The sequence below is a fragment of the Adiantum capillus-veneris genome, chromosome 17 (assembly GCF_014529385.1).
Source record: "Adiantum capillus-veneris isolate H3 chromosome 17, ASM1452938v2, whole genome shotgun sequence".
Classification (NCBI taxonomy): domain Eukaryota; kingdom Viridiplantae; phylum Streptophyta; class Polypodiopsida; order Polypodiales; family Pteridaceae; genus Adiantum; species Adiantum capillus-veneris.
This window is the reverse complement of record NC_140947.1, coordinates 123,763,816-123,907,486: the sequence shown is the minus strand read 5'-3', so window position 1 is coordinate 123,907,486 and position 143,671 is coordinate 123,763,816. Positions and strand designations below refer to the sequence as shown.

Genomic DNA, 143,671 nt, shown 5'->3' with positions numbered 1-143,671 from the left:
TATGAGAAGATCTATGTGAGTCTCTTGTGCCCCTAAGCATTTTCAGCTAAGGTTAGACTTCTTGTTGGTCACTGACTACAGAGAGCCTACATGCTACCAAGAGGCTATTCAGATGGAAGATAGCATGAAGTGGAAGCAGGCAATGCAATCAAAGTATAACTCAATTATGTCAAATGAGACTTGGGAACTAATAAAGTTTCCATAGGGCAAACAATCCTTGCCTTGCAAATGAGTGTATTAGAAGAAACACACGGTAGAAGATCATGAGCCTAAGTATAAGGCTAGATTGGTTGCTAAGAGATTTAACAAAAAAAAAGGCGTGGACTTTGATGATATTTTATCTTCAGTAGTCAAGATAACTACATTGCATCTTGTGCTTGGACTAGTAGCCACTAAGGACATGGAACTTGTCCAGATGTATGTGAAGATAGTTTTCCTTCATAGGGAACTAGAAGAAGACGTCTACATGAAATAGTTAGAGGGTTTTGAAGTTGAACTTGAAAAACCTAGATGGGAAAAACTAGTGTGTAGACTGTGTAAGGCATTGTATGGATTAAAACAAGGCTCAAGGTAGCAGTGCCAAAAAATTGACAAGTACATGTACATGAAGTTCCAAGGTTATGTACAGAGCCAAGAAGATCATTGTTTGTGTAAGGCATTGTATGGCCTAAAACAAGACTCAAGGTAGTGGTACCAACAATTTGACAAGTACATGCAGTCCCAAGGTTATGCACGGAGCCAAGAAGATCATTGTTTGTATACCTAGAAGTTGAACAATGGTTCACTTATCATCTTGATACTTTATGTCAAAGATATGATGATTGTTGGGAAGTCTAAAGATGAAATTTCCATTTTGAAGAAGTCACTTAGAAAGGATTTGGGAGATGCAAGTTACTTTCTTGGTATGCATATCAAGAGGGATAGAAAGTGTGGAATACCATCTCGAGAAATGTATATCCACAAGGTCTTGCAATGTTTTAACATGCAGGGGAGGAAGGCTACATTGAGTACCCAATGCATGCATATACAAACCTTAGCAAGAATGATGCTCCCAGACTTGATGTTGAGAAAGCAGCAATGGAAAAGGTGCCATATTCTTTAGTACTAGGCAGTCTTATATATTCCATGGTATCCATCAAACCACACATTGCATTTGCAGTGGGAGTGGTCAAAAAATTTATGGCAAATCGTGGCAGGAAGCACTCGGAGGTAGTGAAGCACATTTTGCAATACCTTAAGGGTATATCAAGCAAGTGCTTACGCTTTATAGACAATGATACATCCATAGTGGGTTACATGGATGCGGATTATGCGGGTTGTATAGATAGTCTCGAAGATCCACACCTGGGAATATATTCCTATTTGCTAGAGTAATTGTGTCATGGAGATCAGGTTTCCAAGATTGCACTTCATCTTCCACCACCATAGAGGTAGAGTAGGTTGTAGTTTCTAGTGCCAACATGTAAGCTATATGGTTAGCTCATCTAAACGGAGATCTTGGCATTTATCAGTAGACTCCAGTGTTGCATTGTGATAGTCAAATTGTTATTGCGTGTTTCACTAAAAGTTAAAACACATAGAGGTCAGGTATCATGTGATACATGACATATTGTCTAGCAAATACATCGACATAGTCAAGGTTCATATGGATGGCAACCCCGTAGATACTCTGACAAAGAGCCTAGCCTCAAAGTGGTTTGCACATTGCATTGAGATGATGGGTGTAGAGTGAATCCATTGGAATGCTTCATGATTGTACATGGTGTACATACATAGGACACTCGGGCCACATTGGCCTTCAAGTGGAAAGTCTGGGAAAATAAAAGAGAATAAGAGGAATTGATTGAAGTGCTTATATACTTAGTTAGGTCAAAGTCTTGGGACCAAAACAAAGAAGTCTATAAAAGATTAAGGATAATTTCTATTTAATTATCTTAGGTAAAAGATATAGATCAAGGAAGAATAAATCTATCCCGGGCAACCTCGATCAAAGGTACAAGACCAAGGGTGTCAATTAGAGAAATTATAGGAGTCTAAAAATAGAAACTAACTATGTAAATTTCAAGTAATTAAATTTACTCAAGTGAAGTCTGAGAAGCCTTGGGTAGTAAAATTAAACTTACAAAAAATAGTCTAAATTTAACAAGATTTGGGACCAGCTTCTCATAACCTTCCAAGGATTGTGCTGAAGATTTCACACAAAAGGTGAAGCACCAAACCCCAAGGGTAAGTTTAATTTTACCAGAGTTTGTCTTAATTTAGCAAGTCCTTAAGTAACAGGGAGACTCTAGCTCAGGTCAGCTTTGTAAAGCCTCCAAAGGATAGTGCAAAGTTCTTGCACACGAGCTATTTAAATTAAAGTTAAGTCTATGGTTTTCAATTAATGCAAGGGAAAAGCAAACCACTAAGGTTAGATCAAAACTTCCCTATTTGAGAAGTTGAGACTACGCTTTCTCTTCTAAGTGTGGCTAGGCCACATGTCCAAAGTAGCTCACAATTGCTTTAAGGAAAGTTGGACAAGTGTGTGTGTGTGTGTGTGTGTGTGTGTGTGTGTGTGTGTGTGTGTGTGTGTGTGTTGTTTGCCAAGACAAGTCAAAAGAGAAGGGGGGTTAGTTTTTTTCCAAGATAGCAAGGGGGAAAAGTGTTAGACTATGCACTAGTTGCATTTTAAGTGTTGGTCCATGTAGCGGGCATTCCATATGAGGATTTTAGCAAGTGGGGACATTATAAAAAGAAGGGGCTCATGGGATTTTGGCTCTTTTCCCCCTCCTTTACATAGTTCTCTCAAGTTCCCCTTGTGGTGGCAAAGCAAGTTCTCTCTTCTCCTTCTCACATGGGAGCTTCAGAGCTGGTCACCTTGCTCAAGTGCTTGGCTATGGATGCAAATCCCTGCAAGTGAATACATGAAAGTTCTTTTTACTCTTCTTCTCTATTATTCTAGCTATGCTAAGAGCTTTCTCATGGAGTAAGCATATAAGAAATTACTACTTCTTTTCTTGAAAAATACTTTGCCTCACCCTCATCTACCTCCATCCCCACAATTCTTTCTCCCCGCTGGCATGTTTAGGGCTTGGAAAGGAGGGTTATACCATGGTATCATGAAACTTATCATCTTCTTGGCTCAAATAAAGCTCCACAATATTACAATCTTGTATTGTAATCAAAGCTCTCATTGAGAGAATTATAATACAAAGTCCCTTTGGAGAGGGGGGACCTGCTCTAGGTAAATCTGATCCTCAATAATATTCCAATCTTGATTGTGCTATTCTCTTCAAGTTAAGTGCATAAATTGAACATTTCATAATTTAATTCTATTGTGTTTGCAAGAAATTTTAGATCCTCTAACATCAGTATCAGAGCTATAATAATATTTCTTTTTTAAGAAGATAGGTCCTTGAGTAATGTATGAAAGGTTGGAGTTGTTCATTGCAATAGGGTAAGTGGGACTCAAATTTATTATCTTGGTTGGCATTCCTACTTGCAAGGTACAAGGGACACCGTCAAGGACTATTGTCTTAATAATGGAGTCTTTTTAGAGTTTCCCATGGATTAACCATTATTAAGCTATTAGTTGCTTGATGGGAACATATGCCAACTTAGCAATGTTAAACCCACTCCACTACTCTTTGCAATTAATAATCTTCTAAACCAGAGGGGTAGTTACTTGAGTGCTTATTTCAAGGGTTGAGAGGAGTAGTAGCCAAGATCTTGGAAGTGCCAAGGAAAGAGCTAGCATACACATAAAGAAACTCTAATCATGGCATAACATAATTGAAAGAATGTGATTAATATTGACAACTTGGATTTAGCACATGGTGTAACTATTGATGATGGTCAAAGAGTTGTCAATATCTTGTTGGCAACGTTCAAGAAGCTATGGGAAACCTACTTTGCAAGCAGAGGTCCAAAACCCAATAAAAGCTCTTCAATTTTCTCCAAGTATGCAAGAAGAGTGTGCTCCCGCTATGGGCCTTCCAGTGAGATCTCCAAAATAGGGATATTTTTTTGGAAATAAGAAGGAAATATGAGAAGGACCTCCAAGGAAAACCGTTTCAAGAAGAAGTCATGTGTCAAGAAATATCAAAGGAGAGGTATGAAAATGTCCCACCCATTACTCTAAAAGTGATGTGGCCCCAACAAGGTGACAGGAAAGACGGTCACCCAGCTCTCCCAAGAAGAAAAGGAAGTCATCGTACACTCCCTCCAATGCTAATTCTAAGAAGGGAGAAAACAACTCAAGAAGGAGGAAGCAGAGAAAGCGATCACCATCCTCTCCTTCTTTTTCTTCTTCCTCTTCATTGTCATCATCTTCTTATAAAGGAGAGCAGTGATCCACCACTCAAGAAAGCAGAGAGAAGGTATTTTTCATAGAAGAGGTCACACAATCTTAAAAAGTTCAAAGAGGGAGGAAATAACATCGTTTTTTCTTACCTACAATGGAACCTTTGGAGCATCTGATAAAGTACTTTCTTTTATCCAACAATTTGATGCAGATTTTGTAGATTCAAATTTCTCAAAATCTTCAAAGCTACAAAATGTCTCCCATGTATTTCCAAAATTCATCCCGTTAATGATGGGTAGGCCTACATGCCCAAGGTGAAGCTTCAAAAACATGGAAGGCCCTAAGGATTGCTATTATGAAGCAATTCCTCACAAAGCGATACCAAATATAAAGTCCTCATGGAGTGGCTAAACTTTAAAGATGGCACCCTATGAGTCTAGGGAGTTACATCTTAAAGCCACTGTCTACAAGAAGAAGAACTTTGAGGAACAAAAGGAACAATTTTATGTCGGCATTTTTGAAGAAGTGAGTGAGTATGCGAACTCACAAAGACCCAAAACTATCTCAACAGTCATACATCACACGATGGTCACCTCAAGGATTCACTCCAACAAGGAAATAAGAAGGGTTCCAAGACCTCCAAAGCTAAGGAAGAAACTGAGCAAAAAGGAAAGAACAACATGACGCATTCTTCCAAATCTAACAACAACAAAGCAAAGGACAAAGGCTACACATGTAAAAATAAACTCACCTCAAGGGATAGAGCATTATCATAATGACAAAAAGTGTTTCAAGTGTGGGGAGCAAGGACAAATTCCCTAAGAGTAGAACAAAATGATCCTCCTAGAGATACCATGGTGGAAGCTCTAAAAGATGAAGGTCATTGCAAAGGAGCATCACTCTCTTATGCTTGGGGAAAAGTAAGAGAGCATGATGCTTTCATACTTTTTGATCTTGGCTCCACCCAAAAATTTATCTTTATTGAGCTAGCTACTAAGATAAGAATCCATGACTTTGAGATGGGGGATGTTGTGAAAGCAAATGGAGCTTTCAAAGGGCAATAGTCCTCACTCACTCTATTGATTAGGAAGCTAAGGCTCATGTGCAAAGTTACATAGACAAAGAAGATTTCTTTATCTCCCAACTCAAGCATGAATATTTTATCCTAGGGGCATCATTTTTTACCGCATGGCTATTAGTATGAAGTTTCCTGAAAGAAACGTCTTATTTTCCTATAGGGGCAAGGATGTTGTACTTGATGTAAATTGTATGGGTAACAATATATCACTTGTACATACTCAAGATTTAGACAAAGTAATGAAAAGTTATCTTTCTTGTTACATGGTTTTTCTCAAAGAATCTAAGGAAGATGCATGTGTTTTTAATGAGATAAAAAATAAAACCAAAGAGGAGTTAGAATTGTCTATTTTCCTAAATGAGTTTCAAGATGTGTTTACGGATGACATTTCTATGGAGATGCCTCCCAAAAGAGAACAAGATGATCATACCATAGAACTTCTACCTGGTAGTTCACCTCCTAATAAGTCTCATTATCAAGTCTCACCTACTCAACAAGAGGAGATTATGAGGCAAGTGAAAGAGCTACTAGAAAAAGGGGTGGTCAGGCCCAACTCGTCTCCATTTTGTTCACTAGTTCTATTAGTACAAAAGAAATATGGTACTTATAGAATATGTGTGGACTATCAAGCACTTAATAGGATAACCATAAAGAATATTGAGGAACGCAAGCAACATCTTCATGTAATATTTAAAGCTATGAGAGATAATAAGCTTTATATTAATCAAAAGAGAAGTATTTTTTTTGTTAAAGGAGATTCAATTTTAGGTCATATTATCTCCCAAGTAGGGATCCAAATGGATCCTGAAAATTTGGACATAATAAAAGGATGGCTCACACCAACAAATCTACATGAATTGAGAAGCTTTATAGCAATGTGTGCACACTATAGATGCTTCATAGAAACATTCTCATTCATAGCAGGGTCATTGTATGACTTGACTAAATAGCATGTTAAATATGTGTGGACTACAAAAGAGAATGAATCTTTTGAAAATCTCAAAGCGAAGCTAACCTATCAACCAGTGTTAATATTATCGAACCTCACCTTTTGAAGTCCAATGTGATGCTTTTGGACATTACCTTGGGGCTATGTTGCTTCAAGAAGGGCATGCCATATTGTATAAAAGTAGGAGATTAAATGACCAAGAAAAGAACCTAGGTGTATATGAAAAGGAGCTGCTAGCTTGTTTACATGCTTTAGATGCATGGAAGCATTATCTCATAGGCACTCCATTTATTTTTTGCAGAGATCACCAAAGTGTTAAGTACTTTCTAGTGCAAATCAAATTGACTAATAAGAAAATGAGGTGGATAAAAACTCTTTCACAAATTAACTTTCACATTGCTCATATAGCTGTAAGCACAATCAAGTGGTCGATGCTCTTTCACATGGACCAAAGGTGAATGTTGATCTATCTTCTATGATAAATGAGTATGCTACGGATACAAACTTCAAAGATATTGCATTAGGGAAGGAAGAGGAACCATTATCTTCTCTATGGAAATAGGTAATGTATTACACATAGCTTACGTGAAAAAGTTATGTATGAAACCCATATTCCCCCTTATGCGGGACATAGAGGGATTCAAGCTACTCCTAAGGGACTAGAAATGTACTTTTATTGGCCAACAATGAAGGCAAACATACCAAACTATGTTGCCAAATGCATCAAGTATGTCAAAAGACAAATTGCGATAAAGGGAAGCAGCCTGGCTTGCTTCAGCCATTGCGTATACTTGATCTCGTACAGGTGAGAATATTCTAAAATTCTAGCATGATCCATTGGATGCCTCACTTGAAGATTTCAAAACATTGACTTTCAAAATGAACTCAAAAACTTACATAACCATAATAAATTCATTGCCATGCTATAGTACCATTAGGCATCCCAAACTAGTGACATAAACATTAAAATTTCATTTGCTATTTTGCATTGTTATTCAAGCATCCAAAAATGATAAACATTTACGTATCCAAACATAAGTTACTTAAGATTGGTACATCATGAAGCATTGGTACAAAAATATCATAGGACATCAAGTTTTCATTTTGATTGATGATGCGACTATCCAAAATTTTCTTGGGTGAACTTTACTTTAGAGACTTTCACTCGAACATACCACAAGTTCTCTTAATTATATTGTTTCCATGAACCATGATGATGGAAAATATATTGGAATACCACACAACGTAAAATATGTTGGTAGATTCTTGTTCATAATGTTCCTTTAAGTGTGCAAGGTTAAATAATGTCTTTAATTTCCAAGTCAAGAGAATGAGCCATGTGAATGCTATGTCAGGTTGGCAATGGCTACATAGCTTAGGTAGTTCACTCAAATGCCTACATTAGCATGGCATGATTTCATTTGATGATGGTGGTATGCATGTGCAATTATTGGAACTTTGGATTGTCTCATCATTCCGTTTAATTTGTACAGTTGGATTATCTTACAATAGTCAATGCACTAGAAGAAACTCTTTATACTACTTGTCTCTTGTCATATCTGTTAAGTATGGAGCCTGATTTACCCCTTGTAATTTTTTGTGGTAAAAACGCACATTTGTAACGTCCCCATTATGAGGAGAAGCCATCATGCGTGAAGGAAAATCACTCGCCGGAAATAAATATCACTCGTCGTAAACCAAAATTTTCAGGGCCATTCGTCGGAATATTCTTTTTCACCGAAATATTATGGCCGAACAGCGGTCGAAAAGTGGTCGGAAAATGGCCGGTCGAATGGCCGGTGGTCGGAAGTCAATGGCCGGTGGCCGGTGGCCGAATTCAAAAGCGGACTTGTCTTCTCAAGGGCAGCCACACATGGGTGGATTGGAGGGTCGGATTTGAACTTATCTACACAAGGGCGGCTACACATGGCTGTCTCTCATGAGAAAGGGTAGCCCTTTTGGCCTATAAAAGGAGGCCATTTCTACACACATTTTAGAGTGTGAAGTTGATGTAACAAGGTGTGTGTGAGGTGGTGAGAGTGAAGCAAGGCGGGAGCTCTATTAAGGGTATAATCCCTTTGTAAACTACTTCTTGTTTTGAAGTACTAAAGCCATTGAGTGGCTGCTTTCCCGTGGACGTAGCCCACATTGGGTGAACCACGTATATCGTGTGTACTCTCTCTCTCTCTCTCTCTCTCTCTCTCTCTCTCTACTCTAAAATCTCTTGTGTGTGAAATCTATCTCTCTCCATTAAGTAATCTACTCAAATATCTATTTAGCTACGTCATATTTCCTAACAACTCGTATCAGAGCAAGGTTTTCTCGTAGCTAAATTATCTCAAGTAAAGGATTTCTTGAATTGAGTGGGAGTTATGGCAGACGAAGGGAAGCTCAAGATTGAGAAGTTCAACGGCAAAAACTACCAACATTGGAAGATGCAGATTGAAGACTATCTCTATTAGAAGGACCTCTATTTGTCACTAGGCGGTCTTGCAAAGAAGCCCGCAACTATGGCAGATGAAGCATGGATTGTCCTTGATCGAAAGGCACTTGGAACAATCCAGTTAAGCTTGGCGTCAACGGTGGCCTTCAATGTTTCGGAGATGAAGACCACGGAGGACTTGATAAAGTCACTTGACGACTTCTACGAGAAACCATCGGCATCCAATAAGGTATTTCTTATGAAGCACTTGTTCAATCTACAAATGACAGAGAATGGTTCAGTTGCAGAACACCTAGATGATTTTAACACAAACATAAGTCAACTTCGATCAATGAAAATCAATTTCAATGACGAAGTGCGAGCTCTCCTTATACTATCATCTCTACCGGATAGTTGGGACAGCCTTGTGATGGCTATAAGTAATTCTATTTTTGGCACAAATACTCTTAAGTTTGATGATGTTGTGGGTGTTCTCCTAAGTGAGGAAATACAAAGGAGAAGCACAGGAGAATCATCAAGTGCTGCATTGTCAGTGGAAACAAGAGGAAGGCCTAAGGAGAGGTTCAAAAACCAAAAGGGTCGTGATCGCTCAAGGCGGAGTAAGTCACGCACAAAGTCAGTTCTTGAATGTTGGAACTGTGGCAAGAAGGGCCACATCAAGAAGGATTGATGGTCCAAGAAGAAGAAGCAGATAGAGTTTCAAGACAACAAGCCAACATCGGAGGCCAATGTGGCAGGTAAAGTAGAGCAAGATGCTCTAATTCTCTCATTAAACAATGTGTCTAATTTATGGATAGTAGATTCCGGGGCTTCATTCCATGCGACACCACACAAGCAACATTTCCAAGATTACACCAAAGGTAATTTTAGGTATGTATACTTGGGAGATGATGAAGCTTGTGAGATTGTCAGCAAAGGTACAGTTTCTGTCAAAACTGCTAATGGAAATGAATGGAAGCTTAAAGATGTTAAGCATGTTCCTTCTCTTCGCAAAAGTTTGATCTCTACAGGACAATTGGACGATGAAAGTCACAACATTGCATTCAGAAACAAACGGTGGAAGATCTCAAAGGGATCTTTGGTGGTTGCCAAGGGAGAAAAGGTCGATACACTTTACTTGTGTACTGTTAGCATGCAACCTTCAGCTTGTGCAGCAACTACAGAAGTTGACAGTGTGGTGTGGCACTACCGGCTTGGGCATATGAGTGCTAAAGGAATACAAATCCTTCAAACAAAGAAGCTTCTACCAGGTTTGAAAGAAGTGGACTTAGAGTTCTGTGAAGATTGTGTTTATGGTAAACAAAAGAGGGTAAAATTTTAAAAATCAAGAAATGAAAAAAAAAACTTGAGTTGGTTCATTCTGATGTTTTGGGTCCTGCAAGTACACCATCACTTGGTGGCTCATTGTACTATGTAACATTCATAGATGATGCGACTAGAAAAACATGGGTTTATGTCATGAGAATAAGTCCGATGTATTTTCCATATTTCAAAGGTGGAAAGCCTCTGTGGAGAATGAAACAGGTACCAAGGTTAAATGCCTCAGATTCGACAATGGAGGTGAATATTGCAGCCAAGCTTTTGAAAGCTTTTGTGCTAGCAATGGCATTCGGAGGCAAAGGACAACCCCAAGGACACCTCAACAAAATGGGATTTCGGAAAGGATGAACATGACAATCATGGAGCGAGCATGACTCAGCATGCGGCTACATGCTGGCCTACGGCTTGAGCTTTGGACGGAAGCTGTAAGTACGTCTGTATACTTAATCAACCGGTCAGCCTCACCGGCATTGGATGGGGGAGTTCTAGAAGATGCATGGACAGGTAAACCGGTGAATTATGCATTTCTCAAAGTGTTTGGGTGTGAGGCTTTCATGCACATAGATAGAAGCCTAAGATCAAAGCTAGATGCAAAGCCCAAAAAGTGTTTCTTCATTGGCTATGGAGAAGGTGACTTTCGGTATCACCTATGGAATCCTGAAGATGGTAAAATCTTAAAGAGTAGAGATGTGATTTTTTATGAACAAAATATGTACAAAGATTACTTGGAAAGACAACAAACAAAAGAAACAGGTGATGAGTACATGGAGCTTGAGGACGGTGAAGACTCAAGGACAGCAAACGGTGACAATGTGCAACAACGTCAACCAAATGAGGAGCTTCAACCTATTCCCCAAAGATCTACAAGAGCAAGTAGACCTCTAGAAAGGTTTGTTCCTTCCTTCAACCATCTCTTGATCTCAGATTCTGGAGAGCCGGATTCATACGAAGAAGCTATGCAACACGAATCCAAAGAAGAATGGACGAAGAGCATGCAACTGGAGATGGAATCACTACATCGCAACCAAACATGGGAGTTGGTTGAGTTGCCTAAAGGTAAGCGGGCACTTCAAAATAAATGGGTGTACAAGCTGAAGGAAGAAGAAGTGGGAAGAAAGGTACAAGTCTAGGCTTGTGGTAAAAGAGTTTTCTCAAAAGAAAGGTATTGACTTCAATGAAATATTTTCTCCTGTTGTAAAAATGAACTCAATTAAGCTTGTCTTAAGCCTTGTGGCTGCTCATGATTTAAATCTCAAGCAAATGGATGTAAATACGACATTCCCTCACGGTGACTTAGAGGAGGAAATCTACATGCTTCAACCAAAGGGGTATGAAGTAAAAGGTAAGGAGAAATGGTTTGCAGATTAAAGAAGAGCTTGTATGGTTTAAAGCAAGCATCAAAATAATGGTACTTGAAGTTTGATCAATGGATGTTGGATCATGGATTCATAAGATGCAACTCGGATCACTTCGTCTAAACGAAGAATTTGGGAGATGGGAAGTTCATCATCCTAATGTTGTATGTTGATGACATGTCGATTGCAATGCAGGACATCAAAGACCTAAAAGAGGAGCTGTCTAAATCTTTTTCAATGAAAGATTTAGGTGCTGCAAAGAGGATACTTGGTATGAAAATATCAAGGGACAGGACGAAGAAGACAATAAATCTATCTCAAAAGGATTACATCAAGAAGGTACTAAAAAGGTTTTGCAATGCAAAATGCAAAACCAGTTTCTACACCTTTGGCTGGTCACTTTAAACTAACCAAGGATATGTGTCCAAAGACACAAGAGGAGATAGCCTATATGTCTAAAGTTCCATATGCTACAGCGGTAGGTTCTCTTATGTATGCTATGGTCTGGACAAGGCCAGACATTACACATGCAGTGGGAGTTGTAAGCAGGTTCATGGACAACCCAGGTAAAGAGCACTGGCAACCTGTGAAGTGGATACTTAGGTATCTAAAAGGAACAACAACAAATGCTTTGTATTTTGGAGGAACTAATATTTTTCTAGAAGGGTATGCTAATGCAGATATGGCAGGTGACAAAGATACTCGAAGGAGCACTGCTGGCTATGTCTTCACGGTTGGAGGCACAACAATAAGCTGGGCTTCAAAGCTACAAAAAGTGGTCTCACTTTCTACCACGGAAGCAGAGTATGTAGCAATGATGGAGGCAAGCAAAGAAATTATGTGGCTTCACAGATTCTTAGAAGAGCTTGGATTCAAACAAGACATGTGTGTCTTGTACAGTGATAGCCAAATTGCTATCCATCTTGCAAAGAATTCAGCCTTTCATTCAAGGACGAAGCACATTGAGATGAAATATCACTTCATACGCACTCTTTTGGAAGAGGGATAGCTAAAGCTAGGAAAGGTACATACAAGTGAAAATCCTGCAGACATGTTTACAAAGGTGGTCAATAAGGAGAAGTTGAGCTTTTGCTCATCTTCAATCGGCATTCAAGGATAAGAAGCCAGGATGGAAAGCAGTCACAGGTTTGGTTTGGAGATCAGTCTCTAAGTGGGAGATTGTTAAGTATGGAGCGTGATTTACCCCTTGTAATTTTTTGTGGTAAAAATGCACATTTGTAAGGCCCCCATTATGAGGAGAAGCCATCGTGCGTGAAAGAAAATCACTCGTCGGAAACCAAAATTTTCACGGCCCTTCGTCGGAATATTCCTTTTCGCCCAAATATTATGGCCGGACGACGGTCGAAAAGTGGTTGGAAAACGACCGGTCGGTTGGCCGGTGGCCAGAAGTCAATGGCCGGTGGCCGAATTCAAAAGCGGACTTGTCTTCTCAAGGGCAGCCACACATGGGTGGCCGGTGGCTGGAAGTCAGTGGCCGGTGGCCGAATTCAAAAGTGGACTTGTCTTCTCAAGGGCGGCCACACATGTGCGGATTGGAGGGTCCGATTTGGACTTATCTACACAAGGGCGGCTACACATGGCTGCCTCTCATGAGAAAGGATAGTCCTTTTGGCTTATAAAAGGAGGCCATTTCTACACACATTTCAGAGTGTGAAGTTGATGTAACAAGGTGGGTGTGAGGTGGTGAAAGTGAAGCAAGGCGGAAGCTCTATTAAGGGTATAATCCCTTTGTAAACTACTTCTTGTTTTGAAGTACTAAAGCCATTGAGTGGTTTCTTTCTTGTAGACGTAGCCCACATTGGGTGAACCACGTATATCGTGTGTACTCTCTCTCTCTCTCTCTCTCTCTCTCTCTCTCTCTCTCTCTCTCTCTCTCTCTCTCTCTCTCTCTCTACTCTATAATCTCTTATGTGTGTAAGAACTAGGGAACTAGACTCTGAGATCCTCCTCCCAACCTCCATTTATATAGGCAGGCTCCTAGCCCCTTGCTCTAGACGGATCCCCTGTCCACACTGCCTAGCCCGACCCTTGGCCGTAGTCCACGACTATCCTAGTTCTTAGGGTACAAGACCCTTGTCCTGACATTACTCCTCCCTTAAAGAAGAGTTTTCGTTCTCGAAAACAAAAGTGGGAAACTTCTTGTTAAGAACACTAATGTTTTCCCAAGTGGCACCTTCTTCAGGTCGGTCTTTCCACTTGATTAAGGCTTGTTGTCGTACATGATGTCGTGTACGCAACTCATGGTAATCCATAACACGTTTTGGTTCATGCGGTAAAGTAGAGGTTCAATGTAATCGACCAAAACCTGTTGGTCAATGACGTTGTCGTCCCCATGTAACCGCTTTCGTAGACGGCTTACATGAAACACCGGATGAATGCGAGAGTGTGATGGTAGTAGTAGTTTGTAGGCACGATCACCAACTCGCTTGAGTATTTTGAAAGGCCCACAATATCGGGGAGATAATTTAGGTGTCGGTCCAGTTTTCAGACTTTCTGAATGTTCTGGCAGACGTAAAAATACTTCCTCCCCTTCTTCGAAAGTAACTTGCCGACGTTTCTCATCAGCGTATTTCTTATACCTATCCTGTGCTTGTCGGACATTCTGACGAGCAAGTTTCAGCATATCCATGTGGTCTTGGAGAAAATCCTTAACCTGTTGGAGTTTTTCGATTTCCAACCCCACCGTAATTGGTGACCTAGGTTGAAACCCGTACATGAGCATGAAAGGACTGAAGCCCGTTGTGACATGCTTAGAACTGTTGTAGGAAAACTCAAGAATAGGTAAGTATTCTTCCCAGTCTGTCAGTTTTTTGCTGACGTATGCTCTTAGCATATCCTTTAGCACCTGGTTAACCCGTTCCGTTTGACCATCTGTTTCTGGATGGTCAGTTGTACTGAAGTTGAGTTGTGTACCCAATCGTTTAAATACAGCTCTCCAAAAGTGGCTGTTAAACTTGGGGTCACGGTTACTAACAATTTTACTTGGTAGCTCATACAATTTGTATAGATTGTCCACAAATAACCTTGCTAGTTCCGGTGTCTTAACCGTTGATTTGGTCGGAATAAACTTACATAGTTTAGTCAACCTGTCTACGACCACCCATACTGAGTCATGACCTCGTATAGTGGTTGGTAAACCTACAATGAAATCCATGGAGATACTTTCCCATTTTCCATTGGGAAATTTCAAAGGAGGTAAGAGTCCTCCTGCTTTTAGGTGCTCTGCTTTGTTAACTTGACATTTTTGGCAATGCAAGACATAAGCTTGAACAAAGCCATGCAGGCCTGGCCAGTAAAACTGTCGTCGTACAAGAGAATAAGTTTTTCTAATCCCCGGGTGCCCTGCACTTGGACTATCATGACATTCATAAGAATTTGGCGCCGAATGTCTGTGTCCATCGGTACACAAACTCTCCCCTTGTGGAGTAGGTACCCATTGTCGATGGTCAAATGCTTCCATCACTGTAGTTCATCACTTGATAAAGGAGAACTAGGTATGAAGGTTAACTGTACACTACCTGCATTGGAGTGAGAAGGATCCCTCTTTTAAACATGGCTCCACACTTTGGAATATGCTTCATCTTGCTCATATTTGCCCTTAAGAGATTCTAAAAATTCACTACGAAGTTCCGTGAACAAGAGCTAATTGATCTCTGGCATTCGATTGAGAGCGTCTGCCACTATATTGTATCGGCCTTTGCGATACCTTAACTTGGCGTCATATTCTTGAAGGATCTCGGCCCACCTGGCTTTTCGACCCTTTAAATCTATTTGTTGTGTAAACCATTTGATGCTTTCATGGTCGAACACAATCTCGAACTGAGCACCATACAGATAGTGATGCCATGTCTTTAAGGAGACACTATTGCATAGAGCTCGCGTTTGTAAGCAGAATAATTCTGCTGAGCTGCATCCAGCTTCTTACTTTCAAATGCAATTGGCCGTCCTTCTTGTAACAGGACTGCTCCAATAGCACGGTCACTGGCATCCGTTTCCAAAACGAATGGTTTCAAAGGATCTACAATAGCCAATATAGGAGCTGTAGCTAATGCATCTTTGAGTGTTTCAAAATTGTGCTGTTGAGCGGAACCCCATGGAAAAGCCTTACCTTTGCCTTTTAGTTGGTCCGTCATAGGTACAACAATGCGACCATAGTTTTTAACGAACCTTCGCTAAAAACTTGCAAAGTCTAAAAAGATCTGTAATTCTTCCAGATTATTAGGAGGTGGCCATTTCCGGATGGTATCCACTTTGGATTTATCCATGTATAGGCCATTAGCTGAAATAACATGCCCTAAATAATGAATTTCTTCCTTGAGAAAATCACATTTAGATTCCTTGGCATATAAGTTGTTTGCACGTAACACTTCGAACACTTGCCTGAGATGTTGTAAGTGCTCTTCTTCAGAAGCATTATAAACTAGAATGTCATCGAGGAACACAATGACAAATTTGCCCAAATATGGTTTCAAGACACTATTCATAAGTTTCATGAATGTCGCGGGTGCATTGGTTAACCCAAAGGGCATCACCAAAAACTCGTAATGTCCAAACCGTGTTTGGAATGCAGTCTTAGGTATATCGGCAAGACGAATACGGACTTGGTGATATCCTGACCGCAAGTCGATTTTCGTGAAATGCGAGCATGAGATAGCTTATCAAATAACTCATCTACCTTTGGCAATGGGTATTTGTTCTTAACTGTAACCACATTTAAACCCCGGTAGTCTACGCACATGCGCATACTGCCGTCCTTTTTCTTCACCAAAAGGATAGACGAAGCCCATGGTGAAGAATTGGGTTGTATAAACCCTCTGCTAAGGTAGTCAGCAAGCTGACGTTCCACCTCAGCAGCCTCTGAGTAACTCATACGGTAAGGTGGTTTACTAACAGGTTTACAATCTGCAGCCACGTCAATGCCATGTTTCACTGAGCGTGTCAGCGGTAAACCTGATGGCAAATCATTAGGAAAGACATCTTGAAATTCCTTTAACAATTTTTGTAATTGATTAGCAACGTTTGCTTGTGTAGAATTAGAAATTGGCGGAATAGAGGAGAGAGAAGCATGCGGCATTGAGGAATGTTGAACAGACTTAATGTTAGAAAGAAAATGAGACAGTGAATAACACAAGAAAACCTGTTCTATTTCATTATGAGAAACGAGCTGCATAAGCTCGGCAGTACAAATCAGTGGATGATGGTATATTCTTTTCTCCTAACAACAACACATGTGTGCCATGGGAATCAAACATCAAACTGTTGTGCTCATAGCTACGCATCAGTGATGGTCCTAGTCTATGCAACCACTCCCCACCAAGAACCACATCAGCCTTTTCCATATTCATAGCTTGAAAATCCAAACAAGGAGAGTACCCTTATACTTCCAATGGAACAGCTCGGCATTGAGTATCCCATATTTCACTATCATGTCCATTCATCATTTCTACCTTGTAGTGGTGGGTACTCGGAGTTTGAGGCAGTTTGAGCTTTTTCACCAATCCATAATTGACGAAATTGTGCGTAGCACTTTCATCTACCAAGATGTGCACCTTGTGCCCTTGCAGATGTCCATGCATACGTACTAACTTATGTGGTCCAAAGGTTTGTTGCCACATGGAAGCTGTGAGACAGTATTCATGCACCACCTCAGTGTGTGTTACTTCCACTGTAGAGAACTTGGAGGAAGACTCGAGAGGCAGTAGTTGCACCGTGTGCACTGCTTTCTCCTTCCCCTGGGCAACAGATTTCCCCTTGGGACAATCCTTTTTTCCATGGCCTCTTCCTAAGCATTGAAAACATAGCTTCTCTTTCTTGGCCTTATAAAAATCCTCAGGGGAGAGAGGATGCCTGGACCCCTTGGGTTTTTTAGATGCATCTGAATTAGCAACTATAAATTTTCTTTTATTGTGCCCGTACTGAGTGCGTGTGTTACTATGTGTACTAGCAGGCACGTTACTGTTATGTGTTTTCTTATCATCAGGGTCATCATGAATATGTGCTTTCACTATGGCTTCCTCAAGTGTTTTAGGGTCCTAAGATTTGACATACTTCTTAAGTTCTGAAGTCAGACCTCGTATGAACCCTTGTACTTGTTGAAAGGTATCCAAGCCTTCCAACTTGAGGATGACATCCCTATAGTGAGAGATATATTCAAGGAGTGACGGATATTGGCGCATGGAACACGTGTCCCAAGCGGTCCAATTCCGATCGGCCTCGTTTGTAGGCAAAAATTCCTTGCTAAACATTGATTCAAAGGCTGCCCAACTCTGCGGTATGATGTTCTTCTCCTTGAGAGACATCCACCATTTGTAGGCCTTGCCTTCCAGAGTTAAGCTCGTTTGCAGAGCTCTTACTGCATCCGGAGTTCGCCATAAGGCGTGAATTCCATCCCATTTACTGAGAAAGATGTTAACTGCATCTTTATTGCGGTCCCGGTCTTCACCCTTGAAAACTGGTGGTTTAAAATTCTTCAACAAATCATCTACCTCTTTGGCAGTGAGAGTATGCAGTGTTTCATTAATTGGGCCTTGCCCTTGTGTTCCAACGTGCTCATGCATGTGGGTGTCAGCCGGACTCTTATTCTGCTGTTGCATCAATTAAATGACTAATGTGGAAAGTTTAGTAACATTTTCATTTAAAGCCTTAAAATTTTCATCCATGACTTTCATGCGTGTCTGAAGTGCACGAAATTCTTGAATATCGAGCAATTCATAAGTATCTTCTCCTGTCGTAGCGTCGCGGGTACTCTCGTTGAGAGGATCCGGCCGCGAGCCGTCATTGGCGAGATCGGGAGTACTTTGCTCAAAATCGAATGTCATGTTGATATCCGAATCCATGGCTACACAGTGCGGTGAAAGAAGTACTCAGAAAAAAAAAACCTGATTTTGGTAGCACTTGCAAAGTATAGCGAACTCCCCTTTCCGCATCGTAGCATTTAATCGTCGAATAAACAATAATTTGCACCGGCAGGGTACAAATCGAACTCCGCACCATGTATGGTTGAAACTTTACCTTTGAGTCGAAGCTTAATTGTTGGAAGCGTCGACTATTATGTTGCTTGAACGCCTCTTGAAGTCATTGCCAAAAAAAATATGCAGGTTCTGTAAATTTCTGCAGGTACTGAGCGTAGTTGGACTTCGTGAGATTCGATGGGAAGCCGAGTGTTTTCTTCCCTTGCTTGTGTTGCTCTGGCTCTCTCGACCACTTTGGTTTGCTGAATCGCTTGTGGGAAGGGTCACTAGTAGTGGCCAAGGCCTAAGGCTAATGGCCAAAGGGCCTCACAAATGTGAAAATAGCGAATTTTGAAGGGAAAAAAACACAGGCAGCGAGCTCTACACAGCGCAAGGTCGAAGAGAAGAAGCTATGGCGTGCTAGGGCCGGCTATAGCCGAGAGTTGTTGGCGCAAAACTCTACCTCCCCATGGCGCTGCAAGCAAGCCAAAGACCTCGCGAAATCACCCACCACACACACAGTTCCCAAACGGGAAAGGCGTCCCGATTTGGCAAGAAAACTGTCTATTTTTTGAAAAGCCCCCAAAAAGCCACGGTTCTCACCCAAAGAGCTTGCTTTTAGGGACCTAAAGAGACTACGCCTAGAGAGAGAGTGGAAGAGAGACTCCTAAGCTTTGATACCAGTGTAAGAACTAGGGAACTAGACTCTGAGATCCTCCTCCCAACCTCCCTTTATATAGGCGGGCTCCTAGCCCCTTGCCCTAGACGGATCCCCTGTCCACATTGCCTAGCCTGACCTTGGCCATAGTCCATGACTATCCTAGTTCTTAGGGTACAGGACCCTTGTCCTGACAGTGTGTGAAATCTATCTCTCTCCATTAAGTAATCTACTCAAATATCTATTTAACTACGTCATATTTCCTAACAATATCTTCCTCTAAGGATGCAAGAAATAACATCTCTACAAACACTCTTATAGATTAGTTTCATTGAGGCCAAGGATAGAGGCATAGATTAACAATTGCCAAAAAAACAAGCATCTACTTTTTTATCTCACCTTCATTCTATTATCTACAAGGTGCAGCACATATTTCCCAAAGTGACATCAAGTGTGCATTCAATCAATAGATGTGCATAATTTTAGAGTTTTAATACTTGATTTGGACGTGCAATATATATTTCTCAAAATGCCAACAAGTGCACATTCAATCAATATATGTGAAGAAGATAAGAGTTTCATACTTGATTTGGACATTTAGAGAATGCTTATGCCTTGTGACCTAACCAGAACTCTAACAGCCTTTTTGATGCTCTAATTCTAGAGTAGAAGTGTGAGTTATTAGAATCTCTCAAGGGCACATGTAAACATGATTGATCGTGGGCTATTGGGAGAAGTATGGTTAAAAAGGGATTTCCCTCACATTAATAAAAGTGTAAATGATTGTAATAAATGGTTCTTGACTAAAAATTATAAATCTAGGCTAGAAAAACATTTTTACCTCTCACAAGGCACAAATTCAATCGATGGAAAGTATAATGGATACTTACAATGCAAGGGTAGATTGTGGGTACCCTTGAATTTGAAGGATTAGGGCCAATTAACAAGCGAGCCCATTCATGATGGAAGAAAGAATGTTGATTGAATTAATCCTAGAGATGAATTACATTATTGCCTCGAAGGATAGGGCAAGGATGCAATTTTTTTACTCATGGTTTCTGAGCTTATTGTCATGTTAAACAACTTTTGTGACATTAGGCCAAAAATGGGCACCAATAAAGTCTATGGGAAGACCCTTTATTGTAGCATCAAGCTTAGATGTGACTTCCCACCAAGAATATCATGAAGAATCTTCAATAATGAAAAAAGCGCTTAATTGTTTTGAACCTCAACATCTATGACCATTGCCAGCAAGCAAGCGACACCATTGTTGCATAGTGCACTAGAAATGGTGTTATGAGTATTAAGATAGTCAAATGTGTATCTAAATTGGTGTTCAAAAGACCAATGCAATAGTACTAGTGCAATTCTACTAGTTGGGAATGTATTAGAATACGTATATGTTTATAATGCCAAAAGTATCAAGCTAACAAAGCAAAGTGCCTCAATACAAGTGTGCTATTTCATCTTGCTAAAGATAAATAAGGCCAAACACAAAAATGTCTCGATGGATTTTCATTAAAAAAAGAGCAATATATAGTCATATTAAGCTAGCCTCATGTGTACATCACTCTAATGAGAAGCGTGCATTCAAGATTAGCATTCAAGGTGCAAGGTGTCACCCAAAAAGCGTAGCTTAGTTGGCTGAGCCTTCATAATGTAACACCCCAAGGTTGAGGGTTCGAGGCTCATGGGTTGCGCTCAATGGTTGCTACCAACTTCTCCACGGAGGAAGCCCCTTGTGGGTTGGATGTGTATAGTATGTCTGGTCGCAAATATGCAAATATGTACAAAGTTCTCTCTACTACCATCCCCTAATTAAATATTGAAAAAAACCAAGTGCAAGTTGTGTTCATGACGGTGTATTTGTGTACAAGTGTACTTTGAGGTCCAAGTGTGATGTTGCAATGTGATAACACACCACTAATGTAAATCAAAGGAGTGGGTACACTGACAAAGAATGATAGTATTTCCAAGTCTCATGTGAATATATTTAAGAGATGAGAGGTGTGAGACGCAATATGAGATAGGGAAGGACATGCAAGACAAGTGAAGGTACAAAGGTGTATGAGAGGTGTTCCCACTAAAGAAAGAAGGAGAAATATGTACAAGAGATAAGTATAAGAGGTGATTCTCTGTGTCTAGAATTTAATGTGAATCTCCTTGCTACAAGGAGTGAGCATGATTATCATCCATCTTAAAAGTTTTTTTATAATAGTGCCAAACATGTCACTATAGGATTTATTTAGTTCATGCTATGTGTTGTTTCAAAATAGCTTGCTTGTTATGGTGGCATTGCCACCGAGAATCCATCAAAGTCATCTCCAAGTTCATTGGCTATGTTGGCGGTTGCTCACCAATTATGGTTTAAGCTCAAGACCACCACAATTGCTATGTGTATGAGAAACAATGTTTAATCACTTAAACAAATAGGAGAGGATGGGAGATTAAACTACACTGGTTTCTTGCATGTTGCAACGGGGAGGAGGACATGGTCCCCCTTGCCCGGACAAATCACAAGGGCGTGCTCCTGCCCTGCCTAAAAATCGTGGTAGGCCTCTGCCATGACCCTTTCGTGTCATTTTCACTATATGTGTGTTCCCCATAGGTAAGTTCATTCCTTACAACCATAGTTATGGCTTATTAAAGAGTTGTCTGTAGAGACAAGTCAACAATTTGTAGGTTAGAGTACAATTTAAAAACTTACCACCCCTCATGCACTTACAAATTGGGTGTTCTATGCTGAGCATGAACCTGACTTGACAAGAATAAATTCAGCTCCACAGTGGCGTGCTACTCCGTTTCGTTCTTTATTACATTCATTCAAACCCTCCTACAGGTCAGAACAATGATTAATATGCATAAACAAAACCCTGCTCTCAGATAATGATCAGTATTGCAGACCAATCATTGCTACAATGCGAGTCCCGTTGCTCTCGATGGCATCCCTTAAAGTTCCCCAAGAGGTCAAACTAATGCTAATAGTACCTTTAAAAGATTACTGCTTTTGCAAATGAAATTGTACAAAAAAGGAGAAAATGGAAGAGAGAGGGGGAGGGGGACACTTATCTAGCAACAAAGAGCAAGAACAAGTACAAAGAAAACATAAAGGCTCTGAAAAAAGCGCCAAACCTTGTTTGGAGCCTGCATAGTCGGAACATAACGGACATCTAAACTAACAAATGTACAAGTTCTTTTTAGAAAGCCACATGCATTTTCAAAATGAGAATTTGCGATGGAAACTAACATTGCTAACTTTTTGTCATTATAGCTGCTCAAAAAATGACCGTGACTTCAACCAACAACATTTCACCCGACATTGCTGAAGAATGAAGATCTAATACTTTAGAGTACTACTCTGAGGTTCAAACAACCATATAAAAGAATGAACATAGCAAATAATGATCCTGGAAGCACAAATAAATTCCAGGAAACTCACATGGTTCAATAAACCCTAAAATCTATCTGATGCTAGACTCTCTAGTTAAGCACTGTCTATTCTTAAGATTACATTACAGAACCTGATATGTGTGTGCCCTGTTTTCTCATGGTCGTACTTTGCAGCTTTAGAGGACGATGCTGAAGCTCTCAGTACAAAACTCTTTTGGAGATTCACCTGCAATTTCAGATAGATGCAAGCTCTATGAAAGGCTAGTGTACTGCTGCGATAGGGATACTGCCCTTGGTTGAGTGGCCCTTTTCATAGATGCTCCAAGGGTACTGGCCCATCCTCAAATAGTAGCAGATCACTTGTAAGAACGCATGTGGCTTGACATTATTCAACCCATTTGATGCTGCCCAGCTGCATATACCATGGCACAAAATGACTGGAGCTGTGGTAGCTTTATGAGCGTCTGTACAAACCTATTCTCATCGGGGTGGTCAAGAAACGATTCTGCTAATCGGGCCACGTGAGGGATCAGCTTTGCAAGAGGAATGCTACTGGTCTTCCATTCTTGGTACAATTCATCAAACTCCATTGTAAACTGCTCGATTACCACAGCCAGTGATAATGCTAGAATTTCCTCGAACTCCTTGCTGTAAAGACAGATGGCATCTTTTAGTCAGTCCAGTCAATTGTAGGTGCAAAGCTCAGACAACCAAACTAAAAACCTTTTTACCTATCCAGAATAGCCTTCGTTTCCTCCAGTATACCTCGCATCCTTTCATCGTTCTCAAATGAAAATAGTTCTTCTGCCTCATATTGGACATCATCCACACCCAACGACTTCAATAAAAGGTCTTTCGAAAGCTTCATGTCCTGCGGAAGCATATAATGTGTCCAAGTTGTTTGATTCCTGAGTAGACACTTCTCAATGCTTGCAAAAATTTGTCCCAGATCTCCAAGCGTACAAGGTTCTCTTAAAGTCTTTCTGCAAAAAAAAAAAAAAAAAAAAAAACATTCGCCTGAATCTTTAACCCACATTGGAATCCCACTCATCGAGTTATTGAAAGAAAAATTTTCATGTGCTTACACTCCCACAACTTCCTCAACTGCCCCCTTTATGTCTCTGATCAAAAGTCCTAAGCCTTCATGAGGTAGAAACTCTGCAAATGCAAGATAGTTCTGCTGAAACCTCGTTGATAGTCCCTGTCCTTGCTCCTGAACAACAGACTTTCCTTAGTAAAATAGAATAAATAAACGGCTTTACAACACAAATGTGCAAGTCAACAACCATACCCCTGGCCCCACAATGGAGATATCGCGAGCTGTGTCTATGTAAACATGTCTTGCTAAAACATTGAATTGAACACGAACCAGTAAAACCATCAGCGTGAGCGAGCACATTGAGCTAAAACCCCGGGAGAAACCTGTCGAGCACACCGCCAAGACAATTAATTGAAACTCCAAAACTGCACATGCACCTACGCTCAAAGATCTTATACAGCATACTTAGTATTTTCAAAGTCTCCCATAATTCTAGTTTCTCTTCCCCAGAAAGCATGTGAGGAGAATCTTTCCCTTGGAAAAGCTTTGCTGTCAAGCCTGACAAATCTGTTTGATCCAAAAGCTGGGTCTTCAAGTGAGGTACAACAGTAGGCAATGCAGACATATCAGATATTCTCTGCACCGTTTGAAAATGTGACTGTAGCCTACAACAAGTGAAAGCTTAAATATTGAGAATTTACACAACTTGTATGAGCTTAACATTTAAATGAATGGACACCATACTGGGACTCCGCTCGTAGTTCAGCTTGCTGGAGGAAAGAAATTTGTGCTTCTCTTTCTTGAACACTGGTATAGTGTGCTTTAATACATTTGTAACAGAAGTATCCAACTCCAGCAGCACCCGCTGAAACCAACAATGCTGTCTTATGCTTCCGAATCCAGTTCCTGAACATAAGCAACCCAATCAGCTTCACAACAAATCATACGTTCACCAATTGCATATATAAGACTACAATTCCCATAGTTAATATGTAAGACCAAGACTCTTGATGCATTCAACTTGCCGTGCCCCCCCCCCAAGCCCCCCGAAAAAAAGAGCCAAGGGGTTCATGCTCTCAAAGAAGACAAGTCCTCACACCTTAAATACAAGTAAATTTACAAATATTTGAGTAAGAAATAGCTGGCACGGGAAAAAAGCATTGTGCTGCTGCACATGGTCACCATGAAATGAGGTGAAACCTTGAAATTCTTGCAACTTTTGAGCCGGTGGTGAAACACACCCCACAAAACCCTGGCTGAAACGCCCGTTGATTTAACACTACAGCTCAAAACGTTGAGTTTGTTTTGGGCAATGCATTTCTCTTGAGTTTTATATATTGACGGTTTCGGCCAACGTTTCGTCTCCACTTTCCCTTAGGGTGAAATGTTTTATACCGAAACTCAACATTTTGGGGCTGAAACGTTTCGCAGTGACACTTTGGTACAAGATTCATGTACATGATAAGGGTTGCCTTGCCACAAGGCACTTCATGGAGCACTCCCTTTGATGCTAAATCTAGAATAAGTTTGAATGCAACTATACCCACATGGTTTTTTAAAGTTAAAGACATCCTTAGTGATATACCAAAATGAAGCCATGACAGACATTCAGTAGAAAGTAAAAGAGTCAGCAATTAACAATATGGATATCACTTCTTGTGACATGCACACTGGCTCTGTGTCATCATGCTACTACCAGGGCCAAAATACATCTAGGAAATCCTAGGGAATGTTAGTCTAGAGACCCTGTTGTTATGTCCCTAGGCATCATGAAAGGCATCTAAGGAATGTTTGCCACTGTGAACCAAGCCCTTAAGTTAGGCACTTTTAAAGCCCTATAAATTGGACTCTCAGCTCAATTGTGAGATTTTTTGTGTAGCCAAGCCATCCTGCGCCAAAGTCCGACTCACAATGCCAAGAGGCAACATACACGTGTCTTTTGCCTGAGTATTACAAAGACGTAAAGCCTTTTGACTCATATGCCGCACCATCCTTCAAAGACTGAATAGGTGATCTAGGCTCTGCCAAGGAAGTAGGAGCAACCGCTTGAGTCTAGTACTAAGAAAGAAATCTCTCAAGGGTACTATCCACTTACAAGTCTTCTTGAGTCCATGATGAAGATGAAGGTAAGTGCAGGTGCAACAATAGCCGCCTCACCGGACTCCAAATGTGACTATATTGTCTTTGGACAATTCCTCCGACGCTTGCGACATATCACCTCCTCCTTGGATCTCTCACCAGTAGCAAAAGTATCGTCCTTTTGTGCCTTTTGCTTTTGCTTTCCTTTCTTGGACATCTGTCCAACCACGGCCTCTAAGCCCCCTTAGGATCCGGACCTTCGTGACGAGTCCTCCTGGTCCAATGCCATGGGAACAAGCTCATCCCATGTCAAATCACTGGAGTAATCAAGACTGAATAGAAACCACTGTACTCAAGAGTCAAATGCGTCATCAAGATTATAGCCACATCTTCAGAAGAGATCAGCTTCTCTGCTCGAAGAATCGCCCGCTACATCTGCTGCATCTTCTCAATGTGATCCTTCATGAACTTTGACTACAACGGATCCATAGTATGCAATTGTCCCTCACGTGAGAAAGGTGTCACCCAATTATAGATTTTCTCCAAGTGGTTCGGGATAGCTCGAGCATTAGTCATACTCTGAACATGTCCAATTGCCTGCCGTGTACAATTCAAGAAGATAAAAAACTGAATCGTTGCATTAAAGCGATCACAAGCCTGTTGAGGCTCTGCAAGCTTCTCCCACTCCTTTAGAGAGAGACTCGTTTGTAGGAGCTCTTGGTCGCTAAATCTCGCCATGCACCATTGCAAACGCTCCAAAGCATTATCCATTGTGTCTTCATAGACATCTTCGTCACTGTCCACATCACGCGAACTCTCTGCAAAACGGCTTATGACTTGGTAGCTAGTGTGCTCTCAAGTAGACAATGACACCCTGTTGGCCCCAAAGGTTGGCGCCCCTTTCGGTATTTCTTTTTTCTTAGTGCACTTGAGAAAAACCTAAAAACTTCTACAAGCTGTCCGATTTTTATCACGCTGAAATTCCCCTACTCTAGCCCAACCTCGGTAGCATAACGGTAGTATAAGTCTCCACGGACGAAATCCCAAGTAAACGGTGATTTCCCACGCAATTTAGAGCACTTTACAAGACCTGGTGAGAAATTACAGCATGCTGAATTCTCTGTTTTTGGCCTCTAATTTGCATCAAAACAATTGTTCGGTGATTCCCTAGCTTCCTCGAATCTTCCGAAGGCATCAAACTGGTCAAAACTCTAAACCTGCAAAAAATTACAGCGAGCTGCAATTCTCTGTTTTGTGCTCAGATTCGCGTGCCGATCGCTCCTCTGGGTAGCCCTCGAGCTCTCCGCACCTAGAGGGTTACTTGCCCTTGGATTAAACGAGATTTAGAAGTCTCCATGGACAAAATCTCAAGTAAACGGTGATTTCCCACACACTTTAGAGCACTTTACAAAACCTCGCGAGAAATTAACACGTAGAATTCTCCGTTTTTGACCTCTAATTTGCAACAAAACAACTGTCGGTGATTGCCTAGCTTTCCCAAATCTCTTGGACCTATAGGCATCAAAACCAGCCAAAATCCTAAACCTGCAAAAAATTATAGCAAGTTGTAATTTTCTGTTTTGCGCTCGGATTCACGTGCCAATCACTCCTATGGGCAGCCCTTGAGCTCCCTCACCTATAGGGTTACTTGCCCTTTGATTTAAAGAAGAGATTTCTCGCCAGAAATCTCGATAAATCGTCCTGTATAAGCACCCAAGGCTTCCCCAAAGCTCCCTTGGTGTTATCTTGCCATTTAGGTGCGAAATAAACACAACAGGCTGTAATTCTCTGTTTTGCATCATTGAGCGGAGCAAACGCGTCTACACATGTTTTAGAGGCTCCCACAAGCAATGGGACAGTTCTTCTTTGAATTAGACGAGTTTTCACGCGCTCCATTTTCGCAATTCTTCGCGATGGAACTGTGAGTACCTATGGGGGTTTAGCAATTAGCTAATCCAATTCCTATACAAAAGACTCTTGCCTTGGCAAACGCGCATAAAACCCACAGAACTAAACAATGGTCATTTGAATAGCCTAACTAGTGGGGCATTACCATATGTGCAAAGGAGAGAGAGAGAGATGCACGAGAGCAAATCATCACGCTACATGAGACAAGGGAGAAGGCAAGCTTTCCATTAAAGCTGTGATCACCTGCACCCACTACTCACACACACACTGTAGAGCACACTCAGTAAAAATCAACCCCTCTCAAATTAGGGTGCCCCCTCTTGGGATGAGAGTTTCTGGAGTGTATGTTGGCCTACAAAGTTGTTCTCCTAATGCCATGTGTCCACTTTGCTCCTTCTAGCTTAATTCCTAGTACCCACGAACTTATAAAGTCTTGCCGAGTGGCCTAAATAACTTTAAATGAGCCTAGCCACTTCTTTACTAGTCGGATTCTAGTGCCGATAGACCCAACCATCTCGTGGTTGCCTAGCCTTGATTCCTGCGAATGAAACTCTCGGCCAACTGCCGTTTCACACTAGCCATGCAATATCCGAGCATTTTGTGATTTCAAAAAGAGGGTCCCAAAAATTAAATAAAAATCAAGGTTCGAATGAAACTCTCGCCCAACAGCTGTTTCACACTAGCCATGCAATGTCCGGGCATTTGTGATTTCCAAAAGAGGGTCCCAAAAATTAAATACAAATCAAGGGAAGGAAACCAACAAATAAAGTTAGTGTTTGTCCCAGTCTCGTGACAATCAACAACACTCCTTGGTCAGAACAGTCTGGTGTCGTCTCTCTCTCTCTCTCTCTCTCTCTCTCTCTCTCTCTCTCTCTCTCTCTCTCTCTCTCTCTCTCTCTCTCTCTCTCTCTCTCTCTCTCTCTCTCTCTCAGCACTCTCATTCACAATAGCATTCACTTTGTTTGTGATCATTGCACTTGCACTCTCTCTCTAAGAAGAACGGAAGGGAGAGCCCTTCCGTAAGTAAAAGGAACCCTTGAGCACAATTCGGAGCACTCATCTTGAGTAGTATCAACATTTACTTCCGCTGCACCTTACAAAAAGAAGGATAAAAATAGGATGCCCACTAAAAAATGCCAGCAATGGCTGACCACCAGGCCGGACTAAATCTGGAAAATCCCCCCCATCTGCCTAGAATCTAGAAAAGCCTCACTCACAAGATCTAGCTGGGGAAGCCCACAAGATGACCTCCATAACTCTTAACGCCTAGGGCCTGCAAGACCATGACGGCTTGTTTTGCAAACATTATCCTTAGGTGACGACCTTTTGTGGTCTTCCGTTTCTTAGCAACTCGAGTGTGATCCTCTGTAGGTCTCGAGTGTTATGATTAACAACAGTGTGATCCTCTGTAGGTCTGGAGTGTTATGAGACTCATGTTTTGCTATTCATTACAGGGTGAGGGTTACCTAACCCTCAATTAGGACGTGCATCGGCTAGGAAGGGGGGAGTGTTTGGCCATTATAGCTTCTTGTTGACCACGTGGCAGCGTACGGATACCCTGAATTTACCCTGACCTCCTTCTCCGAGGATGTTTACAGAGCAAGAATTACAAGAGGTGGTTCAAACACAAATCAGCCAACTTTAGGACGTTGGTGCAGCCAAAGTGTGTCGACTCTAGAAGATGGCATGGACAGGTGTGTACAGGCAAGCAAAAGCATGGCAAAGGGATGATGCAGCTAGGAAGTCCATGGGATGGCAGGTAGCAGCGGAAGTGTATGCATGATGCGGCTTATAGCCCAAGAAAGGCGACGTAAGGGGCTAATTGGGGTCGCAGGTGAAGGAGATGCAAAGTGCAGCTTGTGGGTCCAGGAATGAAGAGCTTGAAGTGCTGAAGGAGCAGGTCCAAACGGCTCATCAAACCGAGCTACGGAGCCCAAGTTATTGAAGGTTAAAGCTTTAATGGTTTGCAGATTCTTGCCGGACAGGGCAGCTGGAGACAGGTGGTCCAAGGGGAGCTTGAGGTATAGATGTGTAGAGCTCAATTCATGGAGCCTACCCGTCCTTTCGGATTGTGGATCGGAGCCACGGTTTGCAAGATATGGTCATTTGAAGTTTTTCCGGGGGCTGGGTCTGAGCCCACTTGACCGCATTGGAGAATGTGACATCTGGCATCTTTTGGACCTCGACGAAGTTCTAGAGCAGGGTGTACATCATACGGAGCTAGCAGGAAGTGACTGCACGTCAAACGGAGTCCGGAGCAAAGAGTTATAGTGGTCGGGAGCTGGGGTACCTTTGTCCAAGGTGGGTTGCAGATGATTTTTTCACTTTTTGAGAGCCTTGATTCGAGGATGCCAAGGGGTTGAAGTGCAGGGACAGAGAATGTGGTTGTAGCCGGCAAGGTGGAGTTTCGGTCGGTGTTTGCGGCTTGGCAACAGGAGCTAGGATCAGAGAATGGGAGTCAGGCAAAGGCAAGCTAAAAAAGTTTTTTGGTTAAAGAAAAAAATAGTGAGTTTTTGAAGCCCTTGAGGCTCAAGGCATTGAGCAGCTGCCACATGGCGGTATTAAACCCACATGCGCACTGTATGGAGCTGGGAGCACCGTATATAGGCAGAGTCGTGGCCTCCTCATTGGTACACAAGGAGAAGGGGAGAGTGGAGCTCTTGGAGCTCGTGGGCTTAGGCGCAGCTATGGCGGGTACGCCTGGGCGCGGCGCGACAGTAGCGTTGGTGGCGGTTTTGAGCGGCGTAGCCGGCGAGGCGGGGCGGCGGTGGCGCCCGCGGTGGTTGAGGTAGATGATGATGTGGCAGGCAGTAAGGGGCGGTGCCCGCGCCCGCCAAAGGCCACATCTTTTGAGGAAAAGGGAGGGGGCAATAGCGATATCGCTATTGCCTTCCCCCCTCAGGTAAAAGGCAAGTCCCGCAGGGGTCAAGCATCCAAGGAAAGCGAGGAAGAGAATCCGAGAACAAGCATGAAGGTCAAGTTGAGAGCCAAGTGGACAAAGCCAAATGCAAGACCAAAAGGAGGGAGGTCCGGCCGGCCAAAATCAAAGGTGCAAAGGGCAAGTGTGCACACCATGCAAACCTTTCCAAAGTGAGCTAGGCCAAGTGTTGGCAATGCATAAAAATTCTAAAAGGAACTCCAAATGGAGTGCACGACATGGAAGCATACCCCATTTTTCTTTTTTGGGACTCCTAGGCACACTCCTATAAAAGGAGGTTTTTTGTTCATTTTTGAGGGGCTTTTGGCCAAAGGAGGGTCTTTTGGCCAAAGAGGGGCTTTTGGCCTAAGGAGGGTCTTTTTGGCCAAAGAGGGTCTTTCGACCAAGGTTGTTTTGGCAGGAGGTTTTTGCCAGGGCTTTTGGAGCTCTTGTTTTGGTGGCCGAGGTTCATGTCAGCGGTGTGTTGGTTGTACATGATATTGCCTATGCTAGAAGACTATTCCCTACTGTTTCAAGGCGTCATTCCCCCTTCCCCCTTCTCTTCTCTGCTTGTGTGCATGTGTTTCCGGGCGTGTGTAGGCGTGTGTGCCCCCCCGAGGTTGGTCGTGCAAAGAGGGATAGAGAGAGGTTGTGTGAGTGTGGAAGGCTGTGAATTGAGCAGAGCGAAGTGATTGAGTCTGTCTGATGCATTGCAAGGCGTATGTGCGTATGATTGTGTGAAAGCAATGGTTTGCTTGCGAATAGTTTTGAGTTTTGAAGGTGAACTCTAGTGGATTGGGGCGCTGTGTATACCCTGGGCTATAGTGAGGCATTGTGTTGTGTGCTGGGCATGTTCCCCCATTCCCCCTCTCCAACGTAAACAATAAAGCCAAAAAGCACATAAGCAGAAGAAAGGAACTAACTTCCGGGGTTATTTGGGTCGTCAATCTACTTTTGCTTCGGCATGAAAGCAGAAGAAGTGTGTACGATTTGAAGGACTACCCAATTCTTCTTCTCCTTCTTCTTTTGACAATTCTTCTAGCTCTTCTGACTCGAGCGAAGAAGACAAAAAAGGGAAAAAGCGAAGCAAAAAGCAAGAAAAAGGCAAAGAAGCCTAAATTTCGCCCAGTTTTTTACAGTTCTACAGAGGACTCATCCTTAGATAGTTCGGACTCCGACGATCACATGTTTTACGCAAAGAAGAAGCATTTTTATAAAGCCAACCAATATGACTTCCTCGAAGTAGAAAGCAAGAAAGTAAGAGGATTCAAAGAAGGTGGACACTTAATTAAGTTTGACTCTTTTTCTGGATTTCATATGCTCCGAGGGCTTTGGCTTTCATAAAGCAATTTGACATAGCTTTCTCTGGAGGGCGTTACTCAAGGTACTCCAAGATTCGGAGGGCTACATCTTTCTTCAAGGGAAATGCTCGAACATGGTGGTCCACCCTTCTATTAAGAAAGGAAGCTCCGGTTAAATGGTTGAAATTCAAAAGGTTTTTTATTCCTTCTTGGCTGACTTGGGAGTACGAACGAGATATACGAACTGCTTGGAATAGTCTTCGGATGACCAAGGGAGATTCTTTGGACGCTTATTGCGAGAAATTTTGGAGCTCTTTTCTACCAGCCTCTTTATTTAAGAAGGTCTCATTTAAAGAACATATTGAGTGGTTTTGCTGTGGACTTCCTACAGAGATCCGAGACTACTGCTTGGAACAAAAGTCAAATTCTATTCAAGAATTGATGGGTCATGCCAAAAGGGGTTTTGCCATACATTCGGGCAATCTGACTTACCCCACAGATGAGATCTTGACTCAAAGAACCCAACAGACTTCTAATAATGAAAGTAGAAAGAGAAAGAGTTCCCAAGGAAAGAAAAGAAAAAGATTCACGACCCCCGCTCACTCTTCGAGAGAGGGCCAATTACATGAAAGAGGGGATGTGTTTCGGATGCGGGGAACATGGGCATGTCTCCATGAAGTGCCCTAAAAAGGCACAGCAAGAATAGAATGAAGATAGGCCAGAGAGTTCGAGAGCAACTGAGGAACGTGGCAGAAAAGGTAAGATGAAAGCAGGACTAGTTCCAGATTGCATGGGTACTGACCCAAGCACGATTGATGAAAGTACAGAACTTTGCCGAGCTTGGAGCAAAGTGAAAGATCAAGAAGCCTTGGTTTTCTTCGATGGAGGAGCCAAGGCCAACTTCATCTCACCTGAATTGGTGGCGCGGCTCGAGATTACACCTGATCGGATGGGACCACAAGCAAAGGCAGTTCTAGCGGCACCCGGACGGGACGTGGCCATTACACCTGACATTGGCAAACTTCAGTTGCATTGTCAGGGGTATTTGGGACACGAGGACTTCTACATAATGCCCTTGGAAGGTTGTGATGTTCTCCTTGGGAGTCCCTTGGTACCATAAGAACAATGCCATGGTCGATTATCGAGCGAAGAAAGCAACATTGACAAATTAAAAGGGCCGAAAATTTGTACTTGATGTGAAATTGAAGGGCGAGTCTGTCCCTATTGTATCAGCTTTTGTTGTTTCAAAATTAATGAAATCCAATCTCTTTGTTTACTCGATCTTTTTGAAAGAGTTAAATGATGAACATACAACAAATATGTCTGAACTTGATAAAGAATGCCAAGATTTTCTCCACACTCATGCCGATTGCTTTTCTGAGGGCCTGCCAGGCGAGTTGCCACCAGCTCGTCCTGAGGATCATACTATTGATCTGATACCTGGAAGCACACCACCAAACCGGCCACCTTACCGTGTGAGCCGAGCCCAGAATGAAGAGATTATGAACCAAGTGAAAGACCTCTTGGAAAAGGGTCTTATCCAACCCAGTACTTCACCCTACTGCTCTCCGGTGTTGTTGGTTTTAAAGAAAGATGGATCTTGGAGAATGTGCATTGATTATAGAGCTCTCAATAAAATCACCATCAAGGACAGATTTCCGATTCCGAGGATCAATGATATTCTTGACTGATCTTGTCAAGGGTAAGGGAAAAAGGAGAAATTTCGCCCTAAAATAGAGAAAAATATTGTAAAAACCCAAAAATAGCCTAATTTTTAAAAATCTCCTCTTGACAAAATTTAAAAAAAAGAATTTTGTATGTTTGGAAAAATGATTTTTTCCAAACACTGCCTCGACGTCATATGAAAGGGAATTAATTTTGCCCGTAAAAATACACCATGGAGAGAGAGAGAGAGAGAGAGAGAGAGAGAGAGAGAGAGAGAGAGAGAGAGAGAGAGACTGCTTGGCAAAAGCAGACTTCGATGCTTTGCACATGCCATGACTTGAGGGAGGCAACCTAGCCATCTGTTCTAAAAGCTCGCATCAAGCTACTCGACAACCCTTTGATTGTTGCTTCTGGAGGTCCTTTGAGCTCTACGGGTAATTTGGAGTTTGCCTTTATTTTCTTCAATTAGGGAAAATCTATTTTTCTAGCCCTGCAAGTGCTTGACAACCACCTCTCTCTCTCTCTCTCTCTCTCTCTCTCTCTCTCTCTCTCTCTCTCTCTCTCTCTCTCTCTCTCTCTCTCTCTCTCTCTCTCTCTCTCTCTCTCTCTCTCTCTCTCTCTGTGTGTGTCATCATGTCCCTCTGTCTATCTATGTTCTCCTTGTGTCGTTGATGCTGCAAAGAACACCATCGGACGAAGGTCCTTACGACACATGGCCGGGGAGAGAGCCGGAATCCCTCACCCTTCTATCAATAGTATAGATCAGCTTGGTTACTCGGCAATAGACTTTGAATACCTTCTCCACATCCTTGACTTGGGTAGGCCATTGTATGTAGTCACCTTGTCTTTCCTTTGGGAACATAATGAAAGACCATTTCCTACATAAAAAGAGATGTTGATTGTTGGCTAGGTTAATGAGTAAGTTGCTCGTTAAGAATGCCTTCACGTTTTGGGACTCAAAAGGAGACCTCATGTGTAGTGCTTTATGTGTCTTGATATAAATTGTACACCTTATGAAAACTTTTAAGTAGTGGTTACATCCCTTTAAGTTTTCCTTTCTTCTTTTTATTTTTAAGCAGTACCTCCACCGACAAGAGGTTGAAGATGTATTAAACTCTACCATGAGGAGCAAGACTTCCCAAGAATATGCTAACACAAGAGTCACCTCAACATATTCACCAAATAAATCTCAGCATCACATAGACAATAAGACACAGATAAGACAATAAGACAAATAATGACAGGCTCATAAGCTCTAGGTTTTAGAAATTTCTCCTTGATTTGAATTTTTGTTTATCTAATACCAAGTTTGACTTAACCAAGTAGATATATTTGCATATCCTTATGTATAGGTAGCTCATGCACATGTGTAGTATGTACACTAACTCAAGTTTGTACATACATTTGTCCTTACAACCATCTTCCAACTCATGTAAAAGTTCAAGGGGTGCACCTCTACATTTTTATACATTTGTCATTACACCCATCTTCCAACTCATGTAAAAGCTCAAGTGGTGCACCTCTAATCAAAATGTAAGTACACTACATGAATTCAAAATAAGGGGTGTTCTATTTGGAAAAATATTTAAAGCTACATCTTTTAAGAGGTTTTTTATTGGCTTTGAGAGGAAACCCATAGGCTTTTTGTTACTATATACATGTGGTACTGAAGTGTGTGAACACAATAGGACCGTCGGGGCATTTTTTCTCTCTTTAGGAGGTTTTTTCCCTTGTGCATTGTATATACGTCGATCACTTTAGGGCTATCTATCTTTCAACTACACACTAAGTAATATACTCTCTATTGTGTGTTGAGTTTTCTTTGTCTTCTCCAAGTTGTGTGTGTTTCCCTACAACCCTAATTCCAACAATTGGCATCAGACCAGGTCACGTTCTCTCGGGCTTAGTCGTCAGCGTCGCCAGAACACCCTTACGCGTTTTGTCAGATTTCAACGAGCTTTGGCGAGTGTCAACAGATTGACAAAAAAATTTGGGAGAACCCGTAGAGCTTGGTCTACTCTGAATTTCATTTCATGCTCATTTTGACCTCCGTTTCCACTACAACTAGGTCTGCACAGGCAATTTTATCATTTTGTGCATAATTTCGATCAGTGCCAATTGCTACATAACAGGTCTCATACAATCTACTGTGGGTTGTGCTATATAGCACATGCTGGTCTCACTCACTTTCACATCACGTGCAGGCATTTTCCATGGCTGAAAACAACATAGATGTGTTCAAGATGTGCTGATGAGGACAGATTGGATGGGGAGAAGTACCCTATGTGGGCTTACATGATGCAATACAGGGATCCTCTTGTTTTAGCAAGATCGATTTGAAGAGAGGATATCATCAGATCCAAATTGCGCCGTGCGATGTCTACAAGATTGCTTTTCGGACGAGCTTCAATTTATATGAATTTTTGGTGATGCCTTTTGGCCTTACCAATGCTCCAGTGACTTTTAACTGAATGATGGACAGGATTTTCAGATAGTACAGAGCTTTTGTTGGCACTTTCTTTAATGACATTATAATCTTCTCCAAGGATGAGGCAGAACATAAACGACATCTGCTACAGGTCTTTCAGGCATTGCGAGACTTTGTGCCTTTATTGAGTTCACTTCCTAGTATCCACCGACTTGCTAAGTGCGACGGGGGGACCTATATGATCTTGAATTGAGCCTAGACATCCTCTTACTATACGAATTCCAGTGCCGACCAGCTTCCCGTCTGCGGGTGAAACTACCGTTCACATTGGCCTTACAATGTCCGACCATTTGCAACTTCAAAAAGAGGGTCTCAAAAATAAAACAAAAATCATTGGAAAGAAACCAACAACTAAGGTTAGCAGTTGCCACGTCCTCGTGATATACCCCCCTCTTGAAATCGCAAACGTCCTCGATTGCATATCATAAATACATGCCACTGATGATCTTGTGTTGTTAGCACTCTTTTATCATCGCATGTATCCGCAAGAAAGGTCGTAACACATAGATACCATAGTTACCCGGAACGCGGAACGGGAACGGCGACGAGATCCCCGCGGAACGGGGGAACGGCTAGGGGTTCGGAACGGGAACGGGAGGTATAAAAAACACCCAAATAGTGCATTTTTTAGCTTCTTGTGTTTAAATACAAGGAGTATTAGAGTGCTTTGACTCTAATACTCACAAAAAACTCGTTTTGAAGACCATTCAATCTTGCTATGACTAGATGATGAGAGAGAGAGAGAGAGAGAGAGAGAGAGAGAGAGAGAGAGAGAGAGAGAGAGAGACTCGAGAGAGTGAGAGGGAGAGGGAGAGATTTGAGAGAGTGGGAGGGAGAGGAAGAGAGCTTGAAGGCTTAAAGCCTTGAGCCTTGAGAGAGTGAGTCTTGAGAGGGAGAGATCTTGAGAGTGTGAGAGGGAGAGAGCTTGAGCCTTGAGGATTAGCTTGTGGAGAGAAAGGGGGAGGGGGGTGCATTTTATGAGTCCTTGAGGCCTTGCACACTTCAAAAAGAAGCCCAAACATTTACTTCAATTTTTTCAATTTTTGCCAAATTTGTTTGTAGCCGTTGGCCGTTCCAGGGGCATTCCGGAACGTTTTGGGGGCGTTCGGAACGTTCCGGAACGGCCGTTCCGGTTTGCACTGGCCACCCGGAACATCAAACGTTTCGGGACGTTTCGGAACGTTCAGGAAGGGAACTGCCCCCCCGGAACGCCGGAACGGGGGCTAGGGGGCGTTCCCCGGTAACTACGATAGATACAAATGACTTAATGAGACCTTCATAAATTTGTCGTTTCCATCTATTACACTGAATTCATATGTACATTTGAGCCCTCCTTTGCACATGTTGGGTTGGGGCATAAGTAGGTTGTAACCCAAAGGCTTCAAGGTAAAGCTGCAATACATTTGGTGACTCTGATAGTTCATGCTCTTCCATCCACTTTGCATCCATAGGCGGATAGTACTTGAACTTCACCAAGTAGCATCTTGCAACCTGTCCTTTTAACTTTTCTGTCCTTAAGTGCCTAAGCTTGCTCAGGTACCAGGATCTCATCAAGTTCCTCAACTTCTGGCTGATCCTCATCTAGCATAGCCTATGGAATAGGCGTCCTAACCACCTGTTCGAGGACGGGAGGAACCTGTTTTGGAGCCCCTAACTCCGCAACATGCGAGTGTTCCCTATCCTGCTGAGATGCATGAAGTACTTGGGCTTGAGCCTCAACAAGCTCTGTTCGTGGTGTAGTTTGTCTATTTTGCTGTGGCACTTGTGGCGCTTGCAAGAACTCCATAAACCTTGGGTTCTGCACCAGTTGCGAAAACACATTCACCGCGGCAACTAACTGCGTCCTGAACGCATCGTCCTCAAGTTGCCCAGTCAGAAAGCCCCGTATAGGAGGGACATTCACATCAACAGGAGGTACAGACTGAACGCATCTTCCTCGAGTTGCCCAGTCAGAAAGCCTTGTATTGGAGGGACATTCACATCAACAGGAGGTTGTCTATTTTGTTGTGGCACTGGTGGCGCTTGCAAGAACTCCATAAACCTTGGGTTCTGCACCACTTGCGAAAACACATTCACCGCGACAACTAACTGAGCCCTGAACGCATCATCCTCGAGTTGCCCAGTCAGAAAGCCTTATACTAGAGGGACATTCACATCATCAGGAGGTAAAGACTGATGTGGCCGTGAGCTCTCGCCAATCTCGAACACCATAGGTATTTCCTGTCTGTCCTTCGAAGAGAAGCCCTCTTCCATAATGCCCTTCCCTTTGTCGGCCAGTGTAATCCCGCGTTTCTGTACTTTGTGTCTGTCACAAAGTGATGACGTTGCTGCCCGAGAGCAATTCTGGAAACCCTAACCCTAAAACCTGCCAGAAATCCTAAAACTGTAGAAACCCTAACCCTAACCCTAATGGTAGCAGGGCTGAACCCGAAAAGTACGGAGGCATGATGACGTGGCACCGTACGACATAATTCCGAAAATTGTGGCGTGAATTACAGACTGATTGACGGCAGCCTTTGAGTTGCTTTTCTCTACGCAATTATGAGAGAGAGAGAGAGAGAGAGAGAGAGAGAGAGAGAGAGAGAGAGAGAGGAAAAGAGAATTCCTTTGCTTTTATTTTTAGGCTTTTGATTTGAAGATTTTGGGGCACTGCTTTTTGGCAACCCTTGTAAAATAAATAAGTGGATTGGGCTCCCACTCTGCAGAGCATCTGGACGCATTGTCTGAGAGTGAGACCCAACCACTCTTGTACTCTGAACACTAATTAATACAAAAAGAAATACAGAAAGGGGCACCAGTCTTTGGGGCCAATATCTCTAGGCACGGAACTCCCTCGGGCCAATGCAAATCTATTGTGAACTGTGAATTGTTTTGAAGTGGTTATTTGGTGCTTTCGCGATTGATTCTTCACTTGGAATGTCCAAGTCTGTTACAGTGTCTTTACCCAAAACAACCGAGGCTCACTTCTTGAGGAAAAAGTGATTGATGTCTCGGTAACGGAACCTTGAAACCGGTCAGTGCGACGGTAGGCTTTGACTTTCACCCGAAATTCTTTACTTTAGACCATAGTTACAGGGGACGGGGGAGACGAGGCCTAGGCCCGGGGAACGGCTGAAACCGGGCCGGGGACGGAGGGGAACGGTCGGAAAATCATCCGACCGGCGTGTGGTAGCAGAGCACGGCTGATTTCTCTTCTACGGGAAATCCGATCCCAATTTTTTTTTCTTCCGCGGCACCTATGGCTTCACGCAAGGATCGGTCGACTCCCTCTGCATCCGGAGATGCGGGAAGGGATCACAACGAAGATTCCGGCAGAGAGTATGGCCCGCCTCGGCCTACTCAGGCAGAGCAACGAGAGATGAAGCGTCGTCAATTGATCGGCGATGCAACAAAGATGATGCTCAATTTTGCGAAGGACCCAAAATTGGCAAAATATATGAGCGAGACTTCTTTTCAGGAAGTGCACGAGCACTGGCAGAAAACCACACCACCACCCCCGAAACCCGCTCTCAAGAAACCTTCTGCTCACAAGACATATTCAGAGAAGGAATTAGAAGAGGTGGTTGATGCACAGATTGCTCAACTTTTTGACGCGTAGAACAAAGCTAAAAAGCACGGCAAAAAGCAGAAGAAAGGCACTGACTTCCCGGGATATTCGGGTCGTCAGTCGACATTTGATAAGGCAAATAAACAGAAGCGTGTTCGATTTGAAGGACTACCTAGTTCTTCTTCTTCTTCTTCTTCTTCTTCTTCTTCTAATAGTTCTTCTAGCTCTTCAGATTTGAGTGAAGCAGACAGAAAAGGCAAAAAGCGAAGCAAGAAACAACGTGTCACAAGGCCGGCACCACGTGCCAATAGAAAAGAATAACTGAACAACTTTAAGCACTTCAAATAACAACTGAACTGAAATGAAGAGAGAGACGACACGCGACACGGAGTGGCGGAATTCCACCCCAGAGAGTATTGGCCCCAAACCTTGGCGCCCCTTTCGGTATTTCTTTATATTGCATCATCAAAGTACAAGCCGGTACTCCAGACTCTGCACCTTCTCCAGGAAGCATGCCAGAGAATGAGCCCTAGCCTCATATTTAAAGGCCCTTGGTCTGAAAAGCAGTTATAGTAAAAAGCCTTTAAAACTCAAAAGCTTCTGGTTCAAAAGCAAAGCCAAAAAGCTGCCAGCGCAATTTACGGAAATCCGTACAGCCTGCCATGTCATCAGCCACCGCAAAACGCGGAAATCCGTACAGCCTGCCACGTCATCATGTCAGCACAATTTTCTGAATTTGTCTGTTGCCTTAGGGTTAGGGTTAGGGTTAGGGTTAGGGTTTCTGGCAGAAATTAAGGTTTGCAGGTTTTAGGGTTAGGGTTTCCAGCATTAGGGTTTCAGCAGTTAGGGTTTCTGGCAGACATTAGAGTTTAGGCCCCTCGGCCACATCTGTACGTTGACTCCATTCTTTAGGCTTTGACACGTCAACAGTTTGTTACATCTCCCCTTCTTGAAAAAGAGCAATCATCCGCGATTACAGCATACCTGCAAAACAACTCAAGTTAGCTCAAAAATTTCCGAGGATCATTCCAAGGGACAATCAATTTGCTCTTTTTATTAAGGAGTTAGCTTCTCCTTTCTGCTCTTTTGATCAAGGAGTTAGCTGCTCCTATCGGCTGTTTTGATCAAGGAGTTAGCTTCTCCTTTCGTCCAGATCGGAACTCTTGATATTCCGGCGTAGTAAAATTAGCCATCACACCCAGACCGTACTGATCTTCCTCGGGTGTCTTAATGCACTAAAATTACATACCCAGGCAATCTCATCCAATTAGGAATATTCAGTGGTTGGCACATCACAATGCAACACAAATGCTCACATATGCATGTTACAAGACATAGAAACATAAAGTCGCCGATGAACACTCCCCCTGCAAATAACCATCCAGGTCCGGCCCATGAGCTGTTCAACGACTCCCTCATCACTCCTCCCGCAAATAACCTAAAAAGGTCCGGGCCATGAGATAGAGGCTTTTTACAACCAAACGCCCCCCAGACCGCAGCCTGCGTCGTTTGGAGGTGCTGAGAGTAACCACTACTCAGACTTCTTAATACTCCTCCCGCATAACCATCCACGTCCGGGCCATGAGTAACAACAACAATACTCCCCCCGTAAATAACCACAAGGGTCCGGGCCATGAGTAAAAACAACACTTTTCAATCATCCAATACTCCCCCCGCAAATAACCACAAGGGTCCGGACCACGAGTATGAACAAGCATTCTCAAACATCATTTCTCACTTCTCCACCTGGGAGTAAAATCACCAATCATTGAAACCAATATCAAACCAGAGTCAAACAATTCAAATCGGCACCAAAACAGGTTCAAAACAGATACCATCGATTTCAAACAAATTCCAAACAGGATCACCAAACAAGCTCAAACAGAACTTAAACTTAAAAAGCAATCTCGACATCAGTCGAGCTCGAAAAGTCGATTGACTTTCCATCCTGAAACTTGCACCAAAAATTAGGGTTAGGTTTCTTCCATAAGGTCGTAGCCGAGCACAGCATGGTCCATCAGCTCTTGGACAAACAGTGTTTCTTTGGCGGCGATGGTAGTCCCAAGATAGCAATCGCACTCGGTCTCCAAGTTCATCTGCTCGTGAAGAGACATCTACTGGGAGATGTCGAGAAACTTCAAGCTATAATCTGCTAGGGTTTCCATGGCAAGCATTTCAGGATACCCCACTCTGCCAAAAATTGTACTCCGAAGGAAGATGTCAGAAACCATATAACTTCGGGCAAAAATTTTCTTGAAAGCTTGCCAAGTACTTGGAGTATGCTGCTTGGTAGCTGTAGACATCAACATCTGCATGGCACTGCTTCTGAGAAAAACAGTGACTTGAAACAAATCTGGATCCTTCTCTTGCAAATGATCTTAATTGGCTTATGCCCTGTAAGACACTGCGGTGAAGACGGGAGCGCGCCCGATGCGCGATGAAGTAAGGGTGGGAGTGGCTAATAAGTCCGGGTTGGAGGGCGAATATATCCTCGAATAAAGCTCTGTCTGCCCTTTTGTGGGACCGGTATGCTTTCAGAAAAGCACACGCCTGATGCTCTGATACCACTGTCACAGGGCCGGCACCACGTGCCAATAGAAAAGAACACACTAAACAACTTTAAGCACTTCAAATAACAACAAAACTGAAATGGAGAGAGAGACGACACACGACACGGAGTGGCGGAATTCCACCCCAGAGAGTATTGGCCCCAAACCTTGGCGCCCCTTTCAGTATTTCTTTATATTGCATCATCAAAGTACAAGCCGGTACTCCAGACTCTGCACCTTCTCCAGGAAGCATGCCAGAGAATGAGCCCTAGCCTCATATTTAAAGACCCTTGGCTTGAAAAGCAGTTATAGTAAAAAGCCTTTAAAACTCAAAAGCTTCTAGTTCAAAAGCAAAGCCAAAAAGCTGCCAGCAGAATTTGCGAAAATCCGTACAGCCTGCCACGTCATCATGTCAGCGCAATTTTCAGAATTTGTCTGTTGCCTTAGGATTAGGGTTAGGGTTTCTGGTAGAATTTAGGGTTTGCAGGTTTTAGGGTTAGGGTTTTCAAAATTAGAGTTCGTAGGTTTTAGGGTTAGGGTTTCCAGCATTAGGGTTTCTAGCATTAGGGTTTCAACAGTTAGGGTTTCTGGCAGACATTAGGGTTTAGGCCCCTCGGCCACATCTGTACGTTGACTCTATTCTTTAGGCTTTGACACGTCAGCAGTTTGTTACACAACGCTTCGGAAAGGGCAAGAAAAAGGCAAAGAAGTCTAAATCTTGCCCAGTGAGTGACAGTTGTCACCAGGAGGTGTATTTTTCCTGTTGCCTTCTGTAAGTAAGTATTAGATATATTTATTTTATTTTTACTTGTTTGTCCCAAAACCCTTGAAAAGGTGCAAGTGGACATTGCATGGCCAGTGTGAAACGGCTGCAGCCAAATGGGTTTCTCACATTGGGGATCTAGGTCGGTCAGACAGGGACTGCCCGCAGGGTTGTCCACGTTCGACGTACAGGACGTTCCGTACCGTACCGTACGACTCGTACGTTCCGTACATGAGTCGTCCGTTTTTTTTTTTTTTTCGGGGGCGATTTTTGGTGTGGGAATGTTTTGCATCTCGACTGCATTTGAACAAGAGCCCAATGGCTGCATTGGCTCAAACCACCATGACCTATGTGCGACGAGGCTTGGGTAGCGGATCTACTATGGCCGCCACCACTTTGGAGATCATGATTCTTCTTTCTTCGGACATTGCCGTTTCCAATGTCCATGGACAGATCTTTCATGTTCTAACTTGTAAGACTTAAGTTACAAGAATTTAGCACTAAGCAGTGTTAGAAAAAAGCCGGGGTCTAGTGTATTTTAACCGGTTGAAATTATAAAATCCCGATTAGATTTTGAGCTTGCCTCTAAGAAAACCGGCAAATTTACACAAGTTTTAGTGTAATTACCGGCAAAAGCTTCAAACTTTGACCTGAAAACTCAAGTTTTCCCTTATTTTGATCGGTTAGGAAACATGTTTGTTTCTAGCCCTGGTACTAAGTACTAAGGTCGATGTCATGACTCATATGATCTATCATGTGTAAGATGCATGATTTTTTTTTGCATCGTACGTTACGTCACCGTACGTCTAATTTTTTTTAGTTCGATTAGTACCGCACGTCTTCGTACGTGTACCCGTCGTACGTGACCGTACGTGTCAACTATGACTGCCCGGGCCAGTTAGCACTGAATTCTGATGAGCATGGAAGCTCGTGTGCGCCAAACTGGAATTTGGGCCACTCGTCAAGTCACTGCAACTTTATAAGTTGAAAGGGGCCAGTAAATTAACCCACATTGTAGATGTTGGTCAAATGGTAGTCTTCAATGATGGTCAGGAGACCAATAGGGACGCCATGGAAGCATCTCCTAAAATTTAGGGAACTGCTATTTTTGACCGGAAAATGTGTTCGCGTCATTAGCTCTGGAATGACAAGGGGAACATTTTATTGCTCTGCTGCCAAGTCAACTGACGCACCAGTTGAGATACTTTTAGCAGGGAAAGCCCAAACTCGAAAACTGGGCGACGTGTCAGCCTGTGAGCGATTCTGCCACTCTGGGAGGCAAAAACGAGTTGCATATCAACAAAGGGGGCGCCATTTTCAGCCTCAGGTGGATTGTAGCAGGTACAGAAGCTATGGAATGCTTACCTTGCCCTCTATGCACAGTATGGTGACGGGAGTGATGCCCCGCACGCTACATACTGCTCTCTTTCTCCCCTACGTACAGTATGTTATGCCCCACTAGTGGGCTTCTCATTTGACCTATGTACAGTTCTTGGGGTTTATGCGCGTTTGCCAAGGCAAGAGCCTTCTGAACAGGAACTGGATTAGCTAATTGCTAACCCCCCACAGGTACGCACAGTTACATCACGAAAGATTGCGAGTTTGGAGAGTTTTCTCGCGTGAAAACTCGTCCAATTCATAGGGGAACTGTCCCATTGCGTGCGGGAGCCCTTGGGACATGCGTTGGCGTGTTCGCTCCACTAAAAACGATCCGAAACAGGGAATTACAGCCTGCTGTGTTTTTCTGCAGGTTTAGGGTTTCGCACCTAAACTGCAAGGGAACATCGGGGGAGCCTCGTGAGAGCCTTGGGATGCTTGTACAGGCTTTTGGGCTCCCGGCAGTGAAAAACAGAGAATTACAGCCCGCTGAATTTCTGTGACAGCTTACCAGAAAGCTTCCAGATATCGAGGGAATCCGTCCTAGACAGGTTGTTTTGACCTGCAGGGGTTTTTGCTCCGTTATGCTGTCGAAATCCGGTCGAAAACCTGCGTTTTCAGCCCTCGCCAGGTTTGGACAGCTTTGTGAAAGCTTGTGCTAAGTGGTCGGATCGTCTACCTTAATTTGAATAAAGAAATACCGAAAGGGGCGCCAGTCTTTGGGGCCTACAGGGTGTCGGTCTCGTGTGCGCAGTGACATTCTAGTCGCTGGACGCAACTGTGTTCTCTTCCCTTCTCAGTGCTCTGTGTAAAGTTAACAGGTAATTGAAATAGTACCGCCCTCTACGTTGTACGGGCCGGTTATATGGTTCCATCGACCGGATAGTCACTTTTTCTTCAAAAAGTGCAGCGTGGATTGTTGTGGGTGAAAGCAACACAGAGCTTGTCGATATGGCAGAGAAGAGAGACCAAGTACCTGAAGAGGGATCTTCCTCACATGGCACAGAGAAAATTCCTTCAATTCTTCAAGAAGAGGACAGGTTGTTTAGAACTCAACTGCGTTGTTGCATGGACATGTTTCAGCAGTTGGCTAACAACCCAAGGATGCAGGAATTCTTACAGGCTCCGACAAAGGGTTTTCAGCCTCCTACACAGGGCATGACTGAGCCGTTGCAGGAAAAGGAGATTTCCAATGCGAAGAGGACTCATGATGCTCGAGGGAAAGCCCATGTGGTTGAGCAACTAGCGGTGTCCAATGATCCAAAGCAACTTGCTTTAGCTGGACAGGAACCGTTTGTGAATGGTCAAGGGAGCAATGAACAGGCTATGCGTCAGACCCTTCCATTACCTAATACTTATCCTGGTTATTTTGGAGGTGGTTCAATGTTTCAAGCTATGGCTGGACCTTCCACAGGTTATATGCCAGGGAATGTGTTCGGGACAATGCAAACAGGCATGGGTAACCCTATGTACGCGAACATGGGTGTCCAACCAGGTTTTCAGGGTGCCTATGGTCAGTTTCGAGTGCCTGGAACACAATTTGGTATGGCTGGTTTTTCGCAGCCATGCGTACAAAATGCAGATATGACAGGGAAAACAGTTGATGCGAGTGCTGGAATGAACACTCATGGAGCACCACTGTTACAGGCACCTGTTTATGATAATGTGGCTCCTTTGAGTCAGCCTAAGGATTACAAGGAAGGTGGGCAGGGAGTGAAGTTTGAAACTTTCAGAGGAACTGAGGACCAATTAAAGGCTTTGACCTTCATACAGCAGTTCGATGCAGCTTATGCTGGAGGCAACTTCACGAAATCTTCAAAGATACGCAAGGCTGCCACTTTCTTGAAAGGGAATGCGCTTCAATGGTGGACCGCATTGTTGAACGAGGGTCAAGCCCCAACAGCGTGGGTCCAATTCAAACAGCTTTTTGCGCCTGCATGGTTGACAAACACTTTTGAAGTAGATGTGATGACAGAATGGCACGAGTTGAATGCTAAACAGTGTGCGAATTTGGAAGAGTACAATAAACAGTTTTGGGCCGCACTGTTGCCAGTCACCTCTTACAGGTTTGTGCCATTGTCAGAACAGATTGAGAAGTACTGTTGCGGATTGCCCAAGAAAATCAGGGACTACTGCACAAAGACTATTGTCATGAATATGTTTCAGTTGATAGAGAATGCAAGAGTGGCCAGCAATCTGTCGAAGGGAGATTCCGATGGATTTAATAGCCACAAGAAAGGGTCCCAGGGCAAACAGTTTTCAGCCAAGGGCAATGTTGCAGCAAAGCCTTCTGAGTCTCCTGTAAAGAAGCCCTCCACTCAAGAAGCTGATACGTCCAAGAAGCAGTCTAAATCTTCTTCGGAACGAGGACAAGGACAAAAAAGGCATTTTTCTGGCAAAACTTTTCAAGAAAGGAAAGCTCTTAGGGAGGCCAAGAAATGCTACATTTGTGAACAGGAAGGACACTTTGCAAATGAGTGCCCACAAAAGAAGTCACAGGATAAGGATGACAAGTCAGACCATAAAGGGAAGAAGCCAAAGCCGAGTGCAGGACTTGTTCCAGATTTGGTTGGAGACCAGCCAAACACAGATGCCACGGAGCTGTACAGAGCTTGGGGCAAAGTTAAGAGACCAGACAGTGCTGGTTTTCTTTGATCCAGGAGCCCGTGCAAATTTCATATCACCAGAATTGGCATCAAAGTTGGGCATTCGTGTAGAGGAGATGGGTATGACAAGCGAAGCAGGTTTGGCATGCCCAGGACATTCAGAGCCTGTTACTCCCATTCTGGGAAAGCTTCGTCTGCACATTCAAAGTTATGTCGATGCGGAAGAGTTTCATATTATGCCACTTGAGGGCTATGATGTGTTATTGGGTATCCCATGGTGTTACATGTTGCATGCTATGGTGGATACTTACAACAAAAAGATTACCCTTGTACATAGAGGAAAGACTCATGTCCTTGATGTAAAGCTTAAAGGCGAGTCTGTTCGAGTTGTTTCTGCTTCTGCTATTTCATCTGTAATAAAGAATCATCTTTCTGCGTACTTGATCTTTGCAAAAGAAGTACCTCAAGTTGTATCTAATTTGTCTACCTTAGATAAAGACAGGTCAACTTTTTTGAGTGGTTTCAGTGATTGTTTTTCAGACTCTTTGCCAAGGGAGTTACCTCCTAAGAGACCTGAGGATCATACTATAGATCTTGTGCCAGGTTCTAGTCCACCGAATAGACCACCATACATGGTTAGTGCAGCCCAGCAGAAAGAGATTATGGGTCACGTCAACGAGCTTTTAGAGAAGGGGCTGATTCAGCCCAGTTCATCCCCTTTTTGTTCGCCTGTACTCTTAGTGCAGAAGAAGGATGGTTCATGGCGCATGTGCATTGACTATCGCGCCTTGAATAAGAATGCTATCAAGAACAGGTTCCCCATACCGAGGATAGATGACATTCTTGATCGGCTTGAGGGAGCGTCATTGTTTACAAGAATAGACCTAAAGAGCGGGTATCATCAGATACGCATTAGACCAGAAGATGTCCATAAGACTGCGTTCAAGACAACATTTGGTCTCTATGAGTTTCTTGTCATGCCATTTGGTCTCACAAATGCTCTTTCACATTTAATAGAATGATGGACAGAATTTTTAGACCACATAGAAACTTCGTGGGTACCTTCTTTGATGACATGATTGTCTACTCAAAGTCTGAAGAAGAGCATAGGGATCACTTGACCGCAGTTTTCAATGAGCTACGCAAGAATAGGCTACTCATCAATGCGAAGAAGAGTGAATTCTTCTTGGAAGAGATTCACTTCCTTGGGCACATTGTTTCAAAGGATGGGGTACGCATGGATCCCGCTAAAGTGGAAGCAATTAGGTCATGGCCAGACTTGAAGTCCGTACATGACATTCGAAGCTTTCTAGGCTTATGTTCCTATTACAGGAGGTTCATCTGAAATTTTGCTGAGATTGCTTCTCCACTCCATGCACTGCAAGGAAAAGGAGTTACTTTCAAGTGGACAGCAAAGGAAATTTTAGCATTCAAACACTTGAAAGAGAAGCTGACTTCAGATCTGGTAATTATTTTGCCAGATCTTTCTAAACCTTTTGTGGTTCAATGTGATGCGTGTGGCCATAGTCTTGGTGCAGTTTTAATGCAGAATGGCCGAGTAGTCGCATATGAGAGCAGAATTCTTTTGAAGACTGAAAGGAACTTGCAAGTCTATGAGAAAGAATTGCTGGCAATAATTCATGCTCTCACTAGTTGGAAACACTATTTGCTCGGGGCTGATTTTGTTGTCGAAACGGATCATCAAACCTTGCGATATTTTCTTACACAGACGAAGTTGTCTGAGAAGCACATGCGATGGGCAAACATCTTGTCAATGTTCCATTTTCAGATTGTGCATGTGCAAGGGAAAAAGTACGTGGTGGCTGATGCGTTGTCACGAAAGCCCCAAATTTCAGCAGTGTCAATTCCGTACCATTGTGAACTAGACGAAATGAAGACACAATATGCTGAAGATTCAGATTTTGCAAGGATCTATGACCAGCTTGTTGATGGGCAACATCATGAGCACTATATGCTTAAGAATGACTTTCTCATGATGCATGGAAAGTTATGCGTTACTAAACAGTTACGGCCAAAGATTTTGATGGAAAGTCATGCTCCACCTTATGCTAGGCATCGTGGAATTGATGCGACAATGAAAGGGGTTGAGGCATTCTTCTATTGGCCAGCTTTGCGTCAAGATGTTGACACATTTGTAAGATCATGCTTAGTATGCTAAAAAGTCAAATTTGACAGACAAAAGCAACCGGGATTGTTGCAGCCATTGCCGATCCCTGATAGGCCATGGGAAAGTATAGCAATGGACTTTATCTTTGATCTTCCAAGGACGCAAACAGGAAATGATGGGATTTGGACTATCATTTGTAGGTTCAGTAAGCAGGCCCATTTCATTCCTGTTAGGAAGAAGATAAAGCCAGAACACATGGTCAAGATATTCATGAGCAATATCTATAAATATCATGGGATGCCTCAGTCAATTGTCAATGACAAGGATCCACGTATGACGAGTCTTTTCTGGAAGGCATTGTTTGAGAATATGGGCACTACGCTCAAGTTCTCTTCTTCGTTTCATCCGCAAACTAATGGACAGTCAGAAGAGGCAAATTCTACTGTCTTGGACCTGCTCAAATGTTGTCTCAGAGCACAAGGCAACTTGGGAACACCATCTCCCATTGGTTGAATATGCTTACAATAACACTGTGCATACATCAACAGGTAAGGCACCATTTGAGATAGTGGGAGGAAAGAAAGTCCCACCCATTTTGCAGACTAAGGACAAGATATTTGAGGCAGACAAGTATGTGAAAGATATGGATGAAACATACAGGAAGATAAAGATTGCTCTTGAGAAGACTCAGGCTAAGCAAAAGAAAGCTGCTGATCGTCATCGTCGTGAACTTGTATTTTCACTTGGTGATTGGGTACTTTTGCGCTTTGAAAAGGCCAGGTTAAGGAAAAGGAAAGGCAAGGAACGCTTGTTTCCTAAGCTCAGTATGCGATATTATGGTCCTTTTCAGATTTCAGAAAAGATCAGCGATGTAGCTTACAGGTTAAAGCTACCAGAAGGCTGGAAAATACATAATGCTTTTCATGTCAGCCTTCTAAGGCCCTTTGTTGGTGATGTGCCAGAGAATATGCTTGATGACGAACAACCCGAAGTGGAAGAATTGGATGAAATCCTTGTTCCTGAACAGATATTGGCACATAAAGAAAGAAAGGTTAGAGGAAAGGTTGCAAGACGCTATTTGGTGAAGTTCAAGAACTATCCATCATTAGATGCCAAATGGATGGAAGAGTCTGAATTGCTTGATTCACCTCAACTATTGCAATTGTATCTTGAAGCCTTTCAAATGGAACCCACAGTGACTTGATGCAGCCTTTTTGGAGCAAGACAAGAGCATGGTTCATGATGCTCAAGAGAGTAGTTAAGCAATTGTATCTACTCTTTCCATACAGAATTTAGCTAGGGAAGTTTGTGCTCAAGAGTACACTAGAAGACTTCTATGCTTGATATATGTGTCGTAGCCAGGTTGGTGGGATTGTTTAATCGTCCAACGCTACATTTCCGGAAGCATGTATATCTTTGATTCCCATCATAGAATATATGTGATATCAGGAGATATCTGCATGTATTATTGGCATGCAAGCGAGGTCGCTTGCAGTATTTCAAGGGTGGGGTGTGTCACCAGGAGGTGTATTTTTCCTGTTGCCATCCGTAAATAAGTATTAGATATATTTATTTTATTTTTACTTGTTTGTCCCAAAACCCTTGAAAAGGTGCAAGTGGACATTGCATGGCCAGTGTGAAACGGCTGCAGCCAAATGGGTTTCTCACATCGGGGATCTAGGTCGGTCAGACAGGGACTGCTCGGGCCAGTTAGCACTGAATTATGATGAGTATGGAAGCTCATGTGCGCCAAACTGGAATTTGGGCCACTCGTCAAGTCACTGCAACTTTATAAGTTGAAAGGGGCCAGTAAATTAACCCACATTGTAGATGTTGGTCAAATGGTAGTCTTCAATGATGGTCAGGAGACCGATAGGGACGCCATGGAAGCATCTCCTAAAATTTAGCGAACTGCTATTTTTGACCGGAAAATGTGTTCGCGTCATTAGCTCTGGAATGACAAGGAGAACATTTTATTGCTCTGCTGCCAAGTCAACTGACGCACCAGTTGAGATACTTTTAGCAGGGAAAGCCCAAACTCGGAAACTAGGCGACGTGTTAGCCTGTGAGCGATTCTGCCACTCTGGGAGGCAAAAACGAGCTGCATATCAACAAAGGGGGCGCCATTTTCAGCCTCAGGTGGATTGCAGCAGGTACAGAAGCTATGGAATGCTTACCTTGCCCTCTATGCACAGTATGGTGACGGGAGTGATGCCTCGCACGCTACATACTGTTCTCTTTCTCCCCTACGTACAGTATGTTATGCCCCACTAGTGGGCTTCTCATTTGACCTATGTACAGTTCTTGGGGTTTATGCGCGTTTGCCAAGGCAAGAGCCTTCTGAACAGGAACCGGATTAGCTAATTGCTAATCCCCCACAGGTACGCACAGTTCCATCACGAAAGATTGCGAGTTTGGAGAGTTTTCTCGCGTGAAAACTCGTCCAATTCACAGGGGAACTGTCCCATTGCGTGCAGGAGTCCTTGGGACACGCGTAGGCGTGTTCGCTCCGCTAAAAACGATCCGAAACAGGGAATTACAGCCTGCTGTGTTTTTCTGCAGGTTTAGGGTTTCGCACCTAAACTGCAAGGGAACATCGGGGGAGCCTCGTGAGAGCCTTGGGATGCGTGTACAGGCTTTTGGGCTCCCGGCAGTGAAAAACAGAGAATTACACCCCGCTGAATTTCTGTGACAGCTCACCAGAAAGCTTCCAGATATCGAGGGAATCCGTCCTAGACAGGTTGTTTTGACCTGCAAGGGTTTTTGCTCCGTTATGCTGTCGAAATCCGGTCGAAAACCTGCGTTTTCAGCCCTCGCCAGGTTTGGACAGCTTTGTGAAAGCTTGTGCTAAGTGGTCGGATCGTCTACCTTAATTTGAATAAAGAAATACCGAAAGGGGCGCCAATCTTTGGGGCCTACAGGGTGTCGGTCTCGTGTGCGCAGAGACATTCTAGTCGCTGGACGCAACTGTGTTCTCTTCCCTTCTCAGTCCTCTGTGTAAAGTTAACAGGTAATTGAAATAGTACCGCCCTCTACGTTGTACGGGCCGGTTATACAGTTCTACAGAGGACTCATCTACAGACAGTTCAGACTCTGACGACGGCAACTTTTATGTGAACAAGAAGAATTTTTATAAAGCCAACCAATATGACTTTCTGGAAGATAAAAGCAAGAAAGTCCGAGAGTTTAAGGAAGGTGGACAGTCGATGAAATTTGACACTTTTTCACGATATAAACATGCTTCGAAGGCTTTGTCTTTTATACAACAGTTTGACATCGCTTTCGTGGAAGGATGCTACTTAGAGCACTCCAAGATTCAGAGAGCTGCCTCTTATTTTAAGGGGAATGCTTGAACTTGGTGGTCCACGCTTCTTTTAAACAAGACTGTGCCAGTTAAATGGCTGAAATTTAAGAAGCTTTTTATTTCTACTTGGCTGACTCAAGAGTATGAACGCGATATACGAGCTGCTTGGAACCAACTTCGGATGACCACGAGAGATACAGTGGATGCTTATTGCGAGAGATTCTAGAGCTCTTTTCTACCCGCCTCTTCATTCAAGAAGATCTCGTTCAAAGAACAGATTGAGCGGTTTACCTTGGGTCTACCTACAGAGATCCGAGATCACTGCTTGGAACCGAAGTCTGCTTCTATTCAGGAGTTGACGAGTCATGCGAAACGGGGCTTTGCCATTCACTCTGGCAGTCTGACCTACCCCACCGATGAGGTCATGACACAACGAGCCGAACAGACTTCAGCGAATGAAAGTAGAAAGAGAAAGAGCAACCCAGAAAAGAAGGATGCACGACCCAAGCTTACTCCTCAGGAGAGAGCTCGCTTCATCATGGAGGGGAAGTGCTTTGGATGCAGGGAACATGGACATATCTCCGCGAAGTGCCCTAAAAAGGCATAGAAAGGACAGCATGACAAGGACAACGAAAGGCCTGAGAGTTCGCGAGCAGCTGAGGAACGTGGAAGAAAAGGCAAGATGAAAACAGGACTAGTTCCTGATTGTGTGGGTACCAATCTCAACACAATGGACGAGAGTACAGAACTTTGCCGAGCTTGGGGCAAAGTGAAAGACCTAGAGGCCCTGATCTTCTTTGATGGAGGAGCCAAAGCAAACTTCATTTCACCAGAATTGGCGGCGCGGCTCGAGGTCACTCCCGATCGGATAGGACCACTTGCAGAGGCTGTTCTAGCGGCACCGGGCAAGGACGTAGCCATTACACCTGTCATTGGCAAACTTCGGTTGCATTGTCAGGGGTATTTGGGGCATGAGGACTTCTTCATAATGCCTTTGGAAGGTTGTCATGTTTCTCTTAGGGATTCCCTCATACCACAAGAACAACGCTGTGGTCGATTATCGAGCGAGCAAAGCAACTTTGACTACAGAGAAGGGCACAACCATTGTACTTGATAATAAACTGAAGGGCGAGTCTGTCCCTATTGTATCGGCTTCGGCCATTTCAAAATTAATGAAATCCAGTCTGTTTGTTTACTTGATCTTTATGAAAGAATTGAGCGATAAGGATAGGACAAATATGTCTAAACTTGATGAAGAACGCCAAGATTTCCTCCACTCTCATGCCGATTGCTTCTCAGAAGGCCTACCAGGCGAGTTACCATCTGCTCGTCCTGAAGATCATACCATTGATCTGATACCTGGAAGCACACCGTAAAACCACCGAACAAGCCACCTTCCCGTGTGAGCCGAGCACAGAATGAAGAGATTATGAACCAAGTGAAAGACCTCTTGGAAAAGGGTCTTGTCCAGCCTAGTACTTCACCGTATTGCTGTCCAGTGTTGTTGGTTTTGAAGAAAGACGGATCTTGGAGAATGTGCATCGATTATAGAGCTCTCAACAAAATCACCATCAAGAACAGATTTCCGATTCCTAGGATCGATGATATACTGGACAAATTACAGGGATCTTCGTGCTTTAACAGGATTGATTTGAAGAGTGCATATCATCATATCAGAATCGCGCTGGGAGATGTCTACAAGACAGTTTTTCGGACGACTTTCGGGTTATTTGAGTTTTCGTTGATGCCTTTTGGCTTAACCAATGCTCCTGCGACATTTAACCGGATGATGGACAGGATTTTTCGAGAGTACGAGCTATTTGTTGGCACTTTCTTTGACGATATCATTGTTTTCTCCAAGAATGAGGCAGAACACAGAGATCATCTGCTTCAGGTCTTTCAGCATTACGAGATCACAAGTTAGTGATTAATGCAAAGAAAAGTGAATTTTTTCCTACCAGAGATACACTTTTTGGGACACATTGTCTGAGCAGCAAGAGTGAGAATGGATCCGGCCAAGATAGAGACTATACGTGATTGGCCCGATTTGAAGAATGTCCATGAAGTTAGAAGCTTCTTGGGATTGTGTTCGTACTACAGGCGGTTCATTCGAAAGTTTGCAGAGGTTGCTTCCCCTTTGCATATCTTGACACAGAAAGGAGTCCCTTTCTCGTGGGGATCCACAGAGGTGACTGCCTTTCAGACATTGAAAGAGAAATTGACTACGGGACCAGTTTTGACTTTGCCGGACTTGCAGAAGTCATGTGAAGTATATTGTGATGCTTGTGGTCGTAGTCTAGGCGCGGTCTTAATGCAAGAAGGCCATGTCATTGCTTACGAGAACCGATTGTTCTCAAGGCCGGAGATGACAACACAGATTTACGAGAAAGAGCTTTTGGCGGTTATCCATGCTCTTACTCAGTGGCGGCATTACATACTCGGAGCGGATTTTACTGTCTTTACAGACCATCAGAGTTTACGCTACTTCTTGTCACAGAAGCAGCTTTTGGAAAAGCAGATGCGGTGGGCGAACATCTTTTCACAGTTTCACTTCCAAATTGTCCATGTTCAGGGACATAAGAATGTGGTGGCAGATGCTTTGTCTTGGAAGCCGTTGGTTCTGGGTATTTCCGTGATACATCATAGGAGCTTTGAGGATATGGTCGATCAGTATGCCACAGATACAGATTTTGCAGACGTTTTCACACGAATACGGGATGGGGAGACAGTAGCGGGATATTCCATTCGGGATGGCTACTTGATGAGAAAAACCATGTTGTGCGTTACACAACGGTTGAGGAAAAAGGTTATGACTGAATGCCATTGTCCACCTTTTATGGGTCATCGCGGCATTGCTACCACCATGAAAGGGGTAGAGAGATACTTCTTTTGGCCGAGACTCAAAAAGGATGTGGAAGAGTTTGTGCGCAGTTGCTTAGTATGCCAGAAGGTCAAGTTTGACAGGCATAAAGCACAGGGATTGTTACAGCCTTTACCCGAGAACACAGAGTCGTCACGATGGTATCTGGACTGTTATTGACAGATTTAGCAAACAGGCACATTTCATTCCAGTGAAGAAGACAATCAAGCCGGATCACTTAGCGAGACTGTTTGTGGCCCAGATCTTCAGATTACATGGCATGCGTGAGACGATTGTCTCCAACAGAGACCCCAGCTTTACAAGTTTGTTTTGGAAGGCAATTTGGGAGAACACTGGCACGCGGTTCCAGTTCTCGTCATCGTTCCACCCGCAGACTGACGGGCAATCTGAGATTGCGAATTCAGGGGTTTTAGATTTATTGAAGTCTTATATCTCGGATCAGAAGACTCAATGGGAAAGGTAGGTGGAATTTGCCTACAATAACACGATACACTCTTCGACGAGGAAGGCGCCATTTGAGATTGTTGAAGGTGCTGCGAAGGTTCCACCCTTCCTAAGCACGAAAGATAAGATTTTCGAAGCGGATGAATATACGCGAGACTTAGATACGGCTTTTGCCAAGGTTCGCGAGACTTTGCAGAAATCTCAAGAACGACAGAAAAAGGCAACGGATTGCCATCGCCGCGACTTGAAATTGAAAGAGGATGGTTGGGTGCTCTTACGTTTTGAGAAGGCACGCCGTAGGAAAAAAAAGGGAAAGGAGAGGCTTTTTCCAAAGCTTAGTATGCGATACTACGGACCTTTCCAGATCACTGAAAAGATAAATGATGTCTCCTTCCGACTGAAACTGCCTGATACTTGGAAGATTCACAATGCATTTCATGTGAGTCTCTTGTAACCTTTTAAAGGTGATGTGCCTGATAATGGGGAGCCTGATGAGCAACCCAAAGTGGAAGAAAATGAGGAGATACTTGTTCCTGAACACATTTTGGCACATAAGGATACGAAGAATAAAGGTAAAGTCCGAAGGCGGGGTTCTTGGTTAAGTTCAAGAACTATCCTGCTTTTATGCGAAGTGGATGGAGGAGGAGGACCTAGCAGATACTCCTCAGATTGTGAAACTTTACCTCGAGGCTTTTGGTTTAGCATAGTCTACTCCAAATGGAACCCAGAATTCAGCTTGGCCGGAGATATGGTACAGTGGGATGCACAAGAGGGGAGTTACTCCGCTCCTTTGTCGACAGAAGTCTTGATTTAGATACTAGTCACTGATGTCTCTTCAAGCTTCAAGGATACTAAAAGCTGACAGTATTCTGCTGTATGACTTTATGAAATGGAATTCCTGATTATGATACTGATTTGTTCTTGACTTCTTTTAAGTGCAAGAACTGATAGACTAAATGACTGCAGCATTTTGGTCTGATTGATCTCGAATAGACATGGTTGCAATAGGGGTTAGTCAATCGGACATCGATGAGATCCTGATTGGATCTGATGCGATTGCTAGCTACATTGCCGATAAATGGTCTAAGATCCGAATGAATGTTGAATGTCATGTGATGTCCTGTGATGTATAGTGATGTCCTGTGATGTGACTGTCGATTGGTACATGTGCTAGATGTGTGTTCCTAGTACGTAGGTACTAACAGGTAGTGTGTGCTAAGACGGTTTATGGCCTTTGTCTCTTTTGCAAACGTAAGAGGGGGGTATGTGTCACAAAGTGATGACATGGCGGACAGCAGAAACCCTAATTTCTGCCAGAAACCCTAAAATTCCTGCAAACCCTAATTTTTGCTAGAAACCCTAAATTCCGGAAATCGCGGAGGCGGATTATTAAAAAAATATATTTTTTATTTTTATTTTTTTGGAAAATAATGAGCGACGCAAATTTCGCTTTTTCTCTACTTAAATGAGAAAGAGAGAGAGAATTCTTTTGCTTTCATGTTTTGACTCTCTATGAGAGAGAGAGAGAGCAATTGCTTTTGATTTGAAGCTTTTGGGGCTCTGCTTTTGGGCATCCCTTATAACCTTTAAATTAGTGGTGAGGGCCTCACTTCTCAGAGCATCTGGACGCAGAGTCTAAGAGTGAAACCCTAACCGCTCTCTTGTACTTTGATGATTGATTAATATAAAAAGAAATACCGAAAGGGGCGCCAGTCTTTGGGGCCAATATCTCTAGGCACGGAACTTCGCCGGGCCAGTGCAAATCTATTGTGATCTGTGAATTGTTTTGAAGTGGTTATTTGGTGCTGTCGCGGTTGATTCTTGACTTGGAGTGTCTAAGTCTGTTACAGTGGTATCAGAGCACAGCCAATTTCTCTTCTACGGGAAATCCGATCCCTGAAATTTTTTTCCGCGGCACCTATGGCTTCAGGCAATGATCAGTCGACTCCCTCTGCATCTGGAGATGCGGGCTGGGATCACAACGAAGATTCAGATAGAGAGTATGGCCCGCCTCGGCCTACTCAGGCGGAGCAAAGAGAGATGGAGCGTCGTCAATTGATTGGTGATGCAACAAAGATGATGCTCAATTTTTCCAAGGACCCGAAGATGGCAAAATATATGAACTAGACCTCTTTGGAAGAGGTACAGACAAAGTGGCAGAGAACCACAACACCACTCCCGAAACCCGCTCTCAAGAAACCTTCTGCCTCCAAGAAATATACGGAGAAGGAACTGGAGAACGTGGTTGATGCACGGATTGCTCAGCTTTTTGACATGCAAAAGAAAGCCAAAAAGCACGGCAAAAAGCAGAAGAAAGGCACTGACTTCCCGGGATATTTGGGTCGTCGGTCAACATTTGACAAGGCAAAGAAATTGAAGAAGCGCGTCAAGTTTGAAGACCTACCCAGTTCTTCTTCTTCTTCTTCTGACAGTTCTTCTAGCTCCTCGGATTCGAGCGAAGAAGATAGAAAAGGTAAAAAGCGAAGCAAGAAGCAACGCTTTGGAAAGGGCAAGAAAAAGGCAAAGAAGGCTACATCTCGCCCAGAGACTCACAGTTCTACTGAGGACTCGTCTACAGACAGCTCAGGTTCCGATGACGGAAAGTTTTATGCGAACAAGAAGAATTTTTACAAAGCCAACCAGTATGACTTTCTCGAAGATAAAAGCAAGAAAGTCCGAGAGTTTAAGGAAGGTGGCCACTCGATCAAGTTTGATACTTTTCAGGATACTCAGATGCTTCGAAGGCTTTGTCTTTTATACAGTAGTTTGACATCGCTTTCGCGGAGGACGCTATTCAGAGCACTCCAAGATTCGGAGAGCTGCCTCTTACTTTAAGGGGAATGCCCGTACTTGGTGGTCCACGCTTCTATTAAGCAAGACTGTGCCAGTTACATGGCTGAAATTCAAGAGGCTTTTTATTTCTTCTTGGTTGACTCAAGAGTTTGAGCGAGATATACGAGCTGCTTGGAACCATCTCCGGATGACCAAGAGCGATACAGTGAATTCTTATTGTGAAAGATTCTGGAGCTCTTTTCTACCCGCCTCTTCATTCTAGAAGATCTCGTTCAGAGAACAGATTGAGCGGTTTACCTTGGGTCTACCTACAGAGATCCGAGATCACTGCTTGGAACAGAAGTCAGCTTCTATTCAGGAGTTGATGAGTCATGCGAAGCGGGGCTTTGCAATTCACTCTGGCAGTCTGACCTACCCCACACATAAGGCCATGACACAACGAGCCGAACAGACTTCTGGGAATGAAAGTAGAATGAAAAAGAGCAACCCAAAGAAAAAAAAAAAGGATGCACGACCCAAGCTTACTCCTGAGGAGAGAGCTCGCTTCATCAAAGAGGGGAAGTGCTTTGGATGCGGGGAACATGGACATATTTCCGCAAAGTGCCCTGATAAGGCACAAAAAGAACAGAATGATAAAGACGACGACAGGTCTGAGAGTTCGAGAGCAGCTGAGGAATGTGGCAGAAAAGGCAGATAGAAAAGCAGAACTGGTACCACATGGCGTGGGACCTGCACCGAATCTAATGAATGAAAGTACAAACTTTGTCGCTTTCGGGGCAAAGCGAAGGATCAGGAAGCTCTTTTGAAGGAGCCAAGGCCAACTTCTTTTCACTTGGAATTGGCGGCTCGATTTAGAACTACGCCCGACAGACTGACGCCACAGGCGGAGGTAGTTCGACTGGCACCCGGATGGGATGTTGCCATTACACCGAGCATTGGCAAACTTCGTTTGCAAATGACAGGGGTGTTCAGGGCACGTGAGTGACGTTCTACTCGGGATCCCTTGGTACCACAAGAACTACGCCGTGGTTGACTACCGGGCCGAGAAAGCGACTTTGATAAATGAAGGGCTTAGAGATTGTACTTGATGAACTTCAGTTTTCTTACTCATTCTTTTGGGAGAACTGAACGATGGATAAAGGTTGAATATGTTTTGACCTGAAGAAAAGAACGCCAAGATTTTTTTTTTCCTCCACGCTCATGCCGATTGCTTTTGAGAGGGCTTGAAGATCATACCATTGATCTGATATCTGGAAGCACGCCACCGAATCGGCCACCTTATCGTGTGAGCCGAGTACAGAATGAAAAGATTTTGAACTCAGTGAAAGACCTCTTGGAAAAGGGTCTTGTCCAGCCTAGTACTTCATCGTATTGCTCTCCAGTGTTGTTGGTTTTGAAGAAAGACGGATCTTGGAGAATGTGCATCAATTATAGCACTCTCAACGACATCACCATCAAGAACAGATTTCCGATTCCTAGGATCGATGATATACTCGACAGGTTACAGGGATCCTCGTGCTTTAGCAGGATTGACTTGAAGAGTGGATATCATCAGATCAGGATAGCACCAGGAGATGTCTACAAGACAGCTTTTCGGACGACTTTTGGGTTATTTGAGTTTTTGGTGATGCCTTTTGGCTTAACCAATGCTCGTGCGACATTTAACCGGATGATGAACAGGATTTTTCGAGAGTACAGGCTGTTTGTTGGCACTTTCTTTGACGACATCATTGTTTTCTCCAAGAATGAGGCAGAACACAGAGATCATCTGCTTCAAGTTTTTCAGGCATTACGAGATCACACGTTAGTGATTAATGCAAAGAAAAGTGAATTTTTCCTACTAAAGATACACTTTTTGGGACACATTGTGTCAGCAGCAGGAGTGCGAATGGACCCGGCCAAGATAGAGACTATCCGTGATTGGCCCGATTTGAGGAATGTCCATGAAGTTAGAAGCTTCTTGGGATTGTGTTCGTACTACAGGCGGTTCATACGAAAGTTTGCAGAGGTTGCTTCCCCTTTGCATACCTTGACACAGAAAGGAGTACCTTTCTCGTGGGGACCCACAGAGGTGACTGCCTTTCGGACATTGAAAGAGAAATTGACTACGAGACCTATTTTGACTTTGCCGGAATTGCAGAAGTCATTTGAAGTATATTGTGATGCTTGTGGTCGTAGTCTGGGTGCGGTCTTGCTGCAAGAAGGCCATGTCATAGCTTACGAGAGCCGTTTGTTCTCTAGGCCGGAGATGACAGCACAGATCTATGGGAAAGAGCTTTTGGCGGTTATCCATGCTCTTACTCAGTGGCGGCATTACCTACTCGGAGCGGATTTTACTGTCTTTACAGACCATCAAAGTTTGCGCTACTTCTTGTCACAGAAGCAGCTTTCGGAAAAGCAGATGCGGTGGGTGAACATCTTGTCACAGTTCCACTTCCAGATTGTCCATGTGCAGGGACAGAAGAATGTGGTGGCAGATGCTTTGTCTCGGAAACAGTTGGTTTTGGCTATTTCCGCGATACATCATAGGAGCTTCGAGGATATGGTCGATCAGTATGCCACAGATACAGGTTTTGCAGATATTTTCACACGGATACGGGATGGGGAGACAGTAGCTGGATACTCCCTTCGGGAAGGCTACTTGATGAAAAAGACTATGTTGTGCGTTACACAGCCGTTGAGGGAAAAGGTTATGATTGATTGCCACTGTCCACCTTTTACGGGTCACCGCGGCATTGCTACCACCATGAAAGGGGTAGAGAGAGATTTCTTTTGGCGGAGACTGAAGAAGGATGTGGAAGAGTTTGTGCGCAGTTGCTTGGTATGCCAGAAGGTCAAGTTTGACAGGCATAAGGCACAGGGATTGTTACAGCCTTTACCCATACCCACCCGCCCCTGGGAAAATATTGAAATGGATTTCATTTTTTTTAATCTCCCGAGAATACAGAATGATCACGATGATTTTCCGATTACATGGCACGCCTGAGACGATTGTCTCCGACAGAGACCCCAGATTTATGAGTTTGTTTTGGAAGGCAATTTGGGAGAACATTCGCACGCGGTTGCAGTTCTCGTCATCGTTCCACTTGTAGACTGACGGGCAATCTGAGATTGCCAATTCAGTGATTTCAGATTTATTGAAGTCTTGTATCTCATCAGAAGACTCAATGGGAAAAGAACTTACCTTTGGTGGAATTTGCCTACAATAACACGATACACTCTTCGACGGGGAAGACGCCATGAGAGATTGTTGAAACTGCTGCGAAGGTTCCATCCTTCCTGAGAACGAAAGATTAGAAATTTGAAGCGGATGAATATTCGCGAGATTTGGATACGGCTTTTGCCAAGGTTCGCGAGACTTTGCAGGAGTCTCAAGAACGACAGAAAAAGGCAGCAGATCGCCATCGTCGCGACTGGAAACTGAAGGAGGATGATTGGGTGCTCTTACTTTTGAGAAGGCACGCCTAAGAAAGAAACAGGGAAAGGAGAGGCTTTTTCCAAAGCTTAGTATGTGATACTACGGATCTTTCCAGATTATTGACAAGATAAATGATGTCTCCTTCCGATTGAAACTGCCAGATACTTGGAGGATTCACAATGCATTGCATGTGAGTCTCTTGAAACCTGTTAAGGGTGATGTGCCTGATGATGGGGAGCCTGATGAGCAACCCAAAGTGGAAGAAAACGAGGAGATCCTTGTTCCTGAACAGATTTTGGCACATAATGATACGAAGAAAGGTAAAGTCTGAAGGCGGTTCTTGGTTAAGTTCAAGAACTTTCCTGCATTTGATGCGAAGTGGATGGAGGAGGAGGACCTAGCAGATACTCCTCGGATTGTGAAACTTTACCTCGATGTTTTGGTTTAGCATAGTCTACTCCAAACGGAATCCAGAAACTCAGCTTGGCCGAAGATCTGGTGCAGTGGGATGCACAAGAGGGGAGTTACTCCGCTCCTTTGTCAACAGATGCCTCGATTTTGATACTAAAGTCACTGATGTCTCTTTGAGCTTCAGGGATACTGAGAGCTGACAGTATTCTGCTGGATGACTTTATGAAATGGAATTCCTGATTATGATACTGATTTGTTCTTGACTTCTTGTGAGTGCAGGAACTGATAGCCGAAATGACTGCAGCATTTTGGTCTGATTGATCTCGAATAGACATGGTTGCAATAGGGGTTAGTCAATCGGACATCGATGAGGTCCCGATTGGACCTAGATGTGATTGCTAGCTACATTGCCGATAAATCATGGTCTAAGATCCGAATGAATGTTGAATGTCATGTGATGTCTGGTGATGTCCTGTGATGTCCTGTGATGTGACTGTCGATTTTGTACATGTGCTAGATGTGTGTTCCTAGTACGTAGGTACTAACAGTCAGTGTCTGCTAAGACGGTTTATGGCTTTTGTCGGTTTTGCAGGCGTAATCGCGGTCGATTACAATGCTTTCAAGAGGGGGGTATGTCACAAAGTGATGACATGGCGGACAGCAGAAACCCTAATTTCTGCCAGAAACCCTAAAATTCCTGCAAACCCTAATTTTTGCTAGAAACCCTAAATTCCGGAAATCACCGAGGCGGATTATTAAAATATATATTTATTTATTTATTTTTTTGGAAAATGATGAGCGACGCAAATTTCGCTTTTTCTCTACTTAAATGAGAAAGAGAGAGAGAATTCTTTTGCTTTCATGTTTTGACTCTCTATGAGAGAGAGAGAGAGAGAGCAATTGCTTTTGATTTGAAGCTTTTGGGGCTCTGCTTTTGGGCATCCCTTGTAACCTTTAAATTAGTGGTGAGGGCCTCACTTCTCAGAGCATCTGGACGCAGAGTCTGAGAGTGAAACCCTAACCGCTCTCTTGTACTTTGATGATTGATTAATATAAAAAGAAATACCGAAAGGGGCGCCAGTCTCTGGGGCCAATATCTCTAGGCACGGAACTCCGCCGGGCCAGTGCAAATCTATTGTGATCTGTGAATTGTTTTGAAGTGGTTATTTGGTGCTGTCGCGGTTGATTCTTGACTTGGAGTGTCCAAGTCTGTTACAGTATGTCACACAGTGATGATGTGGCTGCCCAGAAACTGAAACCCTAACTGCTGTTGAAAACCCTAACTCTGGAAACCCTAACCCTAAAACCTACAAACCCTAAAACCTGCCAAAAACCCTAACCCTACCCCTAACCATAAAAGGCAGCAGGGGCAGAACCCGTGAAATGCGCAACATGCTGACATGGCACTGTACGGCAGTCTTGTAAATTGTGATAGCTTTCCAGCATTTGCGGCAGCTTGCTTTTCTCTACACTAGTATGGCAAAGAGAGAGAAAGAGAAGTCCTCTGCTTTATTTTAAAACTCCAAAGAGCTTGAGAGAGGAAAGAGACTTTGCTTTTATTTAGGCTTTTGATTTGAAGCTTTTGGGGCTCTACTTTTGGCATCCCTTGTAAACATTAAATAAGTGGTTTGGGCTTCCACTCGGCAGAGCATCTGGACGCATATTCTGAGAGTGAGACCCGAACCACTCTTGTACTTTGAACTGATTAATACATAAAGAAATACCGAAAGGGGCGCCAGCCTTTGGGGCCAATATCTCTAGGCACAGAACTCCGCCGGGCCAGTGCAAATCTAATGTGAACTGTGAACTGTTTTGAAGTGGTTATTTGGTGCTGTCGTGATTTATTCTTGACTTGGAGTGTCCAAGTCTGTTACAGCGGATCGCCATCGTCGCGATTTGAAATTGAAGGAGGATGATTGGGTGTTGTTACGTTTCGAGAAGGCACACCTGAGAAAGAAGAAAGGAAAGGAGAGGGTTTTTCCAAAGCTTAGTATGTGATACTACGGACCTTTCCAGATCTCTGAAAAGATAAATGATGTCTCCTTCTGACTGAAACTGCCTGATACTTGGAAGATTCACAATGCATTTCATGTGAGTCTCTTGTAACCTTTTAAAGGTGATGTGCCTGATAATGGGGAGCCTGATGAGCAACCCAAAGTGGAAGAAAATGAGGAGATACTTGTTCCTGAACACATTTTGGCACATAAGGATACGAAGAATAAAGGTAAAGTCCGAAGGCGGTTCTTGGTTAAGTTCAAGAACTATCCTGCGTTTATGCGAAGTGGATGGAGGAGGAGGACCTAGCAGATACTCCTCAGATTGTGAAACTTTACCTCGAGGCTTTTGGTTTAGCATAGTCTACTCCAAATGGAACCCAGAATTCAGCTTGGCCGGAGATCTGGTGCAGTGGGATGCACAAGAGGGGAGTTACCCCGCTCCTTTGTCGACAGATGTCTTGATTTAGATACTAGTCACTGATGTCTCTTCGAGCTTCAGGGATACTGAAAGCTAACAATATTCTGCTGTATGACTTTATGAAATGGAATTCCTGATTATGATACTGATTTGTTCTTGACTTCTTTTAAGTGCAGGAACTGACAGACGAAATGATTGTAGCATTTTGGTCTGATTGATCTCAAATAGACATGGTTGCAATAGGGGTTAGTCAATCGGACATCGATGAGGTCCCGACTGGATCTAGATGTGATTGCTAGCTACATTGCCGATAAATCATGGTCTAAGATCCGAATGAATGTTGAATGTCATGTGATGTCCTGTGATGTCGTGTGATGTGATTGTCGATTGGTACATGTGCTAGATGTGTGCTCCTAGTACGTAGGTACTAACAGTCAGTGTGTACTAAGACAGTTTATGGCCTCTGTCAGTTTTGCAGGCATAATCGAGGGCGATTACAATGTTTTCAAGAGGGGGGTATGTCACAAAGTGATGACGTGGCTGCCCGAGAGCAATTCTGAAAACCCTAAAACCTGCCAGAAACCCTAACCATAACCCTAATGGCAGCAGGGCTGAACCCGGAAAGTAAGGAGGCATGATGACGTGGCACCGTACGGCATTTGTTTTGTTTTCGGAGTCGGGTAGGGCACGCCCAACCGCTCCCCTCATACACCAAAAAAGTATACAAGAAGAACGACCAGGACTATGCACCCAGAAACCGAAGGCAGACGCTTTTGTCACTAGTTTCCTCTGGACTACGAGAGTTCAGAATTATCTACACTCTTAGGGCCATGACTAATCCCTTGAGAGACCCACTTCGCCACTTGGATTTGGGCGTGACAGCGACCAAGTACCTCTGTTCAGAGGCCACGTACAGCGGGGCTTGCTTCGGTCTTCCCTTTGGAGTTGCCTCCTCTAGGTAACTTATCACTCACCTCACTAAACTGCCTTTGAGACCCGACGGTTTTCCCCTAGGAAAAATGTTGGAGGGGAGCGACTCACACACCCATGAAGTGCATGCAAACACTACCTAGATCAACATAATGTCAATCGAGGACACAGATGACACGATAGGCACACGGAGGAAATCTCTTTAGCTTGTCAAGCTGAGACCATCCTACACATACAACACTCTGGAAGGCCAACTAAACCACAATCAAGAACCTCACTGCTCTCAACTACACCACCTAGCCACATACACACATACGGAAGGTAACTCACCTAATCGTGCCAAATTCGTACGAAACTTAAGGAACACCATCCCCTCACTAGGATACACCTGTCCCTAAGCTTCTACACTCAAAACCCTCACCCTAAACCCATCTGCAGAAAACGCGTAGGATGACAGAGCAGAATTTTGAAAGTGCCCGAAACTGAAATTCATGAGTACCTATGCGTAGCTTATGTCGCCACGATTCTATAGACTACTAGCACGCAGAAAACAGACATCGTTTGATACACTTACGGCCACAAATAGCTCGTAGATGCGTCGGCGTGTGCGCTTCGTCTCGCGTGGAATGCTTGGCGTTGTCGCATAGCTCTCCTCGAGCCTACAGCAATGGTGCAGTCGGATCTCCAATGTGTTGAGCGAGCCGGGCGTAGCGAGAGGATGAAGCTCACGCTCACTCTCTCTCTCTCACACACACACAGTAGACGGCAGCGCTCAGTTTTGATTAAACTGCCATACCCGCTTGGAAGGGCATCAGCTCCCAGGTGGCGTCCGCTGAGGTTGGTGATGTCTCCCTTTTGCACCTCCCAACCCCTTTTAGGTGAAGTTGACCCCCCCGGGGGGGAATGGCACTTGGGCACTCTTGTAGCTCATCTGGCTTTGCTTGGGATTTGCGGCGTGAATTACAGGCTGATTGACGGCAGCCTTTGAGTTGCTTTTCTCTATGCAATTATGAGAGAGAGAGAGAGAGAGAGAGAGAGAGAGAGAGAGAGAGAGAGAGAGAGAGAGAGAGAGAGAATTCCTTTGCTTTTATTTTTAGGCTTTTGATTTGAAGCTTTTGGGGCACTGCTTTTTGGCAACCCTTGTAAAATAAATAAGTGGTCCCACTCTGCAGAGCATCTGGATCGCAGAGTCTGAGAGTGAGACCCAACCACTCTTGTACTTTGAACACTGATTAATACAAAAAGAAATATCGAAAGGGGCGCCAGTCTTTGGGGCCAATATCTCTAGGCACGGAACTCCCCCGGGCCAGTGCATTGTGAACTGTGAACTGTTTTAAAGTGATTATTTGGTGCTTTCGCGATTGATTCTTCACTTGGAGTGTCCAAGTCTGTTACAGTGTCTTTACCCAAAACAACCGAGGCTCACTTCTTGAGGAAAAAGTGATTGATGTCTCGGCAACGGAACCTTGAAACCGGCCGGTGCGGCGGTAGGCTTTGACTTTCACCCAAAATTCTTTACTTTAGACCATAGTTACAGTGGACGGGGGGGACGAGGCCTAGGGCCGGGGAACGGCCGAAACCAGGCCGGGGAACGGAGGGGAACGCTCGGAAAATCATCCGACCGGCGGGGTCGCATGCTGCCGGACCGGGGACGAACGGGGACGGCCGGGCAAAAATTCAAATTTAAAAAAAAAAAGACCATTTTCAACGTTTATTTGCAGCCAACGTGCACTTCTTTTGGGGGGGTTTGGCCCTTGGGAGGCTATAAAAGCACCCTTGGGCCTCATCTTCTCTCAAGCTCTCCTCTCTACGGTCTACCGTCTACACACTCTACGCCCTTGGGCCTCATCTTCTCTCAAGCTCTCCTCTCTACGGTCTACCGTCTACACTCTACACTGTACGCCGTCTACGGTCTACCTACAAGTGCTCAAGCTCTACCTCTCTACCCACTCTCTCCCTCTTCTACCCTCTCAACTTTGAAGCTCTCCTCTACTCTCTCTCCACATACGCTCTCCTCTAAGCTATTAGCTCTACTCTCTCTCCACCATCATGTCTTTGATCGTTGGAGTCCGAAATATCTGAAGACGAGTCCTCTGTAGAACTGTCAGAAATTGGGCGAAACAGGCTTCTTTGCCTTTTTCTTGCCCTTTCCGGAGCTTTGCTTTTTGCTTCGCCATCAAAAGAAGAAGAAGAAGAAGAAGAACTGGATACTCCTTCAAATCCCACACACTTCTTCTGTTTTCTTGCTAAGGCAAAAGTAGATTGATGACCCAAATACCCCATGAAGTCAGTTCCTTTCTTCTAGTTTTTGTCGTGCTTTTTGGCTTTGTTGTTCAAGTCAAAAAGCTGAGTAGTCCGTGTATCAACCAACTCTTCTAATTCTTGCTCTGTAAACATCCTCGGGGTAGAAGGTTTCTTGAGTGCCGGTTTGAGGGGCTTCTTTGCCTTTTTCTTGCCCTTTCCGGAGCTTTGCTTCTTGCTTCGCTATCAGAAGAAGAAGAAGAAGAAGAACTGGATACTCCTTCAAATCACACATGCTTCTTCTGTTTTCTTGCCGAGGCAAAAGTAGATTGACGACCCAAATACCCCAGAAAGTCAGTTCCTTTCTTCTAGTTTTTGTCGTGCTTTTTGGCTTTGTTGTTCGAGTCAAAAAGCTGAGTAGTCCGTGTATCAACCACCTCTTCTAATTCTTGCTCTGTAAACATCCTCGGGGTAGGAGGTTTCTTGAGTGCCGGTTTGAGGGGTGGCTCTGTGGCCTTCTGCCACTAGGAGTGCACTCCGTCGAAGGATGTCTGAGTCAATAATTTTGCAAATTTCATATCCTTCGCAAGGTTGATCATCATCTTTGTTCCGTCGTCAACCAATTGTCGACGTTCCATCTCTTCAATCTCCGCCTGAGTAGGCCGAGGCGGGCCGTACTCTTTGTGAGAATCTTCTTTGTGATCTGTTCCCGCATCCCCGGATTCAGAGGAAGTCGACTATTCGTTGTTAAAATCCGTTAAGTGCCGCGAGAAAAGGATCAGATTTCCCGGTAAAAGAGAAATCAGTCGTGCTCTGATACCACTGTAACAAACTTGGACACTCCAAGTCAAGATTCTCCCGCGACACAGTAGAGATTCACTTCAAAACAGTTCACAATTCACACTTAATTCGACACGGCCCGGCGGAGTTCCGTGCCTAGAGATATTGGCCCCAAAGACTGGCGCCCCTTTCGGTATTTCTTTTTGTATTAATATGAGTTCAAAGTACAAGAGAGTGGGAGGGTTCTCACTCTCAGGCTCTGCGTCCAGATGCTCTGAGTTGTGAGGGCCCTGCCCACTTATTTATAAGTTACAAGGGATGCCCAAAAGCAGAGTTCCAAAAGTTGTAAGTGAAAAGCCTTCAAAAATAAAGCAATTTATCTCCAAAGCCTTGCTAAAATTAAAGCAATGGGCTCCAAAAGCAACTCAGCGCTGATCCAACGATTTCCGTACAGCTTTTGCCACGTCAGCAGAGCGTAAACCCTGCTTTCCATACGGATGCCACGTCAGCACTCTTCTTCTTTTTCCGCCGGAAAATCCGAGACTACCACGTCAGCATTGTTCCGCGTTTTTCGGGCTTGTCCCTCAAATCCGAGACTGCCACGTCAGCACTGTTCCGCGTTTTTCGAGCTTGTCCCTCCAGTGAGTGTGTCCGGTCTGCTACCCCACTTGATGAGGTGTGTCTATAGCCATGCCACGTCACCGGTTTGTGACACTACTCGACTAACACTAAGGGCTGAGGCTAGTGTATGACAGGTTGTGTGGGCTTAGAGCGCGCAAGAGGATGCGAGCTTGGTGTGTGCTAGCAGGTTCAGGGTGCAAAGCTATGGTGCTAAGGTGGTCTCTGCAAGTTGGTACAGCTAATGGATAAGGATGAAGGACCGGGGGCGGCCTAATGGGTTGTGCACAGCTGGTCACGCACCACACCCACACACACGGTGGAGCAGAGGAGCAACCTCTCAGTTTGCTAACGCGTGAAAAATGGTAAAAGTCTGCAAAGCATTGTTGAGAACTCTTGACTAGGAATCTCATAAAAAAAATTGCCCATGTCAGCATCTTGCAGAATGCCACATGCAATCAAGACGTAAGCATAGCCTTTAAGACCAAAGCATAAGTAATTTCATCCAAAGAGACACCCTCTCTTTGCATCTATTGATGGCACTGCCCTTGTTCCACATATCTTGCAATCAGTGCACTGAAGAGCCCACATTCCGTACAAGAAGTTTGTCTCAGGAACATGTTATGAACCTATAATGGATTGTAGTGTAGATAGATCTGAATTATTAAAAAGATGGAGATACTTTTGAGTGGATACATTGCAGTCGAAGGCATTGTAAAGACCAGCAAACAATTTAAAAGATATGTAATTTAAAAGCAGATAAAGAGCATCTAGTAGTGAGAAAAGTGTGTCGCCCAAGCAAATTAAAGAATGCAAGCGTGAATTGAAGAAACGGAATGCAATGGAGAACTCGAAAAATTGTAGAGCACAACTGACCTGACAATCGAGTATGCATCCCGCACAGGTATGTAAGGTAGAAGAAGAAGGAAACAATGCGAATAGTAAAACTTTTAGGCATGCAATGAGTCAAAGAGTGAAACCAAATCATTATATTGTGCACCTCACACACAAGTGCCAGACAAAAGTATGGTGGAGAGTCGGTTCTGTGTCTCCCCAAAAATTATTAGAAACGGAAGCAATGCCCTGCCCCATAATCTAGTTGTGTAGTCCAAGCAAACACATAGACATGGAGATTTGGATACAAAAATGAACCTTTATGATTAATTGACGGAGGCTTTTATATGTCCATTTATAGATCCTCCCATTGTCAATTTGCAAAGCTTGTCATTGTCACAAAGTGATGACGTGGCTACCAAGAGCAGAAACCCTAATTCCTGAAAACCCTAAATTTCTGCCAGAAACCCTAATTTCTGGAAACCCTAACCCTAACTGCTGGCTGAAAACCCTAAAACAGGCGGCTGAAATGCCACGTGGCAAGCAATACGGATTCCGGAAATTGCGGCGGGATTCACGGCGGAAAAAAAGACCAGCAAGCGACACAAATTGGGCTGCTTTTCTCTACGCATGGGCAAGGGGGGGGGGGGGGGGGAGAAAAATTGATTTGCTTTATTTTTGCTCTGAGAGAGAGAGAGAGAGAGAGAGAGAGAGAGAGAGAGAGAGAGAGAGAGAGAGAATTTTTGCTTTTGTTTTGAAAGATTTTGGGGCTTTGCTTTTGGGCATCCCTTGTAATCTTTAAATAAGCGGTTTAGGGCTCACTCTGGAGAGCATTTGGACGTAGAGTTTGAGAGTGAAACCCTAACCGCTCTCTTGTACTTTGATCATTGATTATTACATAAAGAAATACCGAAAGGGGCGCCAGTCTTTGGGGCCAATATCTCTAGGCATGGAACTCCACCGACGGGCCAGTGCAAATCTATTGTGATCTGTGAATTGTTTTGAAGTGGTTATTTGGTGCTGTCGTGATTGATTCTTGACTTGGAGTATCCAAGTCTGCTACAGTGGTATCAGAGCACGGCCGATTTCTCTTCTACGGGAAATCCGATCCCCAATTTTTTTTCCGTGGCACCTATGGCTTCACACAAGGATCAGTCGACTCCCTCTGCATCTGGAGATGCGGACAGGGATCACAACGAAGATTCCGATAGAGAGTATGGCCCGCCTCGGCCTACTCAGGCGGAGCGACGAGAGATGCAGCGTCGTCAGTTGATGGGCGACGCAACAAAGATGATGCTCAATTTAGCGAAGGACCCAAAATTTGCAAAATATATGAGCGAGACTTCTTTACAGGAAGTGCACGAGCAGTGCAGAAAACCACAACACCACTCCCGAAACCCGCTCTCAAGAAACCTTCTGCTCACAAGAAATATTCAGAGAAGGAATTAGAAAAGGTGGTTGATGCACGGATTGCTCAGCTTTTTGACGCGCAAAAGAAATCCAAAAAGCACGGCAAAAAGCAGAAGAAAGGCACTGACTTCCCGGGTTATTTGGGTCGTCGGTCGACATTTGACAAAGCAAAGAAACAGAAGAAGCGTGTTCACTTTGAAGGAGTACCCAGTTCTTCTTCTTCTTCTTCTTCTTCTTCTGACAGTTCTTCTAGCTCTTCAGATTTCAGCGAAGAAGACAGAAAAGGCAAAAAGCGAAGCAAGAAACAACGCTTCGAAAAGGGCAAAGAAAAAGGCAAAGAAGTCTAAATCTCGCCCAGTGACTGACAATTCTACTGAGGACTCGTCTACAGACAGTTCAGACTCCGTTGACGGAAACTTTTATGTGAACAAGAAGAATTTTTATAAAGCCAACCAGTATGACTTTCTGGAAGATAAAAGCAAGAAAGTCCGAGAGTTTAAGGAAGGTGGAAGGTCGATCAAATTTGACACTTTTTTAGAATACTCAGATGCTTCGAAGGCTTTGTCTTTTATACAGCAATTTGACATCGCTTTCGCGAGAGGACGCTACTCAAAGCACTCCAAGATTCGGAGAGCTGCCTCTTACTTTAAGGGGAATGCTCGCACTTGGTGGTCCACGCTTCTTTTAAACAAGACGGCGCCAGTTAAATGGCTGAAATTTAAGAAGCTTTTTATTTCTTCTTGGTTGACGCAAGAGTATGAACGCGATATACGAGCTGCTTGGAACCATCTTCGGATGACCAAGAAAGATACAATAAATGCTTACTGTGAGAGATTCTGGAGCTCTTGTCTACCCGCCTCTTCATTCAGGAAGATCTCGTTCAGAGAACAAATTGAGCGGTTTACCTTGGGTCTACCTACAGAGATCCGAGATCACTGCTTGGAATAGAAGTCAGCTTCTATTCAGGAGTTGATGAGTCATGCGAAGCGGGGCTTTGCCATTCACTCTAGCAGTCTGACCTACCCCACAGATGAGGCCATGACACAACGAGCCGAACAGACTTCTGGGAATGAAAGTAGAAAGAAAAAGAGCAACCCAGAGAAAAAGGATGCACGACCCAAGCTTACTCCTCAGGAGCGAGCTCGCTTCATCAAGGAGGGGAAGTGCTTTGGATGCGGGGAACAAGGATATATCTCCGCAAAGTGCCCTAAAAGGCACAGAAAGAACATAATGATAAGGACGACGACAGACCTGAGAGTGCGAGAGCAGCTGAGGAACGTGGACGAAAAGGCAAGATGAAAACAGGACTGGTTCTAGACTGTGTGGGTACCAATCCCAACACCATGGACGAGAGTACAGAACTTTGTCGAGCTTGGGGTAAAGTGAAAGATCAAGAGGCCCTCATCTTCTTTGATGGAGGAGCCAAGGGCAACTTCATTTCACCGGAATTGGCGACGCGGCTCAAGATCACTCCCGATCGGATGGGACCACTTGCGGAGGCAGTTCTAGCGACACCCGACAGGGACGTAGCCATTACACCTCTCATTGGCAAACTTCGGTTGCATTGTCAGGGGTATTTGGGGCGCATGAGGACTTCTTCATAATGCCTTTGGAGGGTTGTGATGTTCTCTTAGGGATTCCCTGGTACCACAAGAACAACGCCGTGGTCGATTATCAGGCGAGCAAAGCAACTTTGACTACAGAGAAGGGCACAACCATTGTACTTGATAATAAACTGAAGGGCCAGTCTGTCCCTATTGTATCGGCTTCGGCCATTTCAAAATTAATGAAATCCAGTCTGTTTGTTTACTCGATCTTTATGAAAGAATTGAGCGATAAGGATAGGACAAATATGTCTAAACTTGATGAAGAGCGCCAAGATTTCCTCCACTCTCATGCCGATTGCTTCTCAGAAGGCCTACCAGGCGAGTTACCATCTGCTCGTCCTGAAGATCATACCATTGATCTGATACCTGGAAGCACACCGTAACACCACCGAACAGGCCACCTTACCGTGTGAGCCGAGCACAGAATGAAGAGATAATGAACCAAGTGAAAGACCTCTTGGAAAAGGGTCTTGTCCAGCCTAGTACTTCACCGTATTGCTCTCCAGTGTTGTTGGTTTTGAAGAAAGACGGATCTTGGAGAATGTACATTGATTATAGAGCTCTCAACAAAATCACCATCAAGAACAAATTTCCGATTCCTAGGATCGATGATATACTCGACAGGTGACAGGGATCCTCGTGCTTTAGCAGGATTGACCTGAAGAGTGGATATCATCAGATCCGAATCGCGCCGGGAGATGTCTACAAGACAGCTTTTCGGACTACTTTTGGGTTATTTGAGTTTTTGATGATGCCTTTTGGCTTAACCAATGCTCCTGCGACATTTAACCGGATGATGGACAGGATTTTTCGAGAGTACAGGCTATTTGTTGGCACTTTCTTTGACGACATCATTATTTTCTCCAAGAATGAGGCAGAACACAGAGATCATCTGCTTCAGGTCTTTCAGGCATTACGAGATCACAAGTTAGTGATTAATGCAAAGAAAAGTGAATTTTTCCTACCAGAGATACACTTTTGGGGACACATTGTCTCAGCAGCAACAGGAGTGCAAATGGATCCGGCCAAGATAGAGACGATACGTGATTGGCCCTATTTGAAGAATGTCCATGAAGTTAGAAGCTTCTTGGGACTGTGTTCGTACTACAGGCGGTTCATTCGAAAGTTTGCAGAGGTTGCTTCCCCTTTGCATATCTTGACACACAAAGGAGTCCCTTTCTCGTGGGGATCCACAGAGGTGACTGCCTTTCAGACATTGAAAGAGAAATTGACTACGGGACCAGTTTTGACTTTGCCGGACTTGCAGAAGTCATTTGAAGTATAGTGTGATGCTTGTGGTCGTGGTCTGGGTGCGGTCTTAATGCAAGAAGGCCGTGTCATTGCTTACGAGAGCCGATTGTTCTCAAGGCCGGAGATGACAACACAGATTTATGAGAAAGAGCTTTTGGCGGTTATCCATGCTCTTACTCAGTGGCGGCATTACCTACTTGGAGCAGATTTTACTGTCTTTACAGACTATCAGAGTAAGCGCTACTTCTTGTCACAGAAGCAACTTTCGGAAAAGCAGATGAGGTGGGTGAACATCTTGTCACAGTTTCACTTCCATATTGTCCATGTGCATGGACACAAGAATGTGGTGGCAGATGCTTTGTCTCGAAAGCCGTTGGTTCTAGCTATTTCCGCGATACATCATAGGAGCTTCGAGGATATGGTTGACCAATATGCCACAAATACAGATTTTGCAGACACGGATACGGGCTGGGGACACAGTAGCAGGATACTCCATTTGGGGAAGGCTACTTGATGAGAAAAACCATGTTGTGCGTTACACAGCCGTTGAGGGAAAAGGTTATGACTGAATGCCAGTGTCCACCTTTTACGGGTCACAGCGGCATTGCTACCACCACGAAAGGGGTAGAGAGATACTTCTTTTGGCTGAGACTCAAAAAGGATGTGGAAGAGTTTATGCGCAATTGCTTAGTATGCCAGAAGGTCAAGTTTGACAGCCTTAAGGCACAGGGATTGTTACAGCCTTTACCCATACCCACCCGCCCCTGGAAAAGTATTGCAATGGATTTCATTTTTGATCTCCCGAGCACACAGAGTCGTCACGATGGTATTTGGACTGTTATTGACAGATTTAGCAAACAAGCTCATTTCATTCCAATTCACAGATTTCGCAAACAGGCTCATTTCATTCCAATGAAGAAAACAGTCAAGCCGGATCACTTAGCGAGACTGTTTGTGGCCCAGATCTTCAGATTACATATCATGCCTGAGACGATTGTCTCCGACAGAGACCCCAGATTTACGAGTTTGTTTTGGAAGGCAATTTGGGAGAACATTGGCACGCGGTTGGAATTCTCGTCATCGTTCCACCCGCAGACTGATGGGCAATCTGAGATTGCAAATTCAATGATTCTAGATTTATTGAAGTCTTATATCTTAGATCAGAAGACTGAATGGGAAAAGTACCTACCTTTGGAGGAATTTGCCTACAATAACACGATACACTCTTCGACGGGGAAGGCGCCATTTCAGATTGTTGAAGGTGCTGTGAAGGTGCCACCCTTCCTAAGCACAAAAGATAAGATTTTTGAAGCGGATGAATATACGCAAGACTTAGATACGGCTTTTGCCAAGGTTCGCGAGACTTTGCAGAAGTCTCAAGAACGACAGAAAAAGGCAGCGGATCGCCATCATCGCGACTTGAAATTGAAGGAGGATGATTGGGTGCTCTTACGTTTTGAGAAGGCACGCCTAAGAAAGAAAAAGGGAAAGGAGAGGCTTTTTCCAAAGCTTAGTATGCGATACTACGGACCTTTCCAGATCACTGAAAAGATAAATGATGTCTCCTTCCGATTGAAACTGCTAGATACTTGGAGGATTCACAATGCATTTCATGTGAGTCTCTTGAAACCTTTTAAGGGTGATGTGCCTGATGATGGGAAGCCTGATGAGCAACCCGAAGTGGAAGAAAACGAGGAGATCCTTGTTCGTGAACAGATTTTGGCACATAAGGAAACGAAGAATAAAGGTAAAGTCCGAAGGCGGTTCTTGGTTAAGTTCAAGAACTATCCTGCATTGGATGCAAAGTGGATGGAGGAGGAGGACCTAGGAGATACTCCTCAGATTGTGAAACTTTACCTCGATGCTTTTGGTTTAGCATAGTTTACTCCAAACGGAACCCAGAATTCAGCTTGGCCGGAGATCTGGTGCACTGGGATGCACAAGAGGGGAGTCACTCCGCTCCTTTGTCAACAGATGCCTTGATTTAGATACTAGAGTCACTGATGTCTCTTTGAGCTTCAGGGATACTGAAAGCTGACAGTATTCTGCTATATGACTTTATGAAATGGAATTCTTGATTAAGATACTGATTTTGTTCTTGACTTCTCTTAAGTGCAGGAACTGATAGACGAGATGACTGCAGCATTTTGGTTTGATTGATCTCGAATAGACATGGTTGCAATAGGGGTTAGTCAATCGGACATCGATGAGGTCCCGATTGGATCTAGATGCGATTGCTAGCTACATTGCCGATAAATCATGGTCTAAGATCCGAATGAATGTTGAATGTCCTGTGATGTTCTGTGATGTGACTGTCGATTTAGTAAATGTGCTAGATGTGTGTTCCTAGTACGTAGGGACTAATAGTCAATGTTTGCTAGGACGGTTTATGGCCTCTGTATGTTTTGCAGGCGTAATCGAGGGCGATTACAATGCTTTCAAGAGGGGGGTATGTCACAAAGTGATGACGTGGCTATCGAGAGCAGAAACCCTAATCTGCAAAAACCCTCATTTCTGGAAACCCTCACCCTAACTGCTGGCTGAAACCCTAATGTGGTTGAAACCCCTAAAACAGGCGGCTAAAATGCCACGTGGCAAGTAGTGCCGATTCCGGGAATTGTGGCGCGGAAAAAAAGGCCAGCAAGCGACGCAAATTGGGTTGCTTTTCTCTACGCATGGACAAGAGGAGAGAGAAAAATTGATTTGCTTTATTTTTACTCTCTAAGAGAGAGAGAGAGAGAGAATTTGTTCTGAAAGCTTTTGGGGCTCTGCTTTTGGGCATCCCTTGTAATCTTCAAATAAGCGGTTTAGGGCTCACTCTGGAGAGCATCTGGACGTAGAGTCTAAGAGTGAAACCCTGACTGCTCTCTTGTACTTTGATCATTGATTACTACATAAAGAAATATTGAAAGGGGCGCCAGTCTTTGGGGCCAATATCTCTAGGCACGGAACTCCGCCGGGCCAATGCAAATCTATTGTGATCTGTGAATTGTTTTGAAGTGGTTATTTGGTGCGATCGTGATTGATTCTTGACTGGAGTGTCCAAGTCTCTTACAGTCATGTATGTGAATAAGTCTTCTCTGGCGCAAGGAGCAAGAGATCATGATTAGTAAATACACACAAAGGAGATCACAAAGGAGTTAGATTTTGTCAAAGCTAGTGGCCATGACTCGCAGTGGTGGGATTTGATTGTCACTAGACTCTCGTCTCAACAACATTTTCTTTGTTGAACGTCAAGCCATGGCCTGAGTCAGCATCCACGGAGGGGTCTCTAGGAGTCCTTCAATCACCATCCCTATGGCTACAATCCCTTCTATTGTCACAAGACGGGCACCACGTGCCAATAGAAAAGAGTAGACTGAATAGACTTTTAGCACTTAAATAACAACTGAACTGAGAGAGAGAGAGAGAGAGAGAGAGACGACATGCGACACGGAGTGGCGGAATTCCACCCCAGAGAGTATTGGCCCCAAACCTTGGTGCCCCTTTCGGTGTTTCTTTATATTGCATCAACACAGTAGAAGCTGGTACTCCAGACTCTGCGTCTTCTCCAGGAAGCATGCCAGAGAATGAGCCCTAACCTCATATTTAAAGTCCCTAGGCCCCAAAAGCAGTTTTACATGAAAAGTCTTCAAACTCAAAAGGTTTTGGTCCAAAAACAATGCTAAAAAACTGCCAACGTAAATCACGGAAATCCGTACAGCCTGCCACATCATCAATCAACGCAAACGTGGAAATCCGTACAGCATGCCACGTCATCATGCCAACGCAATTTTCAAAAATTTGTCGTATAGCTGCCACGTCATCACGTTTTGTCGCAAGCCTTTGTGGGTCCTGCTTTATTTTAATTTCTTGATGTCTCTTGGGGCCCCATCGGACGGGGTCCCCATAAGTTGGTAGGACTTCTTCTTCTGTTACGTGTTCTTCTTAGGGTTTAGGCCCCTCGGCCGACATCTGCAAGTTGACTCCCTTCTACAGGGCTTTGACACGTCAGCAGTTTGTGACATCTCCCCTTCTTGAAAGAGAGCAATCGTCCAGGATTACAACATATCTCCAAAACAACTCAAGTTAGCTCAAAAATTTCCGAGGGACAATCAGTTTGCTCTTTTCGTTAAGGAGTTAGCTTCTCCTTTCGGCTCTTTTGATCAAGGAGTTACTTCTCCTTTCGTCGAGATCGGAACTCTGATATTCTGGCGTAGTAAAATTAGCCATCACTCCAAGACCGTACTGATCTTCCACGGGTGTCTTGATGCACTAAAATTACATACCAAGGCAATCTCATCCAATTAGCAATTTTCAGTGATTGGCACATCACAATGCCACACAAATGCTCACATATGCATGTGTAATAGACTTGGACACTCCAAGTCAAGAATCTGCACAACAGCACCCAAATAACCACTCCAAAACAGTTCACAATTCACAATTTATTTGACATTGGCCCGACGGAGTTCCGTGCCTAGAGATATTGGCCCCAAAGACTAGCGCCCCTTTCGGTATTTCTTTTTGTCTAAATCTGAGTTCAAAGTACAAGAGTGCGGGCAGGTGCTCACACTCAAACTCTGCGTCCAGATGCTCTAAGTGGTGAGACCCCTGCCAGCTTAGTAAAAGAGTACGAGGGATGCCAAAAACAGAGCCCCAAAAGCTTCTTTTAAAAGCTAAAAAATCAAAATAAAGCAAAAGCTCTTTTTCTCTCTTTCTCCTATGCTTAATTAAAATAAAGCAAGAACTTCTCCCTCTCTGGCCTGCATTGCGTAGAAAAAGCAAGGACCAAAAGCTGCCAAAAAGCTGTCGTACAGCGCTCAGCCAAGTTGCACTGCTGCCGCAATTCACGCCGCAAATCACGGACGTCCATACTACTGCCACGTGTCATTCCGTACACACTGCCACGTCAGTAGTTAGGGTTTCTTGCAGCACTGGACAGCCACGTCATCATTCAGCACTGGGCAGCCACGTCACAGTTTGTGACATACCCCCCCCTTAAAAGCATTGTAATCGCCCTCGGTTACGCCTGCAAAACAGACAAAGGCCATAAACCGTCTTAGCAGACGCTGACTGTTAGTACCTACGTACTAGGAACACACATCTAGCACACGTACCAATCAACAGTCACATATCATGACATTCAATCTTCTCGGATCTTAGACCATGATTTATCGGCAATGTAGTTAGCAATCGCATCTAGATCCAATCGGGAACTCATAGATGCCCGATTGACTAACTCCTATTGCAACCATGTCTATTCGAGATCATTTAGAACAAAATGCTGCAGTCATTTCGTCTATCAGTTCCTGCACTTAAAAACAAGTCAAGAACAAATCAGTTTTATACTCAGGAATTCCATTTCATAAAGTCCTACAACAGAATACTGTCAACTCTTAGTATCCCTAAAGCTCAAAGAGACATCAGTGACTCTAGTATTCTAAAAATCGAGGCATATGTTGACAAAGGAGCGGAGTAACTCCCCTCTTGTGCAAACCCACTGCACCAGATCTCCGGCCAAGCTGAATTCTGGGTTCCATTTGGAATAGACTATGCTAAACCAAAAGCTTTACACATTCCGAGGAATATCTGCTAGGTCTTCCTCCTCAATTCGCTTTGCATCCATTGCGAAGCAGGTCTTGAATTTAACCAATAACCGTCAGTTCGCTTTACCTTCTTTCTTTCTGTGCCAATTTCTGTTCAAGAACGAGTATCTGCTCATTTTCGTTCAATTTGGGTTGCATATCTAGCTTCCCATCATCGAGCACACCGCCTTCAAAGGGCTTTAAGAGACTCACATAAAAAACATTGTGAATCCTCCAAGTATTCTAGTAGCTTCAGTCCAAAGGAGATATCATTTATCTTTTCGGAAAATCTGGAAAGGTCCACACTATCTCATGCTTAGCTTTCAAAGAAGCCGCTCCTTTCCCTTTTTTTATCTTTCTCGGGACCCAATCCTTCTCCTTCAATTTCAAATCGTGACAACGGTGATCTGCTGCCTTTTTCTGTCTTTCCTGAAATTTCTGCAAAGCCTTCCGGACCAAGTCCCTCGTGAACTGGTCGGCTTCAAAGAAAAATCGTATCTTTCGCGCTAAGGAAGGATAGAACCTTCGTAGCAAATTCAAAAACCTCAAATGGCATCTTCCCCATCAAAGAGTTAAGCGTGTTTCTGTAAGCATATTCCACCAAAGGTAAAAACCTTTCCCAAGTAGTCTTCTGATCCAACCAAGAAGACTTCAACTAATCCAGTACCACTGAATTAGCAATTTTTGATTGCCCGTCAGTCTGCGGGTGGAACGATGACGAGAACTGCAACCGCGTGCCTATATTCTTCCAAATAGCCGTCCGAAACAAACTCGTGAACTTGGGGTCCTTGTCGGAGACAATCGTCTTAGGCATGCCATGTAATCTGAAGACCTGGGCAATAAACAATCGTGCCCACGTGTTCTCGGGAGATACAATCCATTGCAATACTTTCCCAAGGCGGGTATGGGTAAAAGGCTGTAACAATCCCTGTGCTTTATGCCTGCCAAATTTGACCTTCTAGAATACCAAGCAACTGCGCACAAACTCGTCCATATCCTTTCAAGGTGGTGGCAATGCCGCGGTGACTCGTAAAAGACGAACAGTGGCATTCGGTTAGAACCTTTTCCCTCAACGGCTGTGTAACGCACAACATGGTTTTCTTCATCAAGTAGCCATCCCGAATGGAAGAGTCTCTCCCCTTTCTGTATTCAACTGAATATATTGTTCTGTGGCGTACTGATCGACCATATCCTCGAAGTTCCTATGATGGATCGTGGAAATAGCCAGAACCAACGGCTTTCGGGACAAAGTGTTTGCCACCAATTTCTTTTGTCCCTGCACATGGACAATCCGGAAGTAAACCGTGACAAGATGTTTGCCCACTGCATCTGCTTTTTCCGATAGCTGCTTCAGTGACAAGAAGTAGCGTAAACTCAAATCATCTGTGAAACCGTAAAATTGGCTCCGAGTAGGTAATGTCGCCACTGAATAAGAGCATGGATAGCCGCCAAAAGCTCTTTCTCACATATCTGTACTGTCCATTCCGGCCTTAAAAACAATCGGCTCTCATAGGCAATGACATTTGGCCTTCTTGTATTAAGACCGCATCCAGACTACGACCACAAGTATCACAATATACTTCAAACGACTTCTGCAAATCTGGCAAAGTCAAAAACCGGTCCTGTAGTCAAATTATGTTTCAATTCCTGAAAGGCAGTCACTTCTGTGGGTCCCCGCGAGAAAAGGACTCCTTTCTGTGTCAAGATATGCAAAGGGGAAGCAACCTCTGCAAACTTTCGAATGAACTGCCTATAGTACGAACACAATCCCAAGAAGTTTCAAATTTCATGGACATCCTGCAAATCTGGCCAATAATGAATAGTCTCTATCTTGGCCGGATCTATCAGCACTCCTGCTGCTGACACAATGTGTCCCAAAAAGTGTAACTTTGGTAGGAAAATTCATTGTTCTTCGCAATAATCACTAACTTGTGATCGCGTGATGCCTGAAAGACCTGAAGCAGATGATCTCTATGTTCTGCCTCATTCTCGGAGAAAACAATAATATCGTCAAAGAAAGTGCCAACAAATAGCCTTACTCTCGAAAAATCATGTCCATCATCCGGTTAAATGTCGCAAGAGCATTGGTTAAGCCAAAAGGCATCACCAAAAACTCAAATAACCCAAAAGTCGTCCGAAAGGCTGTCTTGTAGACGTCTCCCGACGCGATTCGGATCTGATGATATCCACTCTTCAAATCAATCCTGCTAAAACACGAGGATCTCTGTAATCTGTCGAGTATATCATCGATCCTAGGAATCGGAAATCTGTTCTTGATGGTGATTTTGTTGAGAGCTCTATAATCGATGCACATTCTCCAAGATCCGTCTGTTTTTTTTTCAAAACCAACAACACAGGAGAGCAATACGGTGAAGTACTAGGCTGGACAAGACCCTTTTTCCAAGAGGTCTTTCACTTGGTTCATAATCTCTTCGTTCTGGGCTCGGCTCACACGGTAAGGTGGCCGGTTCGGTGGTGTACTTCCTAGTATCAAATCAATAGTATGATCTTCAGGACGAGCGAATGGTAACTCGCCTGGCAAGCCCTTTGAAAAGCAATCGGCATGAGTGTGGAGAAAATATTGGCATTCTTTTGTTCAGGTCAAAACATATTCGACATTCATCCATCCTTTAGTTCTCTCCCAAAAAAAAGTGAGTAAAGAAACTGAAGTTCATCAAGTACAATCTCTGAGCCCTTCATTTGTCAAAGTCACTTTCTCGGCCCAGTAGTCAACCACGGCATTGTTGTTGTGGTACCAAGGGATTTCAAGTAGAACGTCACAACCTTCCAAGGCAAATACGTAAAACTCCTCGTGCCCTAAACACCCCTGTCATTGCAAACGAAGTTTGCCAATGCTCGGTGTAATGGCAACATCCCGTCCGGGTGCCACTCGAACTACCTCCGCCTGTGGCCTCAACCTATTGGGCGTAATTCCAAATCGAGCCGCCAATTCCCAGTGAAAAGAAGTTGGCCTTGGCTCCTTCAAAAGAGCTTCCTGATCTTTCACTTTGCCCCAAAAGCGGCAAAGTTTGTACTTTCATTCATTTGATTCGGTTTAGGCCCCACGCAATGTGGTACCAGTTCTGCTTTTTATCTGCCTTTTCTGCCACGTTTCTCAACTGCTTTGGAACTTTCTGGCCTTTCTTCATCCTGTTCATTCGGTGCCTTGTTAGGGCACTTCGCGGAGATATGCCCAGTTTCCCCGCATTCAAAGCACTTCCCCTCCTTGAAGTAGAGAGCCTTCTGTTGAGGAGTAAGCTTGGGTCGTGCATCCTTATTTTTTTGTTTTGGATTGCTCTTTCTCTTTCTACTTTCATTTTTCAAAGTCTGTTCGACTCTTTGTGTCATGATCTCATCTGTGGGGTAAGTCAGACTACCAAAGTGAATGGCAAAACCCCGTTTCGCATGACTCATCAACTCCTGAATGGAAGCTGACTTTTGTTCTAAGCAATGATCTCGGATCTCTATAGGTAGACCCAAGCTCCTTGAACGAGATCTTCTTAAACGAAGAGGCGAGCAGAAAAGAGCTCCAGAATCTCTCGCAATAAGCGTCCACTGTATCTTTCTTGGTCATCCTTAAATGGTTCCAAGCAGTTCATATATCACGTTCATACTCTCGAGTCAGCCAAGAAGAAAATAAAAAGCCTCTTGAATTTCAGCCATTTAACTGGCGCAGTCTTGTTTAATAGAAGCATGGACCACCAAGTTCGAGAATTCCCCCTAAAGTTAAAGGCAGCTCTCCGAATCTTAGAGTGTTCTGAGTAACGCCCTCTTGTGAAAGCAATGTCAAACTGCTGTACAAAAGACAAAGCCTTCGAAGCATCTCTATAACCAGAAAACGTGTCAAATTTAATTGACTGTCCACCTTCCTTAAACTCTCTGACTTTCTTGCTTTTGTCTTCCAGAAAGTCATACTAGTTGGCTTTGTAAAATTCTTCTTCTTTGCATAAAAGTTGTCATCAAAGTCCGAACTGTCTGTAAACGAGTCCTCTGTAGAGCTGTCAATGACGGGGAGAGATTTAGACTTCTTTGTCTTTTTCTTGCCCTTTCCTTCTTTGCCTTTTTCTTGCCCTTTCCAAAGCATTGCTTTTTGCTTCGCTTTTTGCCTTTTCGGTCTTCTTCACTCGAGTCAGATGAGCTAGAAGAACTAGAAGAAGAAGAAGAAGAAGAACTGGGTACTCCTTCAAATCAAACACGCTTCTTCTATTTCTTTGCCTTTTCAAATGTCGAGTGACGACCCAAATAACCCGGGAAGTCAGTGCCTTTCTTTTGCTTTTTGCCGTGCTTTTCAGCTTTGTTGTGTGCGTCAAAAAGCTGAGCAATTCGTGCATCAACCACCTCTTCTAATTACTTCTTGGGAGCAGGAGGTTTCTTGAGAGCGGGTTTTGGGGGTGGCGGTGTGGTTTTCTTCCTCCAAAGAGGTCTTGCTCATATATTTCGCCATTTTCGAGTCCTTGGCAAAATTAAGCATCATCTTTGTTGCGTCACTGATCAATCGTTGACGCTCCGCTCCATCCCTCGACGCTCCGCCCGAGTAGGCCGAGGGGGGCCATACTCCTTGCCTGAATCTTCGTTGTGATCCCTTCCCGCATCTTCGGATGCCGAGGGAGTCGATTGATCTTTGTCAGAAGCCATAGGTGCCGCGGAAAAAAATTAGGGATCAGATTTCCCGTAGAAGAGAACTCAGCCGTGCTCTGATACCACTGTAACAGACTTGGACACTCCAAGTCAAGAGTCTACCACAACAGCACCCAAATAACCACTTCAAAACAGTTCACAGTTCACAATTTATTCGACACTGGCCCGGCGGAGTTCTGTGCCTAGAGATATTGGCCCCAAAGACTGGCACCCCTCTTGGTATTTCTTTTTGTATTAATCTGAGTTCAAAGTACAAGAGTGCGGGCAAGCGCTCACACTCAGACTCTGCGTCCAGATGCTCTGAGTGGTGAGACCCCTGCCAGCTTATTTAAAGAGTACAAGGGATGCCAAAAGCAGAGCCCCAAAAGCTTCTTTTAAAAGCTAAAAAATCAAAATAAAGCAAAAGCTCTTTTTCTCTCTTTCTCCTATGCTTTATTAAAATAAAGCAAGAACTTCTCCCTCTCTCTGGCCTGCATTGCGTAGAAAAAGCAATGACCAAAAGCTGCCAAAAAGCTACAGTACAGCACTCAGCCACGTCAGCACTGCTGCCGCAATTCACGCCGCAAGTCACGGACGTCCGTACTGCTGCCACGTGTCATGCCGTACACACTACCACGTCAGCAGTTAGGGTTTCCTGCAATTAGGGTTTCCTGCAGCACTGGACAGCCGCGTCATCATTCAACACTAGGCAGCCACGTCACAGTTTGTGACAGCATGTTACAAGACATAGAAACATAAAGCCGCCGATGAACGCTCCCCCCCAAATAACCATCTAGGTCCGGGCCATGAGCTGTTCAACGACTCCCTCATCACTCCTCCCGCAAATAACCTAAAAAGGTCCGGGTCATGAGATATAGAGGCCTTTTACAACCAAATGCTCCCAGACCGCAGCCTGCATCATTTGGAGGTGCTGAGAGTAACCACTGCTCAGACTTCTTAATACTCCCCCCGTAAATAACCATACAGGTCCGGGCCATGAGTACAAACAACACTTTTCAATCATTCAATACTCCCCCCGCAAATAACCACAAGGGTCCGGGCCATGAGTATGAACAAGCATTCTCAAACATCATTTCTCACTACTCCACCCGGGAGTAATATCACCAATCATTGAAACCAGTATTAAACCAGAGTCGGACAATTCAAATCGGCACCAAGATAGGTTCAAACCAGATACCATCCATTTCAAACAAATTCCAAACACGATCATCAAACAAGTTCTCACACAGATTTCAAACTTACAAAGCAATCTCGACATCAATAGAGCTCAAAAAGTCGCATCAACTCTTGGACAAACAGTGTTTCTTTGGCGGCGATGGTAGTCCAAATATAGCAATCGCACTGGACCTCCAAGGTCATCTGCTCGTGAAGAGACATTTACTGAGAGATGTCGAGAAATTTCAAGTTATAATCTGCTAGGGTTTCCATGGCAAGCATTTCAACATACCCCACTCTGCCAGAAGTTGCACTCCGAAAGAAGATGTCAAAAACCATATAACTTCGAACAAAGATTTTCTTGAAAGCCTACCAAGTCCTTAGAGTGTGCTACTTGGTAGCTATAAAACATCTGCATGGCACTGCCTCTGAGAAAAACAGTGACTCGAAGCAAATCTTGGATCCTTCTTTTGCAAGTGATCTTAATGGCTTATGCCCTGTAAGACATGAGCGGTGAAGATGGGAGTGCACCCGATGCGCGATGTAGTAAAAGTGGGAGTGGCTAGTAAGTCCAGGGTCGGAGCACGAAGCTAAAATTTCCAATGAACTTTGGAAGTGCGATCTTGCTCTGTCTGCTCTTTGGTAGGACCGGTATGCTTTCAGAAAGCACACGCCTGATGCTCTGATACCATTGTCACAAGACGGGCACCACGTGCCAATAGAAAAGAAGAGACTGAACAGACTTTTAACACTTAAATAACAACTGAACTGAGAGAGAGAGAGAGAGAGAGACGACACGCGCTACGAAGTGGCGGAATTCCACCCCAGAGAGTATTGGCCCCAAACCTTGGCGCCCCTTTCGGTATTTCTTTATATTGCATCAACACAGTACAAGACGGAACTCCACGCTCTGCACCTTCTCCAGGTAGCATGCCAGAGAATGAGCCCTAACCTCATATTTAAAGGCCCTAGGCCCCAAAAGCAGTTTTACATGAAAAGCCTTCAAACTCAAAAGCTTTTGGTCCAAAAGCAATGCTAAAAAGCTGCCAGCGGAAATCCATACAACCTGCCACATCATCAGTCAACGCAAAACACGGAAATCCGTATAGCCTGCCACGTCATTATGCGAGCGCAATTTTCAAAAATCTGTCGTACAGCTGCCACGTCATCAGGTTTTGTCACAAGCCTTTGTGGGTCATGCTTTATTTTAATTCCTTGATGTCTCTTGGGGCCCCATCGGACGGGGTCCCCATAAGTTGGTAGGACTTCTTCTTCTTAGGGTTTAGGCCCCTCGGCCGACATCTGCAAGTTGACTCCCTTCTTCAGGGCTTTGGACACATCAGCAGTTTGTGACATCTATATTCATCCTCTCTGTCATGGTCTCTTCATCTTTCATACCTTATCTCACGTTGACTAATGTCTGCATCATCGTGTTGATAATGTCCGCTATGATCACCATCATCATCTCTTCTACGACTTTTGCCATCATGTCAACTATAGTGTTCACTTTCTCTATCATGTCTACCATCACCACGGCTTTTGTGGTCTTCCTCTCCTTTCTACTTGCTCAAGTTCCTTTTGCACATCTTCGATTCTCCGTCTATTACTTGGGACAAAAAGCCCAAGAAAGACTGATCTGCCACTTACGCCATCCGATCTGATTGGGAGACAATGGTCAAGATTAGCCAAATGGCCACATTTGGAGACCTTATTGCCCAAAAAGGCCTTTTGAATAGGACTTCGTGGTTTTCTTATACTCAAAATAACTACAACTTCCAGCATAGAGACTTCTTAGTTGCTTCATGCTTCTCTTCATCAGCCTCGTTGCCGTTATGGCTAGCTTGCTATGAGGGTCACATCAATGTAGGCTGAAGTGTCATCTCTTGGTTGTGAACTAATTAATGTGAATATTTTTGTCTATGACAACGAAGATAGATTTCCTTTGTTGTTATTGCTTCTCATGCGGCCTGTACGACTACCCCAAGAAGCAGCGTCAAGCCTCGTGAAATGAAGACTAAGCGGAAGACCAATATCTCTGTGTGCCCATGTACGTGTGTATGTGTGTGATTTCCTTTGTTGTTATTGCTTCTCATGCGGCCTATACGACTCCAAGAAGCAACATCAAGCCTCATGAAATGAAGACTAAGAGGAAGACCACTATCTCTGTGTGCCCGTGTGTGTGTGTGTGTGTGTGTGTGTGTGTGTGTGTGAGAGAGAGAGAGAGAGTCTAGATCACCTGCTTCTCACTCTTCTGGGTAAGGTAGATGATGAACTCTGCTAACACTTCGTCACCACTCGCCTGGATAAGGGTTGATAAGTAAGGTGGACGAGATTCAATCTGGCCGAACCGCACCTAGCAAGAGCCCTAGGAGCCCTTTATGTTGTCGTCATCATACCAGCCATTGGCATAAAGCCCCACGCAGAATTGAAATGGGTGCCCGAAACCTTGCAAAGTGGTGACAATGTTGGAATGCTCCGACACCTTCGTGCCATCGAACCACAACTTTTAGAACCAAGTGCCATTGAACCACAGTTTTTAGAACCCAGTGCCATTGCTCCGCCAAGAAGCCTGCATGACGATGGTGTCACAAACTGCTGACGTGTCAAGCCACTGAAGAACAGAGCCAACCTGCAATCTCGGCCGAGGGGCCTAAACCCTAAGAAGAAGAAGTTTTACCAACTTGCAATGTCCCATCCGAAGGGGCCCACGTGACCTAAAGACATTAAAGTAAAGCAGGACTCCCAGACACACACACAATTTCCTCTGTGTGAATCACTGATGACGTGGCAGTTGTCAGACCATCCCGAAATTTGCGCTGAACTGTTGACATGGCAGCCTGTACGAAATTCCCTGCTTTCTCATAAACAATTTAGGCCAACCAAGTAAAAGAAGAATGCTCAAATTGGGTATATTGAATAGTTGAAATTTATTTCATTGCATATTTAAATAGTTGTACTCGTTGCAAAGAGCACTCTTGGTACCAAATTGTCTCTCTCTCTCTCTCTCTCTCTCTCTCTCTCTCTCTCTCTCTCTCTCTCACATATATATATGAGAGAGAGAGAGAGAGAGAGAGAGAGAGACACTCTTGCCCTCTGCTACATGTTCCATCAATGACAGGTCCTTGGCTGCGCATCAAATCTCGCCAAGAGGTAATGAGCCCACCTTTCAAGTATGTGGGCACACATCCCAAGATCTGTAGAAGGGAAAGTCTATCCTAGCTACATAATGAGTAAGAAAAGGAGATGCAGAAATCTGAAGTGAGGAGAGGGAGAGCCAACCTTGTCCCAATTTGCCAATTTGCCAATTTGCTCCAGGTTTGCCGATTTATAGAGTAAAAATGGTTCATAATTCTCTTCGCTGACGTAGTATGATCATGCTCTACCTGATCAAGAAGAGGCTCAGTCCTAGCGCTCTTTTGGTTGGGGGGTGGGGGGGGGGGGGGGGAGCGAGAGAGATACCTCTGGTTCTTCATGAGAGTGCGATCCATCAAGACTGGCTGCTGAGATGAGCGCACACAATAGCCAAACGGTAATTGCAAAGCTTTTGCAATGGTCGGCGTGAAATCGACTTCAAATCCGTATGTTATAAATAACCTTTCACAATACTTCGAATCTTGTTTTCTGCGTGCGCTGGTTGTATTCTATGATTCTATGATCTTACAGCCAGCCCAAAGGGAGAGAGAGCTATATAGTCTAAAGGGCATATAGAAATAGCTAAACAGCGCTCCCGCATAGAGTGGACGACCCTTCGCCAAGAGAAAGAGCTTCTCAATGTAATGTGCGCATCTCGTAGCCCTACTCCCGATAGATTACACATTGGTTGGTAGCAACAGCTTAAGCATTTTCAGCCCTATTGTAATGGCAACAGCCAATGTAAAGGCATTTCTCAACTCTATCGGGGTGATTAGAAACGCTCCCAAGCGAAGATGCAAGGGAGGGACGCAATGAAAATAGGCAAAAAGGACGAAGCTACAGCTAGACTCATGGGCGAGCTTTAGCATGTCCGATGGCCTTCCAGAGGCACCTCTAACAGGCCTATGGGGGATCCCTCTAAGAAAAATTAGTCATGCTTGGTTGGTCTTATCATAATAAATCTTCTACTTTTTATTTGCATGGAGAGTCAGTATGCATTTTTGGAATCTCTCATTCGTGGCGGTCTCTTGTAGTAGCTTCTTTTTTTTTTAAGTGTTGACAAGTCAGCTATTTTTATTCCACCAACACCGTGCATCAAGCCGGGTACCCGGGTACCCCAAGGGCGCTTAGTCGGGGTAGAACCCACCACCTTGGTGATGCAAGTCCAACTCTCTTCCAACTAAGCTAGCCCGCTCTCATGTCTGGCATCTTGACTTGAACATCTTTCCTTTGAGAAGATATGAAAACAAGTGATAAAATTATGAGGCCTGCCCTTGAGAGCAACAATGGAAAGTAAAAAAGACCACCTTTGCAATCTAATAAAGGGAGAGAGGGTGGGGGGGGGGGGGGGGGGGGGGGGGGGGGGGGGGGGGGGGAGAGAGAGAGAGAGAGAGAGAGGGCCACCCTCCAAGAAATTGATATTCTATGAGTAGACTGCAATAGCGACAGATACGCATGTGTGTGTCTGTGTGTAAGAATAAGGAAGAGTGTGCTCAAATGTGTAATACACAATGGCATGGTGCTCTACATGTGATAGATTCTCTCAACACGCTTCCAACCACAATCTTTCAATTTCCCTCTCAATGTGCTTCCAACTCCCCTTCCTCTGCACTGTAGCTATTTTTGCTTCTTCCATCTTCTCTTTCTTTTGCTCATTCATGGGCTTGGTGGTCATGCTCTTAGAAGGTGGAGATAGCACACATTAGCTTTGTTTGTGCCGATGCTCTTCGACAATCCTGGTCCGTTTTCACTCAATAAGGGTATGCTTGGCGCCATATTCACCAAAACACGGAGGCATGTTGCTCTACACATGATAAATTCTCTGAACGGGCTTCCAACCATGATCTTTCAATTGTCCTCTCAATGCGCTTCCAACTTTTCTTCCTCTTCAGTACAACTATTTTTGCTTCTTCCATCTTCTCTTTCTTTTGCTCGTTCATGGGCATCCTGGCCATGGCTACTTGCTCTCGGAAGATGGAGATAGCACACATCAACTTTGTTTTTGTCGATGCTCTTTGACAATCCCGATTAGTTACCACTCAATGAGGGTATGCTTAGCGGAATATTCACCAATTGTACCACACACACGATAGCTCTCCATTCTATATATGCATCTGAGGGTAGCATGTACCCATACATCCTGATAGCTACATCTTCAGCCTGACACTCTTTCTACATTTGAGAAAAACACACACACCATCAATGGTTCCTCATCCTCGGAAGATGATCGCCTTCATTGCGAGCTCACACACACACTGTTGTAGAGAGAGAGAGAAAGAGAGAGAGAGAGAGAGAGAGAGCAGTTGCTGAAGCTTCCAAGCCCCAGGTGCCGCTTAAGCTTCCATGGGTAGTCGATGGAGTGTATAGGTCTCACCATTCCACCATTAAAATTCCATGCAACAATAATGGCATCGATAGATTTGACACCGATTTCAAAAGATAACCCCAGCCACTCTATTTTTGTAGGAGGGTAGAACAGGCAAGCCTCCACTTGTGGGCTGACCTGGACACTTCTACTAGCATGGCTATTGGCAACAAGCAAGAGGCTCTCATGTGGATCGAGCAAAGTGGTGACTAGGTAGGCTCCTACATGAGTGGTCCAACATGGCTACATGGATTTTATAGCCACATGGACTTCACTCTTAAACTTTGATATAGATATGAGTGAGACTCCCCCCACCGAGGGCGGCACTACCACCTACAATGGCAAAAAAGAAGAAGAAGAAGAAGTGGGTACACAGAGAGAGAGAGAGAGAGAGAGAGAGAGAGAGAGAGAGAGAGAGAGAGAGAGAAGATAAACATGAAGCCATGTATATCTTCATGAACTTTTTAACCCATGTCAACATTTTTCATACTACCACACACCTTCAAGATGCAAGCATAGATGATTGAATTTGGACAGAAGTTGAGTAAGCTAGAGCCTACCTTGTTGGGTAGCTTTTGCAATCAGTGTAATCCAAGAGATAATATTCAGCAGAGGAAGCAAGAAACCATATCCAAGAGACCCTTGCAAAATATTATCTCTTCCTCAAATGTTGTCTCGCTTTGTATATGTTTGGCGATGCCTTTTCATGAAAGTGCATGCTTTTGAAAGCTCTTTTTCAAGCAATAGAATGCACATATGTACACATAATAGTAGAGGGAGAAATGAAGATCCATTAGTAGTAGATTTGTGCAAATTTTGGAGCCAGAGTTTCTTTTCAAGAGTAATTAGTGATGCATGCGTATTGAAGACATGAGAAAAATTGGGAGAATTTTACGTGTGCAAAGTGAATTGGTTAGTCAGTAAGTAATGAGTGAATTGATTAGCTAGTAAGTTGTGTCGAAACTTCTTTTCAAGCACATAATATTCCATGTTGTGTGATACAAATTACCCAAAGGAAAGAGAAGTGCATTTTGTACTTGTGTAAGAAAGAGAATTGATACATCATTTCTTGCAAAGGCATGACCAAAGGTCTAAAATGCTTGGTTGTCATGTTTCTATAATCATCACCGAAAGTTAGATAATATCCATTTCTATAGAAGAAATCTTGGGTGCATTTGGAGGATAGCCTTGAGGCTTGCATTGAGGACCATTATAAGCAACATATTGTAATCTACTAAAACCAAAAGCTTGGTACAACTAAAGAGTAGAAATCTTGTCATCCTATGGTTGAGCTCCGATCTACTAAAGATGAACAACCAACAATGGTTCACATAAAATTAGAAGCTCTTGTTGAATAGTAGATATGATCCATGAAAAAGTGATATGCTTGCAAGTGTGAGAAAAGGGGAAGGGGGGGGGGGGGGCATTGTACAATTTTCAATGCATGATGTATTGTGGATCCTTGTCAGCTTGATGAGCCCAAACCGTGCCACTGTGAAGTTTTTTACATTCTATCATCGCTTCTCCTTGATTCATCTCCTTTGAACTTATGAGCCTCGCATAGCCTACTCTGAAATTGCTAAAGGCTCCACTTCTCGCCAATGCTAGCATGGTTGCATTATCTATACAACTTGCTCCTAGAGCTTGTGATAAGTATGCCACAACCCATGTACCTTAACCTTCCCCTTTGTAGTGTCTTTACCAATTTACAAGGGCTCAAAAGCCCAAAAACCTGCATGCCCATGCTTGCCATATGATATTCTTGGACTACAGCACCTCATGCATGCATTCAGCCAAAGGAATATCCCTATCCACCTCCTATAAGCCACTCCATATGATGGAGCTCATTGCCTTTCTTTTTTGCCACACAATCGAGAGAGGGGGGAGAGAGAGAGAGAGAGAGAGAGAGAGAAAGATTTATCTAGGCTATGCCAACTAGCTTGATGTTTTGGTGCGGTTGGTGGAGTGAAACTTCTACCTTTTTGAGATTTGAAGGGAATCGTGTCGCTGAGATGAATCAATCTTGGCTTTACTTCACCGAGCCGAGGACATTTTTTGTCACCAAACTCATAAGCATTTTGAGTCACTGCTACAATGTATCAGCACCTTGAAGCACAATATGGAGTGAACAACACAATGTGCAAGTAGGACAAAGGCAAAAATGGAGTGGGCAAGACGAAGTGCAAGAAGGTAGATGCTGCTTGAATCAAGGGGCATCAAAAGAGAAGTTAGCAGTGGACTCTCAACATCCAAAAGATTTAAGTTAAGGGTGCTTAGAGAAGGATAGAGTCGGGAATGGATAGAGAATCCGGTCAAACTCCATGTAAAGAGGAACTCCTAGTCTCTTTGAAATTCCAAGGAAAGTTAAGGGGGCAGATGGAAGATTTGCCACCAACTTACAGTCCTTTCCCTCCAAAGATACAAGAAGAAGAAAAGACCTTGAAATGCTGCAAGATCCATTCTTTTAGAGAGAGACAAAAAGTACATAATTGGTAATGCCACATGAACAATCCACACATGGAGGCAGAGAGAGAAGAAGAGAAGTAATTATAAAGTGTAGGAACAATCCCTACACACACACACACACACACACACGCACAAATGATCGTGTTGAGACCCTCCTTGCCTTCTTTAGAGAGTTACCCACCATTGCCTTGCAAACTACACACACACACACACACACACACACACACACACACACACACACACACACACACACACACACACACACACAGAAGAGAAGAAAACTTTTAACGTGAGAAACTATCCCAAGAGAGAGAGGCCATGCAAAGGCTGGGAGTGGATGAAAGAGATTGAGCAGGCAGAGGCAAGTCTCGGTTGAAAGCTCAAAAGAGAGCAGAGGCAGAAAGTGGCCACCTGTTCAGCAGAGATGCTCCCTTAGGCAATTGAGAGAGAGAGATCAGGTAGGTAGGCAATGCAAGTTCAAATTGTGTCATGTGCTTTCATGCCGTCCCTTTTGTCAAATGGTCGCACCTTTAGAAACTTGGGCGGGCATGCAAGGCCGCTCCTCTGATAAGGTCTCCCGGCCATGTTTCACTTTTTGCCCCAACCAATATACTTTCTCCATCTCAGCATGGGACGCTTTTGCTTGCCCTAGTGTGACACAGGCCTGAGGAGAAAGGGCCTAGGGAAGTGGGAGTTGATGAAATTGGCTAAAGAGGGGGCACGTGGTAAGCAATTACAAGGGCAACTATTCTTGGGCCGAAGAGCGTGTGGAGTCAACATGCATAGGCCGAGGTTGGGTAGGCAAACGAAATCTCCGTTCTAGGCTCGAAAGAGAGCAAGAACTTGGGAGGATGACATGGGCAATATACATGGGAGGTAGAGGAAGGGATCTCGAGTTGTAGGAAAGCAGTATATTTGGTGCTCTCTAGTTGCAAACAATCAACGCATCACCTCCCTCCATTATGGAATTGGACTCTGGACTGCACCTCGAGGACCTGTTGCTCAAGGCTGCAGGGTGAGGGGTCACCCTAACCTATGTAGAGTCTCTTACGGCACATGTTGTTGCTTCAAAGCGTTGTTCTATGATGCAGTACATTGTGCGCTATTCGAGGGTGGTAGCCCGCTTCTCAAGGGCTAGCGCCATGTTGGCAATATTGTTCAAGGGGCAGCGCCACAAGGCAACGTGACATCAACAAGTGTGTGGGTTGGGAACTGAGAGTCAGAGTGCCTGGTAGAAGAGGAAGGGAAGGGTGATCTAGTGGCTGCAAATTGAATCAAAATCTTGTCTTTTTAATTAATAGAAAGATGGAGATAGATATCTTCAAGATCTCAATCACCAAAGAAATCTCTTCATTGGCTTTTATCTAGGTTTCTATCCCAACCAACCAATGAAATAAATGACCACTAACTTCATGCACCAATTAAAAAACTAATCAATTTCAACAAAAAAAAAACCCTCTCCATTTCCATTAGCAAAAAGGGGAGGCCTCACTAAGGCCTTATCCCTTTGGCCAGGCCAAAAAGCAAAGCACAAGTTAAAGTAATCATACTATGAAAATTTATCAAAATCTTTCAAGGAAAAAGTGCACAAAATGAGTGCCATACAAAAGTATGTGGGAGAGTTAGCACAATGTCTCCCCAAAATTTATAAAGAACTTAAATTGTGTTAGTTGGGTTCCTACTACATACACATGTGAATCAAGAATGAGATGACAAACCTAAATTGCCAACACTTTGATGATGCATACTTTATGCATTATATTGTCTGTCAGCAATTCTTTCATGAAATAATTTTATTGAGGTCAAAGCTTTCATGGTGGTCCCAAGCATTCTATTTGCAAACATAGATGATTGCATCTTGAAGAGAGTTCTCGACAACAGCGCCATGTTGGGATGTCACATAGCATATGCCAAATCCACATACAATGAACCGACATAACGTAATTGCCCGGTTAGGGCTTGGATGTATCACACAAGAAATGTAAGAGTTTTCATTAAATGTGTTGATAAGAGGATTCACGAAAGTACTAAACTAATAAGAATAGAGTGAATCCATGGCTTGACTACCCCTAATTTTCTTTTAAACATCACTCATTAACAACTTACACACACATTGTGGCAATAGAATCCAGCATGCCAAGCCTCTTAAAACCACACAAATCTTAAGCAAACACACATAAGAAAAATGATAATGACATGCCCACACTAATTACACCAATGTTGGATGCCACTAACCATTCAATGGCATTCAAAATGCTAAAACAAAACCAAACACACATGTGTGAAAAATGTTTAAGGCTGTGTAAACACAATAAAACCTATCACAACACAAGCACACAATTAGGAACATGCACACATAATTACAAAGTCAATAATGCACCACACACTCAGTAACCAAGTTAACCAAATATACAAAACACTAATCGAAAGTACTCATGACATGATTAAGAGTTGAGAATTTGAGCAAGAGTGATTAGCACTCTAATCAAGAATGATGAAATTAATCTACTCCATAAATACATTAAAAGATAAGTGAAACAATATTGACTATGATAAAAGAAAAATGATTAAAATCACGAGTTAACAAGAGCATTGAAAACTCAAGAACTGCATAACTAGGTATACACACAAAAGTCTAGCTTTGAGCACAAGTTTGAAGCTCAAGGCTAAGCTACTCTCTCTAGTTTGCATTAGTCACTCCAAGCTCTTATACAATATGCACAAGTTAAGCCCATCCTACCATACCATATACAAAATGGAACTCTTAATGAAGCCAAAAGCATACAGTCAATTAAAAAATTAGCAGCCATCCTACTTGCTTGGTTGCACGTGTTGACACCCACCAACACACTTATAGAACACAAGAAAAATATGTGTTACCCTACCCTTGTGCAAGAGATGGCATCTTGGATAGGAAGCACATACATGTCACAAAATCTTGGACAAGGAGCTCATATATGTCACAATATTAGGTATCACACACTCATACATGGCAACTAAAGTCTTACCAATAAGAATGTCTTTTTCGAAGAACCTTTGACTAATTATAATTGCGTCAAGCTATGTCAGCTTCATGTGTAATGCCACATGCCTTTGGGATGCAAGTATACATGACTAGATCTCAATAGAGAGATTCACATTGCACCGCTTGAAAACAACCCAAATCTTTTTGGTTGCTCTATTTTTCCATTTCAACTATCACTTTCCACCCTACTAAAAGAGTCCATATGTGCATGTCTCTTCCTTTTGGAGAAGATCGTGTAATCAATGCACTCTAAGAGACCACATTTTTAATAGGAATCTTGTCAAGGAATTTTTGTGTTTTGCACAATTACCACACTTGGCATACATGTTATTTTCCCAAGAACTCTTGACTAAGAATCTCACCAAGCATTTACATACTCTAGCTACATAGCTTTGTGCAAGCATACATTATGTCATTTAAAGAGATAGTGTTGCTTTGCATTCACTAGAAAAAGGGAAAAAATGTCCTCCTCTCCGGTGGTTTTCTCATAGCAGACATGCTCATCCCAACAATGTGGTTATATGAGAGCCACAAATTTGTGACAAAATCAAAGCAACTTGTTCCTACACACGCTACCGCTTTAGAGTGCCCTCTCTGACTGTGAAGATTGTGGCACCCTCTTATTGACATGTATCATTGGCCCTTAGCTTTCACATGATTGTGTTGTCCCAACTTTGGTACTACAACATGCTATTATTGGAGGTGTTATTGTAAGTGAAGGCAAGGACTTAGGTGGCCCATTGATCTCCACCTGTACATAGTGTTGCTGGATTTGAGGACAAATTCTATCTGTTGAAAGGGTGAAGATGCTCACTTATAAGGTATTTATTTTTGGAAATTTTTTAACTTTGAATTTTTGATTGGTTATGCTAGATATGCTTTACTATACTTGCTTGATACTAAAGAAATTAATTGCATTACAAGATTCCTTTCTATGCATGTTGTCCTCAGTCCTCCTCCTCCATTACGTGCACCGATATACATACAAAAAACAATTATGCATAGAAAACACGCCCAGATTTTGAAACAAAGAAGACGATGCACAAAGATTGGGTCCAATATACCCCCAAAAACAAGTGGACTCCTCCCTTGTGCATAAATTTACCTTATTTAGTTAACTCAAAAAACAAGCTGAAAAGAGAGGTACATTTCACTTCACATTAGAAAAAACTAATTTAAATTTAAAATAATTTGCATAGTTTAAGAGTGGTTTTCTACTACCTAAGAGCTAAATAGGGTTTGCTCTTTATTTAGATATAGAGATTGCATATAATGAATGAGTCCATGTATTCACATCTATTCATCTCCCAACAATAGATCTTGTTTCTCACCAACAACATATACGAAGTGCAATAAAAAATAAAACATAATTTTTAATTTTCCTTTTCATAAGATACCGCCAAGTTTAAAAGCAATTGTCCTCAATTGTACAGATTCAATGGACGATCTACACTATACCGAAGAAACCAATGATCTATATGTAATGATTGTGCTGCATAAGTTGGTGATGCACAAAAATGATTGATTCATCTCATCATAAATAAAAGAAATTGATTAAAAATTATGTTATAACAAATCTCTCTCTCTCTCTCTCTCTCTCTCTCTCTCTCTCTCTCTCTCTCTCTCTCTCTCTCCCCCGCTTGGCATCATATGTGTCATATGTGAATCTTTTTCCAATTCTGGCATCTGTCAAAAACCTAGATTTTCTACTTGGGATCCCCCTCAACCCCTGCCGAATGGTCAAATAGTGATATAGAAGTGTTTTATTAAAGTTGGGGCATGCCGCAATTCAAGTCTCGTATGATTTGGATGAGCTGACAGGCCGCTATGGTCAATTTTTGGTCGTAGGTCTTCGTACACTGCTCGGATTCTAGGGTTTTTTCTTGGGGTTTAGACTAGCTACCGGCCGTACAGAATGGATCATTGATAAGTATAGAACTTACCCCTCATGTCTCGTGTGAGACGATGCTGAAAACAAGCATTTGTGGACTCCAGAAAATGCGCGCAAAGAAGGTCGAAAAGGTCTCTCTCCAAAGGCGACAAGTGGAAATGAGGTGATTTTAGCCTAACTTGGATATCTATACTCGGACTCCCCAAACCATTATTCCCCAAATTCCCCTGTTACTCCTACTAGGCCGTGAAATCTATGTTAGACTCGAAAATTTCCCCAATCGGATTCCTATAGCTCATTGTACAAGAATTATGCAAAAGTAGGTCTAGCCGGCTAATTTAGGCTTCCCGCTTCTCTCTGCCGATTTGATTGAAATTTTTTGTGTCTGTGCACCTTGTCTATCTGATCATCAACGTATCTTCATTTTTTTCATATGAGCTCATTTGCTATTTATTATTAAATTTTGACCTGTTCATTGAAAAAATCAAAGAAAATAACAAAATGCGCTAAAAAAGCAAAGTGAAAATCCAATAATTAGAAAAATCCATTGAAAAACACAGATTTATTGGTTTTTGTTGGCTTCTCCATTTTTAAGTCTCAATATCAAGAAAAATAATAAAAAGGACTATTTTTTTGATGATTTTCTAATAGTATATACACTATTTACACTCATCGGGGAGATATTAAGTTAAATTTTCCCTGTTGATGATTTGTAAGGGCATTGTTAGGTAATTTTGCAAAAAATCACACGTTAACATCAAACTTTTTTCTTCCCTCTTCAAACATTGCCCTTAATTACTTAGTTCCCTTTAGTTCCCTTCCACCCCTCTTAGATGGCGTACTCCGAGACGACTGTGTGCATGGGTTGAACAATCGTGTCTATGCATAGCCTTGGTTGGCTCTACCATGCTTTGAAGATCAATGCAATTAAAACCATTATACTGTGCAAGAGTTGGGTCTTGAGTAATTAACTCAAGGGTTTCTGATGTCGAGGTTTTCTGATGATGTCTTCCAAAGAGCAAATCTTGTAGCTTGTGTGCTCTTTGCTTGATTGTACCATCAGGATGCTTTGGCATGCTGATTTCCTAAGCTGTTGGTATCACTAGTGATTGTTGTCGAGCTTTTACCCGCCATTGATATCTTGGTTTTACTTGATCGGAATGGTGTGGTTGAGTCTTCTGAGACTTAACCCTCCATTGCTTGATCGTTTTTACAGTTTGCAAAGAAGATAAGTGCTCCTTTTTCTTCCAAATCCATTTTGTGTTAGGTTTCTTGCTCAGAGATGCTCCTCTCTGTGTTTTGAATCTTGGAACCATCTTCGGTACAATAGATGATGTTTTGGGCACCTAGATTTGAATCGTTTTTTCCTTAAGCTGTGCTTTTGGTACCCAAATTTTCCTGACTCCTTGCATGCTACTTGTAGCATTTTCCTGTCGAATGGAGAAGATTGATTGCTTCATGGTTTGCTCTGATGGTACCTACTTTCCATTCCTCTTTGCTTGGTGCAATTGGAACGATGAGTTGCCCACCTTTAGGTGATAGCTTGAGTTGATTGGTATCCCAATCTGGTACTACCTTGTAAGTCCGCATCCATGGGATTCTAAGAATCATTGTCTCATTCATGTGTTCATCTGGTAAGCATACAAACTAATGAGGACATGAACATCCATGTACTATCACATTCAAGTTGACTACTCCCAATGTTGGTGTTGGGTTCTTGTTACATCCTTTAATAGTTGCTATTCCTGCTGTCAAAGACTGACTTGTTGTTTTCTTGTACGTAGAATAACTAACTGCATTTACTTAAGCTCCTGTATCGACCAATGCATTTGTGCTATGATTGTTTAGCTGTACTTTGATGCAAAGGTCCATTCCATCTAACCATTCATCATCTGTTTGACAATGCATCTTTCTGCAATTCCCATTGTCGGTCATCTGGTTTCAGAGTGTTGATGGAAATAGGTATTTGTTGATTCTTGAGAGCAGCTTTCCTTTTGAGTATCTGAAGCCAAGCTTCTTCTTGGGCTTCATCAATAACCTGTTGTCGTTTTATCTTTCTTTGCTTAGCTGCATGCATTCTTTCTAGCAATTCATTGGTTAGTGGCAAATTGTACTTCTTTAAACGACATCCACTAATCCAATTAGCCATTGGTTCACCACCTAGGATGGACTGCTCCACTTGGAGATACATCTTCAATGATAAACGGTCCGTTTTTCTTTTTCTTAAACTTGGGAATGTGTTGCTTAAGGGAATAGACTAAAACTAAGTCCCCTTTTTTGAAGATTTTTGTGATTAGATGGGATCAAAAACCTGTTTTTGTTTTTGCTTTTGTGCATAGATGTGAGGCAACAGTTAGCTTTTTGCTCATCTAGCTTTTCTAAATCTTCAAGTCTCTCTGACAATTCATGTCCAGTCCATTCAAGATCCTTAGCTACCCTCAGTGTTGGCAATAGAAATTCTATTGGTAGTATGGCATCAAGACCATAAACAAGGTTAAAGGATGTTGCATTTAAAGCTGTTTTGAATGAAACTCGATAAGCCCATAGAGCATCATGGAGATTCATTTCCCAGTCTGTCCTTCCTAAACTAACCACTTTAGTCAATACCGAGGTAAGAATTTTATCCGTATCCTCAGCTTGTCCATTTGCTTGTGTGTGATAGGGAGCAGATTTGTTATGAATGACCGTAAATTCATTACGCAGATACTCAATTACCTCATTGAGGAAATGGGTCCCCTATCACTGACTGTTTCTATTGGCAATCCATATCTTGTGAACACATACTCATATAAGAATGCGGCGGTGGTTCTGATATCATTCTTTTGAGTTGCTTTAGCCTCGGCCCACTTGGTCAAATAGCCCGTAGCTACAATGATATATTGAGCTTGGGTTCTATAAGCAAGTGGTTGTATTGGACCAACAAAATCTATACCCCATTTTGTGAAAGCTCTAGCCACCATCATTGGTCTTAAGGGCATGCTATTTACACGGGGTGGCATTTTTGCTCGTTGACAAGCATCACATCTTCGAACATATTCTTTGGCATGTGCAAAAAGTGTTGGCCACCTTATGCCTGCCATTAAGATCGCTCTTGCGGTGGTCTCACTAGAAAAGTGACCTCCAGCTAATCCAGCATGTGCTTATTCTATAATGGGAATATATTCGTCTTCGTTTGCACAAAGACGCAAATGTTGATCTTTACCTCTCCGATACAATTGGTTTCCAATAAGAGCATAGTCTCTTGCTTCCGTTTCAATTGCTCTTTTGACGGCATTTACTCATATCCTCAGGAAATGTTCGGCTTGGTAAGAGCTTGCTTAAGCTTCATGAAGGATTCTTCACACGCCTCAGTCCATTCAAAGTGTGTAATCAAGCTATACATGGGTTTTGCAATTATAGCGTACACATAAATGAAATGTCTGTAATATCCACAATGTCCCATGAAGGCTTTAACCCCCTTGACTGTTGTCGGTCAAGGCAAATCAACAATAACATGAATTTTATCCATATCAGTAGCTATGCCATTTTTAGACACTATTTGTCCAATAATTTTTCCTTGTCTACCCATAAATGTACACTTTTCACGATTTAAGCAAATCTTATAAAGTCTACATTTTTTGAATACCTTTTTGAGATATTCAAAATGATTAGTCTGGATTGATGAATGTATGCATATATCATCCATATATACTTCCAAGAAATTTCTAAGATATTCTTTAAAAACATGGCTCATCAATCTTTGAAAGGTGGTAGGAGCATTAGTTAATCCAAAAGGCATAACCCGATAGGCAAAAATACCCCATTCAATTGCAAAAGCAATTTTATGCTGATGTTTGGGATCAACCAAAAGTTGATTGTATCCTGAAAAGCCATCTAAAAAGCTGTAAGCTTCTTTTTCTGCAACTTGTTCTAAAACATGCTCAGCGATTGGAAGAAGAAAGTTGTCTCTAATGGTAGCTGCATTCACTTTCTTGAGATTGACGCACACTCATAATTTTTCATTTTTCTTGGGTACTACCACAATTGGAGAAACCCAATATGTGTGTTCAATTTCATGAATGAATTTGACTTCCTTTAGTTTTTCAATCACTTCTTTGATCTTTCTGGCAAATGTTTCATTATATGTGTATGGCCTTTGTCTACTTGGTTTCACATCATCTCTTATGGGTATGGTATGTTAATAGATTTTTGGATCAACACCCTTCAGATCCTTATAAGACCAAGCAAAGATATCTCGGTATTCTTTCAGTAAGTTTAACAAAATCTCTTCTTCTTCTTCTTCTGTAAGGTCATTTGCAAGGCTGGTCTAGGCTCTTCTTCTGGTTCGGCCAGATCTATCCTTTTTGCATTTTCAGGTCCTTCATAGGACTCGCCCTGTTTTCGTAGTTCCTTGACAGGTTGTTCGACTATGATTTTTCGGTCTTGGAGAGTATATTTCTTGTAATGAGGTGGAACGCTCATTACTTCTTTACCATCCTCTTCTATGGTTTCCATTTCAGTTGTGTATATCTCCTTTAGAGCTTTTTTCAACTCTTGATATTCTTTTTTCGCTCAACTCGTGTCATGGTTGAAACCTTGTCCTGGTTTTTAGGTTTTACTTGAGTTTCCTTTCCCGTGTTTCTCAATGTTGTCGATATTTCTGGATTTTTGTTTAAAGGATATCTACCAGTGACTTTGTCCTTGACACAATCATGTGCATCTATTTGCATCACGAACTGTGTTCTACTGGAGACTGATGGCATAGGTCTAGCTTTCAAGTTTCTAGTGTCTCTTTTTCTTCTATACCATTTCTATGTTCTCGGTTTCTGGTTTGGAAAGCGAAAAAACTTTTCCTCCCCTCCTTTTATGAGTAGCTTAGCTCTCACAAGTTCTTTTTTCGACCCCGAATCATCTGAGGAAGCTGAGTGTTCTTCTAACTCATCCGTTGCATCATAGTAGAGGTCTAAAAAGACTTGCTGAGCTGTCATCAAGTCCTTGGATTTGCGAATTGCGTCTTCAATATGGAGGGTTGAGATCATTTGTATGGGAATTATGTCATAGCCGTTCTCATTGCAAAATTGAGTAGGCATAGACGTATTTACACATACATCTATTGTTGCTAAAATTTGAGTCCACTCACAACAAATGCTCTGGAAAGGGTTCAGGTATATAGGCTTCATCTGTGCAATCCCTTTCTAAGATACATTCTTCTCGTTTTAAGCTCCCATATTGTGAGGCTCCACACATCCAAATAGGAGTGTCTTTGTTCAACCAATATGGAAGCTTAGTTTCCGCCGAAGAGACTGAATCAATTCTTGTATGGGCGTTCTCATGACATCTTTGTAAGTGTGATCTTTTAGATTAACCCTTGTTATTGATCCCACTTGCTTCAAGTACAGATAATTCTTTCCCCAATCCTGGATGAGTTGTACTTGTCGCATGAAAGGTCTTCCAATATGATTTTGTAATTGAGTTTCTTTTCAAAGTCTACTATGGCAAAAGTGTGTTGATATTCAATCCCACAGGAATTAACTATCACTTTTTCAAGCAGTCCTAAAGGTCTTTCGATGTGTCCATCAGCCAATTGCAATTTCATTTGAGTTTGTCTAATGGATGGTTGCCCCAGGATTCCCATACTGCTTTCGTAGCTATGGCTATGCTTGCCCCACTATCCAGTATTGCCATGGTTTCCATATCATTATACCTCACTAGAAGGGTCGTGTTTCCTTCTTCCCCTTCGTAGTATTCTCCGACTTTGTTCATTGGAACAGATCGAATCTCTTTGTTATCCATTTCATATTTTGATTTTTCCAATTTTTTTTCGATTAACCCTGTTATTTCCACCTTCTCTAGAGTTTTCTGTAAATCATTTCATAGATATGGTATAATTTTCAACAGTTCTCCTAAAGTAAGAGTGCATTGAATGGGTGTAGACATGATTGAACAAATGTTTTCTACTTCTAGGGTCTATTCCGCTCTTTTCACTTGCGTGGTTTTACACACTATGAATTCATCTTCATTATCTCCCAAGTAAGAGGGTAGTGTTTTCAAGGTCAATGGTTTAGACATTCCTGAAGCTTCAGATCTGCAATCTCCATACAAGGATTGTACATCCATGTCCATATCAAGAGGTAGTTTGTTTAGCCAAACTTCCTCTATAGGAGCTGACTTTAGAGTTAGGCTCCCATCATTGATCTCTCTCACTTTTTCCCATAAGTATCCTGGCCAGTCTTCTTCTACGAATGGAATTCCGTCTAAGATATCTTCGCTGTCCAGCACTATAAGTTCTGGCTCTTTTGTTTCAAGGTAGGGTTCTACCACCACTTCAGATATTTCTTTATTGGTTCCTGCACAAGCTCCTCAGGTTTTGCCATACTCTCGAGCTTGGGTTTTTGTTTTTCTAGTATCTCTTGCATGATTCTTACCAAATTTTAATAAGCTTCAAACTTAGCTGCTTCCATGTCCAGAGAAGGATAGATTTTCCATGTTTTGGCTTGCTTTAAGTCCCGCTTGGTAAGCCTCCTAAGCTGCATTAATTGGCTAAAAAATTTTGTCAACGAAAATTGATTCTCCAGATTTCACGGTGGTTTCCTTGATTTCACTTTCAGTTTCTTTTACTTTTTCTTGTAATAGTTTCTTTGCTTTCTCCTCGATTTCAGCCCTTTGTTTCTGTTTTCTCATCTCATACCTTTTGTTTTTGCTTCTTTTGGTTTTTTAAGAGGAAAGTTTTGTATTCTTCGAATCATCAGAGGAGTTATGTCTCTTTTTCTTAGCATGAGCTTTGGTGATTACCTTGTTTGGAACAATCGGTTCACTCTTAGAAGAGCTACTAGGTATTACTTGGACTACATTCACTACTGTTTTACCCTTGTTTAAAGGAATTTTTGGTCAATCTTCAGGGAAGTGTCCTCCCTTTTTGCAGCATTATATGCAATAAGCTTTGACTGGCTTGAGGTTTTTATCAGGCTCTGGGCATTCATTTTTCCAATGATCATCTGCACCACAGTTATGATAGTTTCCAGTTCTTGGCTTAATCATGGGTCTTACCATAAGAGGTCTAACACCTTGATTAGATACATAGTACATTGGTGCAAGCTCTGGTGTAGTATAAGTCACAGGTTCTTCCATCGGTGGTGAATGTGAATTATACCAATCTCCTTCTACCATTACTGTAGATGGACTAGGCTCAGCGTAGGGTGTAACACGCACTAGTGCTTGTTCATCTATGACTCCCTCTGGATGCTGGTACTTTATAGGCACTGCATTATGTCCCGGATATAGAGATTGTTGACCCAACACAGGTTGAGGTCGTTCCATACCCATCGGTGGTCTTTGAGGTGGGGCCATATTAGGATGATATATGTACATGGGTTGTCCTTGTGGCCTCATAGGCACGTACTGAACATTTCCATCATACTTTGGTCGGTAATAGCACTCATTGGTCTCATGGTTGGTCCATTTACTCTCGATTGCACACCATTATTGCGGCCTAATTGGTTGTCCCTGTGTTGAGGTATCCCTTGCCTTGGTCTCCTCATAGGTGCTTTTTGCATGTCATTGATCATGTCATTCATCCTTTTGAGCATGTCTTCTATGGCTGAAAGAGGTGTTGCAGCAGTCGTTCCCACTTGTGCTGGTTTGCTGGATGTTTTTTTGCTTTGGTTATCCTTAGGGACATCTTCCTCATTGAAAATATCACAATTGTCTCCTAAGTCAATAGCATATGACACACACTCTTCTAGGGTTATATGCTTCTTGCTATACAGTATAGCATGAAGTTCTTTGTTTAGCAGTCCCTCTAGAAACAATGATACTAGTCTTTCTTCTGCAGGTATCTCTAGCTCTGGGCATCTTGCAATGTATTGTTTCATTCGAGTTGCACAATCCCTAGTAGACTCACCTTGTTTCTGTTTAAAGGTATAGATTTGAGCTACCATATTGTGTTTGATCCCCATTTTGGAACAAGCAACTACAAATCCTTGAGCTAATGTATTCAAGTCCATGATTGACCTTGGTGGAATGTTTTGGAACCATGTCAATGCTTTTCCTTCTAATGTCATTCCAAACCCCTCGAATTGAGTATGGAAATCAAATATGCTTTTTGTTCTTAGCACTTGCTTAAAGCTTGCTAAGTGGTAATATAGATCCCCAGATCCATTGTATTTTCTGACCCATTTTTGAAAATCAACTGGTCCGGTACGTCTATTTGGTTCAAATCCCAATCTCCTGGCGGTTGGTCGTGTTTCGAGTCCTTCAAACCAGTCTGTTGGAAATAGTGACTCATGTAACCCTGGACTGGCTTTAGTGTCACTCGGTTTTCTTTGTGATAAGGTGGTTCTTGGTTTCTTAACACTACTCTCATGATCTTCATCTCTTGAAATAGTTTCTGGTCCTTGGCCCAATATCCAATCCCTTATGGAGTACCCTTGGTATTTGGTTTGTTCCACCTCCTCAGGAGTCATCATAACAAAGTTATTGTTATAACAATCCCTAAATAGGTAGGTTGGTAGATCTGCTGAACCCTTATCTTTGATCTTGAAGATATAGATAATCTTCAAAGGTGTTAGCTGTCATGATTTGGCATGAGAAGTCCATTGGAGATCTTTGATGTTTCTATCCTCCCAACAACATATTCCGATCCTAAGATTATCCGCCTAAGCCGTTTCAAAGGCTTCAAATCAACTTGATCGTATCCCTCGAATTCTAAAGTTGGTGGTTCTTTTTTTGCTGCCATATCTAGAATTATGGTATTTACCTCTAACCCCCACTTGTCACGTCAAGGTTTTCAACTTGTAAATACTGAGTTCCGTTTTTATCCATGTACATTTTTCCTTGTTTGTTTGTCCTGATTTCCTCTTCAAACTCAATACCATGGTCATCAATGCGAATAGCATACTCTTGTTAGGATCGAGGTAAACTTGAGCTCCATGGAAATTAGTCTTATAAAAAGAGAGTATATGTTTATAGCGCACTGTCGTTCCGGTTTTTGAGTGAGTCGAATAGGAAGACAATTCAGATGTTGAATGTAAAAAAGTGTCTGAGACTTCCTCAAGGATAGTGTGCAAGGGATTGCCTTGATTCACACTTTCTTCGGTGGATACTCTACTAGCGGCCTCTCCAAATATGCCTTGGTCTCCTAGTATACGACCAGATCTAAGGTTCATAAAGACTTGTAAAGCCTTGGATAGAGTACTTATGGTCGGATTGACTTGTTGTCAGCTTCTTTCACTTGACTTGATGGCAACTTTTGTCAAGCTTTCAATTCCTTGTCTGCAACCTGATTCCTGTATTAGTTTTGATCAAGTTAGCTGTTCTTTCACAAAGACTGTACAATTCTTGCTAACTATTGTGACTGTCTGTGTGTATCTCTTCAAATTGAGCTAAGTGAGTCACAGTTGAGACTTTCAGATTCCACTTTTGCAAAAAATCAAAGGACTAATCTGCAACTTGAAAATTGAGTGAACATGTATCAATTTGGATCCGATTGAACCCAAAATTTTCCAATGGCCTTGTATTATGTTGGTCTAACAATGTACAAGTTCAAAAGTAAAAAAGGTGTCTCTGTGTAGCAGTAGTAAATAATCGTGATTATTTATCTTTCTTAGTTTTTTGCACTTTTTGGCTTGGTCTGCCAAGTACACAACCTGTTAAGGTCCCTGGACAAGTTTTACTAAGTTTGGATAAAATTTGTTCAAGTTATCAATTGTTTCATGTTTGCAGACTCAATTTTCAAGAATCTGGCTTAAGTATGACTTTTGTGATCCAAATTTCACCAAAATTGATTTGTGTGGTCTACTTGATATGCTTGACCTTGTGGTATACTCAAATGTACAAGATTATCAATTTTTGAAGTAGATGTAAATAATTGCGATTATTTACTCCAGGTATGTTTTTACAAGTTTTTGTCTCCATCTTAACACAGATCTGTTAAGTATCTCAACTTAAGCTCCCTAGCGAAGTTTCATCAAGTTTGGATAATTTTTGTTCAAATGGTCATCGGTTTTGTATCTGTAGACTGACTTTGCAAATTTGGCCACAATTTTCAATCCAATGATTCAAATCTTACCAAAATTGGTTTGTGGGCTTAATACAACATGGTAAAGCTAATGGTATGCTAACTTGGTCAAAAAAGTTGAAAAATGGGACAGATGTAAATACTCACGATTATTTACTTCTGGCAAATTTTTATATCTTTTCTATCAATTGAGCATGTACACATGTCTATCACATCAATATAAGCCTATGAATCAAATTTTATTGAATTTGAACAATTTTCCCCCTAATTTACACACACTCAAGTTCTCAAAAGTCAGTACAGACTTTTGATTTTACCCAGTTTTTGGTCAGTTTGGTGATACAAATTCTATGTGCCTTCACTAAAGTTGTTGTACCCATGCATAGAGTCTATGGTATCAACCTTGGTCAGATTTGAGCTGAAAGTAAATAATCACGATTATTTACTTTAGGCCCAAAATGAACACTTTTTTGAACTTTTCCACTAGACAATCTTTTTATGAGCTATTTTAAGCTTCTGAGTCGTGTCAAAACTTAATTGGCCTAAAATGTCAAGAAAAAGTAAATAATTTGAGTTTTTACAAACTTTTGAATTTTTTACCTCAATGTGTCCTTGAGCTTACCCATACAACTTTTAAGCATACTCTCCAGTCGGATTGAGTGGTTGACAGTCTTTTTGTGCTATTTCCAGCCGTAGACCTGAAATTCTCCAACTTCACATAACAACTCACAATTGATTCTTTTGAAGAGAGCAATATTCTGAAACCCACGTCGGATCCTACTTACCCTACTCCTAGATTCTACTGCAATGGGGTTGTGAAAAGTGTCCACAAACACTTGTTTTTTATGGTTTTCTGAGCCTTGATGTTAAGACTTGTCTCATCCATCAATCATTCTCAAAACCCTAACCTAACTCTACAATCCTGAAATCTTAAAGGTACTCAGCAAATACGATTACTTCCAAGCTACCTCCACACAGCAAAAGACGAAAATCTTAATCTATGCGGTTTTAAAAAGAAGGTTTCTACTCTGAGATCCTAGAGGGAGTTAAAGGATAACTTCACAAGACACTTGTGTTTTTTTCTAGTTTAGGTCTCTTTGGTCTCCGACAATGGCGCTAAATGTGGGACGGGTGTCTAACCTCACTCCTATCTTATTGCAGATGTAGCGAGAACCACAAATATAATTATCAATCCATGGGACGAATCTGAGTCGACTAGTGCTTAGAGGCTACAAGAGGTTGTCAAACTCTTGGAAAACAACAAACAACTTGCATTTAACTCAAGCTACACTCAAGTGACTGAAATCAACTAAAGTTAATCACTCATCGATAAACAAATCACATCTGTTACAACATCAAATGACATCCAAATGTAACGAAACTTCTAGGATATGTTTATAAGACCTAAGCACACATGCTTATGGTCTCAAATCTCACTTTAGGTCAGGTGCAAAAATCACGATAATGAAAACAATGGATTTTTGACCTTGTCGTTTTTGACCCAGAATGCATCTAATCCTTAGCAATGATGCCCTAATGCCCGCTTATACTTAGTTTTTGATTTTGAAGTGTAAATTTCTACTTATGATGAAATTAGGCCGCAGTCGGTGACACCAAAAGCTACAAAATACTGTGAAATGCTTACGTCAATGTGTAGAGCTCTTACCCGCGGTTGGAATGCAACAGACGCGACTGGAATGTGACAACCGGGGAGGGAGTAGGAAGCACGAGAAGGAGAGAAGTGAGCGCCATTAGCTCACGCTGTGTATTTCATTATCCAAAAACTTAATAATAACTTTACAAAAATTGTCTTTTATACCTTAGCCAAGGTTTTTGGTGGTCAAAACTAATAATCTCGGAGCTCTAACTAAAGATAGGTTGATACAATTTGGAAGCTTGTAGCCCGGCTCATCAATTACAAAGTTCTCCGGAAATTAGGAATTACATTATTCCCGATTCATAAAATAATAAATGTTTTTACAATGAGAGCTCCGAAAAATGGTATCCGAGTTTGCTTGTTGCTAACAGATTCATAGATGACTTTCTCATGAAGGGAGTGGGTAACACATAGCCTATTGCCGTGGAGAAGATAACCATCCTGCAAGGTGAATGGTTCCTCTTTCTTCCCTAGAGCAAGGGCTGACATTATGTCTTTAAAGTCAGGGTCAGTAGCATGCTCATCTATCATAGAAGATAGATCATTGTGAGTTGCTATAGACACCGCATTAACTTTTGGTCTTTGTTCTCCCTCAATGCTTGAAAAATCACTTGGAGATGTTGCTTGTGTTTCTCCAAGGACTTGGAGTAGATGATGATATCATCAAAGAACACACCAGTGAATTTACGATAGGGTCTAAGGATTTTCTCCATTAGATGATTGAACGTGACTGGTGCATTAGTCAAGCCAAAAGGCATGACTAGATATTCATAAAGACCAAACATTGTATGAAACGCGGTCTTTAGGATATCTTCATCCACTATCCTTATTTGATGATAACCACTTTTAATCTCAATCCTACTGAAGTAGGTAGAGCCTTGTAACTTATCAAACAGATCTTCTACCCGAGGCACGAGAAATCTGTTTTTGATAGTGATATGGTTTAGTGCTCGATAGTCCACACAGATACGGTATGTATCATCTTTATTTTGCACTAAAGGGGCTGGAGAACAAAAGGGAGAGGAGCTTGGCCTCACCATTCCTTTGTCTACTAATTCTTGTACTTGCCTCATGATCTCCTCTTGTTGAGCTTGGGAAACTCAATAAGGAGGCTTGTTAGGCGGTGAGCTTCCTCGTAGGAGCTCAATTTGATGGTCATCATCCCCTCGTTTTGGAGGTAAGTCCATCCATAGGGATATCATCGATGAACACAACGTGGACTCCTTTTAGAAAATTAGACAAGTCTAACTCTTCTTGATTCCTACCATTTACATTTGATGAAACATTAGGACCTTTTAGGGACTCTTTGACAAAAATCGTGTACGCAAAAATGGAGCTCTTCATTGATTTATCAAAAGCAGGAGGATTTACAAGTGGCATAATACGACCAATTAACTCACTAGCATCTATATAAATGTTCTTTCCCTTGTAGGTGAAGTAGATTCTCCTTTCAGGGAATTTCATGTTGGCAGCCATGCGGTTGAACCATGGTGCCCCTAGGATAGCATCCTCATGTTGGACCGGAGAGATGAAAAAGTCTTCTTTGTTGACATAGATTTGGACATGAAGCCTCAACTTACCAATCAAGGGAGTAACGAAGGCTTGTTGTCCCTTGAAAGCGGTGTCGGCCATTACAGCATCTCCCATCTCAAAATCTTGAATGCCCAACTTGGTGGCCAACTCCGTTGATATGAAGTTGTGAGTAGAGCCAGGGTCAAACAAGATGAACACATCATGCTCCCTTACCTTTCCCCAAGCATAGGAGAGAGGTGATCCTTTGCAATGAGCATCCTCTTTTGGAGCTTCGATGGTGGAAGCTCTAGGAGTCTCATTGCGAGCATTTCTCTTGGGGCAAGAACGATAGCCATGTCCTTGCTCCCCACACTTAAAACATTTATGGTCCTTGCAAAAAGCTTCAAGATCTTCAGGAGAGAGTTTATTTTTACCTTTGTAGAATCCCTCTCCTTGGACCGATTGTTGTTGTTGTTGTGGGAATTGCCTGGGAAGAATTTTGGGCATTGGTTTTTCCCTTGGCATCACTTTTGTCTTTATATTCCATGGGCTTGAAATTTCGTCTAGCCCCTTGTTGGAAATTGATGTGCGAAGCAACCAGGGCGTTGAGAGTTGACGTACTCGGACATCTCTTCAGGTAATTCCGCACAAAATTGTAGCTTTTGCTCAGCAAAGTTTATCTTTTGGAAGACAATAGCCTTGAGATGTAAATCTCAAAACTTGTCTACATATTTGTAGATAGGCTCATGGAAGAGAAGCTTCAAACTACGCCATTCGGTAAGCACTTCGTCCTTTGCATCGCTTCCAAGGAATTGCTTCATGATGGAAACTCGTAGAGTTTTCCATGTCTTTAGGGCTTCGCCATTGCCACGAAGGCTAGCCCACCATTGAAGAGCCGATTTCTAGAAGTACATAGCTACATGGTGTAGCTTGGAGGACTTCGTAAAGCTATCATCTCCAAAGGCCGCATCAAATTGCTGGATGAAGGCCAATACTTTGTCAGTGGCACCAAAGGCACCATCATAGGTGAGAAAATAGATACTCTTTGCTCTCTCTTTGAACTTCTTGAGCTTTTGTGACCTTCACCATGCAGGGTATGATTTATGATGTCTTGCCCTCTTGTATTCTCTAGGAGAATAGCCATAGCTTTCGTCAAAAGAGGAGGAAGGTGAAGAAGAAGGAGAAGAGGGTGATCTCTTTCTTGCCCTTTTCTTCCTTTTTTTCCTCTCTCCGCTTTCAGAGTGACGAAGAGAAGGACTGTAGGTTGAACGCTTCTTTTTTAGAGGAGTTGGCAATCGTCTAGACTGGCGTCTTCGTGGAGCCACATCTTCAGAGGAACTTAAAGATTCATTACTTTCTTGCTCTTCGGATTCCTCCTCTCGTATGGGAGAGAGTCTTCTTTTGGGGGTCTATTCAAGAGGCCTCCTAAGCTCTCTCTCCCCTTGGAGAAGAAGGGAAATCCCATAAGCACAAAGTTGTTGAGTAACTTCGGCTTGCAAAGCAAGGTTGCCCATAGCTTGCTGCAACCTAGTAACAAGATAACTGACAAACATGGGGGCATCATCATTAGCACCTTCCCTTGGAGAATCATTTTTGTCCTAAAAAACAAAAGTGGGATATTTCTTCTTAAGAACACATGTTTTCCAAAGTGGAACCTTCTTCAGGTGAAGAGTGCGCAATGCGTGTAGAGTGTGAGGGAGAATAAGAGCAGACACAAGCAAGATGTGGGTGGATCTCTGAGTGAGGAGTCCAAAAGGGAATACCTCACTAATCCTTATTGTTCTATAAGATCAAAAGAATACATAAGGTTAGTATGGTCAGTGTGATGGGTGGCTGGCCAGTTGGCCTAAAACCTAACAATCTTCCACTTGAAGTCCAAGATTGAAGAGCAACGTGGCCCAAGTGGCCTATGTAAGTATGTATATATGTACAACCGTGAAGCAATCCAAGAGGCTTCACCCTACACCCATCATCTCCATGAAATGTGCAAACCGCTCGAAGGGTAGGCCCTTTGTGAGAGCATCTGCAAGGTTTTCATCCATATGAAACTTGACTAGCTCAACGCGCTTGCTAGCCAATACATCTCGTATCACATGATAACAAAATTCTATGTGTTTTGACTTGGAGTGAAACACAATCGCACTCTTACTCACAATGTAACGCTGGAGTCTGAGTAATGCCAAGATCTCCCACTAGGCAAACTAACCATGTAGCTTCCTTGCTAGCGTTAGAAACTGCCACATACTCTGCCTCAATGGTTGGTGGAAGATTTTTACAATTTTGGAGACATGATCTCCATGACACTTCTACTCCAAAAAATAGAAAAACATAGCCAGACATGGATCTTCATCTATCCACACAACTTGCATAATTTGCATCCGTGTAATCCACAATGGATGCATCAGTAGCCCCAAAGTGTAAGCACTTTCTTGTCATACCTTTCAAGCATCTCAAAATGTGCTTCACCATGTCCAACTGCTTTTTGCCAAGATTTTCCATAAATTTACTAACCAGTCCGACTTCAAAAGCAATGTCCAGCCTCGTGGCTACCATGGAATACATAAGAGCGTCTACTGCATAAGAATATGGCACCGTGGCCATTTTTGCTTTCTTAATTCAGACTTGGGAGCATCATTCTTGGTAATTTTTTCATATGCCTACATTGGGGTATTCAATGCTTTCCCCCCCTACATATTAAAATGTTGCAATACCTTGTGATATATATTTTATGAGACAACTCCGGTATTCCATGTTTCCTATCCCTCTTGATATGCATACCGAGAAAGTGATATAGAAGAGAGAGGGAGAAAGATGATGGTTGGAGAGAGGGGTGAGCTAGATGACATGAGAGAGAGAGAGAGAGAGAGAGAGAGAGAGAGAGAGAGAGAGAGAGAGAGAGAGAGAGAGAGAGAGAGATAAACAACTCTTATTGATTGATTCCATGATTACAACAATAGGTTACTTTATATATTTCCCATGCCCTTTGGTGCTTTCTCCTAGGTAACTATTGATTGCTCCCATAAACCTTAGTTAAAGGCCTAGATAGTTGTGCACACTTTTACGGTTCAACACATCTTGTGGGAGAATTTTTCAAAATTTGGATTCGACACCCACAAAATCCCTTGTTCCAAAAACTCATTGCTCATAGAATCTCATCATGTAAAGTTCAAGTCTTGGAGTCTACTCCCAAGTTACACATATACAACATGATAGACCATCAGACACCCCCCCCCATCCCAAGCATTTAGAAAATGTGAAGTGCAGTGCCTTGAGCTTAATCCAAGATGCACAAATACATTTCCCCCCAAGCATTTAGAAAATGTTAAGTGCAGTGCCTGGAACTTAATGCAAGATGCACAAATACATTTTCTAAAGCTATATATTGCATTATAATCATCAAATTGGCTATAGTGTGCCTTCCCACCAGGAGTGTAAATACAAGTGCATCATTTATTGGCAACATGGCATGGCTGGGAACCCATCAATAAATCATCATCCATGAGATCTCATACAAAACAAACTTGTAGAACCATAAAGTAATGAGAAAATCCCCACTCTATTGAGTGGAGTCTATCTTTGAGGCAATGACTTCAAAATAAGCTTCATCATTTTGCAAACAAGTATCGACATTCTTCGAAAAAAAAACCCTTGCTTTGACACATACTTCTGAAAACACATTTTGTGCTTTGGCTTCAATTTGTAAAGCTATGATTTTAACAAGTACAATGACCCAAAAACATTAGTTCCATGTGATTTCTACAAAGAGAAACTTCATTCTTCCTTGATGCAATTTGAATTTCAAACTACCACATTTGAAAGAATGACGCCTCCATAGATGATCAAAGTGTGTGCCTTCAATCTTGTCAACAAGCAGGCCTTCTCGGTAAATGAAAGGAAGGTGGTAATGCGTGTGCTAGTCTCTACCCAACCGTGCTATCTTACCCTCTAGCATACACACTGTCCGGCCATGCCGATGGCCTTGCCTGTAGGACCCATGTCCTTACATTACCCCCCCTTGGAGAATCGTTTTCATCCTTGAAAACGAACGTAGGAAAACATTTCTTAAGTGTGGAGACATTCTCCCATGTAGAACCTTCTTTAGGTCTATCGAGCCATTTTACCAACACCTGTCGTCTGACATGATGTCTAGTGCGAAGCTCATGAGAATCCAAAATCTTTTTGGGCTCATGAAGGATGCTTGGCAGTTCGATAAGGTCAGCTAACACTTTCATAAACGGCTAACATGAAAAATAGGATGAACTCGTGAGTGCTTTGGAAGAGTTAACTTATAGGCCACTTGACCTATACGTTTGAGAATGGTAAACGGTCCACAATAGCGTGGTAAAAGTTTAGCAACTTTTTCTGTCTTCAGACTTTTTGAATGCTCTGGAATCTTGAGAAAAACCTTGTCTCCTTCTTTGAAAGTAGCAAGACAATGATGCTCATCTGTGTACTTCTTATATCGATCGTGATCTTGCTTAACATTCTGTCTAGCAACTTGAAGCATGTCAAAATGGTCTTGGAGAAAAATTTTCGCTTGTTGTATCTTCTCCTTAGCCAACCCCACCGTAACGGGTGATCTAGGTTGAAATCCATATAAAAGCATAAATGGACTAAACCCTATAGTCACATGCTTTGAAATATTATAAGCAAATTCCAATATAGGTAAGTAGTCTTCCCAATTGGTTTTCTTCTTGCTAACGTAGGCTCGTAGCATATCCTCTAGCACTTGATTAACTCTTTTGGTTTGACCATCCATTTCTGGATGATCAGTCGTACTTAAATTAAGTTTAATTTCCAACTTTTGAAACACAGCTCTCCAGAAGCGATTATTGAATTTTCGATCTCTGTCACTAATGATACTAGCTGGAAGACCGTAGAGTTTATATATATGCTCTACAAATAGCCATGCTAATGCTGGTGTCTTAACTGTAGTCTTAATGGGAATAAATCAACCCATCTTTGTGAGACGGTCTACAATTACCCATATGGAATCATGGCCACGATTTGTAGTAGGTAGTCCTACTACAAAATCCATATAGATACTTTCCCACTTACCTTGTGGAATCTCTAAAGGATATAAAAGACCACCTACCTTGAGGCACTCTGCCTTATTAACTTGGCACTGTTGGCATTTTAGTATGTACTCTTGAACATCATGATGTAAGCCTAGCCAATAAAATTACTATCGAACTAAGGCATACGTCTTACGAATACCTGGAGGACCAGCACTTGGACTATCATGACACTCAAATAAGATTTGGTGTATAGTGTCTTGAGTCCTTTGGTACACATACTCTACCCTTGTGGAGTAAGTAACCATCATTAATGGAAAAATTGTTTCATCGCTTAAGCTCTTCCTGAGTAGGGGTGGAGCTCTGTGTTGGAGTTTTTATCTGCGCGTGCAGAGACATGTTGATCTGGGTGTACAAAGACATGTGAGTGTGAGGGATCCATTTTTAAAATTGCACTCCACACTTAAGCATATGATTGATCTTGTGCACACTTGCCACTTAATGACTCCAGAAATCTAGTCTTTATTTTTGTGAAAGCAAGTGAATTAATCTGAGGCATCCGACTTAATGCATCCGCTACTACATTATATCGCCCCTTGCGATATCATAGCTTACAATCATAATCTTGAAGGATTTCTGCCCATCTAGCTTTACGGCCCTTCAAATCCGTTTGAGTAGTAAACCATTTGATGCTCTCATGGTCAAAATCTACTTCAAACCCAACACCATATAAATAGTGTCGCCACTTTCGTAAAGTGTGAATTATGGCATAGAGCTCTCTCTCATAGACAAAATAATTTTGTTGAGCTCTATCTAACTTTTTACTTTCAAAGGCTATAGGTCTTCCCTCCTGAAGAAGTACCACGCCAATTGCTTTATCACTAGCATCAGTCTCCACCACAAACGGCTTAAGTGTCAATGATTGTTAGGATGGGAGCAGTGGCTATGGCTACCTTGAGTTGTTCAAAACTGCATTTTTAGGCTTCTTCCCAAGAAAAGGTATTACCTTTTTCTTTAAGTTGATCCATCATAGGAACATCGATTTTGGCATAATCATGGATATATTGTCGATAAAATCTAGCCATGCCTAAAAATATTTGAAGCTCTTCAACCGTGTTGGAATGAGACCTTGTCATCAATGTCCATTTTGATGCCAGAATAAGAGATCACATGACCGAGGTAATGTATCTCTATTTGAAAGAAATCGCACTTGCTTTGCTTAGCATACAGCGCGTGAGCTCGTAGCTGTTTGAACACTAATCGTAAGTGTTCTATGTGTTCATCTTCAATCTTATTGTAAATGAGAATGTCATCAAGGAAAACCACAACAAATTTTCCAAGATAGGGACGTAAGACACTATCCATGAGTGTGATAAATGTAGCTGGAGCATTGGTTCAACCAAAAGGCATAATAAAAAATTCAAAATGTCCGAACCGTGTTCTAAAAGGTAGTTTTGGAGATATCTTGCAAAAGGATACGCACCTGGTGGTATCCTGAATGAAGATCTATCTTTGTATAGTATCTTGTCCCATGGAGTTGATCAAACAACTCATCCACTTGAGGCAGAGGATACTTGTTCTTGATGGTTATGACATTTAATCCACGATAATCTACGCACATGCGCATAATACTATCTTACTTTTTTACCAATAGAATTGGTGATGCCCAAGGCGAAGTGCTAGGTTTAATGAAACCACGGGTGAGGTAGTCAGCGAACTAACTCTCAACCTCCTTGGCTTCTTTAGCACTCATACGATAAGGTGGTTTACTCACCGGTTTAGTGCATGGCAAGACATCTATGCCATGCTGCACATCACGTATAGGGGGTAAACCTGGCGGTAAATCACTTGAGAATACATCACTATAATCCGTGAGTAAGTGAGTCAGCTTTTGCCTTGCAAAAGGAGAAAGTAAACTAGAGTTATGCTGGGATGGAGAATCTTGTAATTCCTGTAAAGTCTGTTTTACAACAGTTGCACGTTGCTCTATAGAATTAAAATTGAGAGCACTTTGCTCGTTAGATTTGTTAACACTTTGCTTATCATTAAGATTCATTGCACTTTGCATACCATTACTAGAATTCATTGCACTTTGCTCTTGAGAATTCAGAGAGAATTCACAAGACTTGGAGACAAGCAGTAACACAAAAAGACTTCATCTATTAAATCTACTTTTTGCAAAATAGAAAGCTCGGCTGTACATATAAGAGGTTTAGATTGTATATTTTTCTCACCAAGCAAAAGCACATGTTTACCATTGGCCATAAAGGATAAGGAGTTGTGTTCATAACTAGTGTGCAATGTGTTTCCTAAACCATGTAGCTACTCTCGTCCTAAAACTACGTCAGCACAGTCCATGTTCATAACTTAAAAGTCAAGGATCATCGTATGATCTTGAACAATAAGCTCAACCCCTTGAACTACCGCGTCCCATAATTTCTTTATCATTGCTAGACATGTGTTCAACCAGATACTTGTGAGAGCAGGGAGTCTGTGTAAGCTTCAATTTCTTGACTAGCTTATAGTTCAGGAAGTTATGAGTTGCACCATCATCCACTAAAATACGAACACATTTTCCTTTAATAGTGCCATGCATGCGAATCAAATTATGGGGGCCAAAGGTGGGCTGCCACATTGAAGCAGGCACACAACACTTGTGCTTTTCTTCCATATGAAGAACCTCTACAACACAATATTTAGGAGATGAAATAATGTGAGGTGTTGCACCGTGTGCATGGCCTTTTCTTTGCCTTGCAAAAGAGGACAATCTTTCTTGTTATGTTGGTCCGAAAGACATCTAAAACACAAATTGTGTTTCTTTGCACGCTCAAAATCAGCAGTGATGAGAGATCCACATGGAGTATCTCATGATTGCTTAGGCTTCTTAGCCTCTTGTGGGCATGGAGAGGTAGATTGTCTCTTATTCCTCTTGGAACGTGTGGGAGATCTACCTCGCCATTGGCTCTTCGCCACATTGCTCGTAGAAAAATTATTCTTAGAGTAGGGAACATTTCCATTCCTCTCTTGGTCATCATCATATCTTTGGGCATGACTGATGGCTTCTTCCAAAGTTTTTGGATGTTGGGTCTTGCCATGAAGACGATAGTCTTTGTCAAGGTTCCTATTAAAACCCCATATCTTTTGAAATTCATATAGACCTTCTAGTTTTAATATGATTTCCTGATACTTCGAAAGGTACTTTGTGAGAGAGAGGCCAGACATGCGGCATGCATCCCATGCTAACCAATTCTTATCTTCTTCATTGGAGTCCAAAAACTCTTTGGAGAAAGAATCTTGAAACGCAGCCTGACTTGTTTCCACAACCATCTTTATATCCGGGGTGTGTCGCAATCTATGAATATCACTCTATTTGTCTAAGAACGTATTGACAACATCCTTGTTGCGATCTTGCTCTTCCCCATGAAACTCAGGAATGGTGATATTCTTAAGTAATGCATTGCTACCTTCTACGTCTTCTAAAGCACTTGTCTCTTGGACTCCTTGAGTCGTGCGAGCTTGGTTTCCTTGAACTGTGCCAATTGTGGTTCCTTGAGTTGTCTGTGAATTCATATATTTCACAAGTAGCTCCGTAAGATTGGTAACATTTGCATTAACTGCAGAGAGGTTGCGTTCAAGTACGCTTTGGCGATTTTCCAAAGTCTTGAAAGTAGCCATATCTACAAGGCCATGATCTCCTAGAATATCATCCTCATGCATATTAGTGTCAGCAGCACCCATGGTGCCCTGATTTTGATCTACGTGCTCAAAATCAAAAGTGTGTGTAGGTGGGATATCCTCACTGGCCATGGTAAACACACATTAATGTAAAAAGAGAGAAAAAAAATGTCAACTTGTACCTTGTGAAGCTTGAAGTCTTTGTGTTTTTTATGCTCCACGATTTGTGTTGCGTGTGGACCTCGCCTTACGAAAATTGTAGCGCTTCACGTGTCGTTCGTTGTAAGAACACCTTTGTTGATTCTTCACAAAAACTTCTTGTTTTTATGAAGGCTTTTGTTCACTTTGAAGCTACCTCCTTGGGTACCCAAGCAATTTGTCATGGGGCTATTGTGTCGTGCTCGTCCGTAGCATGCTACCTTCTCCATGCACACAAAAAATTGTGCAAGCTGAGTGCTTCCTTGTAGTGTGCGGTCATGTAGCACTCACAAAAAATACACAATTAAGAATGTGTTAAATGCAACAATGTGAACACAGAGTGGTGTTATCCAAGTGGTTGTGACGTTGGGTTGCATTCTAACCATTCCGCATTCAATGCTCGTAGAGCATGAGGAGGTGGGATCATTTTGTCTGCACTGAACAACAGAGGTCTTGAACTCGCACCGCATGCCAAAGACTTCATTCCAACAGTGTAACCAACTTGCAATTCCATTTGAGACGTTCAAGGCCCGTTCCCATGTCTATAAGGACACACGTAGCATGGCTGCCATGTGTAGAGGAAAGAGAGAAAGGTGGTGGCAATAAGAGGTGTGTGTGTGTGTGTGTGAGAGTGTGTGTGTGTGTGTGTGTGTGAGAGAGAGAGAGAGAGAGAGAGAGAGAGAGAGAGAGAGAGAGAGAGAGAGAGAAGAAGAAGAAGAAGAAGAAGAAAATCTCATTCACATTATTGATTGATTCCATGATTACAACAATAGGTTCCTATATAGATTTCCCATGCCCTTTGGTGCTTCCTCCTAAATGACTCTTGATTGCTCCCATAAACCTTAGTTAAAGGCCTAGATACTTGTGCACACTCTTACAATTCAACAGTGACTTGTATCTCCCAAATCCTTCATAGAAAATTGCGTACTAAGTGACCCTTTCAAGATGGAAATCTCATCTTCAGACCTTATCCTTACATAGAGCATTTCCATTGCCTGAGCAAAAAAAAAGGGAGGAAAGTAGAATTTTGAGAGAAGATGCCCAAAACTCTAATATTGTACCAGCATAAAAAAAATAAAGACAATCACATTAAGTATGGTTAAAACATCCGGAGAGATGATAGCATGTGTTATTGTTACAAAAATGTTAACAAGTAGTTCCATCACAAAATTGCTATTGACCACTAGATTCCTACAATGTTAACAAGTAGTTCCATCCCAAAATTGCTATTGACTGCTTGATTTCTACAATGTGCCCACACAAAAGATGAAAGATGAATTACTTTCAGAAGCTATATATTTTATATTTCTACAAACAATAGGATATTACAAGCACCAATAGACAACACTGTCTTGATGGTGTTACATGAAATTATTAAGAAACAACGTATAGAAAACATAAGTCTCAGCTAAAAACCAAATAAATTTTACTTAAAATGAAGCATCTATGTGCCTCATATATCACCTAAGTAAGCGATGTTCGACTTAAAAATAATCTAATACCCTCCTAAAATATTTATATTTACACAAAGTAATTCATTGAATATTTCTATACACAACAATACGATAGATATAAAATTTAATCATTTTGACTATATCATTGTATTTTAAATGTTCCAAAATCTTAAAAGTATTTATACCCATACGTCTCATTATGAGTTTAGAGATGGAATTTTGACCTCAAATGAAATAAAAAGCTTCAAAAGGCTTTGACACTTCTTAATTTTTATAGTTGTTAAAATTTGATAATTTTGACCACACCGTTGCGTCTGAAATGCCCCAAAATTCTAGAAATAATTGCCCATATGCCTCATTCTAACACTCGAAGACGGGATTTTGAGCAAGAAAAGGTTGAGAAACTGCTCCAAAGGGTCCCGCACCAACATGGAACCTTTCAAACAGTTACCAGATGGAATTTCACAATTTTGGCCATATAGTTGTGTTCGGAGTGGCCAAAAATCCTAGAAACGACTTGGCCATGGATAGTCGTTTCTAGGGGTTTTCGTCAGTTATCCTTGGCAGAGCAGCATTTGATGAAGGATTAGAAGGTTGAATTGTTTATTCAAGTGTCGATCTGCGGATTCAGAAGAGTTTGGTACAATTGCTGGAAGATTCAACAGGTGAATTTGGCTTAACGTTTGATTGGAAGATAGTCACTGAAGTGGTGAATATGATCGTGAAACGGTAGATGAGGGTTGACAAGCTGATTGTGGCCAATGTCATGGATGTTGTGGAAGAGGAAACTAAGGAGAAATCATTCTCAACAATACCCAAAGTGGAGGAGCTAGTTCTAGATGAACTGGTGAAAGGTATTCAAGAGTTAAATTTGAAGTTCAAAACTTAAAAAATTGAAGAGTTAGGTGCAAAGGGGTCTACTTCTGAGCCTAAGCAGCAATGCCCACACAAGGTTGGGATTGATGCATGTGCTGCGACGATAGTGAAGACCATAGATATGTTAAGGAGTGTGATAAGTTTGATGAAGCTTACAAAAGGAATGTGGTTTTCTCGAAGGATAAGAAGATTCACCTTAGGGCAACAAGCGAGATGATCCGCTTGAACTTTGGTAGGGGCGGCATGAAAAAGCTAGTAGAAGAAATACAACATAATGTTGCTCTTGTGGAAGCAGCTACATATGGCTTGCAGGTTTACGGGAAGGGAGATGATGATGGTGTAGGTGCAAAGGGCCAGTATGGCCTTATGCTTTGAAGACAATCTAAACAGGTAAGGCAACTTATGGAAAACTATGGCAAATAGGGAATTATATTCGAGAAACCACAGCATGGACTGATCTAGTGAATCCCTCTCAATATATGCATTTATTGCTAAGTCTCAAGCTAATGAGGCTATGGTGAAAGAAAAGCAAAAAATGGATGAAGAAGTTGCAGGGACATCAAAAAGGGCAATGCAATCTAGCAGCAAGAAAGAGGAAGGGCCTGCTCTTAAGCTCGCTCCCGAAGTGGTTATGGAGGAGGCACCAAAGGACAAAAAGCAAGGTAAGCCCAGGGGACCCTCATATAAGCTTAAATCTAATATTGAATTGGCGACAGATCTAAAGAAAGTTTTTGAAGAGCGCATCATGGAATAGTAAAGTGGAGTGGAGCTCATATTGGGTGATATCTTGGGAATTGCCAAGAGCGAGTTCTATAAGGAGATTATCGATATTATTAAGAGGAAGCGGTAGATACCAAGTGAGCAGGAGCCATAATAAGTTAAGAGCCAGATGATTCGACACATTGAAGCAATTCTAGATGACTGTGAAGAAGAATTTGAAGAGCTTGAAGATGAAGCATCGAGATCTGTGGTGGTTTCAAACCCGATTTACCCGAGGTAAGAAATGTGCATTTCAATGATGAGGGAGATAGTGAAGTTATACCCAGGAGTCATTTTTCAAGGACTCATTGGACAAGAGCGATGACTGAAACTGTGGTAAAGCTTGGCGACATTGAAGAGCCGATCTTAGCACTTATAGACCATGGTTCATAAAGCTTGCACCAGAAGGAAAAGTGGCCTGTCGATGTGGACCACGGTTGGCGGATACGAGCTGCCAACATGCTTCCGGGAGATCTTTATGGTGCATGTGAAAATGTTAAGGTAACTAGTAGGGACGTCTGTGATGAGAAAAACTTCTTTATACAAGAGCATTCCTCCTACCCACCGATTTTAGGACATCCCTACATTTTGGCTGTGCGAATGGAAACCAAGGTGCTAGATGATGGCTTGGCTTATGCCAGGGTCCAAAGCCAAGATGGTAAGAAAGCAGTTCAATTCTTGACTGTACGTGTTGACCATGCCAAGAACAAGGACAGTTTACGTGATCGTCCAATGCAAAAGATACGCAAAGAGTCCAAAGAACACAGGCTTGCAGAGAGGATTTTCTTGGGGTGCCACTATAAAGTGGGACTATGGTGGTACAAGAGAGGAGAAGTTCTCGCAAAGAGAAACAATCTCTTCATGATTTTTGGGATTGACATTTGGAGGTTAAATATCTTACAGAAAATTTAATGATTTACCTAAGTGGGAGAAACAATATGTTTCAAGTATTCAAAGTAAATTACAGGGATGTGATGTGCTTGAACCAAATGATGTGATTTTAAGGATCTTCAAAGAGATTTCTTATGTTGACACTATGTCAAAGCTTGAGGATATCAAGAAATACAGGTTACAAAGTGGAACTGAAGTTGTTAAAGTACACTCAATGGACATGTATGAAGAGCTGGACATATACGAGACACTGATGCATATTGAGGATGACTTGGGTAAAGCAGTTGAAGCACATGTAGAGACGAAGTACAAGACTGTTGCAAAGAAAGTGAGACCTGTGGCAGTACATATACATGTGGTAGTGATGTGTGTGAACACACTAGGACCGCCGGGGCACTTTTTTCCTCTTTAGGAGGTTTTTTCCCCCGTGCATTGTATATATGCCCATCACTCTAGGGCTATCTATCTTTCCATTGCACACTAAGTAACACACTCTCTATTGTGTGCCTTGAGCTTCCTTCATCTTCTCCAAGCTGTGTGTGTTTCTCCGCAACCCTAATTCCAACAATTGGTATCAGAGCAGGTCACGTCCTCTCGGGCTTAGTCGTCAGCTGCTCCAGCACACGCCTGCTCACTTTCTCCGATTTCAGTGAGCTTTGGCAAGCGTTCGCAGGTTGACAAATATTTTGGGTCAACTCGTAGAGCTCGGTCAGCTCAGAATTTTGATTTGGATTCATTTCGGCTTCCGTTTCCACTACAGGCAGTACTGCACATGCTATTTCGTCATTTTGTGTAGAATTTTTGTCAGTGCCGTTTTCTGCATAACAGGTGCCTTATAGTCTTCTATGGTCTGTGCTATATAGCACGTGTTGTTCCCGCTCCGTTTCTCCTATTTTTGGGTAGTTTTCACATCAGGTGCAACATTTACCATGGCTGACAACAACAACATAGATGTGTTCAAGATGTTTGTTGCTGAGGACAGATTGGATGGGGACAACTACCCTATGTGGGCTTATATGATGCAACATGTTCTTGTGTCAAAGGGCGTCTGGAACATTGTGCAGGGCATTGATGTACGTCCTGGTTCTAAAGATGTAGGCGACGTTGAGGATGTTGCAGGTCTTGCTGCAAGGATTGTTGCTGTTAGAGTTGTTTTGCCTAAGGCAGAACAAGCTCGTTGGGATGTTAAGGATGAGCAGGCTCATGCATTAATTGCGTTTTCTGTGAAGCGCACCATTGTTTCTCACATCTGTTCATCAAAATCTGCAAAACAGGCTTGGGATATTTTGGTTGGTCTTTACGCAAGTCGCAATGAGGCTAAAATTGCTTTGCTGCGTAAAGAGTTGGAGTCGAAGATTATGCATGAGGAAGATGATATGGACACTTTCCTTGCTAGTGTCAAGGATATCAATGAGCAACTTATTTCTGCAGGAGAAGTCATTTCAGACAGTTCCCTTGTGCAGACTGTTCTTGATGCCTTACCAGATTTTTACCAGACTTTTGCTAGTACTTGCAGACTTATGACCCAAGGAAATCTAGAAGTTGTCAAGTTTGATGCATTATGCACATTGCTGTTGCAAGAGTCAATTTCCAGAAAAAACAAGACTAGGCACTGTGCAGTTGAATAGGCTTTTATTGCTTCTTAAAGAAAGGGTGGTAACAGTAATGCAGCCACTTCTTATGGTTCTGCTGCGAGTGGCAAAAATTATGTTCCTAATGCTTCTGCTGGCAACAATTCGTCTGGAAATTCTGGTGACAAGGGCAAAAAGAAGATGCGTTGCCATTATTGTAAATCTAATGATCACTTGATCAAGTCGTGTCCTAAGTTGAAGGCCAAAGAGGCTAAGAAGAAAGAGGGTGGTTCCACTGCAAATGCTGGTTCCACTACAAATGCAGCCATTGTTGAGTCTTCTATGAAAGGAGATTGTAATGCTGATGTTGATGCAGAATGGGCTTTTAGCGCAGAGTGCACTTACAATCGTGCTGTCCATGATGCATGCTTGTCAGTTGCTGCAGATTCACATGTGTGGTATTTCGACAGTGGTGCTACAAAGCACATTACCTCACATCGTGAATTGTTTACCTCTCTCAAGTCTGTCCCTCATGGGAATTCAGTCACTTGTGCCAACAACGCCTCTTATCCAGTTCAGGGAGTTGGAAAGATTGTGCTCACTGCTGCTGATGGCAGTTCCTTCACACTTGTTGATGCACTTTATGTACCTGGGATCAAGAAGAATCTCTTGTCTGTATCCGCACGTGCTAGACTTGGACTTGTAGTCAAATTTGTGGATGACAGATGTACAATTCATGATCTCAGTTTTGGTGATGAAATTGTTGCATCTGGGCTTTTGTGCCGTGGGCTGTATAAGCTCACTTTGTATGACAAGTGTGGACAAAATTTTGCAAATGCTGTTGCAGATTCAAGAGCTATTTCAGATGCAAAACTGTGGCACGCATGTTTTGGTCATCTGAATTTTGCCAGTTTGCTGCGTTTGTAGAAATCTGATATGGTTGCTTCTTTGCCGCCTCTTGAAGCACCAGTCAAACATGTTTGTGATGGCTGTATTTTGGGTAAGATGTAGCGTTCTAAATTTCCAAAAGATGGTTCAGTTCGGGCCACATGCAGGTTGCAGCTTGTGCATATTGATGTTTGTGGGCCCATGCAAACTCCGTCCTTGGGCAATTACCTGTACTTCGTGACTTTCATTGATGATTATTCTAGGCATGCATGGGTATTTCGGCTTAAAGCGAAGTCCGAAGTTTGTATGTGCGTCAAACAATTTCTGGCTATGGCTGAAAATGTCTCAAAATGTACTACCGTTCCGATCGAGGGGGGGAGTATATGTCTCATGAATTTAATGCATTTCTGGCTAGTCGTGGGATAAAACACCAATGTACAGTGCCTTATACACCTCAACAAAATGGTGTTGCTGAGAGGAAAAACAAGTCACTGACGGAAATGGCACGATGTATGGTCAAAAGTCAAGCTTTGCCGCATTATTTTTGGCTTGAGGCCATCATGTGTGCCACTTATGTACTTAACAGGTGTTCTACGAAAGCTTTGCAGTCTATTACTCCATATGAAGCATGGCATGATAGAAAGCCTTCTATTGAGCACATGCGTGTTTTTGGCTATTTGGCATATGCTTTGGTGCCACAAGTGCAGCGCATAAAATTGGATGATAAGGTTGTCAAATGTATTTTTGTTGGTTATAGTGCTGAAAGCAAAGGTTACAGGTTGTATCATCCGCAAACAAAACGTATTCTGGTTTCACGAGATGTAGTGTTTGTGGAAGATTCTGTTCAGCCCTTGCTGTCATGTACTAGAGACAGTAATGTAAGCTCATAGGACATTTATGACACTTTGTTGCCTCTTTTCAGTGGTGGAAATACGAATGTAAGTTCCAATGAGGCAAATGTACAGCCTATGGGGGTTTCTGAAAATGTTTTAGATAAGCCTATTACTGATGCAAATGTACATAATGGACTTGATGACGACAGGGCTGAAAATGAGCAAGCTAGAGGTATGCCAAAATGGCTGGTGCACACTTTGTGTGACAGTAAATTGGATGCACCTTTGTCTAGTCGTACTTGTTTAGGCTCTCGCCATGCATCTTATGCATCAGATTGTTATGCTTTGGCTGTGTCTAGCTTACATGATGTTGAGAGCCTCTGTCTTTTGATGAAGCACAGAATTCAGAAAATTGGATGGTTGCCATGCAATCAAAATATGATGCACTTATAGAAAATGACACATGGACTTTATGTGATTTGCGTCCTCGTAAAAAGGCCATTGGTACGAAGTGGGTTTACAAGTTGAACCACAAGCCGGATGGTGAGATCGATCGCCATAAGGCTCGACTTGTTGCAAAAGGTTATGCACAGCAAAAAGGCATAGATTATGAAGAGACTTTTGCTCCCACTTGTCGTATGACTACTGTGCATTTTCTATGTGCATTGGCAGCTCATTTTGGTTGGGATGTACATCAATCACACATTGTTACTGCTTTCTTGAATGGTGACATATTTGAGGAAGTTTATGTAACGCAGCCTCGCGGTTTTGTCATAAAAGCACAAGAGGACAAAGTGTGCAAATGTAACAAGGCTTTGTATGGGTTGAAACAATCTCCTCGTGCTTGGTATGAGAAAGCTGACACCCATTTGGTCAAACAAGGCTTTCGTAACAGTCCAACAGAAAGCACATTGTATGTAAAGCGTGAGGGTGATGTACTTCTCATTGTGGTTCTTTATGTTGATGATTTGTTGATCACTGGACCAAATGAGAGACATATTGCTGAATTTAAGGCTGATTTGAATGCTACTTTCAAGATGAAAGATTTGGGGCTGTTGCATCATTACTTGTGTATATAGTTTAAGCAGTGTGATGGTGGTATTGCCTTGTGTCAGAAAAGTTACATTGAGACATTGCTATGTAATTTTGGACTTGAGGATTGAAAACCTATTGCCACTCCATGGAAACAGGTTTGAAGTTGAGTCTACATGATGTTGGCGATCCTGCTGATGTCACTCTTTATCAAACTGCTGTTGGCTGCCTCATTTATGTATGCAACACGAGGCCGGATATTCAGTTTGCAGTCTCACAGGTCAGCAGATTTATGCATAGCCCAGGGTCTAAGCATTGGCAGGCTGTCAAGAGGATTTTCCGCTACCTTAGTGGCACTTTACATCTTGGCTTGTTTTATCCCAAGGGGGGATCATTGCCGCCAGACTTACATGCTTTTTCGGACTCAGATTGAGCTTGTTGTTTTGACACGAGAGTGTCCACAAGTGGTTTTTGTTTCATGCTTGGCAGTTCATGTATATCATGGTTGAGCAAGAAGCAACCTACTGTGGCCACTTTGAGTTGTGAGGCTGAGTACAGGGCAGTCTTCACAGCTACGGTTGAGTGTGTATGGCTCAGACGCCTTATGGCTGATTTGGGTGTTGGATAGGACACTGCCAACACTATCTACACAGACAGTGAGAGCGCATTGGCAGTTGTGAGAAACCCAGTTTTTCATGCTCGCACAAAGCACATTGAGGTGCATTACAACTATGTCAGGGAGAGGCTCTCAGCAGGAGAGATCAGCTTGGCTTATGTGCCAACATAGGACAACTTTGTAGATCTTTTCACAAAGGCATTGTCTCGTGAGAAGCTTGAAGCTTTTCGCAAAGCTTTAGGCTTACTCCCCTTTGTGGACTGATCATGTCCTTAGGGCATGGCACTTCCCTTTACTCATATGCAAGCTCTCGTTCAACGCATCACTCCAGGGGGGATTTGTTACCATATACATGTGGTAGTGATGTGTGTGAACACACTAGGACCGCCGGGGCATTTTTTCCCTCTTTAGGAGGTTTTTTCCCCCTTGCATTGTATATACGCCCATCACTCTAGGGCTATCTATCTTTCCATTGCACACTAAGTAACACACTCTCTATTGTGTGCCTTGAGCTCCCTTCATCTTCTCCAAGCTGTGTGTGTTTCTCTGCAACCCTAATTCCAACAACAAACAGCCTAAGGAAGGCTGAATCTGAATGCCCGCTTTTGTGTTTCTCCATGTGAATAGTCTTGCTTTGAGGCCCAGCATTGGCGTCATGGCCTCTTCATTTTGCCTCCTCTCTCTTGGCTTGGGTATATTTGTATTCTAGAATTAGGTGAAGAGCACCGATCTCTGCCTTGCTAGCTACAACTCCCCTTCATTAAATCTACCCTTCTTACATGGAATGCTTGTCTTTCCCATAAATATTGGAATTTGGCAAGGTCACTTCCATACTCATGGCGCTTGACCATAGCTAGATAGCAGTGCAGGAGCTATGCATAGAAAATGAGAGAGAGAGAGAGAGAGAGAGAGAGAGAGAGAGAGAGAGAGAGAGAGAGAGAGAGAGAGAGAGAGAGAGAGAGAGAGAGAGAGATCTAGTATTAGCTACTGGCAGCTGCATACACAAGCTTCTCGGACGAGGGACAAGTACTCACTCTAAAGCTTCCAATCCATCGTCGCCCTTCTCAGTGCCAAAAAGCCTATGTGTAAGTAATCGTGAGATTCTTGGCCGTACGATTTGACAATGACTTGGATCATGCCAAGCGACCACATCCCGATCAGGGCCTGAATGCGAAAAATTGTTTTAGGCCAAACAAATAAACACAAGTGTGACTTACCTACCAAAAGTGGGGTGGGTTGCCAAGAAAAAAAGGCCAGAAACTGTTTGGCCAGAAATTTGCTCATGTAGGACTGATTTGGCCTCAATTTTGCAGGCATGAAGGCTCATTTTGAAGCTCTCCATCTCCCTCTCTCTCTCTCTCTTCCTCTCTCTCTCTCTCTCTCTCTCACTCACACACACACACACACACACACACACACACACACACACACAAGTCTTGATAGTTATGGCTGATCGAGCTTATGCATAATTAACTATACAAGTTACTACTACTTAAATGCTTACATATCGTCTTTCCAATGAGATACTCTCTCTCTCTCTCTCATTGGCCCACTCTCACAAAGGTTGGCCTTGTCATAGTAGTTGATGTGTAAATTGGTGTAAATGTGCAAATGAGTCATAATCTGTAAATAGGATAACATGGGTGAATTGCTTGATAAGTTTTTTATGAACGTAAAAAACAACTCAACATATACATAGAACATTATGTGAAGCCCATTTATAAAATCAAAACCTCATTTTTTTGTAAAGCACACATGCAATCTCTCCATCAAAACCAAGCACTAACCCTATGAGTAGTGTTTTCACGTCAATCAATTTGTACGGAAAAAACATCGCCTTCTTAGGGGAGGTATGAATGAAAAAGCAAAACACCAGTTAAACTTTCTGTACTACGAGAACTTGTTAAAATATAAAAAAAACTAGCAAGTGAGTGTCATATTACGGAAGTATGGTAGGGAGTTGGCACAATTTCTTGCCCTGTATTCCATTTCCTACTACATAGTGATGGTAATCAAGAACAAGATAATGAACATGAATTTCTCTCTGACAATTTGGTGTCCAAGTCCTGGACATGGTCATGTAACTTTCCCTCTTGATGTTTTGTATTCAAATCCTTGCTCATAGCTATGTTGAGCATAACCTGCAATCTTTGTATTCCAAGAGAATACATTTCATATAGAAAGATGGCTAAGAACTTTGTGTGATTTTGTGAAGGCACCAAACCTTAACCCATACCTCTTGATTTCTTTTCACAACATCTTTTGCATTAGCAATCATATGTATGGCAATTTGCACAAATCTGCCATGATCCATGACACATGAAACCCTACTTTGGTAAAATAATGAACAACACAAGTCTGTGGTTGATGCCATTTCAAAGAGCTAGGGTAATTTCAATCATCTTGGTCCCTCCTGATGCAGTCTTTGAGTTCATGATTATCTTCACCGCCATCATATCCATTGTATCTCTCTATGTGATCGTCATGCTCTCTATGAGTCCTTTATCACTATCCCTTTGGCTACGATCCCTATATTTTCTCTCTCTAGAATTGGTCATTCTAGTCAGATAAAAAGACAAATAGTAGCAGGGCCTATTATGTACGATGGACAGAGGAATGTCTGTGTGAATTAGCAAGTTCTAGAATTTGAATGCGGATCCCAAATACCTCCAAAAGCAAGCTAAATAACCATTTGGAAGGAAGAAAGTGGAAAAATGGTGTGTAGGCAAGGGGGGATAGGCTATGTGGGCTACTAGGAGGTATGGATGGACCAAAAAGCTGCACCTTTTTTTCATGCAAGGCAACTTGGCCACATTCTCCATTCATGTTACTAATCCCAAAATAGCTAGAGGACACACACACACACACACACACACACACACACACACACACACACACACACACACACACACACACACACACACACACACACACACACAGAGGGGGGGGGGGGGGGGGTCGACTTTGCTCATGCAGGACTGATTTGGCCTCAATTTTGCAGGCATGAAGGCTCATTCTGAAGCTCTCCTATCTCCTCTCTCTCTCTCACGCACACACGCACACACACACACACACACACCTCTCCATAGCTATGGCTACTCAAGCTTATGCATAATAAATTGTATAGGTTACTACTTAAATGCTTACACATCTTCTATTCAACCCGATTCTCTCTCTCTCTCTCTCTCTCTCTCTCTCTCTCCCCCCCCCCCCCCCCCCCCCCCCCCCCCCCCACCCACCCACCCTCTCTCACAATGCTTCATGTGACTTTTGCCTAACAATTGCTGCCATTGGTAATGCTTGGCCATGTCATAGTGGTTGATGTGTAAAATTATTCTAAATGTGCAAATAAGTCATAGTAGTCAATTTGTAAGTAGGATAACATGGGTAAATTGCTTGATAAGTTTTTTTTATAAACGTAAAAAACAATTCAAAATATACATAGAAGATTATGTGAAGCAGATTTACAAAATCAAAACCTCAATTTTTTTGTAAAGCACAGGTGCAATCTCTCCATCAAAACAAAGCACTAACCCTATGAGTAATGTTTTCACGTAACCAATTTGTACCAAAAAAACCTCGCCTTCTTGAAGGAGGTATGAATGAAAAAGAAAACACCAGCCACTACTAATTCTTTGTACTAAGAGAACTTGTTAAAATATTAAAAAAAAGTAGCTAGTGCATGGTCTAGTAAATGCCGTACAGAAGTATGGTGGGGAGTTGACACAATTTCTTGCCCCATATTCCATTTTCTACTACATAGTCATGGTAATCAAGAACAAGGTAATGAACCCGAATTTCTCTGCGACACTTTGGTATTCAAGTCCTTGACACGGTCATGTAACTTTCTATCTTGTAGTTTTGTATTCAAATCCTTGCCCATAGCTACGCTTAGCATAACCTGCAATCAATGTGCTCCAAGAGACTACATTTTGGATAGGAAGTTGGCTAAGAGCTTTGTGTGCTTTTTCAAGGGTACCAAAGTCGGCATTCATATCGAACAAAGCATTGCCAAGCACAACATGTTTCCCCAACAATCCCAGCCATGGAAACAAGCTTAACCCATACCTCTCGCTGCAGTCTTTGAGTTCATGATCGTCTTCGACGCCATCATACACAAGCTTCTGGGAGGAGGGACAAGTACTCACTCTAAAGCTTCCAATCCATCGTCGCCCTTCTCAGTGCCAAAAAGCCTATGTGTAAGCTGCTATTCTTTGACAATATTGCATGCAGCGCGAGAGCGTGAAGTCATTATTAAAAGCAATCGTGAGATTCTTGGCCGTACGATTTGACAATGACTTGGATCATGCCAAGCGGCCACGTCCCGATAAGGCCTGAATGCCAAAATTTGTTTTGGGCCAAACAAGTAAACACAAGTGTGACTTACCGACCAAAAGTGGGGTGGGTTACCAAGAAAAAAAAGGCCAGTTTTGCCACCACAACACTACCAAGCAATGGTTTGTCCTAGTGATCTCGGTTCACTGGCGCTTGCTTTTGCCTGGGGTGGGAGGCCCAAGACAGCTGCTCATCATCTGCTACTTCCATTTGGCATCGCTGCCATGCCAACTTATCTTATGGCGATAATCTTCATGATTCGGTGAGGCATGGATAACCATGCGTTGGATTCCTCAATGATATGTCGCAGTAGCCTTTTGCCTATATGCAGGGCGTATCCTTATTTGCTTCCACCTTGCGCCCCACCAGCCCCAAGGAGTTGGACATCCCAGATTCATTGGGCTTGTGGCATCTCAAATGATTCTACTCTCCCTCATTCAAAAGCTCACCAGACTCCTGTCTCACTGCATTTGAGAGAGGTGGTGCCTAGGGCTGATGCCGTCAGACGGAGAACACGACCGAGGCATCTCATGGTGGTGCAGAATTGGGATTACCGCTACCGACTCGAGGGAGTTACAATGAGGATATCGAGCTATCTGGAGGTGTCGGTACTTCTTCATCAGGACCAAGGTCGCACACCAGTGGAGCGGCAATTTCAGCGGTCGAAGGAGCACCCTAAAGAACAATGGTATTTACCAACTTCATCCTCGAAGTTGGTGGCTGTCTTATATCTCAGTAATTGAACTGGAAACTACTCGCAAAGCCACAACAAAACTTTGTCTCGAATGGATGGATGCTGTGGCACAAAATCAGCAGCCCTTGTGCTTGACCCACACCGTCGATGATGGAGCAGCAGAAGCCCCTGACCTGATTTCATTAGCCGCTACCCACCAATGTGAAACAGCAACTCACTCACCCGCTCTTCTGAGTATCTGGAAAAAGCAGCATCAATATGCATGCCTTCCACCATGGACCATGGTGGCTCTTGGTGGGTGGGATGTCGAGTATTGGGGTCCTGAGAGAAGTCCCAATGCCCCTCCCTCCATCAAGCAGGACTCTTTGTATGCACCGAAAACCTGCCCTTCCCTTCTTGCGGCCTGTCCTCTGTGGTTTCTTGTCTGTATGTAGCACAGATCCAAAGCTCTTGGGTGTTGAAAGAAACCCCTTGAGGCACAGGGCGAAGGGTCATGTCTGTAATTACAAACTGGCTGCGGGAGAAGGCGACTGGTGCTTTGAAGACCCACACGAGCCATGCGTGAAAGATGGAAAGGACAAAACAGGATCATCACACCTGAGCGGCCTTCCAGAGGCAGAGGCAGGAAACGGAAAAAAAATTTGGACCATTTCTCGATTTGTGCGTGTCATCCTTGCGCAGGGGCCATGCTAATCTTCTCTGTATCGTTCCAATTTTATCAGATGTCCCCGAAGGGACGAAAGCAACAACGTGCCTTCTTTGAGATACAAAGCCTGTAAACCTACATTTGCCTGCCCATGTGGGGCTGTTCTTTCTCCACGTGGCGGACGCACACTTTCCATCAAAGCCGTGAGCAACGCGCCTGGGCTTGCCCTTTAAGCTCACCGGAGACGGAGAGCTTCCTAGGAAAAGCTATGACAGCCCCATCAAAGTTCTAACATGCTACTTATTGGACTTCATCAAGCAACCATCCCCTTGGGACTCAAATGAGCTCTCTCTCCGACTAAGATGCCCCCGTGTGGGTCGACCCTTAGAGGCGAAGTGGTTTCTCTCCTGAATCACCAAGGCTATGTGCCGAGTAGTTGTATGTATAGCCAAGGTGAAGCACGGCATGTGAGAGGACTTGAAGGCAAAACAAAACATGTGACTCCCTCAATGATTTTCGTGTACATACCAGTGACCAGAAAGCAAATAGAGAAGCAAACATGCTCATTTAAACCCAGCCTAAGGAAAAAAAATTTAACACTGGATTGGTAATGGGACACTCTTATTTCCTCTTAACCAAGCAGCTTACCTAGAATCATTCAAAGAATTCAAATTGAGTTTTGAAGTGTTTTGCATCCACGAAGTTCTCTTATGAGCATGGTCACCATGAAACGCATTTCGGCGCGCCTATCATTAGACTTAAACTTTTCGTGGTGAAACACCAGGTTACAAGGGTGGAATGTTTTGGCCCTAAAACGTTTCGCGCTAACACCAATTATGAGCATACGAAAACTTGGCATTTTTTGGGCTATAAATTCCACATTTGACTTTGTGCTTGTTGGCAATGGGTTTTCAAGCTAGCTGTATCAAAAAAATGTGTGCCATTTTTGTCAAATTTTTCATAGTATTAGCAAACGACCATCCTAAAACTCGTCTTAGTTAGGGTTATAGTGCTAAATAGCTTTGAATAGTAGTCTCTGACATGTTTGCATGCTTCTAAGGATCACGGAATGTTTCTATTTCAAGTTATGTCCTTTCTATAAAAACATTCATGTGCAAATTTGTTGACAAATTTTGCAATTTGATTATTTTTTTTAGCATCTTAGATGCAGTATAAACACAATTTTAATTGTGCATATGGATTCCACATCATATAAACATGTTTCCTTGAGTTCAATTGAAGCACTTAATACCCCGTAGAGGGAATGATGCAAGGTTGGGGTTACATGCCGGTTTTACTAGGATCAAGATCATTTTGAGACACTCTTATATTTAGTTCAATGTTGTCCATTTGATAAGGGAAACATAGTAAATGTGTAGGTCACAAAAATTTCATTGAGATTGTTTTATGTGAGCATGTGTTGACAAATCTTCAAGAGATGATAAAGGCCCACATTATGGAAGCCAGGTTTTCATACAAGCAGTTTGAGTATCTTATAATTGTGTCTACCATTAGCATAATATGGAATGTTTTGAACAATTTCACATGAAAAGATGCTTTTATGTCATGTTAGGTTACCAAACTACTGTTAAAAGATAAAACACTCAAGAGACATGGTCTCCTCAAAGGTGGCAGCGGAAGATGCAATGAGGACAAGACCTGGCTCGTGATCCGATGGGTACCTCCACTCCCATCTAGAACACCTGCAATGCCAAACACATGAACTAGGCACACCTGTGGAGAAGAGAGATCACATAGGTAAAATAAGACATGACATCTGAGAATGAGAGAGAGAGAGAGAGATCTGGAAAAGGCTCTCCATGCTCATAACAATCTACTCATACAAGTGACCAAGGGTGGTCCGACATAGAACTGACATGCCAATGGATAGACCCGAGGACACACGCAACTGTGACTGCTACTGACACTGCCAATTGCTCTTGCACACGAGACCACTGATACGGCCTCGACATGTGCATCACCTCCAACATGCTCTGAGAGCATATATCTAGATGTGGATATAGATCTCGATCGAGGAAATTGGCTACTGCATGGGCACAAAGCCCGTGAAGGGCTACCCTAAAGTGGTATTGAACCATTGAGATGAACTCCGAGCACCGCTCCTATTGACCAAGGAAAATATTGGGCTCCTCCTCCTTTGCTAACTGTTAGCTGCACCAAAAACACCGGTGAGGGTGCTGCCTAAAAACGTTTGGCTGTCCCTCCTCTGTCCGCTGGGTGGCTGCCTGGCCTCAAAGGGCTGCCCCCTTGGGTGCCCAATGGAGGGCACCCCTGACTGGCACTGATCTGCAATGTGTAGAAGTAAACGCCCCCTAGCTGCCTATATAGGGCTTACAGCAGCCTGCCCGACCCACTCCTCTAGCCCCACGACCATAATAAATGGGGGAAAATAGGGGAAGGGTGGAAAGTGGCACCATATGTCCATAGGCTCAAGGGGGGAAAATACCTAGGGCACTAGGAGCATGCAAGGACATGGAACTGAGCCAAAACCCGAGCTAAACATGGCTAGACATGACCTCATATGAGAGAACAACCTCACACTGGACAAGCTCAGCCACAAAACAACCCTCACTCCCTAATCTGCTCCTGGGAGATACCGGAGCTACCACCGGACGAGAATATGAACTCTAACACCCCCTCTCAAATGCTGGACGAGAAACGGGTCCAAGGAGCTGGAGTGAGCAATCTAAAACTGTAAAGAGAGGGTTTTGTGGATGAGGATATCTGCTACAAACTCTGCCGTGGGAAAGTATCCTGCAGCAAATACGATCCAACTGCTACCCTCAAAAGACGCCTGTGAAGTATAATGTTGTCGGCTGAAAGTAAAGCCAAGTCTATCAAGAATATCCTCAAAGCGAACTGACTCACAAGTCGCACAACCAACATCTGCAAAAGGTACTGCTGCTGACCGCTCCAAGAGTATGTATACGAACTGAGGGTAAAAGGCATTAAAAACTGGTATCCGGATCATTTTCCAACTCTAAAGTACTCCACCCTCAAGAAAAGAGTCAAAAATCTGCACCGGCCGTCATATACCATATGCCAAAAATTACTCCAAGATGCGACGAAAGTCCAAGGAAAGGGAACAATCCGAGACTATTATGGAACTATATGTCCGATGAGATGAGAAACCAAAGAGTTGCACCAACCACCATATAGAATGATGATCTGCAAACTAGAGCTGCACCAACCACCATATAGAATGATGATCATCGGAACTGAGAGTGATACTGTAACTATCTATTTGGAACACCACTCGAGAGAATATCACCCCATTTTCAGAGTGAATCGGAAACAAACATCCAACAGAATGGAAGCACACATCAATACTGAGACTGCAACTAACACGGCAAGATCAAAGGAAGATCCTACTCCCAAGCTCTGCAAGAGAAGAACAAGGTGTTGTAGAAAGCAACCAAATAGACTTTCAATCCTATTTGTTGCACATGGAACCACTAGAATTGAAAATAATTAGTCCAAAGAAACCGACTCCCAAGCTGGCTCCATATCCCCCTCGGAAGGAAGAACACTCAAACCATGGATAATTGTCATAGCTCTCCAACAGTCTCTGCATGTGTAACTGGATCACCAAGGATAGGTGAATCCAAAAGGAAAAATGATATTGATATTGATATACCTGTGGAACCTAGAACCAAATATGGGAGAAGCAAGAAGATTGTCTCCCCTCTTTGAAGAATGCCATGGGTAATTGTAACTGGTTTCTAGTCCGAGAAAGACCACTATTCACCTATACACAAGGTAACATGCTGGTCTAAGGATAAGGGAAGTAGGTGTTTCCTATATGGTACAGTCTCCAAGGATCAATATGGAAGACGAGGCATAGGAACTACTGCTCGGGTGCACTGTGAAGAGCAACCGTCACACCACAAATCCAAAAGACGAGGCAACCACCAAAATGGCTAAGGGAAAACATCCACCAATATAATAACTGCACTGTGGGCTCAAGCACACCATCCAAAACTGCAAGAAATGGGCAAGGGAAACCTAGGACTGAAAGACACCTTGCGTGGTACTCCGCTGAATGGAGCATTGGTAGTCGACTGAAGATAATGACCTAGAGGCCCCCTCTGAAAGAGAAGTATCCTCAAAAGTACGCTGTGAGGTAGCAAGTGGCTCAACCCACGTTGGAATAGAGCAAATATTGACACTGAAAGCTCAGGAGCTAAACTTGAGAACTCCCCCAAAGGTAGGAAGTCCCCCTCCCGCTCAATCCTGTAAAAGGGGAATAAGTACCACCAGAAAGAAATCTGAGACAACATGGAGTAGAACTTTTTTTCCTCTGAAAATGAATAGCAAAGCCTGAATCTCATGAAACTCGAGACTCACAGAGAATCATACCATCGGTAAACTTGGATTGTGAAGAATAGGAAGACCTGAAAGGTCGTCACCTGAGGATCATGTTTGCCGAAGAAGCTATAGGGGTCCAAAAAGACCTAGCTACTCATGAAAATGACCCTGAGATCAAACCAAATGCCCGCCATATCTATGCATCTGCCAAGATCAAACCGATTGGTACAATCCAATACAATATGCCAAACTGCATACAGACTCGGAATAGCACATATACTGCCACCAATGTTGTAACTTGCTTCCTTGAAATCTTCATCAGAAAACTGTCCTTTGTACTTGTGCTGAAAAGAACATACCCACAACTGAATTGTGCAATCAACATCCGATACACAACATAAATCCAATACTCAAACGGAGAGTGAAGGAACCGGCTCGGGAACTAGCCTGTGAAGAACGCTAGGGCTGATTTGTAACATGCCAGAAAACTGGGCACAAAATTGCAAGGGAAGAACCTGCTATCTGCACACATGAAGAAGGGCTTCCCCCAAGGTTGGAGCTCTCCAAAGGGATGTATGGAAGAAGAATCCAAATGTTCTTGACTGCGAGAGTAGGAACTAGATGTCCCCACTAGCTGTCGACGCCCTATGCAAACCTGTCATCCAAAGGACCTCGACAAATCTGCCGTCGATCATCAAGAAAAACTGCCCATAAAGGGTTGTAAACTTGTCCCAAAACTAGTGTTGGTTAGCTGATAAGGATCTAAATTATCCCACAACTGATACTGACAAGCTCACAAGAGGACAAGGAAATGAACAAATCTAAAGGGCCACACTACTACTGGGGAAAGGAGAAAACATGGAGAAAGGAAGGGCCCATACTCCAACATAACCTCCTTGTACTATTTTCATTGTTGGCTAAGGGTATAACACCACTTGCTCCACTTCTACAACTCATCCAAGGGAAGTCAGATGATCAAATAAGAAGTGGTTATGGAGGTAGAAGTCAAAGCCAACTCCAACACATGCACTGGAACATGTACCTGGACTGCTGCATACCGGATAAACAAGAGTCTATTGAAGCTGGAGCTGGAACTTCCATCCATAGCTGGAAAATAATAACCATGGAACATCCCCTGCTTCAGGTCGGGAAGAAATTCCCCTCTGTCATCCATAATCCACAATCTAGAACAAAAGTGCAACTGAATCATCAGCCTGCTACCCAAGTGATAGGAAGCTCCGTCGCGATAGTTACAAGAAAGACGTGCATTTGTAAAAGGCAAAGCAAATCGGCCAATCCATCTTCTCGAAGAAAACACAAGGATAGAAAGCGCCTCCAAAAGGGATGAAGAAGATCCTACTGCTGTCCAAACACTTCTCTCTAAAGAAGAAGACAAAAATGAGTAGCTCCCCCTCTGGATCCAACAACCCATGCTTGCTCTCCTTGCTAGAAAGCACAGTAACATGACTCCATTTGGGATAACTCAGGCAATCTAGCACTGCTACACATCCTGGAGTCTTTAATGAGTTTCCCTCGGTGGAGAGAGGTTGGGATAATCAAGGGTAAAGGCGAGGAAGTTGTAGAAGAATATCCAAGGCCCCACCATACCCAAAGCTGCCCCAAAATTGGAGACAAAAAAAATAACAGCAAGTTTCTTCTCTCTTAATCATGTCCAAGACCACACCGGATCAGCCATATCTGAGCACTTAGGTGGTCATAACACCATAGAGCTCTGATACTATGTCAAAGGTGGCAGCAAAAGATGCAATGAGGACAAGATCTGGCTCGTGATCCGATGAGTACCTCAACTCCGATCTAGAACACCTGCAATGCCAAACACATGAACAAGGCACACTTGTGGAGAAGAGAGATCATATAGGTATAATGAGACACAACATATAGAGAGAGAGAGAGAGAGAGAGAGAGAGAGAGAGAGAGAGAGAGAGAGAGAGAGAGAGAGAAATCTGGGAAAGTCTCTCCATACTGATAACAATCTACTCATACAAGTGACCTAGGGTGGTCCGACATAAAACTGACATGCCAATGGATAGACCCGAGGACACACACAACTGTGACTGCTACTGACACTGCCAATTGCTCTTGCACACGAGACCACTGATACGGCCTCGACATGTGCATCACCTCCAACATGATCTGAGAGCATAGATCTGGTGCATCTCCTCCAGGCTAGATCTAGATCTTGATTGAGGAAACTGGCTACTGAATGGACACAAAGCATGTGAAGGGCTGCCCTAAAGTGGTATTGCACTGTTGAGATGAACATTGAGCACCACTCTTACTACCCAAGGAAAACGTTGGGCTGCTCCTCCTTTGCTAACTTTCGACTGCACGAAAAACACCGGTGAGGGTGCTGCCTGGCCTCAAAGGGCTACCCCCTTGGGTGCCCAATGGAGGGTGCCCCTAACTGGGACTGATCTGCAATGTGTAGAAGTAAACACCCCCTCGCTGCTTATATAGGGCTTACAATAGCCTGCCCGACCCACTCCTCCAGCCCCACGACCATAATAAATGGGGGAAAATAGGGGAAGGGTGGAAAGTGGCACCATATGTCCATAGGGTCAAGGGGGAAAAATACCTAGGGCACTAGGAGCATGCAAGGACATGGAACTAAGCCAAAACCCGAGCTAAACATGGCTAGACATGACCTGATATGAGAGAACAACCTCACACTGGCCGGACTCAACCACAAAATAGCCCTCACTCCCTAATCTTCTCCTGGGAGATACCAGAGCTACCACCAGACGGGAATATGAACTCTTATAGGTTTATATGCTTTAAGTAGACCACAAGGGCCTACTTGGTTGAGAATAAGCATGATCGCCAATAGGACTAAGGTGGTTACAGAGACTGAGTATGAACCAGTGCAAGTGGGATCCATTCTACGGAGAGAGAGAGAGAGAGAGAGAGAGAGAGAGAGAGAGAGAGAGAGAGAGAGAGAGAGAGAGAGAGAGAGAGAGAGAGAGTATTGAACCAACCAACCTTGGCAATGAATTGATCGATTGATAGATTTACAATGGAGACAGTAGGTTGTATATATAGTCACCTAGCACTAGTTTGGTACGAAAAAGGACACCTAAGTGTCCCTTTTTAATGATTTTAAATAAAATGGTACATGGAATCTAGAAAACATGTCAAGGAATTCTTTTGCAAGCTTATGCATTTTTAGCCAAAATATGCATAAAAATTATAATCTCTCATTTTTGTACACAATCACTTTTGTACACAACTTCAAGTAACTACACTCATGAAAAGCACCTGCACAAAATTGCAGCCGATGTTTCACTTAAAGTTGTACACTCTAAGAAAAAATGAGCAAGGTGCATACAATAATCCATGGTAACTACTTATATATGTGCTCGGCATTTTTGCAACTGTTATGTAAAAAAACAATTCTTTGTAACTAAAATTAAATATACAAATTTGTGTGAGTCAAATATGAAAACATTTGTGAATTTTATTACTGACCACATAAAACATTTGGTTCATCTAAATTTTCAATGTCTTATGTTGCATATATACTAGATCTACAAATCTATTACTTAAGGAAATACTACTTGATGGCTATGCAAGCCACATTTGCTTTATGTCGTATGAGATTGGGCACCCTCTTGTTGTATGTGGTTAATTACAATTGGGATAACTGGAATGTAATGGTTAATTATTGTGTTTTCTTTCTATTTTTACTAATGGTGAGTTGATGCTGTGTTTTCTTGACGGGCCTGACGAGAAAAAGAAAAAACCCGGTGGGCTAAATTGTATATAGAAAAACCTCTTCTAACTTTGGCATTTTGACTAGGAAAATCCTTGGGGAGTGCATCCGAGCGTCGGGTACACTAATTTCCTTGTGAATTGACCTAAGGTTATAGAGTCACATGTCCCTTTTTTTGGATTGAACGTGATTCTTAATACGGTAACAACTTCTAAAAATATTAAAATCCTTCACCGAGAAAAAAGGTATGAAGCTAGAACAATTGAAAATTTGGAGAGTCGTGGTCAGTTTGCAACGAAGCCATTGGTCCATAAAAAGGACCGAAGTTGGTTTTAGAAGATGAGAATAACTAAATAACGAGTTGATAGTCAAGGATCAGATGCCCTATACTACTGTATTGGATATATAAAGATCCTTGAAGTTTTGCATTTTATACCATCATAGGATTGAACTGATATACATTTTCACTGCACAATGAGAGATATAATCCTTAATTGGGTAAAAATAGCTTTTATATATAGAATTGGATGCATAAGGGGGTTACAAACCTTGATTGGGTACAAGTAGTCCTCAGTTG

General features: G+C 42.8%; 1 protein-coding gene and 1 non-coding gene across 3 annotated transcripts; both read right to left on the bottom strand.

The window, feature by feature from the left end:
* Positions 1–22,382: 22,382 nt before the first annotated feature.
* On the bottom strand, positions 22,383–89,124 carry LOC147438011 (peroxisome biogenesis protein 3-2-like). Of its 2 annotated transcripts, XM_086487390.1 has the most exons (8): positions 88,970–89,124; positions 88,790–88,893; positions 24,230–24,391; positions 23,951–24,150; positions 23,738–23,868; positions 23,532–23,659; positions 23,178–23,429; positions 22,383–23,094 (listed from the first exon to the last, which is right to left on the bottom strand). In XM_086487390.1, exons 2-8 carry the CDS (start codon positions 88,855–88,857, stop codon positions 22,836–22,838), a joined length of 1,200 nt encoding a protein of 399 aa, XP_086343516.1. In that variant the 5' UTR covers positions 88,858–88,893; positions 88,970–89,124; the 3' UTR covers positions 22,383–22,835. The 2 variants fall into 2 exon arrangements, with proteins under 2 accessions (XP_086343516.1, XP_086343517.1); XM_086487391.1 differs by lacking the exons at positions 88,790–88,893; positions 88,970–89,124 and having other exon boundaries at positions 24,230–24,399.
* A 45,900-nt stretch (positions 89,125–135,024) lies between these two features.
* On the bottom strand, positions 135,025–135,127 carry LOC147438010 (U6 spliceosomal RNA). The gene has a single exon (XR_015184990.1). It is a non-coding gene; the product is annotated as a U6 spliceosomal RNA (small nuclear RNA).
* Between the last annotated feature and the right edge of the window lie 8,544 nt (positions 135,128–143,671).

Excerpts from the sequence above, each read along its gene's own strand:
- LOC147438011 (XM_086487390.1), bottom strand. The coding sequence starts at position 88,857 with ATGAACCATTTTTACTCTATAAATCGGCAAACCTGGAGCAAATTGGCA. Across the intron at positions 24,392-88,789 it reads AATTGGCAAATTGGGACAAG|GAACTGGATTCGGAAGCATA; the intron begins GTTGGCTCTCCC and ends GCTTATGTTCAG. Across the intron at positions 23,869-23,950 it reads GGAGACTTTGAAAATACTAA|GTTTCTCCCGGGGTTTTAGC; the intron begins GTATGCTGTATA and ends TGTGCTCGACAG.